The following is a 144,179-nucleotide window of genomic DNA, read 5'->3' as shown; positions in this document are numbered from 1 at the left end:
AAACGTATTTTCTAAGCAACTGGGCCACTCATAATTCCTTCAATACTCAACGGATCTGTATGAATTTTGGAATGTGAGTATTAATTATCGATACGCTGCCGCAGGAATTATTACAGATTTTTGCATGAATTATTTCCTAACCGAACCTAACTTAACCTAACCTAATAATAAGTCATGTAAAAATCTGTAATAATTCCTGCGGCAGCGTATCGATAATCAATACTCATATTCCAAAATTCATACAGATGCGTTAACTATTTAAGGAATTATGAGTGGCCCAGTTGCGCGAGTCCGCTGGCGAGTCCGTAGAATTGTCGATCGAGTACATCGCTGTCCCTCTCGGCCGCGTCTCGGGCACTTGCCGGCGCATGCCTCTGAAGCGGCTGAACCCCTATACACGAGGATAGTAGCGTGGACAGTTCAAGCGGCGGATGAACTAGCGGCTAGTACTATCCCTGTGTACAGGCACCTTATCGCTCTGAAAATCCTAAAAAGTATTAAATTTTATCAGAGCGAATACTTTGGCATGCCGTTCTACATTATATCATAAATATGCGGATCAAATTTTCCGAAAGTATGTTCATTATAATTATTTCGTAAAATTTATACCTCGATTTATGTGAATTATAACTCTTAAAACCAAAAATCGAATTTCACCCATGATTGCTATCAATGCTTTGCACAAGCTAATAACTTTATATTCTACTCATAATTTCATGGAAACTTCTCACACTCATTTATGTTTCTAATACCATGTTTGAGCTATGATTTTAATTTTTCGACGAGTCTGGCCCAGATTTTGTCTCACGTTTTCACTGTGGCAATATCGAGATCGTTACGCAAAAGAGACGCCGTACGACGGCCATATTTCTTGTGTTGTGGTAGACCGGCGTAGCTCTCATTTGACTATTTTAATAAAATTGTATTCAGTTGAATGCAAGGGCAGCAATTTTCCTATTATTTATAGAGATATTGTGTGTGAAGATTTATTAATTTTCTGTTGTACGATTTGTAACAGACTAAAATCACTAAATTACTGCCACTAACTAACTATGAGTGTGGTCAATTGGTCATGACTCGTGTGACATGTCTCATGTGATGTACCTATTGGCTAGTACCATCAGTCCATCACTAATAGAGAGTAGACTAGCCTACCTAGTGTGAGCCTTACTAGGACTAGTCCACCAGTCTAAATCATTGAATGAGACTGGAAATAGGTATATGTACTAAAAAAACCTCTCCTCTGAAGTCTGAAGCTCTGATATTAGTGGAAATTATATGGCTAAAAAGAGAAGCTTTGAAATAAAAAACATTAGCTAAAAGCCTATTAGGCCTAGCCACCTAGCTGCCTAGGTGTAATCACTATAATATAGCTAAACACAAGAGAAAAACAATGAATTTTTCCTTAATTTGATAGTCTCAAAAATGAACCAGTTTTGGCACTTTTTAATTTTTTGAGAAAACTAGCTAACATGTCTAGATTTCCTATGACTATGAGCCAATTTCAACAATTTTAGCACCGTTAGAAAGCTCATGTTATAGGCTAGGCTACCTACCTATCTATTCTAATTTCTAACTAATAGGTATAGGAAAATGTTTTGGTTGAGTTTGAGACTGACTGGAACTGCAGCTGCAAGCCTGCAGGAGTGCAGGTGGCCCATGGTGCCAGACGCAATAGTGACAAACCACAGATTTCTTAGAATCAGTTCATTTAGCCTATAATTTCCTCATTTACTCAAGATTTAAACCAATTTCTTATGTATGATAGTGCTGGTATCCAGGATAGGGTAAATGCGGTATATTCCGTCATCGTGGGTAATTCCGTCACCTCTCTAGTTTTTCCTTTATAGGCCTATTAAGCTTTGTTTTGGTTCCATGCGTTCGTTGATGGTTGAAACTTGAAATGGTGACGTCATACATTTGCGCGTCGAACTAATGCCAAAACACTAGGTCTTGGCCATCTAGCGGGAAAATATTGAGATCCAAAGAGAGACAATGCACGCTACCCACTACCCAGTGAGATCATCGAAAAATGTGTCAAATTTGATAGTTGACCTTGCTCTACCAAATAGTGAATAACTGTTTGTATAGGAAGAATGTTATGGTTTGAGACTTTTAAATACGTCTGTGAATATATTAGGAATCCTTTAAGTATACTTGTATTCGCTGATTTCAAGTGGTAAATAAATTAATAGATGATTAAGTTGAGAAATGGATTTAGACTCATGAAAACCAATTCCATCACAACTTGAATTGGACACACACAGATCGTTCCAAGCTTTGTACAAAAATTAAAATTTGCTTAATTAAAAGCTTAATAGCCTAGTTGTTAATTAAAAGCGTAATTAAGTAGTGTTCAATATTCATTAGTGTTCTAATTCAAAGCCGTGTTTATTCCAATACAGCTCACACAGCGAACGGAATTCGAACACGTGGATGACAGCATTACGCATCAGTAGAATTTGAAGTGCGGACGGAATACGCCTCACCACGTGCCGAATATTGCCACACACCGTGACGGAATATAGGGATTTGGCAGGTTTGCATTCTAAAGGCTTTTACATAAATATGGCAACATTTTTTGTGACATTTCATCATTGCCGACGCGTAGTATGGTGTTTTGAGAGTCACCTAAAGCAAACAGAACTTGAGTAAAGCATACGGTTATTTTTTTATAGTTTTTCATTTCTCGATGCGTCCTTAATGTGATGGAATATACCGCGTTTACCCTAGGTATGAAATCTCTTGCTCTAGATCTACTGTCATAAATTTTTGTTTGATTGAAAAAATTGCAGTTTGCTCTTCGGCCTTCGCAAACATGTTGCATAAAATTTTCGCAATCCGCAGTGCAGTATATATACTTCAAATCTTCAATGCTCCTGCCTCCCATCAAAATAGGAACATGCAGAATGTAATAACAAGTCGGCTCAAAACGTTTCCTCCATGAAGATTGCACAAGCCTAGTTCAAAGTTTTTTTCCCCTCAGGGGGAACTTCTGAGTTCTGACGCATGTCTGCGTGCCTGAGAAGTCCTATGGTATTTTGCGTTCCTAGGGGGACTGTTCCTGACTATCCTGAGAGCCCCACTGCTGAGCTTGCGGTGTCTGACTGCAGGTCTCAGTTGTGGGGTTAAAGTTATTATGTAGGTAGGATTCCCTACGGCTTACATTTCCCTTCTCTGTCTCTCTCGTGCGGGTGGCCGACGTCCCATGTAAGCAACCTCTTGTTTGAGTGTCTTCGTTTCTGTTACTTTTCACCTGTCCATCCTTGTCACTTCATCTCTTTGAGATGAAGCTAACACTGCTTCCTTCGAACCAGTTTCAGCAGGCTGGACAATTGAGAGTGACCTTCTGCCCCCTTGTGGGTGATGATTAACTTCAGATTTTGAATAATTTATATGTTCCGCCTCTTTGGCTATGTTATATTTTGAACTTCGGTGCAAAATAACTTGATAGCTGAAGTGCTAGCAAACCATCTTACCATCATATTACTACTACTACTACTAGTTCAAAGTTGTGGTCACATCAGGGTCAGACTGTCAGAGTGGTCTTGCTGCATTATCACTTGTTCAGTTGCTGCTTAATTAAAGACAAATGCTGCTATGCTAGGACTCTGTATACATGGGACTTAGTAAATAAAAACTTTGTTTGCGGGTCATAAATGGTTTTTCATGGTCAAGATATGGAATTCATGGCTCAAAGACATGTAATCACAGCTGGCAAACCCATCACCCATGAAGCCATGGCTTGAAGAAATGGAAACAAGGCTGGCAAACCCATGAAGCCAGGACTCAAAAAATCCAGTTGCGGCTTGCCAAGTAGATATATTCTATGCCTGGTGCTGACTGCTGGGTGCAGGTGGACCGTGTGCATGCAGGGCAGGTGTCAGGTGGGTGATGTGGGTTCATTGATGCATCCATTTTATATGATAGATAAATGATAGGAGAATGAAAAATGATAGATTAATGATAAAAGAAGAATTATAACAATAAATGACAATGATAAGCTGACAATAATAATAAATTTTAAATAATGATGCTAATAAATGATAAATATATTATAATAATGCATTATTATATATTAATTTTTATCCATTTTGGCCAGTTTTTTGGTCTAAAATTTAATTAAAATTAGAAAGGAAGAAAAAAAATAGGACTTTGAGAACTACACATTGAAGAATGAAAGTTGAACCACTTGTATATCGATTAGACTAAACAATAAATATTAATTCATTGACAATTTGTCTATGTTGAACACAAAAAAATTAACCTTCATGAAGTGCCACCAAAAAGTGTTAAAATCACTTAAATACAATGCACATCACCCTAAGGGCCCAAAGAGGCTGTTAGAGGTTGCAGAATTGTTATTCATGTACATAGTTCACAAAAATACAGTGAAAGCACATGCGCAAGTTGGTGCTGGGGTGGAATATATCTACTTGGTGAGCCATGACTGTATTTTTAGAGACGTGGTTTTATGGATTTGCCAGCCATGATTCCATTTCTCCAAACCATGATCATGGCTGGAATTCACAGCATGGCTCCATTTCTCAATTTTTTTGAGCTGTGAATACCATATCTCAGCCGTGAAAAGCCATTTATGAGGCGCGAATTTATTTACAAAGTCCATGCATGTGTTACCCAAATCTCCAGTTTTACCCTAAAACAGTCAAACAGCAACTATAACATTTGTCTTTACTGTAAGCTGGACACGTGTTAATGCAGTCTGACCACTCTAACATGACTGCAACTATGTGCGATCTTCAACAAAACATTTAGGTTGACTTGTTAACATTACGATATATACATTCTGCAGGATATTTTGGCAGGAACGGTAAAGAAATGCAGATTGCTTGAGTTGAAAATTTCATGAAATGACATATTTGCAAAGTGCAAACTGCAATTTTTCAATCGAACAAAAATTTATGATATTCGAGCCGTGAGATTTCATACATAGGTACTGAAATTATATGATATTAGAGTCGCGATATTTCAGAAAAAATAGGACTTTTCCAGCCCTGAGTTGGCACAACTAAATATAAGGATCCTGTATTCTGGTGCCAATGTAGTAGAGTATTTCATATCAATACATTGTTGCAAGTGTTTCAGCCTAATAACATTACATGTAATTTTAATTGCTCAATACAGCTGGCCATGTAACCTCATTAGCCAGTCATTTACTAATTAAAAGCAAAAATAAATAAACCTACCAGAAAAATAAGTGTAACTGAGGTCAAATAATTTGCAACAGAAGTTTTTCTGTATTTACCAGTGTCTATTATAGGATGGTAGAATATTATTTTTATTGATTTTTAAATGACCATCAATGATTAGTGACTTCACACTACAGAATTGAATTATGGATTATTGTATGGTTCAAGATTGTTTTCCCATTGTTCAACCAGACAGACCAGTGAGTGTTAGACTGACTGAGCTTTATTGCACAGATGGCAGGCAGTGTAATAGCAGCTATGAGTGTGGGAGGTTGTCTGATGGCCAATGGCATTGTTCCTGTAATTTGAGTGCTACATTCACAAAACCCAAACGACTGAGGTAATTCAAAATGAATGTTGACTTGCACCCTGGTGGCAAGATATCAGTATCATGTAGGAAAATTCCAATCATACAAATATGCATGCTAGAAATGCATAAATAATTAACATTACTAGTACATATAGCATTATTCAATTGTGAAACTGAAAAGGGTTAATAATTACTTTAATTAATTTATAATTTGTTACTTAGTATATTTAGTTGTATTTCTGTATTATGAGTACGGTATATATATGTCTGTATCACTGATTGTTTATTTGCATGTTTTGTACCATTTCAGTTGGCAAGATCTTGTGATTGAAATAAATTTTTAATTTTGCTTGTGAAAGGGTCTTTGGTTTAATGAGCAAAATGCCTCCTAAGACAAAACTTTTTGTAGGCATGTTGCCTCCCAACTGTAGGGAAATAACTTTACGTAAGCTCTTCGAAAGGCATGGGGAAGTGGTGGAATGTTCCATAATGGGCAGTTATGCCTTCGTACACATGAAGTCTGAAGAAGAGGCTGAAGCAGCCATTCAGGCTCTCAACCAACAGGAAGTTAATGGCTACAACATTAGTGTTGAGGTGAGTCATGTGTTCTTGTTATATGGAATAACATAATGGGGTTCTTGTTATGTAGTTCTTGTAAAAAAAATTCTATTTGCTGATATTATAACAGCATGGTGCTATTGTATTCATGGACTGCCCTGCATCACAAGCACCACCTCTCACAAGATGATACTATGTACTAAATATTCAAAAGACAGGGTCAGCCAGCTGCACCAACAGTTCAACTGACAATAAATTTGATTTTGGTTCAAAATAAAGGCCATATTGGAGTCAAGTTTCAAGTTATCAAGTCACTGAAAAATACTAAAAATTTATGTTCTACATGAATTTCAATTCTAATATCAAATTCTGTTTAAGCAGTCTGTTTCAGTGTTCCAGCATCATAATTTCCATTACTAATTATTTATTTATTTGTTCAAGCAGTTGAAGTTCTTCAGAGAAAAATGCCATTTAATTTCATTTCTGATAGCCTTTTGAGAGTCCAATGTCTTCGTTTGAGAGTCCAATGTCTTTGTTTGAGAGTCCAATGTCTTGGACTCTGAACAAATTTGGTTTTTCCCCATATTTTTTGAAGAATTGCATTTAGCACTTATTTCCTACCCAATATTGGCATGGGTTGTTTTTAGAGTCTGGCACAATCTATGTTCTTTCATGAATTGAGCTCCATGATAACTGTTGAATAATGTGTATGAAAATGGCTAATCAATTTTATATGTTAGAGGCATTATAATAGGAATGCTTAACTTTAATGTATTGTGTTGTGTCATCATGACTTGTTGTTGCAGCAATCAACGGGAGAAAAGAGAAGTGGTGGTCGTGGTAGAGGACGCGGCATGTTCAGGGGAGGTCGGGGGATGGACAGGGGGGGTGGCTGGGGTGGTCGGGGAGGTGGGCCCATGAGAGGGGGCAGAGGGGAGCCATACCCACCTCGTGGGGGTGATGGATATGACAATTATCGCCCCACTCCTTATGACAGACCCGGATATGATCGACGACCTCTTCCACCTCATCCTGCTGAAAGGTTTGTTACCATTTGTACACCTGGAAAAATTAATGGGACTGTCCAAATAGCCAAGCACTTTTTGTCCTTGCTTGGTTCATTATCATTTAGTTCTTTACAGGAAATGGGTGTGTCAGTGCTATGTGGCAGTATGTGCAGAAGGTGTTGTTATCTGGACAGTTTGGCCCATTAATTTTTCCAAGTGTATTATAGTTGAAGACTAGACTACTGGAAGTGCATTTGTCATTGTGAATGTCTTTAGCAGATTGTTAATATCAACAATGGCTACGTCAACTTCAATATTGTAAGAACTGAGATTTTTGGTGCATTGAGTATGGCAATTGTAATGAAATATGAATGAACATGAAGTATGAAATATTCTGTTTTATCCATGCTGGTGTTAATATCCAAAAGTATCTCAAAAATGGGATCCTGTAACAATATGCCATGCTACTCTCAGGCTATTTAAAGAATTTCTTTTTTATAACATATAAAATTGTTGATATGCTTGTCGGTTCTGATTTTTGATGGAAGTTCTTGATGTGATGGTAATGTAACATAAAAAAGTCTGCAACAAATTTATGTAAGCTTCCCATGTCATCTTATCTGTCTGATATTATTTTTAATTGAGCATTAATTTTTGTTCGTTTCCTCTGATTGATAAACGTTTATTTTGCAGGTATAAATCTAAACTGGATAAAATAATTTTGATTTGACATTAATTGCAGGAAGTTTGTAACCGGTTTAATAATTGTTCGTGTTGCAGATATGGCCCCATGCCGCCCCCACCTCCTATGCGCAATGGAGGATATTATGACGAGTACGACCGAGCGCCTGAGAGACGTGCCATGCCTTATGGGTCAGTGCTGCCGTGTTGCTCTAGAAAATGAGTTTTGTTTCCATTGTCAGTGACAAGGTTCTCCTTAAGTCTTGAATAAGTTCAGTCTCTAGAAAATATAATGGTCTGGGACTTGAATTACTCTGTTTATCAAGTATCATTTCTTACGAAAGTTTTTTTTAATTAACAATTATTAAATATGTAACTATATGGCCATGGATGGACGTCCATTTTGTAATTATTAGTGCTAATTTTATGGGATTGTTTATTTTCTAGTTTAACCCTGTGCTTAGTTTCACCTGCATTACATTTCAGCAGCATTTAATAATATTCACTGAGGACCATGGATTTTATATTATAGAATAAAATTACATTGTTGTTTAATGCATTAAGAAATGTTCAATTATCAAAGAGTAGTGGAGAGACTATAAGACCCTGTTTTATCTGCTATAAATGGTCGTTGCATGTTTATTTCTATTTATTTTCTATTGAACTATTGAGTATTTCGTTCACGTAGGCGTGATCCGTACGAGAGATACGACGCCTACGAGCGACGCCCCGCACCCCCCGCTCCAGCGCTGACCCCCCGTCGCAGCCCCCCACCCCCTGACCGCCGCCCCATCCCCACCGTCCCTCTCACCTACGACAGACGTCCTGAGCCCTACGATGTGTGAGTCTCGCTCCCCCTGCTCACTGAGTCTGTTTAATTATGTAATAGTAATTAGGTGAAATTTTAGGAATAGTGTTTCGTCTACTAAACATCGATCTATTCATGTAACTTGAATAGTTCCTAAATGCTAGCTAAATATAAAGGGGAAATCTAGTATCAGAATTTGTCTCCGATGTAATATGTGCACTTGCTCATATATTAATAATCCTGAATGCCACTTCGCCGCGCTCTGCTCGAGTTGAACGTGCAGTGCTGTTCAAAGATATTTGAGTGTGAGAGGTTTGATTCCATGTCATAACTATGAATGATATTCGTCTGAAAGTGTGATGTATTCACAGGCGCCCGCGTGATCCATACTACGCTGCGCCGGCGCCCCAGCGAGACCTGCTTTATCCGCCCAGGGTTCCTTCGCCGTCAGGACGCGCCCCCTCCCCGCCCAGGTAAGTACGGCCTCGACGGTCCTCTTCTCCGCCTCGTTTCTACGCCGAGGCTCGTGGACTTCATGACACGGGCTCAGGACTTCCTCAGCATCTAGCCATGCATCAAGAGTTTGAATTAACTGGAGTTTTTGAGCTGAGTAAACGAAAATTTAATTCGGCAACTCGTCTGAGTCGTTCTTACTGGATGCGATTGTGCGCTGGACGCCGTCCTACCAGTTAGCGTATCAGCTCACAGATGTCATACCGACGCCAGACTTGTTCCCTTATGAAAATCGTAGCTCGTAACTTCAGTAGTAAAATTCAGAGTACCACTTCAAGTACAAGTGTGAATCTCTCAACTGATTTCCGTTTGACGTTCGACTCCTTAATAACCTAATAATACGAACAGTCGGTAAGGCCTGCGCTTCCGTTCTGGAGGTAGTATTTGAACCGAGCTAAGAAGCCACGCGCTTGCGGCATGGCTATCGTCATCATCATCATGGCGGCGACTCTAGAGCGTCGAGCCGAGGGCTCCGTGAAAGAGCATGCGTCGGTGAGGGGTTGGTGCATGCGGTAACTCGAGGGTAGATTCAATCCCTCTCGAATATTCTACTATATAGTTGTGCGAGACCAGCATTCGAACGTCGCACGGCAAGTATACGAATCCGTGAGCACAGGTGCAGATAGAATCTATTCCGATTCAAACAAAAAAAAAGTAACCGACGCATATAAAGTAACTTATTTTAAAGCTGAGAAGTTGATCGTAATTTCTCAGTCTGTGCGTGCATTTCGATTCCTATATGTTATACTAAACTGTCTGCACTGTAGCTGCTTGCCGTTTGTGAACTGCTGGTGTGCGTGAAGCTCGTACGAGGTAACATCGCCGAGCGCGTGCCTCATTGCGGGCTGTTGCGCCGTCCTGCCGTGAGTATTGGTAGTGAAGAATCGTCTATTGTTAACCTTAACCCAGAGATGCGCTATTATCAGTTGATACTGCGTCTCGTGCTCCTGTATCCATGAACGGTAGGTGATACGTCTCTTCTAAACCACATGTTGCGAGTGTATCTTTTTCGGGTGGTTGCAGCACCCACACTATATCGTTGTTCAAGCGTGTTCTTCTGAGAAGCTGATCATGTATTTAGTACTTGAATTATTGACTGTCGTATTGAGTATTGAGACGTATCGTCCAATCAAGTTGATTTTGCAAAAGAATGCATATGCTTCGGATACGCTTCAAGAACTTGTCAATCATTTTAACTTGTTACTGCTGGAATTCACAGTCAAGAACTACCGCCAGCTCATTGCAAATATTATCTTTCAGAATGTTGGATTTCGAAAAAAAATCTAACAAAACGAGTCTTGCGTTGGCTGTAAACGAATATGACGTCAAACTAATTAAAGACGTAATTGGATTTCCGTCTTGCTTGACAGAACCAATCGCTCTTATTTGATGCGAATGGAATGTTAGTCTACGTAGTGTAACGTTATTGGATAACTTCATTCGAGGTGTTTCTGTTGATTCAGGTACGGCGCCCCACCTCCCATCCGACGCTACTAACGAACATCTGCGTACAATACGTCTGCGTCGCCAGCCTATGCTATGCCTGCGACATTCCTTGCCTCGTAGCATAGATGAAACAAGCGATACCGTGGCTTCCTTGGACGTGAAATTGACGGTAGAATCTCGTCAACGGTTATTGGAGTTCTCGATGACGTATCCCTGGCATCTAACGTTGAAGTAACGTAGCTTAAGCGTCGTTTTTACGAAATAAAGTCGTAATCAACGTTGTTTCAACTTCATTTGCCTGGAGAGCGTGTAGTTCTCTTACATCGACGTATTCGACATGTTCAGCAACGCGTCATTATTGCCGTAATTAATCTACTTACTTCGTCTCTAGATAAAGTCTCAAAATATGGTTGTTCAGGCCTTAATGGTAACTATTTGTCTCAGTCTTGTCGTGACGCTATGGCTTCGTATGCGATTCGCACAACCCCTCACAAACATTCTTTCTGCGTTACTAGCGAGAACTCGCTGCTCTCCGAGCTTTGCGGCTAACGCGTTTGAGAATACGCGTAATTGATGTCTAGATTAACATCAACCCAATTTTCATATTTTGGAAGACCAAGAATTTTTAATTTCGGCTTATCGTGAGGTATTCGTAGCTTTGCCTTGAAATGTGATCGTGTAAATTGCCTCATTGGTGGATATGTACGTCTTCGCAAGCCAATCGTTAATTCTCTGCGTAATCTTAGTCTATTCTCGGTTCTTGATCATGAAGCAGTCACGCGAAAATTTCTCATTGGTTCATAAATTTATTTTATATTTGGGTGTAATTATTGGAAATTTTTAATATCCAGTGCTCGTTTACCGGGAATCTCATGGAAGGAAATTCATTTTTTGCTTCTTTTTGTTCGTTTTGCTTATATTGGGCGCTACGTTGAAGCCCAGGCTTCAAGCTTTATTTTACTGTACCTGTTGATATTTTAGAGACGTCAATACATCGGCTTCTTAATTTTCTGTTGTTTTATTGCCCTAGATGGAGATTAAATAGATGCAGTCTGTAGGTAATTTAGCCTCATGATCTCAGGCTGTTAATTTCATCTGAATATGGTATGTAATGCAATGCTGAAAAGCTTGCTAGGGCGTTGTTGTTGGCTTCACTTGCTACTGTCTCGAGCTTCTCCTTCGATAATGAATGTTGAGATTTTGAACGAGCGTTGGTTTTCACACAGGTAAGCATAGACTTTTTTTGCTAAGTTAGCCTTTGGATGTACGATACATAGTTTTACTGTTACTGATAATCTGCTAGAAAGTAAAAAATGTATCGCTGAACTAACGTGAAGATACGCGTGCGGAGCGAGGACTTATATCCTGTGTTCAGTGGGATGGAGCGAAGAACACCATTCAAAATTCTTTACACGACTAAAATATTGTCATGGAAAAACCTCCCAACTGAATCTTTCTAAAGGGTTTTCGAATCAAACCATTTCGGTAGTTGCCGTGGAGATGTTGCCAATTGCTAAGAACGTGAATTTCGTCCTAAATTGTATCATTGATCAGTTTACCCATGAATGCCGAGCGGCTCCATTTGGAACCAGCGATGAAAAATTGATTCATTATAAAATTGAATTATCAAACAAATGTACAGGTGGATGCGTAGGTTTGATACACGTCTTGTACATGTGGCAACGTTTGGTTCTGCTCCGCCGGCTACTCACATCCGAAGATTATAAGAACCAGGTATCAGACAGAACGGCTTAATATCATGGCGGAGAAATGCGAGTAGTTCCTTCTAAAAATATATCGTTTATAAGTTAGATGCAGAATTTTATCAATAAAGTGAGTACTTGTATGCTGTACGTGATTTATTGTTGCTAAAGTCATTTAGATCAAGAAATAATTAGCCCGGTTCCAAATATAACCAAGCTATAATTTTTACCTTGAAACGAAAAATAAACCATCACAAGTGATAATATCCTCACTGGAAACAAAAAAATAAATAAAATTCTGAGAATAATTCTCGGCATTAATGCATTAATTAACTGGTAGCAATTGGTTATTTGTTGCACCCTCTTATCTTGACAGGTAATTTGGCGCATGTCTTTCTCATCTTATGTTTAACGTCGGTCAGTAAATATTTTGTATCCGATGGGTTTTAGTGATATTAATTTGTGCCGCTTAAGTGTAATGTGTCTGATAGCCATCAGGTCCACGAAAAAAGGCTGTTGAGAGTTCGTTTTCACTTTTCAGGTGAACAGTGCAGCATGAGTGAAAGAATTTTACCTTAACACCAAGATGTGTGATTTTGGAAAGCGGTTTCAGCTAGAAGACCTAATTAATTTTCCAGACAATTCTCCTCAACTACACAAATAATAACTTTAGTAGTTCGGAAGTTCTAAAGCGGAGATAGTAACGACCTAACGTGAACTAATTGGGCAAAGGCAATTTGGGCGGATGAAGTATTTGAAACTTATCACAGTTCAGTTGTGTAAATGCGTCTCCAATTGTCCAGGGGAATCTTTTCATACACGAATAAATCGTTCAGGCTTGAGCGAAAGCGTCAAAATAATATTAAACGATCAATATTCGGGCGGATTGACTCCGAGCAACGTACCAGAAGTAGTTATGGGCGGATTTTAAACTAACTTTTTCAGCCATATCATGGTCTCGACCGACATCGTACGAGTAAGTTATGTGTCAAAAAGTTAGAGTTGATTCTGTTGATGTTTCCAGTATATGAATAGAAAATTAAGGAGCAAAGAATAGGCAGAGTAAATTCACAATCATTTCATTGAAAACTTCTCGGATCTTTTTAGACCTTCAATAGTTGAATTTAAGATGTTTCGCGTTTTTTTAACAACACGAGAATTACTTTTTTCACTGCCTTTGCATGCTTCTTCCATCTGTAAGTTCTTATAGGAGGTTCTTTTTCGTATTGCCCGAATTCGTCGCGGCACTGCTTCATTGATCAAGCCCCTCTCCCAAGTACGTCAAGCCCGGCCACCGGCTCTTTATGCCAAGCCCCAGAGACAACGCATCACTACCTCAGCACGGTGTATGGTGAAGCTGCGTCGCCAAAATAATTTACATGGAGCCCTCGTGCTCAGTCCTGCATCACTGTTGGGAAGAGATGCTGTCGACTGTTGCCTGGCCTCAGATCTGCTAACCAACCGAACATTCGCTCAGTGAATCCCATCGCTTTTAACCCTAAGTTTCTACAAAGAACAGCTTCGGCGTGAATCGCCTGAGGCGTAGCTCGTGTAAACCCAACAATGAATTATCACCATCTAACTTGCAAGAGAACAAAAAAATATTCATTACAAATTGCTGATTGGATAGTTTGTCCGCTAATTTTCTCTTTTGACTGGCACTTAGATTTTTTCTATTTCTCTCAAATTTTGTCGTTCATTGATAATTTTGAAATCGCTCATGCATGAGCGCATAATGAACATCTATGTTGTAAGTTTGGTCACGATCGGTTTCTATTTGACAAAATTATGACTGAAAATAAAACTCTCAAAATTTGTCCCTAAAGTGTTTGAACGGTGTTTTTTGCAACTAAAACTTTTAGAGACCTTTATGTTATGTTAACGCTATTCATCGCTATCTTCAATGAGCCAATAATCTTAATCAACCTAACAAATCCTTCCAACATGCAAATGAGAAAAAAATTTTGCCTCAAAAGATACATGTCGATACGAATGCAAAAATAATCATTTTACTGTTATTTACTGTGCAAACGTGCCGAGATCTCTTGCCAGTAACATTTGTAATGGTCTTGCACAGTCTTTGTTTTGCGCATTACAGCTGAGCGAAGTAGGGCAGGTGAGATGTTTTGATTTGACCAAAAAGGAGATTCGAGTAGCTTTCATTTTTCTTGATATCTTGACCGATGTATGTTAACATTTGGATTAAATTGAGCATATTGTTGAAGTAAAGAGCAAATTGTTGAAAAGGACCAAACATTAAGCGCTGATAAGCAAGAGACAATAGGATAGCTAAGAATTATTTTAAGCTTTCCACTTGGCACTTGTCTAAGTTACCCTACAGCATAAGATCGATTCAACTTGAGGCTTGAAGCTTGACCAAGGTCCAAAAACCAGCAAGTACGAATAAATAGGTAACTTTAAGTTTAAGATCTTGCTGCTTATGACCTATGAAATAGCATATCAATGTGTTAATTGTAACACTTTTGAATATTTTGGCACATAAATAAATACCTAGCTAATTTATTATTTGTAATTTTATTTCTTATTTTTTTGAAGACTAGCCACAGTGACAGTGAGTTTTATTAATGACTTTTTTGCAGTAATTCCCAGATTTGAACTTTCAAAAAGCATCCTTCTTAGTTCTTACCTACACAATTTTTTACTTTTATCTATCTGAATCCCATTTCTGATTCACTGAGTGAATTTTACTCACTTGTCAGTTGTCACTTCCAAATCTCATTACCCTTAGTACAATAGACTGAATAGTACCCTATCACTGAGAGCACTGGCCCCTAGTCTAGAAAAGTCCTATTTTTGTCTAAAATATCGCGGCTCTAATATCATATAATTTCAGTAGGTATGAAATCTCGCGGCTCGAATGTCATAAATTTTTGTTTAGAAATGGAATCACGGCTGGCAAATCCATAAAACCACGGCTCGAAAAATTCAGTCGCGGCTCGCCAAGTAGATATATTCCATACTAGACTGGCCCGGGGCCCCCACTCCGGGACTCCCCAGCCCCAGCCGGCAGCCTCCAGGCCCTGACTGGGTCAAATAGTTGATGAATCTAAATCTTATAAGTTCAGTAGTGGCGTGGCAACAAGCAAATCAGTGAATTTTTATTTTCTCATCTGCTCAAGATTCAGTTTATGATATCCAAGAATCAAGATAGCTACTTTTATTATCTGTTATAGAACTCAAAAATAAACTCAAAGAAGAGTCTCAAAAAGTTGCTGCTTTCTAGCTTGGAATTTCCAATACTTGTTTCTCAAATCTCACAGCTCCAAATCCAATGTAGGCTAATTAATTTTTAGTAGCCTACATGTTGACTTTTGAAGCCTGATTGTACACTTTTATCCATGGTTAGATTAAGGGAAATCATCTAATGACAATCTTGTTCCTGCGGCTCCAAAAAATAAAAATTGCAGTATGTTCTAGTTGACAGTTGTAGGCTTGTAGCTCTTAATTTAAAAGTTTTCTATGCTTTGCTCCAAAGTGACGAATTTTTTATACATATGAAATTTTGTGGGCTGGTCAAGCAGTTTCATTAACAATTAGACAGGAGGTAGGTAATTCATCTATTGGCAATCTTGTGGGTTTGAAAGAGGCTGGGAAGCTCTAGTTGTGGCTTAAACAGTAGGTAGATATATTCCATGCTAGTATGCACTGTGCAGTTATAACTTGATAATGAATTTTAATGCATTTAAAATGATATTAACTTATTTTAAATGTTTTTCACTTTATCAGTTATATCATTAGAGGGTAAACTAATTTTCAATCTACCAATGCCAATGAGAAATATTGTTTGACTTGTTGAAAAAAAAACATAAATTTTCTCTGGTCTTTGTTCAACCTTTGAGCTATCAAAAAATATTATATTCAGTACACACTACACAGTACACTCAATCATACATTAAATTTATAGCCCCAGCCCTCAGAAGCTCAGACTCAGTCACAGCAAATTTAGGGATATTTTAGAATTGGCAATTTTTTGGACAGGTTTTTCTACAGATTAAATTAGATTTTTAGGAATCTTGTTACACCAAAAAATGTTCTAAAACTTATAAGTATGTTTTGCCTGTAATTATTTCTATGCATCTGGAAAATACCAAAATCATTTACTTGCTGAACCTCAAATACCTAACTACACTTTGCTGGCAACTCCTCCCCTTCCCGGCGCAAAACTTTTTTGTTAATGATCTCATAGTTGCATTGCCTGAATCTTTACCTATTGTTAGCAAGATAATGCGGGAGCTATCATTTGTATATACATGGTATTTATAATTCTTTGCTCAAAATGAATCCCATATTGTCCAGTTTACATTTTAGAATGGTTGTATTATCATGCCTATGTCTGCCATAAATTGTCTGCCAATCACACCATGCATATTGATCACCATCTCACGACTCCCCCCACAATTGAATAAAATACTCAATAGTACCTACATTTTGGTTTTAGAACTAATAAATTGTTATACATTCTACTTTACTTATTAATTTTGATTTTCAATGATGATCAACTGGGAAAATAAGTTTTATTACCCTAGTTAATTTTGTTGGCTGCTAGGTATAAAATGTATGTAAATTTCAATTTCTAATTCATATATACCTATATATATATATATATGCTAATATACCAAAACTTTGCTAGTCGTTCATGACTAGCCAAGCAAAGCCTCCAAAGCGTCCATTAGCCTGATTCCAAATAGTGATGCAATCATCTATGTGCTGGTTTGTTTTGGTTTCACTTATGTAGGTAGCATATATTAACCCAGAAAACCTAGTTGCAACATGGAAGTAGATTCCTTACAATATTTAAGAAACTTATTAAGAATTTTTTCCTTTTATCTCACTTTCTCAATAATGCACTTGATAAAATCTTTTTTGTTCATTGTTCTTTTTTCATTCTACTTAACCAGAACTCACGAAGAATATGTTATGAAGCTTGGCCATGGAGGGCAGCGAGTATGAAAAGCGCTACCAGCGACTCGATGAACATCACACTTATGAAGGCTTCAATAGATTGCACGATGCACCTCGTGTAGTGAGTAACTTGTGTAATAACTGTATTGTGATAAACTTCAAATTATATTATTTATATGCTAAAAACTATGTATTTTGATTACTATCTACAAACTAATGTCTTGTAATGATTGTAGTAGTATGGGATTTAGTTTGAATTAAGATATTTATTTTCCCAACCCTACCTATATGCCTATTCATCAAAAAGTTGTTCTCACTTCTTTATGATGAGATAAAGTACTAAATATTTTTCACTGTAAACCTGGTAAAATGCTCAAAAAATGTTACTTTGGTCCTTTAATATATAGTACCGTACATTTAATGAATGAAACGTGCTATACTTTGGTGGAAATATTTCAAGTACCTATTTATTTTCATTTGAACTAGTAATTATTCTCTCAAAGAAGCTTATAGATTTTTAATTTGAGTGATACTTTTATGTTGAGTGCAATTCATTTTTAGTCTGTTCCTAGAATTGATTCTGTCTTATTTTGTTTGATGAACATTTCTTTAACTTGACAGCTTTTAAATGTGGACTATGTTGCAAAACTTTTTCCATAAATTTTTTATAAAATAAGTTCTTTTAATAGACTTTGTACACCTCAGTTAAATGCAATTTCATTCTTGTGAAGCATGAGGAATTAATCTTTAATATTTTTTAGAACCACATGGTTTTTGAGATGATATAATCATGATCTTAACACCCAGGGGTTCTCGGGCGATGGAGGCCTTGGGAGTTCCGAAGAAACACGCACATCATCTGACAATGTCCTGATGCACCGCGTCCCTGAGAGGGTCAGGGATTGGCATCATGTAGATGACCTGGACAGCTTCTTCAAACGGATCTACAGGTGGAAATTAGACATTCTTGAGCATTTTTTCATTTTTTCTTAATTAAGTGCAATATATACTTGCCAAACTTTTTGAAGCACTGTGAATTTATTTTTAAAAATTCACAACTGAATTGGGTAAATCAAATCTATTGCTCAGAAATGATTTCAAATAGATATCTTTTAATTTATTTCAAGATTACTGAATCTTCAGATAATAAGAAGCAATAGCTTTAATTAAAATTTCCCTCTCTAAAATTCTTTCTTTACTGTAGCTTTTTTACAATGATGTTATGGTCCAATTAATTTCATATTCCTCATCTACCCAAATTTGCAATGTTTATATTGGAAGGCAACAACCTGCAGATTGTTGCACTACTAGGTTGTTGCACCTGCAGGTTGTTTCTAGGCAACAACCTGCTAGGCAACAAAGGCAGGTTGTTTGATTCCCCAACTCCAATCCCTTACCAAGCCGGCCTCCTTGTGACGCTTGGTCTTGACCCAGCTGGCGTCAGCGACGGAGCTTCCTTTTGCGTCTCCCGCCAGCTGTGAGTTTCCGTCTGTTATTCGTTTCTTGGCCGCTCGAAAGAAATCGATCGGCGAAGTAAATTCACGAAGAACTTTGTCAAGTGTATGGGGAAGAGTGTTTGAACTCCGGGATAGTGCGAAAATGGGTCAGGACCTTAGAAGTGGCCGAGCTGACGCCGTGCAGGGACGCCCGCCGCCGCTATCGCCACGACGACGCCCGCTGCCGCTGGTGTTCTGTTGTGTGCTTTTTTGGTACCCATCGTGCGCCGACCTTTGAATAGCCTAAATATTCAGTCAAAATCTTGTCAATTGTGGTTTTGGTGACCTCAGAAATTTTTCACTCAGCTCTCGAACTGTAATCCATCGATCTTCAAGCATTACCGCATCGACTTTGGCCATTGTTTCGTCAGAAATCGATGGCCGCCCTGCACGGGCGTCGTCGTGGACGTCAGTTCGGCCATTTCTAAAGTCCCTGACCCATCTGCGTACCATCCCGGAGCTCATACACTCTTCTTCATGCGCGTGACAAAGCTCTTCATAAATTTACTTCGCCGATTTCTTTCGAGCGGCCAAGAAACGAATAACAGACGGCAACTCGCAGCTGGCGGGAGACGCAAAATGAAGCTCCATCGCTGACGACAGCTGGGGCAAGACCAAGCGTCACAAGGAGGCTGGCTTGGTAAGGGATTGGAGTTCGAGAATCAAACAACCTGCCTCTGTTGCCTAGCCGCGATTAGAAACGATCCTAGCGTCAGCGGCAGCCCGTGGAACTCCTTTTAAAATCCCGCCTCGTACATGCCAAATGCTAATAGTTTAATTCACCTTGGCAGGTACCACCAGAGTAATGGCTTCACAGTTATGTTACTGCGCGATGGGCTAGACCTGGTTCAGTATCTCTTCATGGTGTTTTTGACGGTGCTTGTGCTGTGTGGACTCAACTACGAAGTGCTTCTGGGTAGTGAGTCTGTAAGTCTCAACAAGAACAACACCTCAGGCGTGGTAGTCAAGACGACCTTATCTGATGGCTTCTACAGTTTTTCTGAGACTCTGTCACGCATCAGTGTTATGTTGGGCATTGTTCTGTTCGCTGCTCTACTCTTCCTCCTTGGACGGCTTGTTTATACTATACACAATGCAACCCAATACAAGGATACCAAGGCCTTCTTCTCGAATGCTCTTAAAATCCCGGACAGTGCTCTGCAGAATGTCACTTGGGATGAAGTAAAGAAACAGCTCATGGAAGTTCAGGTATTTGCCTTCAACTTGGCAGTGTTGGCAAATTCATGCAATATGGTTGTCATTGAGCAAATCTAGCAATTCTATATTCATGTCTGTTTTAACGGATTGCACTCACATTTTTTTTTATCCAGTACATTATATGATCGATATAATAAATTAATTAGATGAATATATAATCACTAAAGTCTAACTATCATCTCATTTTCTGCACAAGTTATTTTTACATCGTCATATATACTTTGTATATTGCAGTTGCAACAACGAATGTGTGTCCATAAAGACATCCTTACCTCCCTGGACATTTATCAGCGCATCCTGCGTCACCAGAACTACATGGTGGCGCTTGTCAATCAAGGCATCATTCCGGTGCGTTTCAACCTCCCCTTCTACGGCGAGATGGTCTTCTACACTAAAGGCTATGAATTTAACTTGCAGCTGTTGCTCTTCTGGGGCCCACTGTCTCTCCTTCAAAGCATCACGCCCGAGTCGCTACGACAGCCTCACAGAAAGAAAGAGATTATTGCCAGCTTTGAAAAGAAGATTGTTTACTTGTCCATCATCAACTTTTTCAGTATGTTTTTTGTTTTTGTCTATCAGGTTCTATATTCGCTTTACCATAACGTTGAGCGAGTGAAAAACGAACCAGGGTCTTTAGCAGGTCGCTGCTGGTCCCAGTACGGTAGAATTTATCTGCGCCACTACAACGAACTTGACCATGAGTTAAACTCGCGACTGAACCGTGCTTATAAACCTTCAATGGCCTACCTTAACAGCTTCTCTTCTCCTGCTTTATCGGTCATTGCAGGCACTCTTGTGTTTATAGCAAGTGCAATATTTGCCGTAATTGTTGCGATCTCGCTGTTTGATGACGACTTCCTTCGCGTTGAACACGTCATCAATTTGCTTGCCGTTTCTGTGATCGTTATCGCCGTTTGCAGAAATTTCATCCCTGATGAGAACCTTGTATGGGTGCCTGAGATGTTGATGGAGCGCATAGTCACTCAGATTCATTATCTCCCTGAGTCTTGGACCGGAAGGTTCCACACGACGCAAGTACGAGATGAATTCTCGCGCCTCTTTCAATATAAATTTGTTCACCTGCTTGAAGAACTCATATCACCTCTGTTCGTCCCTTTTATTTTGTTCTTCAGTTTGCGTCACCGTGCCAAGGAAATAGTGGATTTCTTCCACATGTTCACTGTGTCTGTGGAAGGTATTGGTGACGTGTGTTCTTTCGCACAAATGGACATCAAGCAACACGGTAGTCCGAATTGGCAGCCTGACGTGCGCAAGGCCAACGATGGTGAAGAGACCAACCCTGAACAAAGGCTCTATGCACCCGATAAAGGTCGCACGGAACTCTCCCTCATGCATTTTGCCCTCACTAATCCTGACTGGCAACCACCAAAAAGTGGGGCTGCTTTCCTCACGGCGGTGAAACAGCGCCCGCATCAGGAATGCCACGGCTTGACTGCAGTAGCCGAAACAGACCTGGCGCACTCCATCAACTCGCTTAATCTCACGGGTCAGGACAGGATCGCCCACTGGATGGCGCCTACAGTTTTTGGCACGCGAAATGTGGCTGGTCCATCTGAGACTGGTTATGTTGCTCGTGGTTTCAACGGCGGGGTTGCCCATGTGGAAGGTCCCATGCAGAGTTCCGTCCTTAGTGGGGCGCCGTCCCTACAAGGATCGTTACATCAGTCAAGCCTGGAGATGGCAGCAAGCATCCATCCAGCGCTGGGCCATTTAGATGATGGAAATAACTCTTTTACTCAATGGCTACCTCAAACTCAGACTGTTTACGATATGGGCATGAGCTGTCTTTATCTCAGGGGTCTCTCCAACAGAAGGCGGCATCAAAATCAGTATTATGATGAATACGGGTCCGGTGCTTATCGGGATCCCAGAAGCGATGCTGGCACCGGAGCTGGGCACCCTTTTCAGTCACAAGAGTCGTCGATTTACGATCCTCGAAGTAGAATGTACCAACGTACCCCATCTCCTCCTGCCATGGATCCATTCCGTGATGCCATGGTCTCACACCTTGGCTCCTCTGCGCAGCTGCCTTCTGGCTCCATTTCCTCTCAGTATCAAGAGATGTTACACGGAGCTTCTGACATGATCCAACAGCAGCGTTCTCAAACGCATGCTCCACAGCAACCTCCTCCTCCTACTCTGGAGCAGCCTGGCAGCGCTGCAGGAATGTCCGATGACACGCCTCTCCTCCGCCCCAATCGGAGATGATTCTCTCCGCAAAATAAATCTAATTAATTCAGTTCAATGAACTTTAGCTTTTAGACACAGACTTGTATGTACCAGCTGTATTTTTATCCTCGACTTGGTAATGTTGGATTTTACAATGATTTACAATCTTGCATAAAGTAATTGCTACAAGTTTATTCAAACATTGAAGTTTGACATATTGTGAAGATTTCCTAATCCGTGTAGTGAGTGTCTCATCATTTCAGCCATACTAATAATAATAATATAGTTTTGGTTCGAGTCAGACATCTATGAATGACGTAGCCCATATTTTAGACCTAACGATACTTGTATTTTAACTGAAACCGAACCGAATGTGTTTGTCATAATGTTTAAGATATAGCAATATAAGAGGTTCTCAACAGGAACTTATTTTAGAGCGGCCTCATTGGCTGCTAATGTTTCAAGCCCATTGTGTTCGTATTGCTCGTCATCTGCATCATGTATCTCAATTGAGTCTCGTATATTTTGTTCTGTGAGGAAGGGCTGAGATTATTTTCATATTTTGTTCTTCGTCTCAGTAGGGGATGAATTATCATCAATATCATTTTCATCACGTTTTCAATAAATTCAAGAACTTATTATAAAAGGAGTGTCGAAGAGACAACTTCGAGTAATCGTTTGGTTATGTATTGGACTCAGAAAATTATAAATTTTCGCTTGTATCATAAGTTTGCTTTGTTTGTTATACGAGAACAGCCGCAACAAGTTCGTCTAAGGGTTGATTGCCGTCTACGGGAGGCCGAGATCTGTGTGCTGCAAGAAGAATAGCACTTGTGCTCGAATGACTTACATAGCATCTGAATATCTGCAAGGCACTGTGTGCACCTTTATTTTGTGAAATATTATATTATAATCGTTGTTACTTAACTGAATTTCCAGGACGTATCTCTCTTCATGTCGAGCGCTGCGCATGTTTATTGCTTGCATTTTTCTGCTGAGCACTTCTCGAGTGAACGATGGCACGATGGAGCTTATGGACGAAGCTTTCACCCCTTTTTAACTTTTAATGTATAAATTGTATCTGAATTTGTTTTTAAATTTAATGAAATTGATGTCTAAATTGTATCTGAATTTGTTTTTTAATTAAATGAAAATGATGCCCTCAAGTTTTCTGAAGCTGTGCTACCATTTTATGCGAGTTCATGGAAATAGTTATCGCGATGTTCCATTGTCAGAAATTTGATTGTTTTTTATTTTGATAGTTGAAAAATTTACGGAAGCCGCGGTTCAGAAACTGTGGTGCGCGAGGGCCTTTCATGTAGTACGCGGGTTTAGTAACCATTGTTAGTTGGTTATTTTTGCCTCAAAAATTATAACTTTCTAATACGAAATAATTAGGTAACGACTTGCAACACATGCGATACGTCATCCACATTGTCTCAGCAGCCCTATGTTAAATATAAACAGTGTATACATTATGCGTCAATTATTAATGAACTCTACGTATCCGCGGCTAATGAGCACTATTCACGGTGATGCTTTGTAGTATATGGCGACTATCTGGAGCCTACAATTAGTACTACCTATTTCGCGTATCTCGATGCCTGATCTCGCGCGCCGAGACAGCGGTAGTAAGGCCGTGAAGCGACTAGTCCGTAGCACTTTTCTCGCATTCTTCTGCTCGAAGGTACAAACATTTCTTGCTCTTTGATGCCTTTTTCAAGAAGGCATCAAGTTCCATTATGCGGGCCTCTTGAATGCCCAGAAGCGCATTCATCGATTATAATCATTCAATGAATGTCATGCGTGCTGTTCAATGACATGGAGCTTGTTGTAGATGCAAGGTGAACGGTCTAGTCTTTTGTGGTCACATCAACCTAATCTCGCATCAAAATATCGCTCCGTGGTTTGAAGTACCTGTCGTGACTTAGCAACGTTTCCAACGTGTTCATCTGCAATGAAAGCGAACTCACTCTTATCATGTGTGTTCCCATTCACACTGCATGATAATATTTATTACTGTGTGTGAAACAGACTGATAGTTATTTTTTGAATTTCACTGACACCATTCCAGTCTCGACAATTTATGGAATTTAACTTATCCTCTAACGTACGTACAAATGCAGGTTTATAGCGTTGATTGTAATTTTGTGATATTTTGAAAAAGTGCACAATTTTTCAACCAGTTTCTTCAGAAGTTGTTCTTTGTAAGGCAGTTAATCACTGATGATTGACATTTCATTATTTTACCTATGTCAAAATAAGGCTCTTTTCCTGTGTCGTTCGTGGTACACATTCTTCAAATTATCTCAATTTGATTCAATTGATGCAATTTCATTTCCAGTTGACAGATTATTTGTACATGTATCCCAAGGAGAGAGAGATATAATCAGAACAAATTTGGTGCATGTGGGCGTGAATTACTAGATACGTGAATGCCAATGATTTCGTGGACTCGTTACGTAATGAAAATTACGATGTGTCGGATCCCCATAAATGTTGAGACATTTAGTTTTGGTGGAACGCTTTAGACAATTATCTGAGACTAATAAGACCATGCACTCACGTTTGCTCATTCGCATCACATGTTCATAACATCCGAACCTGCTGCTATTGTGAATGTTTAATTCGATCGTGATGGAATATTGTTCAGCGTGTCATCTATAGTTGGGCGTTTTATTATGTGTTCGTAAATGTAACGTCACCGCTTCTACCGGGGCAACGTATTTATGTTCAGGTATGGAATGTTGAACTGTGAGCAGATGTAGATAACACAAGACTGTATCTTATGAATTTGTGATACATAATTTTAAAATAAATGCCTGTAAAGGCGTTTGAAAGTAGCGTTCACTAGAGTCTTTCATTTATTCCTTATTCGTGTTAAAAACTTAATATTTTTTACAGAACGATAATCGAGAAATTGAAATCCTAAACGTTCCATCATAGAATATATTCTACGTCAGGCTGGGACACGCTGTACACGCTAGCTGAATGCAGTTGCCCAGTTAAAAGGTAGCCTTACAGCGCCCCCTCATGCCTGGTCTGACTCGTCGGAAATCAAAAATGCGAAATCAGAGTCCGTCTGTTTCCTGTTGGTATTATTTCTTCGTAAATAAAGTTTATTTAGGACCTTGTCCAGTGACTATTAGAGCCTGGTTTTGATAGAATTTGTTGCTGCGTATGAATTTTATCGGAATGTTATGAGACTTGCCAAGGAGGAAAAGCTAATTATCTATTGTTCCGCTTTAAACGTTAAGGTAATTTCAGGTATGATTTATATAGATGCAAAGGTAACTTACTGACCATAAATTTCGTGTTTAGCCGTGTCCGCTTTTGCAAGAAAAAAAACTACCTGCATAGAGGCGAGTGTTTACAGGCTCGCTCAAAAAAAAGTTCGTGGAGGAACAAAAAAGTTAAACTTGATGGACGGCTGAAAAAAATTCTTCTACATTACGGGACCGCTGTGACAACGGAACTTAATTGGACTAAGATAGTTTTGCATGCTTTGTAAGGTGGAGAATAAGCACAAAAGATAGCTTGAATGTGAGACAAAATACGCTCAACCTCATCTACTCATTGTTTGGTAGACTCGTGCAAATTTGTGACTGTTCGGACCATTCAAGTTACGAGCCACTGCCTCCAATGTATAACGTCAAGTGAAAGCATTACTGAAGATTGGTGTCATTTCTGATCGAATTCCGGGCTTTTTTTAGTTGTACTACAATCTATTCAGTAAAAAAATGAATGCTCTGGTTGCTTTAAAGGAAGGTTCTTCAAATATGCTGTGATCGAGTACCTCTTTAATGTTCCGTACAATGACCGCATACCTTCGGATGCCCGTAGCAATAATACTTCATATAATCCGCTAATTTATAGCATTATGAGTATTTCCTTTTAATCATTGCGCTAATAACCAGCTTACTCAGATAGATCACTCGGAATTTTTACCGTGAGCCGTTGGGACCGAGTGTTCGCCATGTAAAAATTGTTAGGAATCATTGTGAGATTATCTTTCGTTAGACACTGAACATTTTTATGCAGTATAAAATATCTAAATAAAAATCGCTGATGACCTCAAAAGTGTTTGCGTAGGACAGGAAAGGCCTTCTCGTACTATTAGTGTTATGCGTCAAATAGTTCGGGTTCTCCCGATTTAATACAGTTCTTATTCGTACATAGAAAATGTTTCTACATCTATCTGTTCACGACTTGAATATCTTTCTGAACACAAGTATTAATGTTCAACTATTCGCGACCTATGAGGTGAGGACGGCGCGTTGCGGTAGAGAGCAGATGGTAATAGTGTGACTGTGCAACGCGTGCCGCCTTCTCGCCTATTTTGCCTCGACATTTGTTTATTTATGCAAATCGGCTGACATCCTTGTCGCTAGCGAGCTTTATTTATTTTTTCTGCGTCAAAGTTATTTATTTTATATCAGGATTTTGCACAGTTCCCTAAGGCTTATAGGTCTGCATATTCATTGGAAAGCAAGAGAACAATTGGCTTTGATTCAATGGTGCAAACAAGTTACTCATTTGGAGATATCTTTGCGATTAAACTTAGTCACAAATATCTTGAAATGCTAAAGCTGAAACCGAATGGAAACTTACAACTTGCGCCAGCATAATACGCCGTTAAAAATCACTAAGATCTCACTGAAAATATAACATCATTAGAATATGTTTCAACGAGACTTTAATGGGGATAGAAAAACATACGAGCAAATTTTCCAGTCGGCAATTGAACATCGATTGTTTTTCTCTTTCCGATGTTCTCTTCAAATTTATTTGTTTGTTTGTAATTTGAAGAGAACAAGACTGGAATGCATGCTGAATCAATTCAATCATGTCGCAATTCACGTTGTCACGACGCTTTATATTAAGAGTACACTCCAGGATTGATTGCTTTGTGTCGGTGTGTCGTCGAAGCTCTTCCCTCAGTGCGGACAGTGCTGAAATTGGGTTAAGGAACAAACCTATAGACTGAAAATTACTCGTAGATTGCAACCAAATCAAATATAAATGGAAATCTTGCAATAATGTGAAAAGTTTAGCCTAAAATATTCCTTTCGCAGAGTTCTCTCGCCTGTCGTGAGTTACATTCCCAGATCCGTCTTAAATATTCGGTTACTCGCCAAATGGCAAAATCTATATTTTTATCAATCAACTATATTTGTTGGCATAAAAATTATTGTATTGAACATTTTAGCGTTCCTAAGAATTTTAACAGTACTAAGTCAAGGTTTGCTCATTTGTGGTAATGATAAATATAAGTACAGAAGACGCCATGTGCTGAACATCCGTTATATCGTCAAAAATGCGCGTTTTGAAGATTTTTTGAAAAATCGAGATGCATGTCGTTTGTTTTCGACCTTCTCTAGACGTGAATCGTAATCAAAATGTCATCGTGTGTTCGCGGGCATACATATGCCTACAGGTTATCTTGTATCGCATTATTCGCCTCGAATATCACTAACATACTTGATATTATCTTAAATGTCAAATTTATGTGATTATTATGAGCTGTGATATATTCCTTTGATGCTTGCCGTCTATCAATACTCTCGCTTATCACTTATTCTGCGCACCGTGCAACAGCCTCCATCTCTGCCTGTTCTATAATTCTATAATAGGCATCGGAACATCAAGTTCTTTATAAATTTTGGAAGCGTCTACCTTGCAGCGTCTCCTGCGACATTAACAAGTGAACATACATAGTACATACATTAACAATTGAACATACATATCTTGCGACTTACAAGTGAACATATCAGTGATTAATTAGCATGCAAATGAAACGCCGCTGCGACGTGGCATTAAATAGGCCTTTTCAACCAACCTTTGCGTACGCTGTAGTAAAGCTCGTTTGTAGCGTTCGGGAATGGCCCAATTATCTAACCACCGTCCTCATCTGCACGGTGAGCGACAAACGTCATCTCGTGGCGCCGCTATACTGCACTGTAATGATATCAGAGTGGTGGTTGTGATAGAGGGTTCAGTCCCACTGCTGTTCACGAGGTGCTATCTAGCCATCAGGCTCCCGTAGCGATCTGCATGACACGGTGACACCTCACGCTTTACTTTCCCTCCCAGTGGCACTCCAGAAGTGAACAGAGTAAGTTAACCCCTCTGTTCGACGATACGCTTACATCCTCTGAACTCGAGCGAAACAACGAATTTCTTTCGACGTCTCGGACCGATTTTGAAATATATTTTAAATCGAATTTTTCATCCTAAACTATTATCAAATGATAGGACATCGGTTATAAAAGGTATCCAAGATGACTTTAATCGTAAGAACATTCTTTTTATTAGTGTCTTCTGTTTTGTATTGTTGTGAATCAAGAGACCAATCATACTATTTGTCAAGATGGGCAAGCGACGTATCTTCCGCTGTCCACCACCAGAAGTCACTCGACAGACCTAATCAGCAGAAGTCAAAGTTTACGTCTGAAAGTCGGAAAGCAAACCCATCAATTGATAACTTTCAACTTCACTCGAATGATTACATTTTACGCAGCTCGATTCCGCCTATATCTTTTGACGTTCTGCAATCTTCCTTCATAACGGAGACGAACTCCCATTTACCCAAGCCAAGATATTCTTCTCATCTGTACGAAACCTCGCTGAATGGTACCGCTGACGAAAGTTTCCCGACATTGATCTTCGGTCGCCAGCAGTTCTCTCTCTTGCCATCCAATCAATCATTGTCTGAAAAGTCGAATGTAGACACACTGGGTTCAGGACTCTCCGTGTCGTCTTCTCGAGACCTGAAAGCCAGACAGGCAGGCTTGGCGGGGGTCAGCTCAACAGCGGCGTTGAAAGAGAACACATCAACATCCCGTGAGTTGGGGCAGTTGATGAGAGACGATGAGCGCGATCCAAGACGTGAGTAGTTTACGGACGAATTAGTTCTGCACGGAAATCTTTTGTTTTGGAATGTGATCTACAAGTTAATAGATCTGATATTTTTAAGCCTTTGTCCTTTTATTGGTCTCCGCACGATCACAAGTTCGAGGAGCTTGTCTGTCATAAAAACTCTCACAACTTCTTTAATGTTTAATTAAAATTTAAGAAAAATCTCGTCTATACCAAACCAAGTTGAAAGCATTGTTGACTGCACCTTTTAAAAAATATCACGTTTGCAAGCATGAGTTTCGAATCTTACCCGATCAACGATTTTAAAATTCCCAAGCACTGAAATTATTCGGTATTGCCCGTTCTCGGATTTTGCAATCAATTACATTTTGACTGACATTGGAAGTGGCTTTTTTGTTATAGGGATAATCAAAAGTTTGATTGTCATTAGAAATGCCTGGCTTTCAGTTTTCGCTCTAGTCAGTCGCGAGGATCAGTGAGATAAGGTGTTTACGAGTCATCTCGAGAGTTTGTCCGCAGATTATGGTCTTCCTCCAGCGAGCCTCTCCCTGATAGCTTCAAATCTCTTAAATTGAGTCACACTTTACGACAGAAATCCAGGGAATTTTAACCAGACCGTCGTAAAACTCGCTCGGAATCTCCTTGACGCAGACCAATAAACTTAGTGAGGTTTGCATTCGCTTGGCAGACTAACTTGGACCTAGCATCGGAAATCGTTCAGCTTCATTCGTTCGCTGAATGAAGCTTCAATGTGAAGATGTGGATGAGAGCACAGGCTGAAAAGAATTGATGCATTAGCAACTTCGAAGATTCTGGTCACTCCAATCGCTGATTGAATTTCACTAGCAAATTGTTAGCTCTTCATTTAGGCCATTGGTTCCCAAAGTGGGCGATATCGCCCCCCTAGGGGCGGTGGAAAGATTTTGGGGGGCGATAAGGAAGAAGAGGGCAGAAGGGGGGCGATAGGGGGGCGGTAGTCCGAAGTCGAAGTCAGAATTCCAACGATTGTTTGATGATTTGTACACAACACGTGCAGCACATGACTCCCAGCGATGGTTTTTTCACCCATAGAGGCGTATGTTTTTATATGTGTCTGTGGGGGGCGCTAGAAATTCACTAGGGAGCCCAAGGGGGCGCCAGCCTGAAAAAGTTTGGGAACCACTGCACTAGATAGTAGCGAGCGCTACCGCTACCGCTACAGTAAAATGTAGCGCCGCTACATTAGCTGCTACAATGACCAATATTATTGGAAATCTCTAAATATTTATTGTTCTGCTATTGGGATTTACTCATGAAGATTTAATGATAATAAAACATTTTCAAAACATATCAATGCAACTTTATTTCAATTAGCCTAACCGAACTAGTACGGCTTAGATACAGTGAATAAAAGTTACAGTTACTTTTATGTTTTACCTTCCCTACATGGATGTCTACTTTAATCCACCAATCTCAAAAATTATCCTCATATACACAAAAAATCAGTCTTTTATTTGTATATATATGTGGATTATTTTTGAAATGGGCAGATTAAAGTAGACATCCATGTAGGGAAGGTGAAACATAAAAATAACTGTGTAAAAATAACTGTAAGCAAACTGAAACACGAAAAAATACCTGTAAGTGGTAACTGGTTACAACTTAACAAGCAACAACTAACATGTTTATAATAGTAACAGGCTGAGGTTGACAACATTACACCGAAAAATTTCGCACAGTTTTATTCTGTAATTTATATTATGTTTGTATCATGCTGGTTTTTAAATAATATTTAATACTATTATGTAAAATCTAAAGGCTTTATCTATAAATGTCGCGGTAGCGCTGTAGCGGCAAAACCTCGTGTCGCTACTTAAATAAGTAGCGGACGCTACCGCTACCGCTACATTGCCTTAAATGTAGCGCCGCTACCGCTACCGCTACAGAAAATGTAGCGGCCGCTACATGTAGCGCGCCGTTTCATACTTGCTCACAAACGCTCCCATGTCTTTGTTCAATCCACTCATAAAAAAAAAATTCCTTTGAAGGTGAGATACTTTTTATTTTATTTCCGAACTAAAATGTTTTGCTGTGCCATTTAAATCTTCACTCATGCATCTTCTAACAAACTTACTTCTCTAACAAAATATCAACGTACACTAAATGAAATAATTCTGGAAGAGAAAGACAAGGTGCGGGAGAAAACAGTGCATCACAATTCGAGCGCCGCGACTATTTTGGTCACTGTTTTGTAGACAGTGACAAGCTGCCTCAGAGCGCCTGTTATTATGTACAAAACTTTTTGTCTGCTGATGGTTTTTGATATTATTTCTTCTGATGTTGGTCGTGAAAGAATGCATAAATGTTGATTTTTCCGCCCACTATAGTATATTTAAATTTCATAGTATTCAAATTTTCTTATACGTAAAAGCCGTATTTGGGGAATCACTCCTATAGGTAATAAATGTCGCTATTGCTTCGTGTAATGACATCAGAGTCGGTAAAATTAATGGAAAAGCTTATTTCATTCACAATGAAGGGAAGTGTATAATTTTTTCATATCTCAGTTTAAAAATTTTTCATGCACGATTTCAGTTTGTTTGATTTTTCTCATAATTAACGCAAGAGTACCAGTTCCGCGAAAGTGTAGCAAGCCCGCAGTATTGCATAAAACTTTTCCTTTCACCGGTAGGCGTGACGTGATTGACGTTCGTTTAGCGAGGCGTTTACTGAGCTGTGGCGTGATGTGAACGCGATTAAAGGCATTGTTCCAGCCGCAGCTCGCACGATCTTCATCCGCATCCCTGCCTGCCTCCTGCACCTCCTGATGAACTAACTGATCGAACTCTCCCGCCATCCTGCCGAAATAGAGAGATACCGGAAACGCTTGCACTCTTAACTAGATCATCACGTACCGTACGTATCTGCGTTAAACACTCAGATTGCCTGATGGAAAATAATGACTTCAGGTAATGAAGATAACCTCAAACGATGATGAAGATGAGATGACTTCAAACGATATGAAACGAAAAGAAGAGAAAGCCAACAATAGTGAGAAGAGATGAGAGCGAAAAATAGAGCGTAAATATTCATAGTTTAATGATTTGAGTAGGTACACCTTTGCAAGTTACGAGGTTGGTTTGAGTGCTTTACGCTTCGTTTGGTAACTATGCTATAAGTCACAATCAGAAGAGGAGGTGAGAGTAGAGATAAACTTTTACGTTACACCTGCGCCAATATCGGACTTTACAGCAGCGCAATTTTTATATAACGTTTATGAGTTCATGTATTTTCTCATTGTATATTAATGAGATTATATTATATGTTAGAGAGAATTTAAATAATCGTTATATGCTAATGAGATCATGAATGAGCTCTTGTGTGATCAATACATGTTTATGCGCTCATGTATGATAAATATATATTAATTATCATTCGATCACAGCCACAAGCCTCTAGACCGTGCGCAAATCAGGCATCGAAGGCATTGCTAACTGACACTTTGAGATTGCGACTTATTCATTTGTTTCCTATGTTAATTCATGATTATTCGAATTTGCGTGCAAACGATATTCAAAGAAAAAAACTTTTCTAATTGAATGAGGGAGAATTAATTTTTTACAGATAATAGTTTCATGAGTAAACTCGCAATACAGGCAATAATTAATCAATAATTTGCTAGTATGAAATGATAGAAAAAGTGGAATAGTTCAATGTTGCGGGTCCAGCAGATGTACAATTTTTTTTATTAAGAGGTCTTTTTAAATGAAAGAAGTTTTCTTTAATTTAAAGAATCTTGGAAAATCGAAGATTTTTTGTGATTATTCTTTCTAATTTCTTCCGATGCCTCGAATAAGAAGTTGCGTCGAAATTGAGCAATGAGAACTGGAGGCCGTCGAGCAGAGATGACCTGCGAAACTTGTTAAGCCAGCGCCTCCGTAACACAATTTCCTAACGAAATTCTAGCCTAACAATCAAGTTGCGCTGTGCCCAAAGCATCGTCAACTCTACGGTCTCATTTTCAACAATATACATACCATGCATAGGTTCGGCAATAACCATATATGAGCAGTTTAAATTCTCTTAAGCATATTTTTAAAGACATACGTATAGTCGTACATTATTAAATTTCCTTTGCTGAAATCATATGCGTGTTTGTAATTGAAGCTTAAACTGATACTAAAAATTCATCATCGATTATATTGACATTTATTCACCACAATAATCTTGTTTTTTCCTTGGACATTTATTACTTCAAGAACTCTTGTTATAGTTCTCTTTCTTAGAAATAATTTAATGAAATGAATATAATTTTGACCTTGTAAAGTTTGCGGAACAAGATGTTTTCACCCACGCTTGAAATTTATGCAGCGAAATTGCCGCGATGTTAAAGAAGCAGACACCAAAATTATTCTGCTGCATAGCGAAATAGCTAGGCTGCAAAGTTCATAAAGATAAAAACCGAGATATTTTGTTACTGAGTCTGAATATAACTAAAATGTTGCATATGTCCTTACTGAGTCAGGCTCAACCTAGTGTGTTTTGTGCAGCTGTACAGGGCACAGAAGATTCTCCACAGCATTTGTGAGCTTCTGTCTTCACTAGCGTTGCCTCGCTCCGGTTCGTCCGCAGTCGCATTCCAGCGTCACAAGAAATCCAAAAAACACACTGCATATATTTTTGTCCAAAAAACACACTGCATATACTTTTGTCCTTGACAATTGACATAGACCGTCGCAAGCTCCAGATCCAAGTAGTAGCTGCCACCCAAAAAATTACTATTATAGTTCATGATTTTGCCCGTCTTATTTAAATATATAGAATAGTCGAAATATTGTTTTGATATTAATTGCCGTTAGGAAAATTTTGTCACTGCTTTTCGAGCGTTTGATGCCTACATGACTCATGCGATTTTTTTCTTGTATATAGTTACCTTGTTAATTCAAATGCGTCTATCTAATATTCCGTGGAGTTTACGATCAATGTCTATGCCGAAGTTCACAGTAAATTTCGTCGTTTTTCACTATTCACATATTATTTATTTCAACTATAACTAATCAGAAACGACGTGTAGAGCTAGTGAATCGTACGTAAAATAGTTATTTGATTGTTAAATGTATTTTGCTTCATGATGAATGCGCATTAGGTGCGCACTTCAAGATTTTTATGTTTATTTTGAACAATTAAATGCTGCATTTATCTCAACAATAGATGAATATAAGATGGAATTAAATCAAATTTACGACTGAATTCTTTTTTCTATTTTATGGTCGAAATTTAGTTGCCCTTTTATTTCAGTGGAAAATATTGGATAACGTTTCGCTCCTTTTGTAAATTTGCAGCATTTTTAAGAACATTATACCAGTTTTTTTGTCCAGAACGCCGTTTCTACCCTAGCTGCATATTTATTCATGTTACTTCTACATATTTACTTAGAAGGGGACATTGGAGTCCAAAAATAGCTTCCCTTACTTGGTAAACTAGGTAAATGAAGCGCTTTTAAAAGTAAAAGGTCCTTGCTTGAAATCCGGACTGTTCCAGCTTCCAGCACCAGCTTCATATTTTATGTCCTTATATAATGACGTTCTGTCCAAAATTCGCGGCTGTGAGAAATATAATTAAAAACCGTTATGGCCATTCAAGTGATTTTCTCCTAACTAATAAAATGATAAACTTTTTCTATTTCTGTGTTCTCTAATTATATTTTGAATGTGATTCCAAATTTACCTAACAAAAATGTATAATTTATTTCCTGGATACTTTTAAATTCTTGCAAGGCAAGGTAACTTATAAGCAGTAATAATAAATTCAGTGCAGTGCTCTCCGGATTTTCGTCAGAATTCAAGATGAGGCATTAGCTAGCAATTTTCTAGCCACTGGGTTGTTCAAGACTTTAAGTAGTTTTGAAAACTTGTATTGCGCCGCGCCGAATTTATCCATAGCTTACTCAAAGTAGCGCGCAACTGTAAAACGACTTGGAATCTTTCGAATCTTCAGTACAATACATTTCATGATTGTTTTTGAATTCTTGAACTTACAAGAAATATTAATAACCAAAAAATCGTGGTATACTTATGTTAGTACAGGTTTGTGGTGAATAAAGACAATAGCCTGAAATAGTTCCTCCTCCATAATTTCAAATAGTTGAATGTGTTATGAATAAGTGCTGCAACAAGTATATATGAAGATATGATGGCCGAGAGGCTACAATTTAAGTTCCACCCGATTTGATATGGCTGGCAATTACGTTAGATGGTTATTGGGTAATCCTTCGTTGTCAACGCATTGTCCTGATAAGGGAAATAACACAATCCTGTGAAAACCTAATAAATGTACAGACTTGATTTTGACTGTGCCGGCCGTGATTCTTACTGGGAATTTCGGCTACCACCTTCAACTTCTCGTGACACATCAATTTTTTACAATTTTAATAAATACTTGTACGAGGGATGTTGTTGCTTCGTGGCCTTATGATGGAGTCACTTCAAATCCATCGGTTGGAGCTGCTGATCTCGAGCGTTGTCAATGTCGCTCAAATGGAAGCTAAATTGCAAGTTTCCAAACCTCAGCCTCACTCTTCATAAAGATCTCATATGTCATATCACGTGTTACTGCTACCAGAGAGCTTTCGATTTTATGGTTTTATCTTCTGTGACGCTCAAAAAAATCATTGGGTTTTGTAATCAGTCAAATTTATATTTGCTCTGTTGTTCTCTCATAAGGAACGGATTAAATTACGGATATAATTTAATCCGGATATAAACAAATTACACATAAAATATATTCACTCAAACAATATCTCTAATTTCGTTCAATGAATTTTAGTTCCCAAGTACAATTACTACTGCAATATTTCTCGCAATTTGTATTCATAAATCCACTTCCTGCAACAACTGGGGCGATTGCCTGTGTAGTTGAATCATCAGAGCAGGGGAAATTATTGACTGCTTGGTCAGGTTAGAAAGAAAACAACTAAAGTAAGTTGTTTCCTGTCAGAGAGAAAACAACTGAAGTCAGGATAATTTCTCTGTAAATCCGGGGTCATAAGAGTAACTTGTATACAATCATCTAGTCCTGGACCAACAGTATCCTGTATGCTTCCTTTACGATCATTAATCGACTGGCGATGAAAAGAGGAATAAACTGAAAATTTCTGCATGAAGTTTTGATGAACAATCGCCAGGCAGGAAGATGCAAAATGTTCGTAGCAGGTCCCGGATGACCCAAGCCAATTCAGTATTGTTCCAGAATAATATTGACAACAAAAAAATTAGGTTAGAACAGTTATTTTGAATGCATTCGCTGAAGCTTTCTACAAGTATACCGAAACTTTAATTTTTCAATTTAATCTATTCTATTTTCATCTAATAAATAACTACTGCAATTTAAGAGTAATTTCACAAAAATGAAAACCCCAAGAAGACACCTAGGTCAGGGCACCATCAGCGCTACAATTTAGCCTCGTAAAGGCCGAGGCTCTGAAAACGGCTGATGTATTTCCGAGAACCTTACGATGCGGACAAAATGTGCGTTGAACAAAGAAAATAATAATCCAGTCTCAAGGTCGCGTCCAAAAAAACGGCTGCGACTTGAACAAAACTGGCGCGAGCGGCCGTCGAAAAGGCACCTAAAATTATAGCTATTGTTTACCTCTGTAGGTACAAATTGGGAAAATAAATTTCACGGGGCATTAAGTAAAATTTTCGGGGTGGATAGATCTGAACCTGGATTATAGGTTAAGAACATTTGGGTTGGGTGCATCACGCCTAATGCGTCATATGGATGACAGTTATATTATCAGTGCGATGTACAGGTTTGTGGCCTGATTTCTCGAACGAAAAAATAATTTTTTGTCCAAAGTTACCGAACTGAAAATTTCATAAATTAAAAATTTCTGACAAGAATCAACGCAAAACAAAAATAATTTCGAATGCGACCTCGATTCGCAACTCGAACTTCTCTAAATTAGTTTCACAAAATGTCCCTTGCTTCTCCTTTCGTTCCATGGGAGTTGAGCAAAAAGCCTCTACTTTTTAGGGCCTTTCTACAACATCTTCTTTTTATGGTAAAATATCGAGGCCTTTATCCATTAAAAGAGTGAGGCGTTCGGGTAAAATAGTGAGGCTAATTTATTAAAATCTTATTTAGTCTTATACTATACAGACTTTATCATTACGAAAACGAGTTTCAAAAATTCATTATATGATCGTGAACTGCCGTAAATCATGAGTATTCCCGTAATTTAAATAATGCTAAATACTCAAAAAATTGAATGAATATTTATTGAGATATTCTGAACCATCAATGCACGGAAATTTTTTGTTGAATCATATAGAGATATCAATTATAGTGCAAATCAAATTCACCGAGCATGAGTGACCGAAAATTCTGTGATGATATCTGATATTGTTGGTTATTGAATTTACATCCGTAGATGATGGTCCTTTGGCGTGATGGAGTTTCTCCTGGAATCTTAGCCTCGTTGCTGGCGGCTATTGAGCTTCTTTATTCTATTTATGACCAGTTATATGACGGAGTCTCCCCTTCCCTGTCACGACGACAAGGAAGCCCCTAAAATGTATGGCCTCGGTTCCATGGAGGCAAATATCACCCTTGACGTATTTTGTTCATTATTTTATCCTTTACGAACATGATTTGTACCTGCAAAATCCTTGTATTTTATCCCCCGGTTCTTCTTTCCCGTCTTCCTAACGAGCCGCAGTAACTTTTGTGAGGCTAAACAGACTTTTGTTTCGCGATTTACACGTCGAATCGTCGTGAAAAAAAATCAGATCTGGATAGATGGGACACAAACATGACCTTCGAATAACTTCTTCCCTGGCAGGACTTGACTGCTCGGGCATGACCTCGAAGAAAATATTTGAAAATAATTAATTTTTTCGACGAAGTTAATAAAAAATGCCTATTTATGGCCAATCTTTTCAAGACTCTTGAGTTTAATGATTTTGATGAGTCGACCTTCCGAAAATCTTTTTGCACCATGTGGGGACAAATGTTTGTATCCTGAGATCAATGTTGGTCAAGTAACTGGGTCAAATATCTTCCGTTATGAATATATTAAGCAACTTATATTTGTTTATGCGTTGCTCAAAAAAAATAAATCCTATTTTTTACGGTAATTTTTTTAAGTTAATATTTTAATTCCTAATTTTGCGCTTATACGAATTGATAATTTAACGTGGTGATGGTTCATTATGCATTTTGCTCAGTTTTAAAGTTACCATCGAATACAAGTAACTTGCATGTTCATCAACCGTGTTCAAAAATCAATAAACTTCTAGCGAGCAAAATACTGCATCATTGATCTTCTGAACTGCATCCGCGCCTGTCTTTCTGAAATATATTCGGAATCAAACTAATCGTTTCAGACCTTTAATATACTCCTGCTAAATTTATTGACAAGCACCTTCTTCATAATTATGTGTGGCTGTTGAATAATCAACATAATCATTCCAAAAGTGGCGAGTCCATAATCTAGTCTGCCATTTTGAGAATTTAAAACAGCTTACTGGTGCAGTTTTTTTGTATTTTTAGCTCGATATCGGCCTGAGAGCATTTTTTTTTTTTTTGGTTTTACAGAGAGTCTAGGAACGAGATCCTGCCATAATTGAAGCATAATTTACTTTCTTAAATAGCGGTATGAACAAAACATGGTCAATCGAACGAGTAACTTAGCATGCATATCACGAGATTTTAATTTGATATTTTTACGTCGTTGTCTGACGCTGCGACGGAACATTTCATCGAACAAATGTGGTTTGAGATTTGCGTTCACTACTAATTCAGCGTGAATTTTTCCTTGTTCTGTTCCTCGCATTCATTACCTCCTTAATTGCTCCCTGTTAATTCGTCACTTGTCGCTCGAGTGACACATTTAGCTTACAATTACAGTATTGGTCTGTTCGTTCTTGCATGTAGTCATTGTACTTTTGCCAGCGCATGTATGTTCTATTTTATTCAAAAATTTGTCTAAGGTAAATACGCTGTTGCTATGTATGAAATTTCGTCTAATATAAATATGTACGCTATTATCATGTATAAAATTTACCGATACTTTTAAAGTGTCGGCGCCTCATCGCATACAACGAAATGACTTTCGCTCTAAAGTTGCCTGAGACTCGCTTTAGAAGTTTGTATCAGGAACATTCCAAGTTGCAAGGCTGCGCGGGACCCGAAGGTGAACCCGAAAATGTGAGCAGAATGCATGTTGGATGAGCCATATGGATTGGTGTGCGGGTGATAAAAGTTTGAACTTGCAGGTGATGTTGCATTGTACCGTATGCAGTTCTGTGCTTGGTAGGTTGTTCAAGAACTGTGCTCATTTCCAAAGTTGAAGTATTGAAACTTATTCTTAACGAGTTTTCGTTTCTTGTGAAGCGAGATTTTGCTACAAACGGCGCTATTGATGATTTGGCTTGACAATTAATTTGCTTCACAATCGTAATGAAAAATTTCAACCCTTAATTAGGTTATATTTTCTGATCGGACTGAGTATTCCGGGGATCATCGTAAGGAAAAATGAAAATTTCATCTTCATGCTCTTTCGACTTTTTTTATGTAGTTCCGGACTAATCGCAGGCCTTGCAGTGTAGCTAATTGTAAAATTGTCTTTTTACGAAGTGACAAGGACTAAGAAGTCAGCATTAAAATCGGGTATATTGAATCATTGAAAAAAGTGAACAATTTTGCTAAAATAAACTCGCACAGTTTGTTTCCGAGTGCATGCGATGGCTTGCTCATAACGAAGTTCCTTTAATTAAGCTCACGCGCATTTGAATGTATGTGGCACTATTTTGAGGAGAAGGTATAATAGAATTATTGATGTACTTGCATTATTGCAATTGACTCATTATATTATGATTAATTTAATCCGAATTCAATGTAAAATTTCTTTGTTTCAAAACACTAAAAGAGTTTTTCTTTTCTTCTTGCAGTTTTCTCCACTCTGGTTAAAGGTGAGTCTACGCTTTTCTCTCCACAGAAATGGCAATCTTGTCTCAATTTCGATTATTTTTCTTGATTTAAATTATAAAATTCACCAAAAAAATGTTTATACCACTTTGCAGATATATTGTGATTAGACATTTGACTCGTTTTCATAATATCATCTGCATAAGAATTAAAATTTCGTACAAGACGCGATTAAAAGCAATTTCACTCGTGTACTGTCAACGGACCAAAATTCTTAGCTACATTATTTGGTTTGCTAGAGTCTGCAGGTGTTATTTCTATACAATATTATTCGTACCCTGTAACATAGGAGCAAATAAAATCATAGCATGAATATTCCAGCTTACCCCAATTAAACATTTTCTTCCACTCAAACTTGCCAAGGTAACGGATCAATTAGTAGCATGATAATTTTTATTATGGTTTTGTTTTTGCTCACAAATAAATAAACAAGGGGAAACAAACGTGTCACACGCTCGATGACTATTTTGGATGTAAAATATATTTAATTTTTTTACATTTTGATCAATATATTGGAATTTGCGTAAGTTAAAAGTCTTTTTATTAACAGAGACGGCTTTTATTGGCCGCCGAATGGCCATCTATGAATTTTCCTACACATTCATCAGGAAAACATCCTTCTTATATAACCGCAAAGCCGTTCGCTAGAGAAAAGTTAGGGAAACTTGGAAGATTAGGACTACCCTGAACTTTGATGAAATGTTTTTCTTTCTGAATCTATAAGTAACGTAATTGCTAAACGTGATGTCCTCGTAGCAATCTGCAGAGCACGATTGCTGTGGCTTTTGGTCGCGCTCATATGTGGTAGGGAGAAAGTTTGTAGGCCGATCTTAAAGCAGGTCAGAGGCGTTGCAGTCTTGCCAAATATCCAAAAGTTGATCGTCGAAACGTTATTGATGTGCCTATTGGTCTCCTCGTATCGAAGTTTTAATGAAACAACTGAGAAGGTAAAACATCGCGACTTTCGTCATTAAAATCGCTAGAATTGGATCGCGGAATTGAGCTGAGAGGCTTTGAATGGTCCCGAAATGAATAATACTTTCAGAATTTTGATCGTAAATTCGTAACTAAATTTGAGTCAAGGCCTATAAAAATGTTTAATTTTGCTCTTGAATAGAAACAAAAAGAAGGAGGGCTGGCGTGCTGAAATAATAATAAACGTTCTCTATTCACACGAATATAGCATAAAATGAAACTTATAAGCAACAGTATATTTCATGACACTCAATTCTGTATGAGTGTGATGTTCTATTCATAGTTGCGTTCCATTAATCATATCATTTTGATGCATTTTGAATATTCAAATGAAATTTGGCGATGTTTGTATCAAGAAATTTTATGTACAAACAGCCATTCATCAAAGGCATCGCCTTATTACCTCGCAATCACTGTGCTATATTTGGGTAGTTTTCAATTGCTGGATCAGTAGTCTTAATATCATCGCTGACAGGAGCTACATTTTTTCCAATGCAAAAGTTGATGTTATTATGAAATGAAGCTGTATATTAGTTTAAACCAGTTCGATAACTCAATGTAACAACCTTGAGAAGAAAGTCATTTAACGTGAGCGTCTGATGGTTTTATGCAGTGCAAAGCAACTTCTGTAAAACGAAGTATTTACATATAGGGTGTTCGATCCGATAGACACATGACATATTTCACTCATAGTCCTCACTTTTGTTATCCAGTGATATACACATCATTACGAGCCATCATATGCCAAATCTGTCCATGATAGTATAAGTAAATCATAAACTTAAACGAAATATTAATAAATTTCATGGAAAATGTCCCGGGCCCAATTTACGCACATTGCAACATAACATTCCTGCACGTACCGGGCGCAGCCTTCCCGCTGTTCTCGCTGGTCAAGATCCCGGCGACGTCGTGCGTGTCGAGCACGGGCGACAACGGCACCTGCTACACGGCCGGACAGTGTCAGACGCTGAAAGGCGCCGCCTCCGGAACCTGTGGCGGCGGCTTTGGAGTCTGCTGCATATGTGAGTGGCAGTATTTTAACCTGATTTGTAAGTCAGAATTTTTTCAATCTGGTTCGTCAGTGTTCATTTTTTTCTACCAGATTTTCGAGGGAAAATTTTGTAATCTTAAGTTATATTTATTTATTACGACAATCACTAAAATCCTTTTCGGGCTAAACGCAGTCATAAATATTGTTATAATCGACAGTAACGTAACTAGAATTCGGAATGCAGTGATGAATTCGCTTTTGATTTGACATGTGGAACCATATTTTGTACTTTACAATAATTTATCATTGTGCTATAGTGGAATAAATGTGTATTTTCCTCGTCGTATTTCCCACCAGTCCAAGTGACATGTGGCGGTGTGGCTTCGCAAAACTGCACGTACTTCGTCAATGAAAACAATCCGCAATCCTACAACGGAGTAGGATCCTGTCAAATTTCTGTCGAGAAACTTAACTCGAATGTCTGTCAATTGAGGTGAGTTGTGGTCATGCAGAAACATGTATTTATTTCACAGAAAGTTATGTCCAACCATACTGCAAAAATGCAATTTAAGAGCGCCACGTCTTTTAAAGGTCTGGGCACTTCAATAGGAGGGAAGCAGCTGGTACGATCGTAATACGTATTCCACACTGTAGGAGCACATAACTGTAGTACGTCAATACTTAGATTTGAGTTGTTTGTGTCATGTCTATACTTAGATTTGTGTGTATCATGTCTTAATATTAGAATTTGTGTGCCAGGCTGGACTTTCAAGAGTTTACGCTAGCTGGCCCTGAAACATCGAATCATTTGTGCACCAACGATCGCTTCACCGTCTCTGGAGGGACGACCACCCCCACCATCTGCGGCGTCAACACTGGCAGCCACAGTCAGTTGCTTATAATTATCTAGCAGAGCTCTCTCACTATGACCCTTAAATTGTTGAAGATCCAGTCAGGCAAGAGATACTAGAGTTTCGTTTCCAACAACAACGTACCCGGCATTGCCGAGTCGTCGACTTCGGCGCCTATAAAGTGCCGCTATACTAAAGCGACATCACAGAATGTTTTCAGTTAGCCGAGGTCTGAACCCACGCTTCCCTGCTACCATGTTTGTGTCCTTGGCCACTGGATCACAACGATTTGCTTTCTTCACTTTTATGCTGGGGTTCCTGTAGATAACTTTACGCATGCTCAGTCGAAACTGACTTCTATTTTTTCACAACGTTCTTAATTCCTGTTATTGAAAGTCAATTTTTCAACCAATGCTTAATGTGTGTGTAGATGTACAGCTTCTCACCGCATGTGGCAGTTCTTTACTGGTATGCGAAATTTTATTGTTGCTCAATAGGTTTACGAAATGGCAGTGTATATAACAATTTTACTACCTGACCTTTCAAGATCAAACTCTGATGATAATTTTACAACAATTCTTTATTCGATGTTTGAAAAAAATTTTCATTTAAATCGTGCTTACGAAAAATGAATCTTAAACGATACCGAACGACATCATCCACAGTGTATGTAACCCTGGGACCTGGCACGACCACTCCTCCTGTTCTCACTGTCGTCACACTCGGTGCCGACTTCGATCGTAAATGGAAGATCAAAATCACGCAGATACCGTGCAACTCTGCATACACAGGTAAGTGTTGCGTAGATACCATGCAACTCTCCATACACATGTGAGTGATGCGTAGATACCGTCCGATACACCATATCTGGTGAGTAAAATGATCATACTTTGCTACTTTCGTAGCAGATGTGAAGCAAAGTTCAAGTCTAAACAATTTAATCAATTTTTCTATATCTGGGTTACGATTTGCTTGAATCAGAGAACGTAGGCACCGTTGAATCATATCTTTCCAGTGCCGTAACATTTATTCGACGAGATTTATGAAAATGTGGATGCAGACGCAATACGACAAAAGTAAATTGTGCTAAAAGCATAGCGTTCCTGAACATATTCGAAGATCGCTATTATTATATGCATACGACGTATTCAGTGTTTCTTTAAAGATGCGCCCTAACTAACCTATATATTCTTTCACCGAGGCCATAATTTGCAGCTTTGAAGTTCCTCTTCACATCTGATATTTACAGCACAGAGTTGTGTCTTAATCAATTGGCAAGGCAAGGGTCTTGAGAATTTACTTTGCGCCGTGGTAATGAAGGTCTTTGAAAGACCACGAAATGTACTCGTGGCAGCTCGGCATCGTGTGATCTCAGGCTGCGCCTTCCCCTTCAAGTCTTTCGCAACCTCAAGACGCATGCATAATCAAGAGTTAGTGTCTCAGTTAGTGTCTCAAGTTTAGGACGTGTTTAGCTGACCTAATTTGAGAGCACGGCGCTCCTCTTGCTCTAATTCGGGAATGAAATTCTAACATTATTACCCATATTTGGAGTTTAATAAAGACTCTTGCATATTATGACTCTAATTTTGAGTTATCCTAACTAACAATTTTAACTATAAACTATCCTTTTTGGGGGTTGATTAGTTAAAAACAGGATAGTTAGGCAGCTTAAATGATTGGTTCTCCAATTAAAGGATGGGTTTCTCCAATTATTAATGGAGAAACAACTAATGAGGTACTAACAGGCTAACTAGAAACTTTTCGTCAGCATTATCCGTGGGCTATGTTCTCATGGGTTCTTGAAGCGGTTGTATGTTCAGAGTTTATTATCTAACTGCTGAATTCAAATGCTGAATGCGTTTTGTGAGATGCTTTCTAGAAAAGATACACGATTCGCATCTAATTTCGCTATTTTTTCCTTTGTGATTTTTTAATATGTGAATAGTTGAGATTAAAAATAATGCATTTGCTATCAAATTAACAAATTCATATTTTTTAAATTCTAAAATTATTTTTGGTAATCAGAAATTTTATATATAAATTCAGAATGAACTTGAGTTTAATTAATTTTCAGATGAATTTCGCGAATTTAATTGAGTTTCTCCAATCTGTCACTTGTGACAGATTGGAGAAGACGAATTTCTTCTGTCGAAATTTCAACGAATTTTGAAATTCGTCTTCCCGGTTGGTCTCAGGTTTTCTTCTCATTAGTTTTTCCAATAGAATTTCAATATTAGTTTTTTAATTATGGATAAAATACCCATCATAAATCGAACTAAAAGAATAATTATTAGATTCAGCGTACCTGTATAAGCCAGTGCTTGCTATAGTCACGGTTGGTGTCAGGTTTTCTTTTAATCCAACTCTCGCCGTCGGATAGACGGTTACGCGGCATGGCTGAGAGCGCCTGCCGGGACTGGCGACTTAAATGTTGTTGTGACGAATTTCTTTCGTCTTCTTTTCAAGAAGACGAATTTCAACCCATGAGAAGAAATTCGTCTCTTGAGACGAATTTCTTCTCAGACAAAGATGTATTTCACTGGTCAGCTTAAAGTTTTAAGAGTTAATCAAAATCTTACCGAGGTTCACCAAGGGCTCAAAAAGCTATTTTACTGTTGACGGGACTCCGTGGAGTGGTTCGGATTATGGGCATTGCTTCAATCGAAAACAATTTAGGCTGTAATCCACTTCAATAGAACGTCTCTGATTTCGGCCCCCGTCTCCAATTCATTGCATCCCCTCACCTCGATTCCAAAAGAAAACAATAACACATTAGGCGAATAAAGCTGCTGTCTGTGCAGTAGAAATTTGTTTAAACTAAGCGCATTGAGGAGCATATTTAGAGCTGGCAGAGATCCTGCGTTCTATATAGGGAGGGAAACAAGCTGGTAGGAGAGATGTTCCTTGTAGGAGTTCCTTCTCCAATGCAGAAGGAACTAGTATGATGTTTACGGAGGGGAACTGGATGATCACGCTTCTAATGGAGGACATGAATAAGTAAGGGTTTCTAGTGCTTGTGCTGGAGGGTAAGGACAAGTATAGGATAATCATGTTTCTAATGGATGGAGGACACCGTCTGCCATGAAGGAATGTCAGGGTTTTTGCTGGAATTATTCTAAGACGAATCGAAATGATCCATCAGAGAGCGTCTCACGGAGGGAAGGCACTCTATTGATATGATCATGCATAAGATAAGGGACATAATAGGAGTAAAAGATTTCCTCATATTCGATGGTGGGTGTTAATTCATTTGAATATCGAGAGTTGTAAAAAAAATGAAGGAAGTAGCATGTGAGCGCGGTACTTGGAACCGGGAGCTCCTGGGTTTCACTGGTTAAAACATAATATTTTAACGTTTAAATAAAGATTTGCGAATGCTGACAATTTCATAAAATCCTGTAGAAATTGGCATTGATAAATCAAAATTTGCAGGATGACATGATTCGAGCTCATTTGGGGCTATAAATATTTTTTGAAGTATCCTGAACCGGAGGAATTTTTTCTTTCAAGTTCGCCAACAAAGAACAGAACCTAGCGAGTTCAATTATGTTTTCCTGAAGTTAAGATTGAAGCGCCGCCTGGGAGGAAGACTGGTACTGAAGAGACCCTCAACCTGCTGTTCTGGAGGAGGCAATTGAAATTCTGCCGCTATACTTGATTTCTCTTTTCATAAACGCTTCAAAATATGCATCCCACTATAACGAGTTATAACGAGTTACATGCTTCAATAAATTATATCTCTCTGGTAACGAGCTTATAACGTAGTCATTAGTTACTTGGTGGCATAAAGTCAGTGTCCGCAGTCTTGTTGCGAAAGTTGCAATAATTAAATGTTTAATAACCATTCATAATTGAAATGTTATTTCACGACGATGCGCAAAAAAGCGGATATGTTTTTTCATCCTCTGCTTGCTGAAAAAGTCTAAAATAATCAATTGAGGTCTAAATAAAGTGCAAAAAAATTAAATTTAGACCCTAAATAGCAATAATGTCCTGATGAGAGAGAATTTGGGAAGAAAATTAATTTCTTAAATTCTGTTAAAGTTTCATTAAAGTAAGCCAAAGAAGCAGCCAAATATTGCCACATTGTGAATAAATTAAGTAATATAGTTCTTCCCTTTCAAATAACAAATTAAAGAGTAAATACAATGCAATTACTTATCTCTGAGCAAGCGCCTAACTGAATTCCATGTTAGCTTCTTGAGAATCAACTCGCTTTCACCGCTGCGACATCAAGGAGCCTTGAAAGCGTGGTCTAAATGGGTTGCAGAATTTCGATAAGATATTGAAGATCGCACTATTTCATAAATTTTTAATCGATTTTTACATAAAATATGAAAACAAAACTATCTCGGTTGAAAATAATACAGTTACTAGTATGAAATACTTTGTTCTTCATACTAGTAGTTACTAGTATGAAGATGTCAAAATAAATGGCCAAAAAACACGTTCTGCGTGTTCTTTGTACTTTATTATTTTTTGCTCACTGAATTATGTTTTCCAAAATATTTGTATCCAGCTATTTCCATATAATCTTGCATACTGTATATTTTAACTTCTTGAGATTGTTTTACCACATTCTGAATTCATTGGCAAAACATGCGTTCATAACGACGGTTAACTTCCATGAACTTCATCCGCGTGTTCAACTGCAGTTATTAAGTAAACTTCAAAGTCTCGTGAGACGACAGGCAGAGGCCCGATAGAGCAGACTTCGGTTCTTTGGTCCCGACAATGAGATGAAGATATGACACGCGTCCAGTGCCTTCATTCACTTTCCTTCAGGCAAATGACGTTGAAATAACGGTAATTTTTAGATGGTATTGTTGAAATAACGTTTAATCTACGTCAACGTAACATGCCTTGAATTTAACGTCTTGAGCTCTAATTTTTTTTTCGCTCCGTTTGAAGCTAGCGTCGTAACTTTATGCAATTTTAAGATTTATACTGCAGAATTTTTCCGCATTGAAAAGTCTTTATTTACCATATGTTTTCATTTTTGTATAATAATCTTCAACAAAATGAAAACATTTAAATTTTCGATATTATGCAAAAAATATTTTCAACATTGAAAATTCCCGTAGATTTCCTTTTTCACAACAATGATATTCGAGTTGAGTATATATCTATGGCGACTCTCTTAGCTTGAGCTATTTATTACTAATATATGACCTGCTTTGTCCTGTTGTTGTCAGCGCCAATTAGTTTCTAATCTTAGGATAATTGTTTATCTCTCACATTGACGCTTTGTAGCCCTATTGCACCAAATGAAAATTCAGTATTTCAACATTGTTTCTACTTTGTTATGGATCATTTACTATACTTTCAATTCGTGATTAATTCTATCTCCTATACTTCTTTAACTTTGTGATTAACCATCTGTTATTCTTTTTCAACTTTGTGATAAATCATCTGTTGTAATTCATCAGGTTTTCGATTCACCACCTGTTATATTTCATCAAATTTTCGAATATCCATCCGTTATTCTTCTTCAGCTTTGCCTATCAACCATCTGTTATACTTCTATGTACTTATTGATAATCATCAGTTATATGTCCTCTACTTGGTGATTAAACATTTGTTTTGATTGTACTACTTCGTGATTAACCATCTGTTACATTTCTTCAATTTTCAGATGAGCCATTTGTTTTACTTCTTTTTGATTAACCATCTGTTACACTTCCAGTTCATAATCAACCATTTTTCATAGTTCTACTTCATGATTAAACATCAGTTATGCGTCTTCTACTTGCTGATTAATCATCTGAAAGCTTGTTCTATGTCATGATTAAACCATCTGTCCCCTCACCCGCAGCTCCGTCCTACTGCACTCAGTATTACACAGGCGTTACTGGCACGGTTACAAGCTACAACTATGACACCACCTCAGGACGACAACTCTCCAACCAAGACTACACCACCTGCATCAGGCCTGAGAAAAACTTCTGCGGAATACAGTACTCGACTTGTACAGATACTGGTGAGCGATACAGTACTCGACTTGTACTGATACTGGTGAGCGATACAGTACTCGACTTGTACTAATACTGGTGAGCGATACAGTACTCGACTTGTACTGATACTGGTGAGCGATACAGTACTCGACTTGTACTGATACTGGTGAGCGATACAGTACTCGCCTTGTACTAATACTGGTGAGCGATACAGTACTCGACTTGTACTAATACTGGTGAGCGATACAGTACTCGACTTGTACTGATACTGATGAGCGGTACAGTACACTGCCGTAACCGTAAATACAAAGAATTCTAATGACACACGATATTATTTTCGTGACGGACTAAACTAATTTTAGTGACATTATGAGGCATCAAGGGATCGCACTTATAGTTAAGTGAAATACGTGTAATAATTTAAATTACTGCTTTCTGCCATGCACTTTGAGTGAGCAGTATTTCCTAACATTAAGTACTTATATTTCACGCCTTAAAAAAATCATTCATTATTCTTACAAATTAGTTTTGAACCTTTATAATAAGTGACAGTTGCGAATAAATAGCCGTATTTACTTCACATAAATGTAATTTTGAATTGCAAATCTTTGCAATATTGTAATAATATCAATGAACTGCAATTTTTGAAAACAATTATTAAAGTTTACAACGCTATGCTAGAGCTTTTAATCCTATCTTATACATATAGTATTTTCGTAAACAGAGAAATTTTTCACTCTGAAACATTACTAATCAGACAATCGCTTTTTTATGTATTTTATCATTAATTTTCCTCAATGAATTATTTTACGTACAGAAATTCTCTAAAACAAACTCACTATGCCATTTTTTGCGAGTAACAAAGAGCTCGTAAAAAATTGTAATGCCGAGAACGTCGACAGTTTGCCGCATATTTTGGCCGTGCGGGGAATGCCACGAACGTCGGTTTTCTCGACCCCAGGAAGACCGTGAAGAGCGTTTAGTAATTGAAACTCAATGCCCTTGCCTGTAGGACTTTCATTGGAGGCTAATTAGCGATCGGCAACCGTGGCAGCTGAGACGGACGCTTTGATGTCAGCAATCCGCTTCCGATGGCGACACAGTCTCGGGGTGGGGATTTTGTGTGCGAGAGAAAGCGATCAAATGGAAGAGTTCGTTACGATGTACATGCTGGAGTGTCCTCAAACACATGACTTGACTTGAGTAGGAAAATATCTTATTTTAATAGTAAGAGACTTTTTTTGCTCTCTGTCCGGCACACAGAAAACAAGTTTAGATGATTTAGATGAAAATAGTCTGATGCTTAAAAATTTAAAATTCCGAATTCGAATATTATTATGCTATGTTCAAAAACGATGAACTTTCTCTGCTCTGATCCACGTAATTTACGCGTTTTTTAAACAATGAAGAACTTTGCCATCTATATTGTTCTCAGAGCATCAGCTCTCCGAGTATATAATATCAACATTATGCATAAATCCATCATCAAGTTATCATTGAACTAATTGAACTAACTATAACTGAACTTCTGCGATCTTGCAGTGAACACGAACGACCCGCAGTCATTCACCATCACAGGCAGCAACACGGCCACCGTGGGAGGACGCGTGGGCGCCGACACCTGCACTAAAGACTGGCTCGTCATCCCCTGCCTGACCACCAACTCCCTCGCGCCCTTCACCAACTGCCAGGACCGCATCTGTGGTGACGCCTTCACCCTCACCTCCGGCAGCACACAGGACGCCGTGCTTTACAGTCAGTTTGTTTGTCTTGCTGGGTTAACAGGCTACAGTCAGTCTGTTTTCTGCTTTTCCCGAGAGTTTAATAGTTTAGTTCATCGTGTATCCGGCATCTTTGGTATTCAAAATATAAGAAATATTAGATCTCCTGTGATGGCTACCTGGCACAAAATTAAAAAGCTCTACACAGACTTCCTTATCACATGCACTTCTCTTTGTCATTCATGTGCTTGAGGGATAATTTATTTCCCTGTGAGTTAGAACAACTGCAAATGAGTTATGTAACGGAAGGCGACAAACCATTCTGCATTTTCCGCCTTTTACGGAAGAATTTTTAACGCTCTCTTGGTATGCATATTTAGTACACAATATAGAGTCTAACACGGTTACACAGGATGTTTTTTAATCGAGTGCAATCAACGGAGCGGCGCAGCGAAAGATTTTAATAAAGTTCCTCTGGTGAGAATTTTGGGTTTATTTTTTCAAAATTATTTTCTATCTAGAATGTTTTTTAAAATTCTCTCGAGTTAATTATTTTCTTGCTGAACGTCTCATAAAATGGGAGTTTGCCTCAACGAACGCAATGAACGTCTGATAAAACGAATGTATTTGATAATCATACCGCATTTATCCGTGATATCTCAAAGGAATATTTTTCAGTACCTATATAAAAGTTGTAATGTTCCATTTCTGGTAACATAAATAAACTAAAATAATATATTTCACTTGCACAGGCTACGTGCGCCCCTTCAACATCATTTACCACACTGACGGCACGGAAGCTTCAGCGTCTCCCACTGAAGTAAATAACCGCGGCTACTGCCTCAATTACGTGCAGCAGCCTTGCGTCTAGAACTTCAAACGCCTGCTTCCTTGATTAACATGCTGCTAATTAAATAACTTCGTTTCATCATGATACGGTTCTGTGACCACTAATCATTGTTGCAATTGCTTAATAATTTAATCAATCAATAATAAAAATATTTTCCCTCGCCAACTTTTTATACCAAAACAAGAACAAGGGAATGTAAAGTCTCAAAGCTTTGATCTTTTACCTTGTCTTAAAAATTTTCAACATTTCATGATGAAATATTTCATTTCATTTGTTAATATTAATGAGTTTGATTAATCAACTCTTTTAATTATATTTCCATGCAAATTTATTGCTTGCATAAATAAATGTCATGGTAGAAATGAGAGCAATTATCACGTACATAATTACGAATACATTATTATACCATTCGGATATTATTATTCTCGTGCAAGAAGCTCTTTATAATTACTATATTTCCGGCCCTACACGAAGCGTGTTAAATTTCAAGCCTTAGCTCATAATCGGATCGTAGGCCGGTGTAATAAATGCATCAAAGTCCTCTTCAACGAATCTATTTGGCGTTCGTTTTCATCAAAAGGTATTGGAAAATAATTTATTCGCTACAAGCAGTTCTGGGAACTTTTGTGTTGGAAATCCTCTGCCAGTATACCTTTAACACGCATAAAATACTCGCGTCACTTCGAATTTACAGAATGTTAAATTTGTTAACCCATATCTCAATTTTCAGTAAATATTTAGTTATTATTAATTGTTCTATATATTTTGATAGACTGGATCATGTACAAAATCGAAGAACAATAGATATATAAGGTTAATGTTAAAATGCAAATTTAAAATTCATCAAAATTACGGTAACGTTTCTCTGCCAGTTGTTACGATAAATGCCTGATCAATTTATGCATGTCATTATCGATAAAAGCCAACATCGTCCACAACGTCGACATAAACTGCAAGCTCCACTTAGCCAAGCTCCTAAAAAGCCTCGTAATTCCTGGTTTAGTAAGCAAGTCAAGTTTGCATTGGAAACTAATTTCCTTCTTAAACTCTTCGAAAGAATTAGTAGCAAGTGGTTCATGAATAAAATGATAAGGTTTATTATAAGATAAAGTAATTTACTACTTGTTCTTTGAACTTATATATATGTGGCAATGGAGTGTCTCTGATTAAGTGGAGTGATCGTTGATTATTTGTTACCGTATATAAGTTATAGATTTAAGAAACATTATTTTTTCTTGAGCAGAATTTTATCCTGTTATCATTATAATTTATAATATTAAAAAATTTGATAATTGTTTGTGAATTGACTGTAATTCAATTATTTCAATAATGAATAACATTTGTGAAATCTTATCGCTCAATCGGTTGACGCATTGAATTTTGGAAATTATAGTCGTGGAGATAATGTATTCCTACGTACAAATGTTTTTATACAATAAGAATCTGTTAAACTAATTTTTTCACTCCTGCTGTTCCTTTAAATTCCTATCTATAGTAATTTTATTGTTTGAAAAAACGGATTATTATTCCATTACAATATTAGTCCCAAGTTTGGTTTGTAATTTTTCGATGAAATTAAGAACATATTTCATCAGAAATATACAGAAATTAATTTTAGTTTTCAGATGCGAAACAAAAAAAAAATAAGAAGTAACAATCAACTAATCACTTTGTTTTTGTTGCTGATGAAACGAGCCACTAGAATAAATTATCAGCAATGACGATTCATCACAAACTAATGAATTTTTGTGATCGGTAACTTGAGCTTTACTTGATTGATTGATAATAAAAGAGCCTAATTAAGCAACAAATTATTTTGAAGTATCAAAATACTGTAATCTTGCCATAATTGGATTTTCGATAATTTCTTAATTTTATCCGCCGTATTAGAGACTCGCGTTACATAATTACTCTAAATTGAATACGTCTGACTTCCTGAAATAGACTGTGTTATATAGAGTTAATAGACTGTGTTATATAGAGTTAGTAGATCGCATCCTCCCACGCTAAACTTTTGTGCCTCAAGACATTCTAGAAACTTCATAACTTTTGCTTTGCAATTTGATACTTGAAATAGATCACAATATGCTCCCATGCTCGACTAGGCATACTACTTTGCCGCATTTTTTTAGCTGGTGAGGACTTTAAAGCTGCACCTTTTTGCACACTAATTTTGAATTAGCTGCTGGTTCCGTACTTTCTGCAGTTTAATAATTAATTTCGTTTGTATTTGATATCACAGTCATTGTTGCTTGTCGGTTTAGGCCGTTTCAGTTGCGTATCAATAATTTAACCTAATCATGTTTTATGTCAAATTCTGTTTCTTGGAATAAGTGCATAACATCCCAATTACAATAAAAATAACCAAATTACGTTGCTGCAATCATCAGTCCAGAACTATAAACATGTCGTTCACATATATAGAACAATCCAAATTAATTTTTAAATCTCTCATTTCGATAAAATACTTTTAAATTTCTCGGATAATTATATTCCATGTCACATATGAAGTTTTATTATTGATCAATGATCATAATACTTTTATAACGCTTCTGATGGATCATTCCGATAAAATGTATACTAATTAACATCGATATCTTCTTTATAACAGTTAGAGTTTTAACATGAATTAAGTAACAGCAACAATCAACACGAAGACTTTCAAAACCGTACATCGAGAGAGACAATATATATAGTACGCTTCTGAGGCAAGAAGTCGGAGCGATGCTCTGATTAAAATTCGGAATTCAAATATTCATAATTCTGATAACGATGCTGATTGCTCATAAATTTTGGGAAATAGCGTAAAGGACATTCATTAAGAGTTTGAAGACAAAAATAATTTTGAAAAGCGAGTTATAAAGAATTCGGATGATTCGAAGGTAGAGTACAGAATTTGCTAACAATAGATTGAAGCATAAATTTTACAGTTGCTGACAAAATATTTGAAGTCAGGCTTTATCCAGCATTGTTTCCATGTATTGTTATTTTTAATTTACAAAAATACGATAAAATCTTTTAAATAATTATTGTATTTATGGAACATACTCGCTAAGAACCGATTGCGGTGTTCACGAAGAACTTCGAAGTAACGCAATATTCAGAGGTCGCGACTGATCAATACTATTTAACTTGAAATCAGAGGTATAATTAATTGAAAGCTTACAAATTACTTAACTGTTTCTGAAAGTAAAACTCTGCCTATACAAGAGAATACAATGATTTCCGAATCCTACTCGATACACTCGAGCAGCAACAATGTACGTACACCTTAACTCTCTGCCTGCCGACTCTATATACGCGTGAGCTGCACATGCTTGCACAAGAAACGTCTTTGACTAAAATATGACATGACCACGATTTTCACTCTTTGGCAACACCGTTATTTAAAGTTAGAGATCCCGCTATCTTCATTATAGATTAAAACTTAACAGACAGAGTTAACTATTTTACAGAAGCACTTAATTGTGAAGAACCCTCTCTAGGTGACTCAAATGAAGGCAATTACATGCTGCCTTAGAATTTGTTAATAATGCTTTGCCATTTGTAGAAAGTCAACACGTTCAATTTAACAAAAGACTACATAAAAAAAAATTACTTCGAATTATGGATTTATTCATTCCAATTAAGATATCCTATTTAATACGTTTGAAGACAATATCTTAAAATATATTCTTTGCCGGAAAGGAATTGAGGAAAATTCAAAATTCTTCACATCGCGTACAGAAATCGCAAGTTTGACTAAAAATGATTGCAATGCATGCGTAGGATATTATAGTACTGCCTTATGTGGGACTTTCTCCTTTCCATAAGAAAGCTCTTTTGGGCCCTCCATGCTTTTAATTGGGCCCCGATCGAGGGCAAGGCAAATAAGATTTGATTCAGGAAATGATAGATGAAAAATTTTTATACCATTATAAAAAACTAGTCTATATCTCCATGCGTTGAACAACTTACATCACACCCAATAAGAAGATGTTTTTCATTCTGAAGGTTCGAGATACACATAGACATAGACACGTACGACGAACAGGAACACACGTAACTTCCATCTGATTTTGTTAGAAAATGTAGTTTTCTAGTAATTGTTTAGGATTGCGTAATTATTACTTAACGATATAAGCGGTTTTCTGCTAATGTTCATGTCATCTTATTCAAAAACCGCTTTATTACATTTCATTGCTCATAAGTATTCTTAATTGAGTTTCATCCCGAAAAACACTAAAGAACAACACGACGTAACGAACATTGTTCCACAAAAAAAAATAATGAAAAAATCCTAGTTCATCCTAAACGAGCTCATTAATAACATTTCTTACCGGAAAAGCTATAAGAAAATATCCTCATGGCAAAACAAAAGTATATTATACGATAGGAATAATCTGTAATCCATTACAAATGCTCTTTTAAATGAAAGGTTTCTTCATGAAACAATATTTAGCATTTATTATATTTTAGCGTTTGGTGGTTGATCTGTAAGAACCTTAGGAATAAGTTGCCAACGAGTGTTGTGATGTAATATCAATAGCTGGTTTGCTAATGGGATACTGAAACATTTTATGTTGCAAAATATAAGGAATCCCGCAGGAAAACGATGACATTGAATGCTCATAATGTAAAGTGATTTTTTTCAATTTGATAATAACAGTTTCGCACTCATCGAGTTCAATGCTAATGTAGATACTTATTATGAGTACTTTCATTAATTTATATCTATGAAGCTTTTATAACTGAGGACGGCTCTCAATTGCGATACACATTTATTACTTGTTTATACAAATTCTTATAATAAACTGATCACTATTTCGTGTGAAGAATGCCCTTTAAGAGTGGTAATCACTCAGTTAAAAAGTGAAAAGCGCACTCATTACTAACATTCATTATCTTCATAGGATTAATATCTTCATATAACGCTTCAAAGAATGATGATGCATCACTCACAAAATGAAAGATCATATTGCAAATAAATTTTCGTGAGACAAATTATCGTACTAAAGAAGATGTAAGTTTAAAAATGGCGCATGAAAACAGATGGATGAATGGAGGCAGTGCACTGCGGTGAACACAACCTGTGTAACGCGTCTTCGTATGTACTACTCCAAGCCAAGGAAGCATTTACAAAAACGTAAGGAGCTACAGCATCTACAAGATGCTTCTAATTGATTTCATTAATGATTAACGACCCCAAGATCATATCAGACTACATGTCTCATCATGTAGTCCTTGCAGTTTCACTAAAGTTTACATTTTTTCGGTCATCATGAATTAAAAATTCATTTCGTACTCTGTGACTGAACACTAGAAAAATTTCATCTTATAAGTTAAGAAATGATCGTGAATTGCGTTCCGCTGACTATAAAGGCAGATTTAAACTATGAGGAAATCATTCAGATGAATTTATGACTTTGCAAAATATTCAAACCAAGAACTTGCGTCAACTTTTCTGTATTGTAGTTCTCCAAATAATTTCTGCATTTAAAAAACGACTATTTCAGTAGTCGTTTTAAATTAACTGTTGGATAAATATTTGCTTCTTAATTTTACTAGCAAATATTGGAATGTTTTCAAAAAATAGGAAATCACGTTCACAAAGAAACATTTATAAAAAATTGGGAAAATTTACAGGTTATAGAAAATATTTCTTAAATTATTACATAATTTAATCGGTTCTTTGGATTTTTATGTCCCTTCTTCTGGTCGAATAAATTTTGATATTTTTGACGTTGTGAGTGGTGTCAGCTGGAATATTTTGAACTAAATATTGCTGTATAAATATTTCTAAAAAATTGCATCGCAGTGAATAGGTTAACTTTCATGAGGACGGAGGTTTTTTTCTGTAGCAAAGAAAACCTTGTAAGTTTTTAGTTTTTCGGCATAAAAGTGTGAAATGCGATTGCCTAAGATTTCACAATGCCATGAATCAAACTAACAAATAATACTGAAACTTTCGCGACATCTAACTAGAAAAATTTTGCATGTAAGTACGCTGAACATTGACGGAACACTGTGAAACCGACTGCCCGATCGAGCTAAGCACATTTATTCTCCGACTTGAATGCTTTATCGTCAACATGTACACATTACTAATGACAGAATAACTAATAAATAAACATGACAGCTATACATTAGATAAACATATAGTTAACAATAGATTGATTGGGTATTGGGTTTAAGAAAGGGCGACAGGTTTTGATTCTTCGCTCTCTTCTCCATACGACGGGACGTAAATCGTAGGCGCTCTTACGATTCCTTTGCTACGTACTTTTTGACACACACACTTGCAGAGGATTTTCTTGAATGCGAATCTGAAATCTTTGCTAAAAAGAGCGTAAATGAATGGGTTAATTGCGGAATTGCAGTAACCGAGCCAAAATAACACAGAGAAAAGAAGAGGATTTATACAAGTTGGACAGAAGCCTCGAACAAGATACATGCAGAAGAAGGGGAGCCAACACATGATGAAGACTCCCACGATGATTCCGAGCGTCTTGGCAGCTTTGGTTTCCATGCGGAAGCGCTTCACTTGCATTTTGATGTTCCTTCGCCCCATTCGAGAAGCGCTTCGGGTCGCCGTGGGAGTCACACTTCCATTATGGCAGCTTGTCGAGCTTTCTGCTCCACTTGTGTCGCTACCTCCAGACGCGGCCTGAGTCGAATTAGTCGACTCCACCGATAACCTCGGCGGAGCTTTTAAGCGTAGGTTGTCTTGACGTTTTATAAGCCGAGCCTTCGTCTTCCTATTGCCTTCTATGGACACGAGTTCTACTCCATCGTGTGGTACGTTTGCTGGAGCGTCGTAAAGGTTCTGAGGCCCGAGTGACTCTGATTTGGTTTTGCGCACAGCTGCATAGTGGGCTTTCATTGGTCTGCCGTCACGACTACGCTCGGAACTGTTCTTTCCTCTGTGGATGCGCAGCGTTACGTGATCATCAAATCTTTTGGCTGTTCCATCTTTCTGGTCTCTGGTAGTTTTGAACCCTCGATTAATTGCCTTGGTTGTTTCAGCTGCTGCCAAGTATATCTTCCAGTAGAAGAACATCATGACGAACATTGGAAGAAAGAAAGAGCCTAAGGCGGAGTACAACACGTAACCTATCTCGTTAGTGAGTTCGCACGTGAGATGACAAGACGCACCGCTGGACGCCAGAGTTTGGTGCTTGTCGTTCCAACCTACCAGGGGTGGGAAGCAGATAACGAATGACGTTACCCAAACCACCCCAATTAAAATTTTTGCCCTGGTTGATGTCATGAGGTTCGGGTAGGAAACCGGTCTTGTCACAGCAACGTATCTGGGACAGAAATTAGCATTGTTAGAATCAGAGTTGTTAGAATCAGAGTTTACAATAACTATGGCGTAAATATTTCCAGTTCATTCAAAATGTGAATCACCTTCTAAGATCACATTCATGGTATGCCCTTTTTTAAAAAATTATCGTTCATATATAACGTCGAAACTTATTTTAATAAAACAAAATCGTATTAAATTGCATTTAAACATTCGGTTTGCTAAACCTTCATGATAGAAGCTCCAAAATTTAACATTTTCTTAATACGTTAAGGTAAAATCATATTTTCTAAGAAGTAATGATTTTTTCTATAAATTAGGAAAACATTTATTGATTTATTAAAAAAAGGAGTATTGAGGATGTGTTTGGGGCTTCAGGCAGCTTCGATAATGCAAAGCCGTAACCTGCAAGTTTATATCCACTCGCCAGTTCTACAGCCTCGAAGCCTTTTTGCCGGAATATTGAACAGGTCCGCCAAATAGACGCTGAATATTACGATGCGTTAGCAAAAAATATGAAGCTTTTCTGAACACGAACCTGACTTTTCCATGACACCCACTTTTGGCTCATATTATAATAGCGCGCAGAGAGTTTCAACGTAATTTTTTACATGATTGAAACGACGAGTTTCTCATCAGATATGATATATTAGAATGATTTGTTGCAAATAGTCTTAGCGTTGCTTTGCTCTATATAATAAATATAGGCTAACCAGCATCTTTCATGTTCGATACACGCAGTCTTAATTGAGAGAAGCGCGGCCATTTCGATGCCTTCCCTCGCTCGCGCAATGTCTCAGCAATAATTATGTATCGGATGGCAGTAATAATTATATGTCGAGCCTATAATAACGAACAGCCTAGAATACCGTCAAAATAATGGGAAGCAATCTTATGTTTCATGCTCGTATCATTGGGGCAGGGTTTGGCTCTAAGAATGTGCGCAAACTGAATGCAACACAGCACAGAAAAATATGAGCATGAATTTAAGTTGCAAGTTGCAATTGTATTCAAATATTGTTTAACTCCAGAAATTGAACTTGACCCATGAACATTTATCAATATCGATAAAAGTTGTATTAATAATAGTAATAATGATCAATGTAAAACCAAGTTTGAAAAATATCACTTAAATTTGAAAAGAATACGCAGGATAATGATTAATCAAAATAATAATCTTCCTACGAAAAAGCGTGAAATCAAGGTGATTCTCATTGCATGGTCTGCAGATATAAAGTTGACGGATGAACCTTGAATTTTTAGTAAAACTTGATTAGTAATGCAAAATTATAATTACCGGCCTTGTCATGACTCTTACTGTTTGAGCAGGCGAGTGCGACGTATCGCTAATATTCCGTCCATTGAAAGTTTCCGAACTTTTAGCGGCCACGTGGCCATTAAAATAAACATGTATTCAAGTTTTGCCTGCGATTAATCTCCAATAAAATATTTTTATCCTGGCTTGAGGTTCGTAGTCTACATTGTATTCCGCTCACAGACTCCCGTCGTTTTTTGCCCAACAAAGCCAAAGCTCTTCTCTTCGTAACCGGCATGCGGAACTGCGGTCATCGCACAGGCATTGTCACGACGCTATTCTGGCACATGCGTCAGATATCTTTTATTTATATGACAGCGACATTCGTAAGATTACAGGTGATCTCGAGAGTGTGTTTTCAGCAGGTTACTGGAGTTTGTTTCGGTATTGAGGAAGGTTATGGCCGTGCGCGAGATCTGTTCAAGAAATCGTACGATCTTGCCGATATGTGCGAGGAATTTAAAAAGACGCGCACAAGAAGTGGGGATTAATCATCACTGTAGTTCAATAAAAGATCGATGTTTTGAATGATTTTAAAATTCGCATTGTGATTTGTTTAAAGCCTGTAAATTTGTATTAATTAACTCGGTTTATTCAGAAAAATTATTTGCTGACGTTGATACGAGGGATTTTCCGGCTTAAGTATTTGCATTCGATCATTAGTCATCCAGCATGCCAACCAATTAATGAGCATGAGAACGATTGGCAGAATAAACAATTTTAATTTTTACAATAAGCACACTCAATTAAGATTTACGCACTTACAATGTAGAAATTATTGTAAACATTTTTCAGCCGTTTAATTTTCGTTAATTGATAATTCATTCAAACCCCATAAACTCATACGTTGCAGTTGGTATGGAATAAAATGGTTTTAGTCACCCAACAAACAAGTTCTTTTTATTTGATTTTCTGTTTTATCGTATCTGTTGAACTGACATCCTGTTTAACGAAATGCCTGCAGTTCATCCATCTCTCTTGACTCGTTCTGAAAAGGAGTAAGCGAAAACTTTTGCAAGAAATCTTATAATAATTATAGCTCATTTATTTCATTTCCAACAAAAAAGTAGGTACCTGTCAAAGCTGATGACGACGAGGTTGAGGATGGACGAGGTAGACATCCACACATCGACGGCAAGCCACACAGAACACCACAGCGGCCCGAACAGCCAAGTGTCGAAGACTTCCACGGTGACACTGAACGGTAGAACCATGATACCCAGTGACATGTCGGCCACGGCCAGCGACACGATGAACAGGTTGGTGACGGATCTCAACTTGGTGGAGGTAAACACGGCTGCTATTACTAGAGTATTGCCAGCCACAACGAGAATATTGATGAGGATCAACACTGCAAATGAACCAACGAGGTCAGCGTCGCTCCATTCAACGTGATCCAACGGGTCTGAGCAGTTAGTGTCTGAGTGTTCGGTGGAGGAGGGAGGTGTTGAAAATTCAATCGGGGAGAATGTCTTCGAGAACAATTCCACGTCATCGCCTTCGTCCAGCTTTTCGAAGATAAAATTGTGTTCATCTCGTCGATCTTCATCCAGCCACGTGTTGCTCACTTCTACGAAGTTGCTGCTCAAGTTCTCAGGTTTTCTAGCGTATGAGTTCGAGTTGAGCAGTAGAGACATCACTGTGGATGCTTGTATCAGGACGCATAATAAGAAACGTTGAAGGTATCTTGCGTGTTGCACAGTCATTGAAGAAGTTATTACTTTTCGTCCACGATGTCACGACCGTTCTTGCTATATTGCTCGCCAGACAAATGGCCAGGCATCTGACCGAACCAGATGCCTCTGATGCAATCAGGCACGACATCGGCAAAATGACGCGGACCTCCACCGTCGATCATCTGCAAAAAAATATAAAATAAACTTCAGTGTCTTCTTCCATCGTCTTTACAGGCTATCGAAAGCAGGCAAGACTTTACTCTCAAGATTTTTTCTAAGAAATGGCCTCGGCATCAATTTGATATTACCAGGAACATTGTTAATAATTTGCTCATTAGGAAATAAAATGATTGAAATCGAGTTGTTTGAAAGCAGTAAATCTGCTATAATCTGATTATAACAGTAGTTACATCTGCACTGTAATAGTGCGTCGAGTTTGTTTTAAGCGGGAATTAAGGATATAAGTGAATTAACCGATGTTTTGGCAATTTTATTTACTTACGTAGATGGAGTTTGACTAGAAAGCTGAAGTTCTAATTTATGATATGAGAAAAGATGAAGCAAACTAATCAGTCATAGAAGCATTGGGGATAATTTTACTCACCTCTCTCTCTATATATTTATACATATATAGAGGTCCAGTAAATAATTTAAACTAATTGGTTATTAAAAAGTCTCATTGAAGTCGAGAAATAAATTCATTTCAGAAAGAGATGCTCCAAGCAAGAAACAGCTTTCTTTATTATTCTCTTCGCAGGAATAATAATTTTTTTAATTTAATTCGCTTTCTGAGAGCACCTTATGCCATCCCTTTTAATGGCATCATTCATGGCTGCAATGATCGAAGTTCATCCAGAAATTTTGAAAAGTTCCTTGAAGTTGCAATCTTTAAAAACCAAAAGAAGTACTAGAGAATCACACGAAGAAGGAAGAAAATCAACGATCGAGAAGGTCAAAGCCGTTGAATTAGTACGTCTGAAATCTTGATATTGCAATGCCAGAGAATGAATTCCTCCTCACAGCCATTGTGACATTTAAAACAATGAAATTTTGATGAGACTTCAGCCAACTGCTTAGGTAAAAATTGTAATCAATTAATTTTGACTTTCCCAAAATCGTGAATTTTCAATAGAATCCGAATAATAATTATCAAACTTCTATTTGCGAACATTTAAAACATAGATGAAATCGATGCAAAGCAGAAGTTATCAACTTCGTTAAGCTTTCTGGCAGACTGTAGGCTAAAATGAACTATTGAATAAATTAGCAAGCAAAAATCATGCCTGGCTTCTCCTTTAGTATTGATTTTGTAAGATTTTAGACTTACAAATTATAACGTACGTTGTTTTATTTATGCTGCACAAACGCTAATTGAATTGAGGGTAAGCTTGTATTTTCACAGCAACTTCGATTCTACGAGATAATTTTCGATTTGATTCGGCAGATAATTTTCGCTCCTGCCACTAATGCTGCGTACAATGTATTCTATAATGGCACGACTGGTATAAAACCTTTTAGGAATTAAATACGAACTCATGATCTTTATTTTATCCTGAACATTAAACAATAATGTTATATCGAATAGCTATAAAAAGACCGTTAAAGAAACTCTGGTAGAGAGGACATGGCTCAACTATATACTGTAATGTATTAAAGTATTCAAAATTTCTATTTAAAACGCTCATGCCAGTTATATGCGTTGCCCCCTAATTTCGTCATTGTCACGGAACCTTGCATAATACAGCGTTCAAGACAGTTAAGGTTTGTTCATTGTTTTGTGAGTTCATTGCACGTGAGTTTTTTTTCACTTTTGTACGTGAGTGAGTATCAGTAGATCTATGTTCATTGAATATTTCAGGGAATTTATTTTTTAGTAGTTTAATTTCACCATACATTTAGTACGTATGGTGAATCTTTGTCTTCCCAGCAACATCCTTACGATTTCCAATCTTGTCCATCAATTTACGCCATTAATTGTTTGCGAGCTGTTGAGACTTGGATTTAACAGTACTTTTCATTTTTCATTTGAGAGCACCAGCATTTTTTCACCAATTTGGCATGTCGTAAATTAGCCGCACGTTTTCATGAAGATTGAATGCATTTTTTCATAAAACTTTGACATGGCCAATTGGAAAGTTAAAGTTTAGGCGAAACTTTAACTTACGGCCACAGAAAAAGGCAATCACAAAATCTCACAGCGCCTGTTTTCTAGGAAACAAATCATTGAGATCAAGGGACAGACGCGCAGTGAAGAACCTATTTGAAAAGTAAGTCTGTGGAGACACGATAGTTCACAAGAATTAAATTGGAAAATATAAGCTTTTAGTGAATAATTTGAATAGAATATTTTGTCAAATACATTAGATGAAAATTCCAGCAGAAATTCAATGATGCTCATTAAAGAATTTGATTTGAATTAATTATCTCTTCCATGATAATAGCAGAACTAAATCTTTAGATGGCATAGTGGCTACTGAGAAATATTTTGCGAACTAATAATTTGAAAGACATTATGAGATTTAGTCCAAACTATTTCTAAACTAAATTTTGAAAATAGACTTGGCTGTCACATAGGTTAAATCGGAACTTGAAGTCACTACTCGATTGGACTTTGGGAAATGTTTAATTTATAAATTTATTTGTTTACGTTAAAACATCTGCTAATTCATGCAATGTTTAGATGTTAATTCACGGATGCCTGGGCGCCGAAAGTTGCTCTTACGTACACTTTTATTTGAATAACTGAAATTGGATTAACGTTCCTATACTTCCGCGGTGACGCGATTTATCTTTTTAGCGCATTTTCTCATTTATGGAAAAAATGCACTATTGTGCTCGCCATGTCCGTCCGTCCGCCTGTCTGTCTGTCTGTCTGTCTGTCCGTCTGTCCGTCCGTCTGTCCGTGACCTCAAGTTTTCGTCGACGAGAAAATGCGCTCTCAGTCACTCACTGCAGTGAGTACTGAGTTATATTTTTTCTTTTCTTTTCTTACTCCCTCGATTAGAGGGGACTTCTGACGCGTGTCTGTGCGTCAGAAGTCCTTTGGAATTTCGCGCTCCTTGGGGATTGTTTCCTGAGCGCCCCACCGCTGAGCTCGCGGTGTCTGACCGTTGGCCTTAGTTATAGGGTTAAGTTATTATATAGGTAGGATTCCTTACATTTCCCTTCCCTGTCTCTCTTGAGCGGGCGGCAGACGTCCCGTATAAGCGACCTCTTGTTCGAGTGTCTTTGTTTCTGTTGCTTTTCAGCTGTCCCTCCTTGTCACTTCGTCTCTTTGAGATGCTAACGCTGCTTCTCTCGAACCAGCTTCAGCGGGCTGGACAATTGAGATCTTCCGCCAATTGTGGGTGATGATTAACTTGATATTTTGAATAACTGAGACCTTCCGTCTTGCTGGCGATGTTATATTTTGGCCTCCGGTGCGAAATAGCTTGATAGCTGAAGCGCTAGCAAACCATCATACTACTACTACTACTTTTTTATTACTTCCACCTTACAAATGTAAAAAAATAAACTCTTACTTACGCTCCTATCCTATCCTATCCTAACTCTTCCATTTATACGTTGTAATGTACGGAAATATTTTGCAAGAAATGATACCAAAAATAACAATCGTTTAACACACTTGATTAATACATAACAAATAACAAAATAAAAAGCAAGTAAATTTTTATTGAGCTGCATAGGCAGTTAAATTATTACTGTGAAATAATGCTCAAGAACTAAAATGACGAATTTACCATGTTTTTTTAATGGTTTAAAAATCCAAGGAAGTAACTTTGGAAAGAGACTATGGGCAAGGAAAATCTGTAAGCAGATGAAATGAAAACAAATGTAATTGAAATAAATTTTAGGTGAACTTTATATTTTTATTTGATCTTCAATATTCTATGAATATTCAATAAAATAAAAAACATTTTAAAATAAAGAATTTTGTACAACTATTATTCGCCCATATAACTGTAAGATGGAGAAATAACATATTATAGGCCAGCTTAACAAGGCGTCGTGTGCCGTGTTCATAACTATAAACCTGCATTCATGTGTCAACATCAGTGTTATGAATGCCGTTCTATTCCTGATCATGTATGCAAACATGATACTGGAAAAATTAAAGGATCGCATGTTTTTCAACTCGCCAGAAACCGCTACGTGATGTTACCATGGGAGCGCGCAAGAAGCTCTACGACGCACACCATTACACGTATTTTGCAGACAGCCTCGTAGTTAAGATACCGAGACTCGAGCGACGTTGATATGCCGGCAAAAAACTCAAGCGGTATACAGGTGTTTGTACACGGGGACACTACTGGCGGCCAGTACAACTTTCAGATACCAACCGCCAGTACTTACCGTGCTACTGGCATCGTGTACAGGCCCTACTGGCTACGGGAAGATCCGAAACCCTTTACACGAGTCCGGTAACGTGATAATTAAACACAATAGCATTTGAAAGTTGGACTGGCCGCCATTATTTTCCCCATCTATAAGCACCATAATTATAACTCGGAATGAATAACTATAGATATTTACTCAGAGTGCCTCGCCTCGGACTGTGACTAAAGCCTTAATTTGTTGCACTTGAATTCTTTTCGATATGTTGCCCAGAGAAAATCTGAAGAGCGAGAAAAACTACTAAATTTAGCGCAGAACGATACTCAGAGTTCGCTTAAGAGATTGATTAATAGTAATTTTCGTTTTAAAATGAAGAAATAATATGATAATAAGCAGCCCCATGCACTAAATCAATTCATCTTATATCGATTTGATTAATAAGGCGGTAAGAAGTTATTGCTTGTTCTTTATACGTATCTTTCATAATCATTGACGAACGAGGTAATTTTTTAACCCAAGTGTTCGGTTTAATATTAAGTTGGGAGATTTCTCCAAGTTTGACGCATTTGTCTCCTCTGCATCAAAGTTTAACCATTCCAGTCTTAGGTTTCAAAGTTGATACAATTTATCGATAAACTTCGATGGGAAACGTTGATTGTCTTAACAATGGATAGCTTGATTATTCGCGATATTTTGCACACTTGTGAATAATGATTCTTGGACGGCAACCACCTCATATTTTTTCAATTTGCTGAAATAAATTATAGCACGGCGAATCAAGTCAATCAACACTATAACAATTCGCGTGTCGTTAAAATTATAATAAAAAATATCAATAATTTCCTCATGAAACTAAATTAATCTCGTAGAAAAATCACAATCTTTCTAATATAAGATCTAAATTCTCTTTCGAACTGAGGTTTTCGAAAATTTATTTCGTTGCAAAACTTGCATGTTTTCACGAATGAAATTTCGTGCAAAGCAAGTTTTAACAATATTTCTATAGTTCTTCTGCGATTTTTATAGAAGTTCAACAAGATGGGTTCAGATCTAGTTATTCGTTTGACAACTATCAACATTCGGCTCATGCGATATCATTGATACTTATTTCAAACGATGTGTTCTACATGGTCGCATACGGCATACTCATAAAAATTAAATTCCATGCTCAGAAATACTATATTTTTTATCCCCTTTCACTGTTCTGGGATCATCAACATCGATAGATCCTGCGACATGCTTTCCCGAGTCTGTTCTCTTAGCCTGATTGCACATCAATGCAATCGCTGATACGTTTAGGCGATGCGGGCGTGAGTGCAAGCCCGAAGTCAAATTCGAGTCAAATCGACGCGAATGCTAAAACTGTCCGTACGGTCGAGAGCGGTCCACGGAGCGCATTTAACTCTGTTAAATGCTTATTCAGAGTATTTTAGAAAAGAATATGCTCCTTTGGTGTATATAATATTATACACGAGTAGTAATATTATAAATATTACTACTAAATAATAGTAAAGTAAATAAATAATATTTACTAAATAGTAAATAAGCTTATTCTGCTATCTTATAGTAATAATATTATACATGAACTAACAAATTCCATTTAAGTTCCATATAAATCAGGCCTCATTAACGATGTGCTATATTTCGCACAGAAGTCGTTTTGGGGGAAATCAACAACAAACTGAGAACTTCTGTAGTACATTACATCTGATTTTTATAATAATTCAATTTTTTAAGATCGATCATATGGTTCATTTAAGACGTCATGCTCTATGTTCGAAATAGAACCGAAGCCCTAAAACCTTGATCATTATTAAAAAAATTATACTAGGAATAATTGTGGTTTCTTTCATACAGTCGATTTTGTGACAGGACCGTTCCTGATGTGCCATTATAGCTTTCGAACCTTGACAGCGCATAATACTAAAAAAATCGGTTTACACATAAGATAATTGCATCTAAAATTCTAATTATTACAACATTTCTCTTTAACTTCACTTCTTGTTTGTTTGTCTGTCTGCTACAAATCTTATAATCGATGTTTGACACACTTATACCTGTTCAATCTATCTGAAATTTTGCACACTTGCGTAAAGTTGGAGACAATGCGTGAATAAATTAACAGAATAAATAATTGTAAAAATTAAAAAGAATTTTTCAATATTACAAAAAATTACAATAATTTTGTCTGCGACAAATCTTCTAATCGATATTTGACACACTTGTACCGGTCCAATCGATTTGAAATTTTGCACACTTGCGTAAAGTTAGAGACATTGCATGAATCAATTGACAGAACAAATTATTTTAAAAATTTACAAAAATTTTTAAATGGTAAAAAATTCAATTTAATATTTTTTTATATTTTAAAATAAAATTAGAAATTCATTTTACATGTGTAACCACAAACACAATGGATTCTTTAGAAGTGTTGTTCGTAAAAAATAATTTTTAAACGCAGATTTTATGAATTGCATTCTATCAAATTCACGCATTCAACGACTGAACGTGGAAGGAATATGGTTTCCAGGCAAGGAATGTCAACAAGAGTTGCTTGTTTGATCCAACGTCTTGCCAGGACATCAAACTACTGGCGCCTAATTGGAGTCCCGCAGCCGCGCAAGTGTCCTCTGGTCAACTACAGCGCAGTCGCCATTGTCGTCGATTGTCGATTTGACAGCACGAAATGCATCGAAATATTCAGAAACGTTTTACCACTGCGTAGGAGCAGCACGAAATGCATCGAAATATTCAGAAACGTTTTACCACTGCGTAGGAGCAGCAGAAAATGCATCGAAATATTCAGAAACGTTTTACCACCGCGTAGGAGCAGCATGAAATGCATCGAAATATTCAGAAACGTTTCACAACTTGAAACTGGCAAGCCAAAATTTGTTTGAGCATCGAATCACAGTTTGAGCAAAATTAAGCATACAGTTTTTAATCAGCAACATCACTAGGCCGAATAAAACCGTTAAGCACCAAAAGTGCTACAATATCTTCGTATTTTACTTCGATAATAAAAGTGTGTAATCGCCGCTCAATAGCCTCATTTATCAAAGATACAGAAGTGCACGTGCGCTGCAGAAATAAAAAATCAGGCGCAGCAGCGATGGCGCGGCACTGCAGGATTCACTCATTCGTTTGCAGGATGATATCCGCTGGCAGCAGTCGATATCCTGAGCCCTTATTGAACTTAGCTGGAGCCTGGCCACCAGAATGTTCTACTCTTCCAACTTAGTATCACAGCTAACAAGTTTGTCCAATAAGCCGTCGCCAACTTATTTCTTCTAAAGAATTTCTTGTACTTAGAAAGTGATTTTAATCGGAGAGATGTCGTGCTTTGGTTAAGAATTTCTTAAAAGTATTTAAAGCGCAATAAGTTAATAACACGACAGAAAAATATCACAGGAAAGAGTGTATTTTTCTCGAAGTTTTGTGCTAAATTAATGGCAGGTTCTGAACTCAGCTTATCTATAGTGGCTCTAGATCCAAAGGAAAGTTTTGTGTCATGACTTTAGACGAGCGAAATGAATGTTTATCGATATTTTTTGGCGCTAGAAATTAATTATATTCATAATTATTTAGGTTTATATTCAAACGTAAAATAAGAATTAAATGAGGGCTTTTTGCTGAATGGAGGTTTGAACCGCACGTTTTTCACCAATTAATCAACACATTACCTTTGCTTAGGAATAGTATTATTAAAGAACATCTAGTCGTCAGCTAATTAAAATGTTTTATAACAACCCATTTCATTTCTCTTGCTCATTTTCACTCATCACATGCTATATTCGTGACAGGCTTCTCTGTTGACAACTAAATAAGAAAACTCATCTCCCTTACTATCATGAATGGCACTAGACTCTAGCTAGACTCGTTTACTAGAAGCCAGTGTAGTCCACCAGGTAGTGATGCGCGTTAGCATCGTAAGATAATTTCTGGTCATTTATGCGATTTGCTTTGAAATTATCTTTGTCTCATGCATAACTAAACCTTGACTGTAAAATAAATACTGTGAGCCTTACAGAGCGGCAGCTGCATATTTTTGGGGTAGAATTGAGAGCAGATAAAGAAATTAACTCTGAATGGAGCATAGATAATTCGGCTTGTCGATCGCAGGTGTTAGCGATTAATTTCCGGGTGTGAATCCGGATTTTGTTGACTTCAAAGTCGTCTACTGAACCCTCCTTATGATCATGAATTCAATGCATCTGGGGAAAACACTTGTGCTGTGCTGCTGCGTATTCTAAACAAGTGAATCTGGTGTAGGGGATATGGAGAGAACTGTTCACCGTCACTGTACACGTGCCCACTGCACAGTGTACAGCGTACCAAAATAAGTAATTAATAACGAATATTGGAAGCAAAAATGATGATCGGTCGCTCTCTCCTTGCCTCGTAACAATTAAAATCCGAGCATGGAATTTTCATTTTGGACCGACTGTTCAACAGATACCACGGGTCAAATGTTCGTACATGAGCCAAATGAGCGTCCATATGTCATATTCATGTATTTTATGAGTTTCTGGCCATATTTTACCTACCTTTTTGCTATTTTGAGTAATATATTTTTAGATCAGAAAGTCTCTTAGAACACCAAGAATTTAACGGGAGTTAAAAGAACTACCTAACAATTGCTAAGCATTTCAAGGCTAGAGAATACGAGTAAATAGTAATATGTACTTCGTACATTTTATAAGCTTTTGTGTAATATTGGAAATAAAAGCTAATAGACATGTTCTCAGAAATAGACGATTATAAAATGAAAGATAATATGTCAAATAATACCCGAATAATAACATACCCGAAATGCCAAAAAAACTGAAAAAATTATGGTGCGTTCAGGTCGTGGGGATAACACTCAAATGACGGAAACTCTCTTAATCAAGCCTTTATATGTGAATAACATTGACGACGGGTAAGGTATCCGCAGACAAAAAATTAAGCAAACATCGTTAGTCAACATAATTAGAAAATTTAGGACGGTAATTTATAACTTGGCAACAAAATTCACAATCAATCTAAATTAAATTAAGGGGAATTTTTAATAAAAACGATATTGCAATTTTATCAGTTTAAAAACTTGATTTTTATTGACAATAAACATTGAATTACAAAAAATTCGCGTATGAGGTAATTTTGACATTATCCGATGTTCCGGAACCGAAATTATTGTTCCCTGAAGTTTAAACTTCTTCGTTTCAGCAATTTTGTGAGATTTAATTGAAAGTTCAAAAATAAAACTGATTCTATTTGATCACGCTGAAGCTATCTAAAATATTGGAAATAATGCCTACATTTCGGCGTCAGGCCTCCCATTATGGACAACTGAATAGAAAATCTATTCCAATACGAGGGCCGATGCTCTCGCTTTCCTAGTGTGAGTTTGTGCGGAGCTGCCGCGGGGGCGAAGCCGAGTCAGCATTTGTGTCTCCCCGGGCAGGCCTTCGAGTTTTATCATACCAGGCACTGCATGAAACTTTCAAGGACAGTCGTTATGAGAATTCTTTTTCAATAATATTAGCATTGGAAATGAAGTAATTACAACAAAGCAATATAATAATTACGCGAGTTCAATAATTCAATATGTTTTCAAAACCAAAGCTTGGATTATATATCTTTTTGATGTGAAAGAAATTAAGGCTTGAATGTACTTTTCTGTAGTTTTTGACGAACTACCGACGTTTAGACCGTGATCATCAATTTTTTAGACCTATAAGTTACAAAAACCGTGCATTAAATAGAAATATGAGATTTGAGCAATGTTTTTTTCTATTTATAATGATAATATTGCCAGATTTAACAAAATGTAACATTACTTCCAGAGAACCATTGATACGATAAAATTTATAAAATAATTATATGTATGAATTATGTTACCACTTTAGACGGGTAAAACATCGACTATCGTCAATCATGCTAACGAAAGTATCACTCGCGTGCGAAATTACTAGAGCGGTCCTTATTATTAGGCAACTGAGCCGCAAAACTTTCGTTTCTGAAGCGGAAACAATGCGCTTTACATGGAAGGCTTGGCCGGCAGCCACGGCGGCGAGCGCAAGCAGACAAAAGCTGCCCCTCCAAACTCCGTATCCTATTTACGACATCGACTCCTAATGAACGGTTATGGAAGCCGTCGGCAAACTTGCGCCGTTTGCAGGAACGACGAGAAGGAGAGGAAGCGAGATCTCGTGCCGTAGCAACGCTTCTAGTAGAATAGGCCTGGGCTGAGCTTCGATCGAGCCAATATTTTTATCCTGCCTAAATATTGGTGCGATATCTTGCACGAAGTGTGTTGATTATCTTTGTTTAGGCTCTCTTCTCTGTGTCGCAAATGCTGTAAACTGTCTGATTTAAACAATATTAATGAGCCCTAGCCAAAAGTTCTTATTAAATCTGGTATGATATGACATTCAACACTAAAATATACGGGCTATGAGCCCGAAATACAAACCATGCACCATTACAGCCGCGGCAAAAGCCAAGTCCAGCTATCGCGGCGACCTCTGAGGCGAGTGATTTGTGAGGCAGTTTGTGAGATTGGTGATGCTGCTGCAGCTACTGGGGAACGACTTCATGGCATTTGGCTTGATGCATTCAGATCGGAGTTCACAGCTGAACCTAGTTTGAGGTTTTAATATGTTCCGTCGTTCCAATGCACGTCAATGTTCAGAAAATCAGAAAATATGCCCTGCTATATTACAGACACATGCACTAACGAGTGAGCTAATACGTCTTGAATGCTTCATTACTTGGAAAAATAACAAAAGTAGTATTACAAAAAATTGATACTTAATTTTGACAGACTTTTTAAGATTCTTCTACTTTACTGAGCTGAATTTATAGAAAGGATCAGCAATAAGACATGAACTGAAATGTTTTAGCTTGTGGCTCAACGTAATTTAGGATCGTTTCTTGTAACTGCTTCTCGCATGTAGCAAAATGCACGGAATTATTATCTCGTGTTCAGTTCATCATGCAGACTTGATTCCAAAACCAATAAATTAAGACACATTCTATTCAAATAAGAATTTTTAATCTAATAAATGCCCGATGAAATACAAATGCAGGATTCATCAAGGCTTCACAAATTAGCCCTTTGAGTCGCTATTGAGTGAGAAATGAGCGTCGGCATCGCAGTTCAATGGCGTCAATTGAAAGCTCTATTGAGGCTTGCAACGGTGCTGTGAGTCTGAGCCGACAACGATGCGGTCGCTGTTGTGGTCATTGTCGGTGGCTTTATTGAGTCACTTGCTGCCGACACGTACTGGAAAATCACTAGCGGTATTACAGGTCCACAGGCTGTTGCATGGTCTGTCATCACGATCAGGTCTCGCTTTGGCAAATTAGTGACAGAGATTGAAGTTTGAATAGCTTCGATTACAGTACTGGTTAACATGTTCTATTCTGGGTCTGATGCACTTACAGGGGAAGGAGAGGTTTGGTTGCCGCGGTTATACCGAAATTAATTGAATTAATTTTTCGGCGCTATCACATCATGTCATCTGGTTTTTGAACAGTATTTTTTCTGCATAAACAGAGATTATATGTTTGATTTCAAGAGTTGCAAGATCTTAAATCCGATAAAAGTGGTTAGATGAAGAACAGTGTGCGAATAAATATATACCTTATTCGACCGAACGAGTCAAAAGTATGTTTTCTGAGAGGATTCGATGTACTTTCCTTGCGGGCTGTCAATTAATATCCTCAAGTAGAAGCGTCACATCAAATCAGGATGCATTTCCATTTATAGTTGTTTTCGATCTTCCTGATTTTTGGTGGAATCCTCCTCAATGCTGATCCCTCACTACACCAAGTTATGACTGATAGAACTCAAGTTGGACAAAATTAATCTTGATTGTATTTCAAGATATGTGAGACTTTAGAAACGTTTCGCTACAGGGCTAGTAATGTATGATGTGCTACCCCATAAGCTGGCAATGCCTTTGGTTCCTCTAATTTAATTAAGAAGTATCTCAGAATCAGCTTGGTACGGCACTTCATGTGTCTCAGGTCCAAAACGAATGCAGCCTTTGAGCTTAGCAGCTCTAAAACCTTGAGACGGACACAGCAGGCAAGTGTTGGAAGACAACTCAATTTTTGGCAAACATTTTCACAAAATTCTTCAGCAAACCAAACTAGATGTGTTGAGGAGAAAGAAACTCCTCGTTCTTGTCCAGCTGAGGATTCTTCTTGATGCTGTGTTCGTCATGAACGAAAGTTCTACTAATTTCGTTACCCTTTTAATTCCGGGAAATATCTTGAGTATCCCAGAGATGTGAAAAACAACAACATTTTGTTAAAAATAATTTTTTTGTAATTATATCAAAAACTTTGTGACGCTATCATGTACATTCAATGCCTTAAAATAAACAGAGAAAACATGTCTTACAATAATGGAATGAACGCTTTATGCATACACGTTTCTGCGTGACGCATATGCCCAAAAGTCACACTAAGAATGTCTAAAAAACTGGAGTAATGAGTTAAAAAAGGTTTAACATATGAATTCAGCACCCGTGAATTATGTAAAAACAATTATTTTTAAGTTATATTAAGTAGTTATTTTTAACCGTATTTATCGTAGTTAAACCTTGATCGTAGCTTTGAGTCTTGCTTTTAAGAGTAGAAATATCAATTTTGAACATGGAAGGCTGTCGGCTTTTGTCGTTCTGTGTCACAGTATGCAGAGTTGTCCACTCCAGGCTGTTGAATTTAATTCATAAATGCATGCTGAGTTGACTTAAGTGGGTCAAATCAACATTATTTAATGATGCTCAGCAATTCGAGTTCCTCTGAAAGACAATTTATAGTTTTTGCAAAGAATTAAATTGCAATAATGTGACTAAATACATACCCAAAGCATATTTTATTTGGCAGATAATGATACAAATCTCGTGCATCCCAAACATGTTACGAACAAATAGGCATCTGAGTGATCGTATATTGATATTGTTACTATTGTTAAATATAATTAAAAACTTACATATTCTGGATAGTTTATATTCACGAACTTGAAAGAAGCAATGATAACAAATAATATATGTTTCTACTATTCTTCAAGAGTTTTAACAAGAAGTGAAGCTTAATCCGCGGGAACTCTAAAACCTTATCCAAATGGTGCCTCCTACGAAAACCCGAAAGCTCTTTGATTAAAACAGAAGTTAATTTCTTTCTTCGCTAAAATTAAGTCAAGAAATTTGCAGGAAATTCAAGTCGAATTGTTGTGGCAAAACAACGTTACGTTTATATTCTGGCCTAGCCGTTATCTTACCGGCCAGCTGCTGCGTTCCCTGGGTCCAGGTGCACGCCAAACGAAGCTTTCATGAAATTGAATGTAAATAAAGAGCATCAACGTAGTTATAATTCTTTTATAATTGACATGGCATCCAGCAAAAATATTAACAGATCAACAACAATTTGTTTCTATAAACGAGAACAGTTGCCAATTAAGAAGCAATTAGCAATTGTACTCGTTTAGAAGAAGCAATTAATGTTTGGAACTTTTCATCGCAAAGCTCAAACTCAAAAAGGCTTCAATTATAATACAAATGTGGATGATAGATCATATCGCTTATAGTTAGCCAATATATTAGCCATTGCAGCCTAAAATAATTATATCGCTATAGTCACAGTAATATAGTCACATTTTTGCTGTCTATTAGCTGAAAGTGCACACGCATTTCTCTTTTCTTTCGAGCTCCAGCAAATTTTAAAGTAGTTCGTCTTCAGGAAAACTGTAGAAACGCTAAGTCAACGAGCGAGAAAAATTCTGCCGCTACATCGTTCCGCTTTTGAGAGAGCAGAAGAAGTCGAAATTCATATGGCGCTCTTAATTTTCTGTTCTGCTAGATTTACTTGGTCCTACAAAGCGCTTTTGGTGGAATTCAAGAAAGACGCCAACTGCGAGGTTGGGTTTCAGGTTTGAGATGTAGAGGAATTTCCCTAGCAGGAACGAATTAAAATTGTATAAAATATAAAATTGAGCGTCAATGTCTGAGTTTTGTGGTAATAATTTGCTGCTAGAAATATTTCATATCTTTTATAAAAATATAATGATATCAAACACACAAGTTTGATGCGGCATTTTTTAAATTGTATTTTATAAAACTTTTACCCGTCATTATTCCTTTGTTCACACTCATATGCTTGAAAATATAGTGAACAATTTATAAAATAAAAGTTAAAAATTTAAAAGCTTCTAAAAACATCAGAGATAAGCTGGAAACTTTCAAAAATTCAACTTCATGACTCGCCTCTTTAAATTCAAGGGAACGCGGCCGGTGCGACGTGTACAGGCAACGAACTGTTCGCTATTCAAAGCTTGCAGCTCAGAAACAGAATTTTGGATAACTTCAGAGAAAAACTTTAAGCCTGCATTTCCCGATCACTTTCGTATGATGCACCAGAGAGGTTGAAATTTCTAACATAAAAGCTACTTCTATTGATAACACATTATTAACTTTTTCACTTGTGAAATAAGATTGGCTGAACTGCTCACGAATCGTTTATATATTAAATAATGTCTTCGACGAAGCTGGAATCATGAAAATAATTAAATGGCTTGCGAATTTTCAATTAATTTTACTTTATATCGAACTTTTATAATGTGGATCATTGCCTTTTTTGTTCGTAAAATGTGTGGAATGCTCTAAATTTGATTTCCAAAACCGTCAGATGAAGATTGATCTGTGTATGCATTGAGGATTGTATCCACCAAACACATTTCTATCAGTAAGACAATGTAATATAAAAAAGTTTAAACTGGAATTTAAATTCAGCTTTTATTCGGCTCTCCGGTAATATTCGTCTGAGAAGTTTTCTGATGCTTTCGACGAGCCATTTACTATTAATTGTTATGGCATATTTGTTTCACATCTCACCTCAATGTCAACGTTGCTCTAATTTATATTCATTTCTTTAATATTCTCGAAGTCTATTGAAAATTTGCTCTATGCTGAATACGCTAACAAAATCATTCTGTTACTGTGTTTCTTTTCTGCCCCAATTGAGCAGTAGATACAACATATTTAATGTGCGGAAATAAAGTTCAGTTGGAGGCGCGTCACCGAGATCGTATGTTGAGGAAAATCTTCCTCGAGTCTCAATGACCGACGTACGTTGATGGCCTAAAAATTATAATTTATGTTATGCCCGCTTTAAATTACAGCTTTATTTAATGGATCTAACACCACAACCCACGATATAAATAATTGGTGGATTATCGTCGATTGGCCATTGGCCATTTATTGACTCGATAATAAGATTTAGCTGCTCAAATAAGATCTCATATAGGGCCCTTTTGTTCGAGTTCTTTTTAATGAAAATTTCATCTAATCATGCATTTACAATGCATAAATTTGTAAATAATTTTTGTCGAAATATTTGATACATAATTTTATTATTAATTTTCAATGTGAATTGAGAGAAATAAAGTGAGAAGGAAATAAATCCTGAAAGTTGAAAATTTTATAAATTTATTTAAGAGGGTAGTCGAACCCCCGAGATATTGGTGAATATATTTATCAGTGATTATTGATGAATTTCATCACCAGCCCTTTTCTTTCGCGCATTGTTTGGCCAACCTGCGACACGCGATCTTCACTAGCTTCCTGTAATATTATCCTGATGAGTGTGAAATTTTTTGTAGAATTATTCTATTAATTAAGTAAGAAATTAGGAATTAGAATTCCATTGGAATTAGAATTCCATTTAGAATTAGAATTCCATTAGAAGTCAGAATACGCATTAATAACTGTTAAAACGTTTTGTGGTTGATTTGACTTTAAAACTTTGAGTGTGATTTAAATAACCTGTAAATATATATAAACTTGTGTACCCTGCACATTGCTTGTTTACAATTGCTCGCAATTAAATTTTTAAGCACATCGTTACTCACACTTGAGCGAGTAATATTTCGTGCCCTATCAGCCTCCAATTATACCTGATCGAATGAAAATAAAATTACTCTCAAACATCGTCTTATTGGAGACGACAACAGCTCAGGTCACTGCGTGTATATCCGATACTTGTGTCCTATGACATCCTTTCATTTCTGGATTTAATAGACATTTATAACGAGATAATGGACTTTGTTTTTGAAGCAGTTGTAAAACTGATATTATGGAACGCAGGCAACACCTTGCGATGCTTGCGAACTTTTGTCGTTTTGACGCCAAGTTTTCAAATGATAGACTCCACTTAGGATTTTAAGTGTCAAATCATCCTAAAAAAACACACATTCACGCACAAGGAACGAGTTTTGAAACTTGCGGATTTGAGACAGAATTTTCGGTAAAATCTACGGACTGTGTGCCACAGATTTAATATACTATATAAGGACTTTATTTTGAAGCTTAAAATCTCCCATAATGATGAAACTCTAACTTTTTATTAGTTTTTACAAACATTCCTTGTTAAAACTACACGATATAAATCAAATTATCTGTCTGTTATGTTTTTCTGTTGGTAAATACCCTCCTTTCACATGCCGTTACTGAGTTTAGGTGGTTCCAAAGTTTTTATTTATACAACTATTTGTAATTTTTAACCATTTATAATGGTTATAGCGAGCAGCCCCGACCAAGGTATCAGTTTTCCAGCACAAGCAAGTATCAAAACTTTTCATCAAGACCCGATAACCTCGTATAAATGACATCAAACCAACACACTCCAGAAATTCCGTCCTGGAATGTTCCCGGTGGCACTCAATTGGAGGCACACATTCCAGACATTCCTGAAGCTCCATGGTTCGGCAAATCTGACCGAGTTTGTGTTAACAGCAAAACTTTGGGAATTGTGAACTCGAAATTATGACGAGAAACCACACTGAATGACACGCAAACCTGAAATTGAACTACAATTGCCAGGCAAATTTAATACCTCCAAGCGAATAAACTTAATTATGAAAGAGAATTGATAAAAACGAATATAAATTCGTTTTCGTTGTATCATTTAGAGCTTGATAAATTGAATGTACGAGGCAGAGGCCATGACATTGGTCGTTGCTGTGCTGTTATGGGCATGTTGCTCCTATCGTAACGAATAAAGTCGCTCGCGTAAATCATTTTATTCGAAACTTGCAATGCTTCGTTTGTTTTCTAACTCGTTTTCTGAAAAGAAAATATGCCAAAATACGTTATTTAATTTGAAAATTGACTTTTCTAGCATGAAAATATAAGTTTTGATAAATCATTAATGAAATGATCACACGCTTGTAGCTTTGCATCGCTCCTTAGGCAAGCATCCTCGAGGGCATCATTCAGTAACGAGCGTAATTATCAGGTGGTCTCTAGAGAGCGTCAGGGAGAGACCGCTCACTAACTAAACTTGGCTTCACCCAAACTCCTTTTAACTTCACAAACTCGGTCCATTCAGTAAACGAAACACGAAACTTTACTTCGCGACTCACCAGCAAGCAATTGACAAGCCTTGTTGCCTGCCTGCCAAGCCTTGTTTCCCGCTCGTCAAGCCTCATTCACTGCTTCCCAAGCCTACTTTCCTGCTTGTCAAGCATCGTTCTATGTTTTCCAAGTCTTGTTTCCTGCTTGTCAAGTCTTGTTCTCTGCTTGTCAAGTCTCGTTCTCTGCTTGCCAAGCCTTGTTCCCTGCTTGTCAAGTCTTGTTCTCTGCTTGCCAAGCCTTGTTCCCTGCTTGTCAAGTCTTGTTCTCTGCTTACCAAGCCTTGTTCCCTGCTTGTCAAGCCTTGTTCTCTGCTTACCAAGCCTTGTTCTCTGCTTACCAAGCCTTGTTCTCTGCTTGTCAAGCCTTGTTCTCTGCTTGCCAAGCCTTATTCTCTGCTCACCAAGCCTTGTTCCTTGCTTGTCAGGCCTTGTTCTCTGCTTACCAAGCCTTGTTCTCTGCATACCAAGCCTTGTTCCCTGCTTGTCAAGCCGTATTCTCTGCACACCAAGCCTTGTTCTCTGCTTACCAAGCCTTATTCTCTGCTTACCAAGCCTTATTCTCTGCTTGTCAAGCCTTATTCTCTGCTTACCAAGCCTTGTTCTCTGCATACCTAGCCTTGTTCTCTGCATACCAAGCCTTGTTCTCTGCTTGTCAAGCCTTATTCTCTGCTTACCAAGCCTTGTTCTCTGCATACCTAGCCTTGTTCTCTGCTTACCAAGCCATGTTCCCTGCTTACCAAGCCTTGTTCCCTGCTTGTCAAGCCATGTTCTCTGCTTGTCAAGCCATGTTCTCTGCTTACTAGTCTCATGGGCATTGCGTGCTCTTTTTCTCTGACTCGATCTGACGTGGTGAGCGACGAGGAACAAATGTCATAAGTTAAAGTCCTTCTTCATTCAAGTCAGTAGCTCTGAAGTGCGGGCACGAGGTAATATTTGATTACTAACCGAGATATATTCAGATTAGAAAACTTTCATAGCGGCCGTTGCTACATTGCCAACAGTTTTTATTCATATAAATTGCAAAACGTTCCAGTAAATCTATCATAAGAGAAAACTCGCTTCGTGCGTACGACGTGTGAGATCAAATATTATTGAAAACATCAAGTCTTTTGGAAGTGCTACTAAGATGGCTGGAAGCTTCCCTTAATTGGATCTGTATTGAAGCACATATTAACACTAAAACAAAAATTAAAGTTCCCATAATCTCCGGAAGGACGAGTCAGCTTACTATACAAAAATCTGATTTCACATTTGGAACAATTCTCATGAGAATTTTCCTAAAACATTTTATCCACATGCTACATGTCGAAAAATTTACCTCGAACCCTCAATTTTACAAAAATCTGATTTTACATTTGGAACAATTCTCATGAGAATTTTCCTTAAAACATTTTATCCACATGCTACATGTCGAAAAATTTACCTCGAACCCTCAATTTTACAAAAATCTGATTTTACATTTGGAACAATTCTCATGAGAATTTTCCTTAAAACATTTTATCCACATGCTACATGTCGAAAAATTTACCTCGAACCCTCAATTTTACAAAAATCTGATTTTACATTTGGAATAATTCTCATGAGAATTTTCCTAAAACATTTTATCCACATGCTACATGTCGAAAAATTTACCTCGCACCCTCAATTTTACAAAAATCTGATTTTACATTTGGAACAAGTCTCGTGAGAATTTTCCTAGAACATTTTATCCACGTGCTACATGTTGAAAAATTTACCTCAAATCCTCAATTTTCATCTTCACGGGCCGTCCCACAGGCCAAGCAGCCTTCAGTGCCTTAAGTTGCAATTGCAGTTCCATTACGACTAACGATCGCTCTTGTTTGCACGGCCGATGCGTTCGGATGAATTTTGAATTTATCATTATTCGCAAGAAGACTAGAATGCCGCTCTAAAAGTATCTCCGTAACAGAAAATTGAACAAATTTCCATGTCATTTCGAAATACTACATAGGCGTCGTGCCTCTATGCTCGGCGAAACACATCGTAGTTACGACGACATTTCATTTAGAAAATACTTGAAACGCTGGAACATTTTCTACTTTTTACTTCTGAGGATTAGAAATATACCTTCACTAACGATGTCAGGCAATTGCTTTTTACAGCTCGGAAGTTTCTTACGAGACATATTCTTCAGCAGGATTCATACGTACGCGTTTAATAACTAAATATCATACGATTATTAGAGAATAGCTCTCTTCTTCGCAAAACGACACACATGGAAGTATAAGCATCAGCTTAGAACATACTGATATTATCATGCGGTAATGGTTACAACATTCATTTCATTATCAAGAGATATTTTTAAAATGAATCTATCCAGAATGCAGATCACCGCGCACAAATCCATTCGGGAGAGTTATTTGCTTTCACATCGTTTAGAGTTCGTGAGCTCTGCCAATCTTGGAGCGATACGTGGAGACAAAGTCCTAAATCAATTTGTACAACTCATGCATCCGAAGTAGCAGGCTAAAATTGTCGCAAACTTTAACCCTTTATAAATAATTAAAAACAATCAGAAAAAAATTTCATGAACGGTACACCATTTCGAACTTGTCCTATTCTCTTCTTGATTGCGGACTCTAAAATGCGGTTTCCATTAAAAAATGTAGACATTTCGCTGCAAAACTAAATGATAAAATGTGTTTATTCCACTTCGTTGAAATTGCGAGTTTTTTTACTGAGGGCAAGTTTTGATTGCATCACTGAATGCTCGTGAAAATCTGATATTTGAAAATTTTGTTGCCACGGTCACATTAAAGCTGGCCTTCCTTCAAATGGTCATATTTCCAGAATAAAAATATTGGTGCGGAAAGTGTTAATGCTGCACTCATTTCTTGTAGATTCGTCTACTCGAAGCTGGTGGGCGGTAGAAAAATTAATTATTACCAGGGTGAATTTATAATTATTACCAGGGAGAAGATTTATAGCTTTAACAAGTTAAGTAAACCAGCTTGCTATAGCATCTTCGAGATTCATTGCGGAGCGAGAAAAAATCCACTGGAAAAAATCCATCATCAATATTAACTAAACTTCAACGGTACATTTATGAAAAAAAAGAGAAAAATAAAGGGAAAATGAAGAAAATAACACGATAAAAGAAGTTCAGGACAATTTTAAGTTTTTTTAACCCCATAACTTTCATATTCAGGTGAATAATTTAGAATATTGGAGCTCATGTAAAGCACTCGAGTTTAGCGACACCAGAAGCTATATGAGCGGCTGACACGCGTCTCGGCAGCCTACAACAAGACGCTGACGACGTTATGCAAACCAGCGGCGCGAGCTGAACAGGTTATGTAGACCACAAAAGGTGGCATGCGCATGCTTCGTGAACACAATATCAAGGAATATTGTTGCTTCATGTTGATCAAATGAATATCATTTACGACAATTGTTGGCTTGCAAGACTGCCAGCCCTCAGTCAGTTGAAAACTCGTTTTTATCCGAAAAATTTGTTGCAAGAAAATTAATAATAAATAAATCACTACAAAAGCAGTCGATAGCAGCGTAGGTTGTAGGCCCAGTTTCATATATGATCTTTGGTTCGAGTTTGCGTAGTCGAAGAAAAATTGCATGGACAATGGTCCTTTGAGGTTTAGCTCACAATAAAATCATTGATTCAGGCTGGTCGATAGTTCAGTGTTCATCAGTCGTTGCAGACGTGGGTTTCATCTATTCTAAAGTTAGTCCCAGACTCCGAATGCTTCTTGATCACCGCGGTAAAAAAATACTTAGCTTTTATAAATTAAATGTTAGTGGTTCCTTAGAAAAGAGATTTCGCGATGTGATCGTTGAGAAATCGTCTGAAGTAGTCAAGTTTCGACGGGCGTCTTTACAAATTTTCACAGAATCAATAATTTATAGAAGCAGTTGCATTATAAAAAAATAAAAGTCAAAAATGCAGACGGGAGCGGATTTATAATCATATTATCAGCTACGAATGATAATCGATTGAGTATCAGCTCCAGGTCTGTGCAGACGGATCAGCTCCAGGTCTGTGCAGACGGATCAGCTCCAGGTCTGTGCAGACGGATCAGCTCCAGGTCTGTGCAGACGGATTAGCTCCAGGTCTGTGCAGACGGATTAGCTCCAGGTCTGTGCAGACGGATCAGTCCTTCTCAATTTTCTTATATTTGTTGAATTATATTGAATAAAAAGATTTAGACTGATTAATATCGATGCAATTAACTACTAAATGGAATTGCAAATCATTTTAATAATCAATATTTTTAACCTGTATTTTTCACGTATAATAAGTGGTTAAAATTTTTGCTGCAAATGATTGCGATATGCTCTTCTCGAAGTCAAAAAGGTTAGCTAAACTGAATATTTCCTAAATACTTTTTTAAAGCATAGAAAACGTCTTTCATGACGGATCTTTGCAAAGCGAATGTGGGGCTACCTTTTTTACTGGAAGAAAGTTTCTGTGTGGACGCTTGGATGACACAGCGCCAGATGAATGGTTCCCGTGTGACACAGCGTTGGACGTAATAGCTTCTTTGTTGAAGGCTTAACGTTGGTTTGGGGCTTAACGGCCAACAGAAACTCGCTTGACACGGACGACAGTTGCGAGGCAATTGCTTGTCTGACAAATGAATGAACAGCATCTAGAAATACTTGTGCTGGAATAGGTGTAAAAAATATTTTCTGCAGTGCAATATGCGTCGTGATTGCATCAAAATGGAATAAGAGTCAGTGAGAACAAGGTGCTCAGCGTGGTTCATTTTTTCTTGGTAAATAGTAATTTGTGGAGTCCTTATTTATGAAAAAATCTGAAATTATTTGCAACTTCAAAACAACTGAATACCCTGAGTCATTTGTAAATTTAACAATTTAACTTCCGTAATGCTTTTTATTTTGAGCTCTTTGACTTGAACGTAACTTTGAATGATGTCTTCAGCAAACATCTTCCCAATTTAAAAAAAAAAACTGTTAAAAAACCATTAAATATTTTACTGTTGATAAATGTGCCGAGCATATAATATACGTTTATTGTCTTATTCAGATGCTTACATTTTACTAAACAATATGAAACTAAGTCCTGATTGCATGCAAACGACGTGAACGAAACGTAAATATTTAAAAATTATAAATAACAGGAAATATTTTATATCTTGAAGGGCATTCTTATGAATTATAGCAAACAATATAGCACATATAGCAAGAAATGTTTTATGTGAAATAGCATATAGAAATGAACGAGGCCTTGACGCGTAATGTTGCTCTACGTTGTGAGCCCTGAAATAAGTGTCACAGAATTGGTGGTGTAAATTTTGTAAAAATTAGATCTTATTGTAAAAACAAACTGTTGTTTGAAAGTAGGGAATTTATCACATATTTTACGAATCTATATATAATTATCAACGACTCAGATTTGAACGAATTTTATTCTAAAGCATCAAATTTGAGAGTAAACCTATAAAAATCATGATTTTTACACTTCTGGCAGGAGTTAATTTGTAGACATGATCGAAACAAAACTGAAATATTGCATTTAATAAACTTTATCTAATAAAGTTGCTTTTATTTCAATTATTTTCCACCCATAAAAAATTTAAATAAGGAAGCGACATCGAGACCTCGCGGACCTCGCTTGCCAGGCTAGTTCTAGACGAGGACTAAACGAATCTCGTATGTAATTGATTTGAAACTAAAACTTTAGAAAGCTTCGTCAGAAAGTCGGAAACATTGTAATGAGGAGCCTGAGCCGTCAAATTCATTCGAAAGTTACGATACACGGAAAATTAACAATTTGTACTGCCATGAATCAATTGAAGGCTGTGACATTCGAAACACTTAGCATGGTTAGGTAATGGGAGCCTAAAAACGATCAGTAAATTGTTATTCTAAAGAGATTAGTTAATGAGCACTCTAATGAGATTAGTTAATGAGTGCTCAGGAGTGTTTAGTTAATATGTGCACATGAAATTTCGCCCACTGAAAGCTTAATGAAAAAGAGGAAAACATTTAATGAGTGCTTTAAGGAGATCAGTTAATGAATGCTTTAAAAAAAATTAGTTAATGATTTCTCGAAGAAAATATTTTATTGAGTCCTCTAAGTAGATCAGTTGATGAGTGCTCTAATAAATAAACATATCAAATTATCTAAGAAACCTTGCTAGAGCAAACTTTTTCTGAAATTGGTATACCTTTACATTTTCTCCTTTCGGATTTGACTAACTCTGTTAGGATATCATATTGAAGTTAGTTCCAAATTTAAGTTTCAACTTGATATCAACGAATAGCTCTTTCACGACTGCAAATTCCCCGATCGATTGACGGGAAGAATTCGTAAATTTTCTTGCCAACGTCATCAGAATTTCGGTAACCAGTGCACAGATGTCATTCACCAAACGTTGGGCGTCAGAAAGGCTAGGTAAGTAACGTGGCATTTTCGAACTAATTGAAAAGGTAACTCTACATCTAAAGATAACTATTTGATTTGTCGGTACGCACCGTGCTGGTTGACGTAAACTATGTATAACATGGCAATCAAAAATTATCTCAAATGGCTAGCAAACATGTTATAATTTACAATAGTTGAACATTCCGAGTTTAAAGGCAAATTTAGTAAATTAAACTTTACCTGCATTAGAAATTTGCAAGTTTATGCTATTTATGTATGGAAATAAAACTCGTCATAGTGATGGAAGGAACTTTGGACACATAATTAAATAAAACTCCAGAACCCAAACAATTAAAGTTATTGCATTTTTGCATCAATGCAAAATGTACCTCGATACTAAACTTTATACAGATTTTTGCGCGCCTAAGAATTCCCTGCTCTAATACAACATTTTTCCTAGCTTCAAGTTGACAAAATTTTACTACATGCAGATTCTCATTTAATTTAATGCTCCTGTTGAAAAAAAACAAAGGCTTAACTCTATTTTTGTCAAAGCTTCAAAAATTAATTTCTTTCAGCTTCTCGTTCTTCCACGTAAATGCCGCATTATCAACTAAAAAGGCTGCATTTAACGAGGAGCAAGTGTCTCTTGTGACACAATTAAAATTCAGGAGTTAAACGAGCCCAAGAGAGAGAATAATCCGATAACTACAAGACCTGATGTTTTTGCCCTGCAATTTACGACAAATTGAAGAGTTCGTCATCATTTGTCGGTAATTACTCGATGCTGAAAAATACGCCTACTAGACGCTTAAAAACTGTCAATCAATGACAGAAATATCGACGTCCGTTTAAGAGGAAGCCAATACATTAACACTCAACAAGAAGCGCAGTTTGACTCGTCCTCTTCTTCCGACTGTTAATTGTGTAGGAATAATTATACATTTTTTCTTCAAAACTTGACTGAGGCGCCAAATTGACTTTCGCTCACTTTGAGTTTATATTTATCTACCTAAGCAGTTAAATACGTTTTGTAATTTATAGGCGAAGCTTAATCATCATACATATTGAGATGGGATTTGACTTCACTCATAAGGTTACGAAATTTACAGCATAACAAAAAAAAATTGCAAGATAGAAAATGTAACAATTTTAATTGAATGAATTCAATCTATTGCAAGCCTAAAGGGTCTTTGCTTTCAATTCTAATTTGTAGGACATGATTTAATATGTACGGCAAAACTATTGAAAGTGCTGAATTCTCAAAATCATCATGGTCACCGAGAGATTTTTCTACAGCGAGAATTTTGCATTAGATCTTCTTCAACGTAATGCAGAAATATCCAAAACGTGTATTTCTGACGAGCAACTAATCTATACAACAAAAATTGTTGTCATTCCATTACAAAATATGACATTTTTAACACAACGAATACTATAGAATGCAGCGTACAACCTAAATCTGACAATGAAATTTCTTCAGCATATACAGTATAATTGTTCTAGATAAAAAGCTTTGTTTAGTTATTGAATAATTGCCTAAACTAACAGGTTAATAAAACGTTCCCAAAATACGGTTATTCGGGTGCCCAACACGGGCTGGATGACAGCTCCAGAAGGAGCGCGCTCGAGGATCTTTCGTTTAAAGGTGAGTTGGAGGCGCGATGTCCGCGTCGGGCGACTGCGTCTTGCCTTGCGCCTCCCAGGCGCCGAGGCTGAGCCGCGATCTCACTTCCGTTGACCTTTGTTATTCAGTCTTATAAACATCTCACTTTCTCTTCAGTGTTTTTATTTGTCAGCATTTCTCTTTTATTTTCCCTTTGATGATCATTCCTCCTCGACCTTTTCATTTACCGCATTGTAATAACCCATATCTTAAGTCGCTGCTAAAAAATAATATTTATTTTAGCACATATTGACAGCAAAATTTCACTTCCGCCCTTTGTATTGATTAACTAATATCTTACTTTGCTCATCCATAGTCATCCGCGTTTATTTTAGCCCGTATTAATAGCAGCATTTCTCTTTGGCCTTGTCCGGCTATCAACTTAACTCGTTAGCTCTTATCCATTGACAATCATGCATAACGATCCGAATATTGTACATTTATGAAAACGTCTTCAACCTAATACCGACAAGAAAATTTTGCTATAAAAGCACAGCTAAAAATCTTATATTGGCTGTTAAAAGCGTGAATATCATCGTGACGAGAAGCTGCTCAATTACTCTTTGCAGAGTATATACTAATTATTCTAGTCTGTACTCTCCTGAGACGTAATGTTCGGTCCAAACGAATTAAGTATTTAGAAGAACGTCTGCATTAAAGAAGAACATCGACGTTGAGACATGAAATCCCAGTAGCAAAGCACGGCGGCTTGTCAGCTTCCAGACTCACGATAATATTTTATATGTCATTATTCTGAGAGCAAAGTGGGATTTGATTAAGATAATAAGTGACCGAGTTTAAGAACGGAAAATTAGAATGCTTGCAAATTTTTGTCTTCAACTGTTATTCAAATCTCACAAATAACATTTTAAATCAACAGAAAAAAATTTCCTATTCAAATGTAAACATTCCTCAAAATTATGCGCTATTGTATCGCGTTTCATGAAGGTAAATTTTATTCGACTCCAAATAGTTTATGAGAAATATTGAAATTAAAAGTAAACCATTTCGGTCAATCTAGAAAATCTCGTCTTTGACTTGGAACCAAAAATATTAGCTCGGTAAGAGTGAAGAAGTGGGTTTCAGCGGTCGCTCTCATCTTATAATATTAATTGTAAATTGCTTTAACGGTGAATTCAGCAGCAGCTAAATTAATGGTAAATCGTCATGTCTGGATATATGTAAATATCGTGCTTCATTTGACGTGCGGACTGGTAAATTCCTTGCACTGGTCAATTCATTTCTTGGTTGTGCATTGTACAATAATTCATTCATTGACAACGCACTGAATAAATTATTCATTGGCAGAGCACCACACAATTCATCCATTTTGCTTCTACGCGTATGTTCAACTGAAGAAAAATTAAAACATGCTCACGAAGTAAAATGTCAGTCAAATGTATTATTGTTGTATTATATTTATGATGTTTTTATAATGAACCTCAATAATAACAATAATATTATATAATAGTCTGACATCATTGGGCCATCACGAGAGACGCTATTAAGACCTGTCTTTTCTTCAAGCAGGGTTAAACTCGGATAAATTCCAAAATTGAACGGACAACGATTTAAATATTTCCTAATGATCTCACTTCAAATTCTTGTTGGAATAAACTATATTTGAACGCTAATATATGTAGACACAGTTCACATAGTCTTAATATTCCTGATAAATGTAACATAATCCTTTGATTCCTTTAATTATAGATTATTCAAAAATTTGAAATCGAAGAATTTAGTAAGAAAATTCACCGTACTCTCTTTTGAAAACGTTTTCAATTGAAGTATGGTGGATTTTCTCTTTATGTTCTTTGTTTTTTTTTAATTTTCGGTTCATAAATGAACGAATTACTAAACTGGAATAGTGAGTGAAGCTACCTAAACAGCAGAGAATTTTTATACTAAACTTCGGTCATGAAGTTAGCAACTGTAACTTCATTTCCCGGACTCTCCACGTGCATAAATCCATTCCGCAAGTTCGCATTTTGACGCTTGTTTACCCTTTAGAATTAAGCGTCTGCATAAGACTGCAGATTCATGATTAATTTGCATAGAGGCTGTAGATTAGCATGGTTGTGGCACTGGCTACTGGCTTTGTTTACTTTCGCTCTCTGAGATAACAAATTTGCAGAGGTTTAGCAGGCAAACCAGACACGGGATGCAATGCTTATCACAGAGATTGATGACACGCAGACCGGGGTTATGACAGGCGGGCGGTGCTCTCTGCACTGTGCTGACCGCTGGCTGCACTGTGCTGACCACTGCCTGCACTGTGTTGACCACTGGCTGCACTGTGCTGACCACTGGCTGCACTGTGCTGACCACTGCCTGCACTGTGTTGACCACTGGCTGCACTGTGCTGACCACTGCCTGCACTGTGTGACCAATGGCTGTACTGTGCTGACCACTGGCGGCACTGTGTTGACCACTGGCTGCACTGTGCTGACCAATGGCTGTACTGTGCTGACCACTGGCTCCACTGTGTTGACCAATGGCTGCACTGTGCTGACCACTGCCTGCACTGTGCTGACCACTGGCTGCACTGTGCTGACCACTGGCTACAGTTTATCATCACGTATTCTCTACAATAAAATATGCAGATGAAATTTGAATTTGCTTAAATTTGCACGTCTGACTTCAGACAAAGAACAACGGGGCATAAAATACCGCGCTATGATAGCGCAATACAAAATAATCTAGTGTTAAGCCGGAGACAACCGTCACCATTTCTAATTCGATGCTTTAAATTAAAAAAATTATTTAAAATAATCACATAATAATTAGTTTTTATTTTCTTTGTCTCCCAACACGGTAATGTATTCCGAACAGCAGAGAAGGTAATTGCAAGTCTTCGTGTTGGCCAGTTTATTCGAATTTAAAATCTGTGATACGTGTTTGATCGCTACAGTTTTCAGTGATTGATTGGCGATGTTAAGCGACAAATTTGTGATTAATTCTGAGCGCATTACATCAGTCGCATAAAATTTCATCCCACGCAACAGAAATTGCTGAGCTTAATAGATGAATTTAGTATTTATTGGCTAGTCATGCCGTGCAATCCAATTTCTCGCATCAAAAATACTCCCGTGTGGTCAAACGAGGCCTTTTAATGACGGAGTAAAACATTTAATTCTGATCTTACAAGTTCAGTATGCACGCTCCATCCGCGCTGCCGATTTAAATCAAGTGCATTGCAGTCAACTTGCGGCATCTTACCCGTTATTTAACTACATTTAACTGCTTGCATCTCACTAGAATGCTATTAATTCTATCATGATGAATTAGTAAGAAACTCCGAATATGTTTCTTAATTCCGCACATCAAGAATCATACCTCCACACTTCCGATCTGAAATATAAGATAAAATTATACAATGAAAATTACTCCACTGTATACAATTATATAACTAAGATGGTTTATTTATTTGCGAACGCGTTCCCGCTTTACGTGGCGTTGCAATAAAATCAAACTTCACTTCAACTAATTTGCATTTCTAACATCCGACGCTTGCTTCATGGCTGCAACGAGAAATTCTGCTCATAAATGGACTCGCGGGTGAATATAAAAAACAATCTTACCATATGCAAATTCCTGACACCCAATGCCCACTTCAAGGCTGCAATTAACAGGAAGTTCTACACCACACTCACGCTAGCCTCCTCATCACACTCACGCTAGCCTCCTCATCACACTCACGCTAGCCTCCTCATCACACTCACGCTAGCCTCCTCACCACACTCACGCTAGCTTCCTCATCACACTCACGCTAGCCTCCTCATCACACTCACGCTAGCCTCCTCATCACACTCACGCTACCCTCCCCACCACCCTCACGCTAGCCTCCTCATCACACCCACCGCCGCAATATACTGACAAACATCTACTCTGAAGACTGATACTTTGACAGAAATAGTTACGAGTTTAGAACTCCGTCAGTCAATCACTGACGGCTTTGGAAGCTAAAGCCACCAATGCCATACGAAAAATTGGCCGCTACGTGTACTTAGGCCGCTACGTGTACTTAGGCCGCTAGTGTACTTAGGCCACTACTCATACTTATGCCACTACGTGTACTTAGGCCGCTACGTGTACTTAAGCGAGTTTTGAAAGTACGCCCACCGGTCGCTACTCAACAGTTCACCGAGCGACCTGAAACTCTGTGACCTTCCATGCACGCAGCATCTTTATTCAAAAAATTTTCTCGTATGTCCTTAATTTTCTAGCATCGTAACATATGAAAAATATCTCAAAGCAGATTAACATTTATGTAGTTCTTAAATTGAGGCCGACTTTTTTTTCATTATTCGCTATAACATGCTGCTAAACATCCATCTTTAGTTCATGGGCGAGAACAAATTAAATTAGTTTTCTGAAAAATACTCGGAATATACATTCATATCAAGAGATCTTAACTTGGAATGCAATAAAGTTTCTCCACAGAAATCAAGCAAGTCTCGTTCTTAATACGATTTTTTTGTAATGAATTCCAACGTGAGGGTCGCTGAGTTTATCATAGGCAACGATGAATCAATTAACGTTGCTTAAACTCGAGCCATTCAGGTTGATTTTTCTCAAACACGACCTCAAGACCCTTCAATATATTCTTTGGTTACGATGCAAATCCTACTTTTTCTTAAACAGTCTCGGTGATAACGTGTTGAGTCTGACGCTCTAATCTTACTTTCAGACCTGGGCCTATACTTTCAAAAAAAATTAAGAGATCGTAAGTTCATCAGCCAATCATTGACGGCATTTCAAGCAAAATCCACCAATCATAGACAAGAAAATAGAGCGCAAGTACTAACGTTCACTTAGCGAGTTTTTAAAGTATGGCCAAAAATTGCACCATTGATGACAGCCAAGGTGAGGTGACAAAGTCGGTGGTGGAATCTCACAGCGACGTGGAGAGGATGAGCCATGATTGTCGCAAGTGCGTGCACTCTCCAACACATTGCCTCAATTGTACACGGGAGTACATTGCTCCACATCACGATAGATGTATGGCTTCAAGTGTACGTGGCAGTAATGCCTGTGCACGGTTATAACAACAATGATGCTCAGGAACTCAATGGCTACGAGATCATACGGGTACTGCTGCGTCGGTCCCATCTGTACTACTGCTTCCTCAGGACAAATGTCGCTTGAGTTCAACTGTCGATCAGGGAGGGCTTCGGCGTGTAAAGCTAGGCATTCTGGTTCATTCTAGGGTACGAAGAAGAATTTGTTGTAGTGCGTATTTCTTATATTATCCTGAGAAGTGAACACCCATGCCACGCAGAGTTTTCGTAGAAGTCCTCGTGCGTTTTCATAAGTATGAAGATGTATTAGCGCTTCTCTTGACAGTAAAGCATTTAGATTCTATTTTTGCTTTTTGCCTTCCTTTAATCTTCGAAGCAATGATCCCGGAAGCCTTCTTTCAATAATTCTTCATGTAAGTTAAATTCCCGCAATGTTGAAGCTTCCTTTTTCTCAACTCACTTAACTTTTAGTCAATTTATTGCCGTGTTCTTGCCAAGCTCTAACTAATGAACGAGTTCATTTAATCGGTCTGTCCACTTTCCTTCCTCCATATTATTTTAATCTGGTAAGTTCCGTAAACGTAAAATACTAGTTACGATTGCTACCTTGAGAAACCGAAGACCAGAAGCGATCATTTGAGCTTGGCTATTTTCTTTGACTTCATCACTAGTCCAGTCTCAACTCGTTCGCCCACAGATCTAATTATATGTTGGATGTCAATAATATACATTGTCACTAATAATTAAGATGTATTTTATTTTGTCCCTAAATTCCCATATCTTAATAATTGTTAGTCAAAAGATAGATTATTTCAAAAAAGGCTAGTGTTGCATGTCGCCAACCAACGTCCGAATACTGAACCATATGTCCGAATTTCTGATCAAGTTAGACGGAGCACGCGTGATGACGCTTGTTCATATGTTATTCCTACCAGGGCATGAAATTATTCGGGATTTTGGTTTCACGATGCATTTATCTCGTGTTTACTATCACGCTCAATGTTATTGTTTATTGAATGCAATTGCAATTTTCAGAGGGTAACTGTTTTTTATAATATAAATAAATAAATAACGAATATCAATGCCTTATAATCGAAATGACTGTCCATTTTTATTATATGAAACCAATTTACAGAAATCTGTCGCTAGTACAAGCGCCTATGCATCAGTGGAGAGACTTCAGTTGTTCAAATCGCTGTATGTCAACGCGATATTACACATTAATTGTTCAGCGACTGCAAATATTCGTTCTTTAGAAGTATTTCCAGTTTACAACGAGATGCTGCTCCAATATATATTTTTTGAAGGATTCGTAATCCTATTTCCAAAGCTCAATTTTCGAAAGTCCGTAAAAAGAACCTTTGTGTGGGATTAGGATTTTCCTTTACATGCAAGGGTTCAAAAATAAACTTCTTCGCGATGCAATTTTTCGGCTCAGACTTTAATTTGACTATGTTTGCGTTTTTGTTATTTTTATGACAGCAAAAGTAAGAATTTGTATTTTAAATCATTCCTCTCTCGTAGGCTGCAAGCATTGAGAAAATACTGAAAATGAAGGTTTTTGCTCAGCCGCTTAGTACGAATTTCGTTAAAAGCGAAGTGATGCATCTTAATTTCCTTGCTTTGCATAATCAAGTTCGCAATCAGCACTTCGCTGTAAGCAACAACACCTCTCAGTCTCTTTGAAATGCTCGGCAAAAAATATTTATATCTAATATAGCCTTCAGAAGAAAATAAAGTTCAGACAAAGAAAAAAGGGACTTGTGCATTTTAAACATTTGCTCTATTTACATGAATAATAAATGATTTTACGAAATTTATTCTATCAAAGATTTCAAAATTATCTTGGCTTACCAAGAAATAATTGTTCACGTGAATGAGTCGCACGTTCATTGAAACCTCAGTTTTTACGACTGAACTTCGTGGCGCGACTCACCTGTAACACATGTTTATTGTTTAAGCCAATTATCAAGCGACAGCTTAAATTCTACCCCAATGTCGTCTAAGTTACCATGAGTGGCGTAACCAAATCGTTTACTTATTTTTGCGACGCCAGCATCTTATTGTATATCTCAAAGGGCACAAGAGAACGGATGCAAGTCTAAACGCCCCATACAAATACAAGGTTCTAGAAGAACGCTTGACGCGAGTGTTGCAGACTTTAATTATTCAAATCAAAATGCCTGAGATTCGAAGAATCGTTGGTTCGCTACTCTTGACGAACGCGTGAAAAACGTTCACTTCGCTGAAGCTCCTCGGAACGCTGAACTCGAGGACGTTAGACGTTAATTCCTGGAACGCAATAACGTAGACGCCTCAAATTCTCGCCAGTTACGCCACTCAAGCGAATAAAAACTCAATTGGATGAAACTCTGCGCGCGAAACAAACGTGAAGGAATACAAAAATGATTGTTTTTCGTTTTGTATGTGTGTGGAGCAGCAAAGAGTATGGTTGCATTGAAAATTTTGAAGAGCTTTTGAAGGCTTTTTACAGCGCTTCTCGAAAACGCGAGTCAAAGCAATAGTATAAGCGACAATCTAAAGTCAGTTAGTTGATGTTATTGGGGAAAACTGGTTGCGAAATACAAATTAAGGAATGGATAAAATTGACTATACGACTCGGCGTTTGCTATACTCTACATAGATATAGTAGATTTTATCGGACATTTAAAGTTATAATTATAAACGCCGGTTTAACGTTATTTTGGGTAAAATTTTCATAGGAATTTAATCCTTGAGACCCAATGCCTATAAGGTATCAACAACAACATTCGCTTCGCGGACAATTTGCATTCTTTCACATGTTCTTGGTGAATCGTCTTCTATTCCTCTAGTCATAAGATATTCATTTTATATATGTTGATGGAGTCTGCTCCACCTCTATAGAAATACAGAACTGCAGGCACTCTTAATTTTACACAAGACTTTCATCACACAACACAGCTGCACTCCTTATTCATTTCCATGACTGGCATGGCCTCCGGAAAGGAGGAATGTATTATTCATGTGTCTTAGAAACGTCCGAGTTTTTATTTATTTTTTATTATTGATATTTTTCGCAATGAATATTCCAGGAAATAATGTAAATTAAGCTCCAATTAGCAGAGAACTGCACTTACACCGACAATAAGATTTATTTATTTCCCCTGAATAATTCATTATTGATGCTACTCGTCGCAGCGTGATCATTCATTTGTGAGAATTACACTGATTCATGATTGTTACTCAGGCATCAGTATCTGAGAAGTTACCTTCAATCCGTATATAAAAATTAATTTTTATATTGACAATTAAGTTACATATATATCACGAAATATAAATTTAGTAACAAAAATAACTGTTCAAATTAAAATTCGCAAACCTGTAAAATAGTTCGAACAGAAAGATCAGACAACCATAGGGAATTTCCTGCTCTCGACTAATTTTACTGCCCATTTTCTTTCAAAGCAATCTTATATGTAAATGTATATAATTACTATGTAACAAACCTGGTCTTCATCATTGCATTCACTTGTCTTACTTTTAGAAAAGGGCATACGATAGAGTTTTTTTATACTATCCTTTTGAGTAGTGAAAAATAACACGCTAGCCACGTATGAGATGAAAACGCTTAACATTGCGCAAAGCCTCTGGGATAAATTTTTAAGATTGTCATTTCACGTTCAGCGCAAGAAAAACTTCCAGCGCGGTCGGTAACAAAATTTCTTGTACTTAGCGGCTCGCAGGAAAAAGTATAATGGTTTTTATTTCTTTAGCCATCGATTCATATCTCACGTTCTGCACAATTCCCGCAATATGACAAATAGCTTGAAGAGAGCCTATAATCAAACTCCAATGTTTACCATAAATTCGATAAAGTATTCCACGTGTTCAGACACGGGCGCACCGCTCGATAAAAGTTGTTGTAAGTTAGCAGAGTTATGGTCTTAAGTTGAAGTCGTAAGTTCACGCCGGCTGTCACTTACGACAGCCACGGTTTTTTTCAACGCTTGGACTCACGCGTGCCTTAAATTCGGTCACAATATATTAGTAAGATTGCGTTTACGAGGAAATTTCCTCTATAAGCTTGTGCAATACGTGAAATTATATTTTCCTGGCTTCTTTAGATTTTCTTTGGTAAGACATTATTTTACTATTAAAACGATCCAATTCTGACACAATTCAGTCCAAGGTAGCATGGAGAAATCGTAATAAATTGTCTAGTCCTTCGGAAAATTATAAATTTAAATGCCGAGATATTGCATACATTCAATAACAAAAAAACTGATAGTAAGCTAGCTGGAAAAACTACTGTTCCAATATCCACGAATGAAAAGTGGAGGGATGATTTGCGAATTCTTTTGATGATTTAAAGTTTAAAAACTGCACTCTGGATCAAATTTAGGCTGAACACTTAAAATTGCTCATGTTGAGACGCTCTGTCTCTCTCGGTTCATATCTCAATACCTTTCCTAGAGCTTGTAAATTAAATAATAAAATAAATCCAGTTCCTACGCCAGTAACAATGCCTTTCTCGTGCTTAAAAATTAAATTTCGAAAGATGATACACGTGATTAGCATTAGAGTTTCAAAGCCAATAACCATCTTGCCTTCCGATGAGTAAATTTCCAGGCAATTGCGTACCTTCTCTGCAAATTATCTGGCAATCAGTCTAATTCATAAATCAAAGAGCTGAAGATACTGGAAATGCTTACAGCCCCTTGTTTTCTGAAATGTTGCAGAACATAAAATTACTCTTTTATAAAAGTTTATTCATTCGGAGATAACGCTTTATTTTTTAAACTGAAATTCACTTTCAAAGTGATATGAATTTTTTTATTGCGTTATTCAAGAAGAACATTTAAAAATGAGCTACAATCATCAAAATTCTTATAAGAAGTTTATTGTCCATCTTAATTCCAATAACGTGCTAGTTAGTTTAATTGATTATGATTACTTATGAAAATTAATACAAATACGAAGCATATCTATGTCGTCAAATCTTTCTTTGACATGACGCTCCATCTTCGAGCTTGAGTGAGCAGGCCGATGACAAATCATGAAGCTTGCCTTTGATTTAAAATTTGTCGGCCGTTGGCAATATCTGCTAACAATATTGGCGTATTGCACGGCATCTCGATGAGGTCGTCATCAATACAACAAATTGTGAGCGGGAAGTGCGGCAACAAGATTGAAAAACGACATCCTTACGCCTGTGGCCTGATCAGCCGAACGCAGCGACGCGAGAATTATTGTATTTGCGTTGAAAAATGCTCGTGGAGGAAAAGCCTCCATCAATAGAGGATGAAAAATCCTCGCGTGGTGACTCTTTTACCGCCCTGAAGAGCCGGCAATGCGAGCGGTTGGCTTCCAGAGCAGCGGATGCTCAACGGTATCAGTGGAGCAAGGGACGCAGACTTGCAGGCTTCCAAGATTACGCAAGGGATTTGCCGAGCGTCTTGGCGCGATCTAAAGGAAGCCTGCGCCAATTTTAGGGCCTTATATATCCTATCCATAGCTTCTGATTTATATTGCCTTAGTTTTATTTCATGAGCCAAACAGATCGCAGCGTTTATGCCAGGTGGGTTTAAATTATTTGGAAGCATTTTTGTTATAAATTTCCAAATTCCTTAGGATCTAAATTTGTTCTTTTTCTCCATACTTATTGTTGGGTATGGGTTTGTAAAATGTTGGGAATGGGTTTGGCTGACAACCTTGTTGATGGAAACATCCATTTAATTTTGCTCTGAAGGAGTGTATAAAGCCATTCCTTCATTAGTTCTGTATTTAATTTCGAGGGATCACTCTTTGTTTTTCGTTTTATTCATTTTCGTTGATAATGCATGTTCGTGCTTTCTTTGATTAAGAAAGGGCCGACTCCAGTGTTGAATTTGGGTTTTGCCTTTTCTTATGGCATGACCACCCTGACTTTTGAGCTTCGGCTTTTTACTAAAATAAATATTTGTTCCTAACCTTTTGGAAAAGCTTGATGCTTTACTAAGCTAAACTTGCTAGTTAATTATTGGAGTCTGCCCTCCCTTTCTACTATCATAATTTCTCTTTACATGGCCCCTCAACATGCCTCTTAAAATTACAGCTTAACCGCTTTGTGGCTAAAAATTTTAAGGTGGGTCCGGGGCTGTTAATATAGTGACATAATGTGTCTTACATTTAGGCTCATAGAGCTTATATTTTGGTTACCAATTATCTTACAGCTATTTATTCCTTTTATTCAATAGAATAACTTCGTATCCGGTGGGAGACATCGTTCGATTTTTGAGGACTTTCAGCGACACATTTTACGATACAAAGAGCCTTAAGTTTGTCATGGTGTGTAACATTTTGCTTCTGTGAATGGATTTAATGAAACTTTTTGCGAAATTGAAATAAGGTTGCTGTAATGCAGAATAGTTAAATTTAAAAATTGCTTCTTGTTTCTACAGTTATTTTGCAGGGTTTATTCGTCGACATAACGGCGATAACCTGTATCGGAACCGCTACCAAGCGTTAATTTGTGGGACTTGGTTCTATCCTCAATATTCTGCGAATGCGTCTGCTTCCTCAAGCTTTGAACCAGTCGTCTCTGAAATAAAAGTTCAATTTACTTGCTATTTTGTATTAAGCCTAACACTTTATTTAGCGGAAGAATGGGATAATACAGTGAAGTATTTCTGTAATGAATTGCACATATTTGCTGTAATACGAGAATATTATTCTATTACATACGTATGTTACGATGACTCATATGATCTGTGATTTATTTTTCAACTCACTGTTTCACTCAAATCTTGGACGATATAGTTTCTTTAATCGTCTTTTATTGACGATGAATTATCTGTATTATTTCTTCAATGCCACCCACTTTCAACTTTCCAATCGAATTACCAGTATTCGTGCGTAAAATTGCATGGAGTAAATAGTTATCGTGACAATATGCGATGTCCCAATCTTATGATCACAAACATTGTATTTACAACTTGTTAACTCTATTTTCGTAATGAGATTCCGCGAAGGCCTCCAGTATTTGTTCACATGATGGACAACAAGGTAAAGGACGGTCACATGATGTCTAAAAATTCGATCTTCTTCAAGTGCAGTGATTGATCACCTTCATGGAAGGCTTCATTATCTCACCAGATTCAAGGCTCGGAGTAAATTTCCTTTCCGTCAACAACATTCTTACACATTCAAGGCCGTCGGCAGCTCTAAGCGATCACTGGAATATAATATTCTTCAAGCAACCTTAATTTCTATTTATAATAGCGGCAATTTTCTTTCGATGCGGGTTCTTGGTCAGATAACAGTCGTACTAAATGCGAGTTCAATTTGCTATCGAATAATTTAGGATATACATGCCCAAATGACAAAATGCAGGAGTAATTTTCAATCTAATAATGTATTTGGGAACTAAAAATAAATGTATGTATCAATTTCGATTGGTCGACACAATATTAAATGCACGCGGTATTTTCAAATGGATAATATACGATCGAACGATCAATTGACATGCATGATTCTCTATACAGCATAACTTATTATACCATCGAACGTTTTCAGTTTAATGTCAGTAGAAACTCAATGCAATGCTATCGAAAAAATAAGAAATTAGTCTTATCTAGCAAATGTTTACGATATTTCTAGAATTAATGTCATCATTTATCTTGCAGGGAATTTATTCAACCACAAAATCTTTGAATGAAAATAATATTTCAAGTATGCTATAGTAATCTTGCATGCCTTCAGCGCAATTATTGAAAAATTTATAGTGCAACCAATTTTCTTGTTTCATTTGGGAGCGTCGAGTCGAATTAGTCTATATTAATACGCACAATAGAATCTCTCTTTAATGAATTAGATTTAGCTATGCTAAATTGTACCGCAATATCCCGTGAAGTGCCGAACGGCTTAGCAATGTTGCTAACATATCATACGTGCAGGCTGACAGCCACTCGAGGCATGAGGCTCGAGATGTCTGGCAAGCTGACAAACTAGCAACAGGCGACTCAATTCAAGAGGCACAGAAATATATTCTGTTTAAAGTTTTCAACTGAGTTCAAAGAAAGTCAAGACTCGGCACAGACCATCTATTAGAGAGCAATCGTAAACAAATGCGCGCTTCATCCCGTATTTATATCGATCGTAAACAAAGCTCTCTTCTTCCCCATTTTAGATCCACCATAGACAAAGCTCTCTTCGTCTCCTTTTAGATCCACCGTAAACAAAGCTCTCTTCGTCCCCTTTTAGATCCAACGTAAACAAAGCTCTCTTCGTTCCCTTTTAGATCTACCGTAAACAAAGCTCTGTTCGTCTCCTTTTAGATCCACCGTAAACAAAGCTCTCTTCGTTCCCTTTTAGATCCACCGTAGACAAAGCTCTCTTCGTCCCCTTTTAGATCCACCGTAAACAAAGCTCTCTTCGTCTCCTTTTAGATCCACCGTAAACAAAGCTCTCTTCGTCTCCTTTTAGATCCACCGTAAACAAAGCTCGCTTCGTCTCCTTTTAGATCCACCGTAGACAAAGTTCTCTTCGTCCCCTTTTGGATCTAACGTAAAAAATTCTCGCTTCTTCCCTTTCAAGATTAACTGTAAATGTTTCGATTTACCCAAGCAAGAAATATGATCCAATCTTATTCATTTGGGAATTGACTTTAGCGCGAGTAGTAGGAGCGACCGTTCTCACCTTATCTGTGAGAATTGACTGTCGGTGAATTGAACGCCGATTTATGATCAACATTCAAGAGCTGAGAGACGCAGTGTTATCATTGATGAATGCAGGAAGGAGTCAATTGATGAACCTCGCTCTATTCATAATGATAATATTCGATAGAAATGCCTCGATGTTTATGGTCTCTGCGCGGATCTAAGAAAACAAGATTCTGTATGTGACATGGCATGTGCACTTTTACTGCGATCATCAGATTGAAATTAAAGAAAAAATTTGAATGTTTATACATTTGATTACACTATTAATCATGGTGAGAGCCTTCCAAGAATATCTCATAAATACGCGTGGTAGGAGCTCATTTGAAGGATTTAAATTCCTACCAGTGAAAATCAACCGGAAATAAGTTCCTCACTTTAACTGTTGTTCTAGACTGCTGTTCACTTACGATAGCCGATTGAAGAATTGCTGCTCGGTACAAGGCAATAAATATTTGTTCATTATTTCGAATAATTTAGAGGAGCATAAATTTGAACAGATGATGGGGCCATTTCTAAAACTTTTCTTGTCTGTTAGTTGCGAAAACGCTAAAAATTTCAGAATTATTTAGAACATTTCATGATTACAGTAACAACAACGGTTTTGGCTGTCATATTAGTTTATCGTAATGAACGATTTGTTTCTTGCCTTAATAATTGCAACAATACTATTGAGATTTTCCTGAGGTAAAGCTCCAAATTTTCCAATATGCTTAGTAAAGTAGAAAATTTTTTCGATAAAAGAGGCAAGTTTGTTTAGCCTAAAAAACGAATAATGAGTGCATGTCTGGTACATGTATATATAAAGTGTACAGAGCCATTTTAACGAGAGATGTGAGTACATTCTGTAAATTTTCGATGATAAATTTTTTCCGCAACTTCGTGCGGTACTTGCATGCTTAAACAGTTCTGTAAATCAAGCACGCTGATGTTTATTGCTGGTTTTTGAAACCGTGAGTATGGAGCAATATACATCCAAGCCATACAGTAGATTAGTCTTTTTGAGTTTTTTTACATAAATTACACATTTAATTATACGTTACTAAGCTTTGGAATATCCAATCAGTGGGAGAAGCATGTGTTAATTAAAATGATAGCAAAAATTTCAATTTGTTTTGACCGCAGTTTTATGGAACTCAATTGAAACCTACTGTGACCTGAGACACATGCAATAATTGTCTCGTTTCGTTATGGTCCTTCTATAGATCATGGAATAACTTCGACAGCCAAGCATCAGACATCGCTTTGTAATCATACATTTACTTGAAGGAAGGATTGTTGCCAAGTCGAAGGAAATTAAGGATTGTCGGATCGGGAAAAATAGCTTATATAGTTTGATGCTTCACATTGAAAACGTTACTATAAATGCATCTTCATTTGCAACATCTCGCATACATTGAATTTATGACGATTCAATTCAGGCAATCATATAATTTTTTAAAGATAAGTAGTTTAAAAATTATTACTTTGTAGTTATTTATCGCTAACGACCAGGCCACGTATTTCTTTCTTTAACCCTTTGCCTCCTGACGGAACTCATATTAAACCAGGCCTTCGGGCACACATATTGGATTGACGTCGGTTTATATAATGTACCCTAGAAAAGGTCCTATAACATACGTGTATGAAATACAGGATATACTGAGACCGAGCAGGTGCGCTGCGACGCAAGTCCAAGACCAAAATTTAAAATACGACTGAAACTCGATCGAGCAGGTGCACTGCGCGACTCATGACCAAATGCAAAACTGGAAGACCATTTATGGAAAGCGGTTGATGGGCGGGTGACTTATACGTAGAGCCGCAACTGCAGCAGCAAGAGCGCGATGAGCCACTTGTATTAAAAATATTCAATTTAGTACGAAATCAAGACTACAAATTCTTCGGAACAAAAGAATTAATGAGTCACGAAGCGTCCGCATGCAATAACGTAACGTGTCTTTAGCGAGGACGATGTTCGAACATTCTTACATTCTCGAAGTAAGATTATAAATCATGTTGATCAAAATTATATAATTCTGTATTCAGATCCAAACGTAGTCTCAACTCAGTTGTAATGGATAGAAATCGTTTGTCATTTTAATATAATGTGAGGCGATAATATTTGTTACAAAGTGGTTTAGTATTCTAAATTTTGTTCGTCGTTTTATTTTATATCGCCGGAAGAAATATGCTGAATGCTAAGGTTCGTTGATTATAGTTGCATTGAGAGCCGAAGCAAATGTGGGTGTACGTTAGGATGCGAATATGTAAATATATATGTGAATAAATTTAATGTGGACAAATTGTGTGAATATTTAGGTCATATATTTAGGAATACTTTTAATGTTTTGCTTACTATTATTTACCTATTTCATTTGTATCTTTTAGGATAGCCTCAAATCAAGAGTTAGCCTCAAAAGCAAAGCACCCAAGATGAAAGTTATGAAGTGTCGTCAATATGCTAATATTATTCTTTATTGATTATTTAATATGTTCATTTTGTCGAGTGGTGAAATAAAGAGTTTTATTTACGATTCATCAGTGACTTAAACCTATGCGATCATGCAGGCTAGTTGGGTTTGGGAGCCCCTACACATAGTTGAATATTCATTCAATGAATTATAACTCTTTGTATAGTCACCGAGTCTTGTAAAACCCATGTACAGTTACCCTGCAGACACTCAGACATTCATATCTATCAACGTCTCCAGATGAGTTCATTTAATGCAAACATTAATAAGAACATAATTATTTATTCGCCAAAACCAATCCTGGATTGCGAGAATCATCGTTCTATATTGATCCCGCCCCACTCAACACGCCGTTCAGTTCCGCTAAAAGTCCTCCACTTTGTAATGCAATCCTAATTTTTTTACGTCTCTTGGGCGCGCGCCTAAATTAAGGACCGACCGAGACATGGCCGACAAATTGTTAATCACTCGTAAATATTCTGGCAAACGATGGCGGTGAAAATGTTAAAAGGAATATCACTATAACTTTCGGCCGCCTGCACCACATGCCAAGTTTGTGGATGAAGGTTCTGTAGGATCAATAATATTAATAATATAATATGAAATTTAAACATCTCTTTTATCTTGAAGGGCAACAAGAAAAAGCGAAAGGCCCAAATGACTGTTTCACCTATAGTAAGTGACATAAGGAGACACGAACTCGAAGCTTCCTGCGAGACACGAATAATTGTGGATGAATGCTTCATTTGGGCTTCATAATCTTCATTCCGAATCCTTTTATACGACCCAATTTGGGACCACAAAGAACTTTGCAATGATCAACTCACTCCAAATATAAGGTAGTCATATTCATATTCATTGTCATACCATGCGAAACTGCAATCTATGAGGAAAGGTAATGACTACAAAGGGTAATAATTTGCTGACGTACGCGTAAGTCGACATGAGGTGAGCGCTACTGAGAGCAATTGCGTGCTGTGCGTAAGGCTCTCTCATTAGTGCAATAGTGAGAGCTTAAGTGGTTGATGACTCGTGGCTCAGACTTGCCTGCTCATTATGAACCCAATTGCACGACATGAGACTTAATAACAGTGGAGCTCGGCTGCGACTTGGAGCGCACGTCGCTAGGAGAACATTGTCGCGAAATGGCATTATATAATAATGACAATTTTTAACGGACAAATTACAACTAGTTTCCATCGCATTCATTTATTATTCACTTTATTCGAATTTACAGCCAGCTTCCTGCTGTTTATTTCCAGTAACCGCAGATCAACACATTAGTATGCACTTGAACCGTTTATGTGTTTTTTATTAATGAGTGCGCAATTTACCACTTTCTGCATCTTTATTCAGGTGATAAAATAGGACGTACTTCCGACCTCACACTTAGACGGAAATAACATTCCACGCTTTTATATTAACAACAAAGCAGTGATTGAGTGACACAAAAGCCCTTGATTGAAGATTTACAGTCCAATAAATAAAATCCACAACAATGAGCCAATTCAGAGAGTCTCATCCGTTACCCAAGAATATCGAGAATATAATCTTGTGCGCACTCCACATCGCCGTCTTACAGGGATGAACTGTTCTGCCTCTGCCGCGGTTATCAACTTGAAGTTGGCGGCGTCTTTGCATTCACAAGTTCGAGGTCTCTGCCTTGCTTGCGGTTGTGCGATTCTCTTGACTATGCAATGAAATTTATCGTCACAGCTGCGACTTACTATGCTGTGGATTACGACTTTTAGTTACTATGTGTTCTATACTATACTATAGGTACTATACTATACTATACTATACTATACTATACTATACTATACTATACTATACTATACTATACTATACTATACTATACTACAGCTGCGAGATGGCTTCACATGAAGCTGCGAGACACGATCACGACAACCTATTAGCTCCCAAGAAGTTTGTTCTCTTAAATATGAGCATTAATTAACGTTTCATAGTGAAGTCAAACTTACAGCAATTTCCGCTTAGAAAATATTGTTTATGTTATGACATCTTCTTTAGAAGATGTCATAATCCAAACTTCAACTCGTAGTGAAATAAGTAAAACTTCGTCTAAATAAGGAAAGACCTTTTGTCTTTTAGTGGATCATCATAACCCAGTTGTGACACATCATTAGTGTTTGCGAAAAGTAAGTCAATATTTTGACAATAAGTCTTATTCGTTTAATGAGTATGTATAGGACAATACTTGTAACGTAACGACGTTATTAGAGAATAAAGTTAATAAATCACTTAAGCTCAAAACAAGAATAGCGACCATTTTGTTCTGCAGTCACGGCTGCTTTAGATGGTCAAGCACAAATTCCCTTGACACGAGGCAAGCCTAATGGCCGCGCCGCTACTTTCGTCAACATTTTCCCAGGACTCGGCGCCAGAAGCTGTAAATTCTTTTGTTTCTTTGGTATTCAGAAATCAAATTTGTGCCGCTGCTCAACGTTCGACTGTAAACGCTCGTTCTTTTCAAGTTTACACGGCCAATAACAAGACTAATTACATATCCAGTGGTGCCAGAAATTTATTCTAATTTGCTTATCGGTCTAATTAAGGAAGAATACAAAATAATAATAATATTCGGTGTGGAAAATATAAAATGGAATAATCGTTTCAATATGCAAAGTAACCTATTGTATAACCGATCTTATAGCGAATTTAAAGTCTTCAATATATCCGCTAATCGCGTCGACGTAACCATATATTACCTTCAAACTCAATTTCGTTATGGTTTCCTTGCTATGTGAGGTAATTATCAGTAATTAATTGACATGAAAATTTTCTGAAAAATTGTAGGCGCTTAGACTAAAAATTACTTTTAATCGGCAAAAAATCCGGGAAAATCAGAGAATCACCTGTATATGAGTGAAACTATAATTCAATGCGCATGCATTTGACTTTAAAGAATTAAACTACTTCTAGGTATCCTTAATGCTTGTTTCGTACGTAGCAGTTCCAGGCCACGTATACTCTGGTGCGACGCCTCAACTCGGTATTGACCGTTTTGAATTTAGCGACGTAAAATGACAAACTGCGAGTTATAATTACCGGTGCAATGTCAACGACTACAACACAGGACTAGCAGGCTTAACGTAAAGCTTGATGAGCCGATGCAGATTCAATCATTAAATTAATGAGGATTAATTGTTCGGTTTGACGAATGCTCGTGCAGCTGATGGTGTAATTTTCCCGTAATGATACGGTTATGAATCAAGCCTCAGCTGCAGTCGATACAGCCGTGTTGCAGCCGTACCTCACGGCTGCCAAACGTCTGCTGCAGCCGTGCCTCGAGGACAAATAACGCTAATTGATCGCTATATTTCACATAAATTCGCAGTCTCAAAATTGGCTATAGTGATATAACTGCCCTTGACCCGTTGCAGCTTGGGAATTGCTATTTTACGTATTTATTTGGGTCTGTTGAAAATTATTACGAATTTCTTGTACATTGTGAGTTCGTATCAAAAATTATTTAGCCGAAAAGGACTCAATTAAGATACTTATAATTAGCTGAAGAGAAATGACCAAAAATGAAGATATAAATAAGCTTTAGCGCTATCTAACTACACATCCTTTTCGGCTAGTATTTTTTTGAAATTTTTGAAATTCCAACCATTTAATAATGTATACACATTATTTTAAATGCGTTATATTGTATATATAAATAATATCTAATTTATAATATAATATATAAATAATATCGCCGGTTCCGCATGACCAATACAAAAGGCCCAGAGTCTTATCCCGACGAACAGGTAATTTATTTCAGAAGGCTTCATTATTGAACCCGTATCTGTATTTCTTGCCTCACAAAAGATTCACATTTAAATGATTACTCATTGCTAATTATTCCCGGATTAACTAAAACATTTATTCAAAAACCCAATCAAGTATGAAGTAAAAAAATGTTATATATTCTTTTAATGGAACCGATATATGCTTTATACAATGCACGAGTACAATATTGAGCTACGGTTATGCCTCTGTATTAAATTATAAAACACGAGGCCGATGAGGCATGCTTAACTTTCATTTTATTCTTCCCACAATTTTAAAGAATTTATTTTTCCGACAATAATTCTTTCTCATTTGATAGAAGAATTACTACCTACATTTTGCACTGAGGAGAAAAATTTCTTCGTGAATTGAAGTAATTTATGTCATAGTCTATTAATCTTAGTCTATTTATCAGAATAATGGATAAGTTATTATGACAGCCTTCAACTAATCTCTGATTAACTCCTGTTGTTATTTATTGTACAAGTTGAGTGTGGCAATTAATTTAATATTGCTTTATTTACGATATGTGTATTATAATTGTTTTTATAAAATGGTTTTGATAGATTCATTATACGTTTTCATTCGACTGCTTGAATGTTATATAGTTGCGTGTTCATCGAACTTTTAAATATTGATTATAATGAAGTGAAATAATAGTTTTATCAGAATCTACTTTCACTGTATAATAATATCATACACTTTTCCCATCCACTTTTTCACTGTTTCAAGCGTCATCACTATTACCTGGGAATTAAAATGGGGTATTTAACGCTCTAGTAACTCATTATACAATTAATAGAAGGAAAACATGGTGAGAATTACGACTTATTTCTGTGAGATGCTTTGACTATTATGAGCCGAATATGTTTCTGCCCTGAAAAACTATGAACGGTAACCGTAATGTGTGGTTATTAATTATAATTCTGTTTACTCATGCATTTTATGGCCTCTTCATTAATACAATTAGGCACCAGTTTCAGAACAAAAGCTCTAAATTTTTGAAGAAGAATAGAGTAATTTATTTCATTTGTTTAGCGAAACCAAATCTCGAAATTTTTTACGGAATGTTCGTTTTTCGATCGATTTTTCTGTTATTCAGACTGCGATTGTTGACCTTTATTTGTATTGTGGTCGATGTTACAATTTTGAAGACAAAGTTTTCAAAAAGTTTGACCTGTCAACGAAATCAAATAAGTTTTAGTTAAAAATGAAAAAAAAATAGATTTTCGATTCACAAATATTCGTAAATTTACATATGAGGATGCTTCAAATTTTAAAATCAATTTTAGACTTTGCATATCTCTGATGCTATGAAAGGTGGCTTTCATTAGATCCTTGATTTTGTGCACTGTAGCCTAAAATTCCACTTATGAGTCATGAAAGGGTTTAGCTGCAGCCAAAAAATCCCATCACGACTTAAAATAAAAAAAATCATGTATCCCAACCTGGAAATGCTGAATATAGGTTAGAAACAAACTTCCCGCTCCTGCTCGGTGAATATATGTGAAGTTTGAATGTCCTGCAATCTATGCATGATGCACATCAAAAATAAAAAAAATCATAATTTTCGCTGCGGAATTGTGTGGGTGGAAGCATGAAATTCCATTTTTAAATTTTATTGGATGTTAACGAATAAAACTATATAAAATAGATTTTTGACGGAATAAATTTATCATTTCAAGCGAATCGAGTTTGGAGTTTTCGATTGAACGATTCCGCCGTAGATACTTTTTACTTTAAGGGTTTTTATCATAGAAAATACATGTTGTATATCGCTAAAAAATCCTTTCCTTAATTCCTTAAAACAGGAACAAACAATTTACAATTGTACTCAAGCTCAAAATTTTTTCCGGACGTATTTCTCTGGGTCGCACATCTACATGAGGACTAAAAGCAAATGCAAATTCTAAATTAAAATGGCAAGAACTACCATAACGAAAAAATCTGTTTTTATGTTCTGTAAACAGTCAATAGATGAATTTCAGTACTCATTTAACCGTATTTCATTTTCATTAATAGTTATAGTAACATTTAATGCTACATACATCATTCCAGGGCAAACTCGGTCATAAATATTCATTTAACTCATGCTAGAAAGTCATTTTTCTGCACGATACATTAACATTTTTTTTATACATTAAAAATTTACATGTCTTGTTATCTCAATTGTGGAAATAGAATAATTTGCATTTTGTCAACCTGTTTTCATCATTATTCCCATTCAGGCAATAAATTTTTCTCCTGCGATCTGAAAAAATTGATTTCAAGTATTTTACTTGGGATCTTGGTGGCCAAATTTTCGCATACGTTCTCTCATGTTTTATTCACCTTTATTATGTAACCAATACCTTTCGTCATCCATATTCTTCTTGTTATAAACTTCAGCTCAGATATTACTATGCACAAATAACTATTATTTTGTAACAATATGCACTAGTGCACAAAAAGGGACATAGTGTTCTCGTATATGAATCTCGGATTTACCCTCTAGCCTCCCTTCAACTTCGCGTTTCCGGAGCTGTCAACTTCAACGAACGATTTTGATCGTCAACGCCGAAAATCTGATGAAAAATACGACCGCGAAAGTAAGTCAGACAAGATTCATCGCTCGAGCTCAAAATATTCCTATAATGGTCGCCAGTTCTGCGGCACAGAACATCGTATGTCCTGTAAAAGGAATATAGCAGCTAACGGTACGAGTATTAAGGAACATCTTTAATATCCTAGTGTTGCCGTATTACCAAATGTATATCACACTATGAAAATATTATTAGGGTCCGAAAAACCTTGTTTTGACGTAAGAAAGTGTAATTTTGTTTCTAAAAACCATAATTATAAGACTCGCTAGCATATGACATCGCTGCATAAGGTATTTGCATCCGGCCCTCAACCACACAATTTATCATGCATGAGAATTACACCGTAATCCTTTGAAGCTCTAAAATAACAAGCAAAAATAAACAACGTCTAAATAATATCAAAGAATAACATGTACTCTACCGTACCTTCCCCAATAAACCAGGGTTAGCGCTCGCTTCGAAAAAGATTTTTTCTTTGGAAAATACCGGGACTTGGTCAATACCTGCCGCAAACAAGGGACAGCTTGGCTCAACCTGGCAGGATTTAGACAAGCTTTAAAAAGTGGCAGTAACTGCACCGGCCTCGGGAAGCTCAATGGATTGCCGTGGAGAAATTTATGCAGCCTTAAGCCTCTATTGGCTTGCCCCGATAAAAAAAGACAACGGGTGCAACGGAGGTGCTGAAAAAATGCGATGTCTGAGGCCGGGTACTTGTGGGCAAGGAAATGAGACACTGAAATCAAGCGAGGGTAGTTTCACTTCATGACCTGTAATGATTCAAAGTGTCGTGGTGGCTCATTGATGTTAATCTTGATGATTTGGTATCTTCCTCGAGAGTGGCATAATTGAAGCGTAATGTTTTTGATGCGCTTACAGCATTTATGTGTGATAAATTTCAAACTAAATATGAATTATCTCCATGGATATTAAATTTCACATACATTTTGGGTTGAAAGCAGTCCAGCCTTGAATGACATACAATGTTCATTTGCTAAGAACTCGAACAATCAATATATTGTGTCCTCTGCCAAGTAATATAAAAAAATGCGCTGATGAAAACAAGTTCGCGTACATTTTAACTTTTCGCCGTGCTAGCAAACTGAATAATATAGCAACAATGTCAAACTACCTCCTGTTTCGCGCCACAAAGCTTTCTACAAACTAGATTTACATTTTTTGTACTCTGGTTGAAAGTAGGAAGATTCACAGAGAACCTAGCCAACTTCTTGCCGAAGCCGCTAGATACACCGTCGTTGTTTTTCTTCTATCGTTTATCTAAATTGCGAGCCTCGCTGACGAGGAGCAAAATTTGAACAAAAGCTTGATAAAGAAATGCGACAGCAAGCAGCCTATCTACTCATTTAGCAGCTTATATCATTAATGTGGGAGCCATGCACGTTGCATAGTCTCCACCCTACCAGACAACAAGCTCCGGCTCATAATATCAAAGTTCTCACACAGACTTAGTGGAGTCATGAATTGCTTGTGATACCAATGGAAACACAGTCATTAACTGTGATGAACTTCGGACACATTTGTTGTTTTATTTTTATTTGAAAATTATTTTTAAAAAATGCGATTCGCAAATGGAGGAATTTGATGGAGGATTGGTGGAGCAACATTTGAGCTGGTATCCAATGTACGGCACACCAGCACACCATATTTGTAGGTCAGGTGCACAAAGTTGCTGGTTTGCAGACGCAAGACCCTTTTATATCATTTCTATTTCCGCCTATTTCAGTGTTTTAATATCTATTACAATAACCACGGGTTGCAACCACATTACGAAAACTAATTTGATCAAATTAATTGGTTGTAAAATATATTTTTCATCGCATTTTGCCGGATTTACTTTCAATTATGCCACACTTCCGATATTTATTATTAAATACTCGCACTCAGGAACTTCTAAAAGAACACAGGAAGCAATGCTTTATAAATAATGTAAAAAATAAACAATAATAAATTATAAATAAATTGTTGCAGAAAATGAAGAACGTGGTGGAGTATTTTTAACAGTTGAGGTCCAAGATCCTTCTAAATAAAAGCTTGCGTAGCGGCACAGCTGTCACATTTCCTTTGCGCATCAACATTTCATTTCTTGCAAGGGACCCCACTAGTAAAATAAATAACGCTTGTCATCCATTCCTGAACTTTCGGTTTACAAGGCCCAGTTGCACATGATTGCACATTCACCGGTATTCCATTTTAATTCCCCTGGACTTGTTATTGATCCAGGACTTGTTGTTAGTGATGTCGTCCTTACATGTTTCTCATCAACCCAATGTTTTAAGGCCTTTTATATAATTAAGGGTAAGGCTTCGCTTATATTCATTAATATAGCAAAAAACATTCACTGTGATGCTTCAATACATGTAAGCAACGGTGCGCAAAACGTTCGAAGAATTTGGAAGCAAATAGAGCAAAAATAAGTTTCGTTTTCCATAAGTCAGTGCAATGATTCAAGATTTTTTTTGGGGAACATTGTGCTTTAACCAAAATTTGTAAAAGATTGCTCACGAAACCTAGCGATTCCCTTTCTTTTCGGAAGTATTTTTTCACTACAACCACATTCATTCGCCGCCAAAAACGGCATTTATGTCTCACATTTTCAATTAATTCGGAGGTGCTGAAAACTCTTCTTTCGTTCATAGAGATATCTTTCTTTGAGAACAATTTAATTATTGCGCATCAATTCTTGCTGGTCTTTCTTATTTATCTACAATTTTTGTTATCCTGTTGCTTAAATACAGGCCATCGTATTCGCTTGGCTCTTTCTGGTTCTTTTCAGCGAGTTTTTCTACTGCAGAAAATTCATCTTGGCTGTCGCCCAGCAGAAAAGAATGAATCTTAAACAAATTCCCAAAGGACGGCCGTCGAGAAAACGAATCTAACGCCACAAGAAGTTTCCTCTCGAACGGACGATTGCCGCAGAGGCAGAGGGCCAAATCGCTACTCTGGAGAGCTAGTGTGTTGCATCTGTTTATTTCCACTGTCGTGCCTTTCCATGTGCATATAATTTTCTCACTAATGAAAATAATTTTACTTGTTGAAGCTCTATGATGTCCATTCCTGCAATATCCTACGCTGTAATGACTGTGTTTCCATTGGTATAAGTAGAGATAACATTTGTGAAGAGCCCGCAAGTCCACAAGCATATACATTAACGGGAAATCGTGCAATGAATTTCATTACAATATTAGTTATAAATTGAATATCACGAAACAAACAACTTTAAGCTCGTTTATATATATATATGCTAGGCGACTCTGCAGTTTTTGATGTATGCGATGTTGTTCTAAGAAGCCAAATCAGTAAACACATGAATCAGTAAAACGAAATGGTAATTTACATAAAATATTTCAAAGCTCACTGCTTTTCACGTTTCAAATAACGAGATCCAGAGCCCACTGGAAAGCTTTATGATTGAACAAGTAAAGCCCACTACACCACGCCACGGCCGTGACAACAGTTCTTCGCAATAAAGCGCTTAAATGAATAATCAGAATAGTAAAACCTCAGTGTTATTACAGGCAAATAAACGCTTGTAAGATATATCAGGCCTCCAGTATCATTTCTACATTTAATATGGGGATAATTAGTTCTACGAAGTTCTTGCACACTGCACCAACGTCGACTGCGTTGACATAAGGCGAAATCTATCCTTTCTTGCATGCATCGAATATATTTTATAAAATATAATTTCAAACGTCAAGAACAGAAATGGCCTTTGATGATGGTTGAGCGAAAAAGTAATCCTATTTGAATAAACAATAAAAGTACGTGAAGCATAGAAACTGTGGTCGCAGCACTCCTAAAATGAATGTTTTTTTCTGACGTATGGGAAACTTTAGAGATGAAACCTAAATATTGTCGAGGACGCTCTGTGACTGAGGAGGGGTATTCCAATTGAAAACAGTAGGGTAACGTGGGGCAGCGCGCCCCCCACTTTTTTTAGACTACATTTTTGATGAAGTTTTAATTGATACGAGGTGGTTCTTTGTTTTGTTTAAAGGTGCAACTAATGAGGAATGTATGATGTGAATTAGACGCCTATAGAGTTATTCAATTTTTAATGAAACACTATTTTGTAAAAAGTGTCAAAATGGGCCCATTGCCCTACACTTCATCCCAGTGAAACTGTCGACCGGCGGTAGAGAACACGGACCAATTTCTGCCATACTTAGCGAGAAACCCGCTATGGGCCCGTGACCCGCAGTGAGCTCGCTGCCCCATGTTACCCTACTTACAATCAAATGTATTTCTACGATGCCAGAACCCAAAAAATATATTTAAAAGATTCAGCGCAATAAGTTTAACTCTTAAAGCGGACAAAATTGAAAAAAACTACGGATAAATAAATCAAACATGGAAATATATCACCGTGGAGTAATGAATTATGGAGCAGAACTTATGCCCCCAAATAATTGCTGGGTTAGAGCTCAGTGGAGTCATAGATAATTTTAATTTTTAAATTATCTGAAGCGCAGTAGTTATAGAGCGTTAGTAGTGGAAGGAAGCAGAGCTGAACCAAAGCATCAGCAGAGGAAAGATATGGAATGGTGTAGAGATTTATGCTGCAAGAAATATGTTTAAAGCGGCAAGACTTACTAAACTCTTACAATTTTGGTGTTTTTTAGAGCAGCGAAGTTTTACTGCAGCTTAGCTTGTCTCTTCCTTTTTTTGCCTTTTCGTCGTCGAAGTTAAATATTGTTCAGAGATATTTCAAGTCTCCGTCGTCGGTGAAACTTTTTGGCCGCCAATAGAGACGATGACGTCAGGCAATCTCTTCCGAGTTTGCGTTGCATTGTCAGTTTTGTGAAAGAAAAAGACCTAAATTTATTATTTGATTACCTAGTAACTGATGAAGACTCTTATATTAGGGTTTTGGCGACCACTTAAGGTATGATTTTACTCAAAAAATTCACGGTCAACCAGAAGTTTTTTGGGTATAATAATTGTAGAATATAGTGAAATGTTTATCATGACACCGTATAACGATGACAAACAAAGATTTAAATTTTCCTGCCCTCAAATCAACTTAATCAGTTTCTCTCCCCTCAATTCAATGCAGGATTTGATCAATTTTAATGATTTTTTATAACAATCAATGCCGCATACAAAATCGGATTTGTGAACCATGGCCCACAGGTTCATCAGGCAACCATATAGTTTTTAGCAATTTACTTCGAAATGAAGTCATGACATCTGATTTTAATTGCATCGCTTGTGCAAGGAATTTCGCTGTCAGGATTCCTGCATGCAAATAATTGCAGGAACATATTCCATCACATGAATATAATTGTTAAAAATATTACAGAAATAACCTCTAGAGCGTAAAAACTTTCAATAAAAACACACTAAGAGTCATCACGACGAGATGGGTTCACGATTCTATGGTTTCTGACTCCAGAAAAATCGCTTATTTTCTTTTTTAGTTTTGGACAGAAAACATATAAGCTATTTTGTCAACATAAACAAATATTTTAATGACGCACTGTTATGAATAGCACACAAACAAAATGATGTACCTGCAGTGCAGCATTCAAGCCCGCACACTTGGACAGGCTGACTCCAATTTGCAGTGAAGGGTTAATTATTTTTGAGATACTAGCATTGCTTACATTCAGTGAGAATTTCAATCGAACCAGGAAATGCACACGTAAAAAATTTCCATACCCGGAAATGTTCCCAAGGAACTTTCAAACGCAATTTTATCCCAATAAAAAATTCGTTTATTATTCACTAATTTTAATAATAATTTGTAATGTTATGCTCCTACAGTAAAGTTTTTTATAAATTTGCACATGTTGACCCATGTTGCGCATGTTGACCCATGTTGCACATGTTGACCCATGTTGCGCATGTTGACCCATGTTGCGCATGTTGACGCATGTTGCGCATGTTGACTCATGTTGTGCATGTTGACCCATGTTGCACATGTTGACCCATGTTGCGCATATTGACCCATCATTAGTTATGTTGACCCATGTTGCGCATGTTGACCCATGTTGCGCATGTTGACGCATGTTGCGCATGTTGACTCATGTTGTGCATGTTGACCCATGTTGCACATGTTGACCCATGTTGCGCATATTGACCCATCATTAGTTTCAGGTGTTAGGAATTGCGTAGCATCTCGAAAGTTGAATAAGAGCACTCAGAATCCAAAAATGACTTTTCTACGAATGCGTTTCATTTTAAAAGCGTTCCTAAATAGGGGGAATTAAAAGGCGTTCCGCTAGGGGGAGTTAAGGCATTAATTGAACTGAAACCAAGTATTCTCCTCTAAAAATTTACGCGTCCCTTAAAAATCTCCATCGGGGCAGGATGCCCTCTTTCGGGAAAAAAAATCCTGAAGGACCCCAAATGAAGAAAACCGGTAGATTAGCGACCCTGAATTGCTTTTGCAAAAGTATAAAAGAAAGACTGAGGGTTCCTCGAGTGGCTCTAGGGCCATTGAAAAGTTGGACCGGAGCAGTTCGATGTCTGGCAGTCTGCCTCTTGTTTATCCGCAGTATTTGAAGATAGCAATATTAAACCTACTGTGGATTTATTAAAACGAGACGTAACATTAAAACGAGACATAATTACTGCTTATTGTAGAACATTACTGCTTATTACAGCAGAACAATTGAGAAATGGAAAGACGAAATTTTAGAATTCAAACAACTCTAGCCAAAATTGTTCATCATTCAAGTATTTTTCGTTTCATGTACTTCACATGATAAATTTGCGACAAAAGTTTTAAACATGCATGGGAATCAATTGCCGATAAAATTCATTTACAATTACAAAAATAATCCCATCCAACTTAACTTCCAAAGCTTCTAAAAAATACTGCAGAAATCAGTACCAAACAATGGAAAATATAAGACTTAATTGGATAGCAAACATTATCAATCATTTGGGTGCTCAGTAATCAAATTGTTTAACTCCTTAATAATTTGAATCACTAGGCCTCATTTTACATTCACACGCATTTCTTAATCAATTGCATCCTCGACCCTGAATTTGCATACTAAATCCTACATCGCTTGGTCTATTTATTACCATGACGTTCGGTCTTTTACATACCAGGCAGCCCGGTCTATTGTGTACCGCGCGTGGCTGTACCGATAATGTTATTGCCTCAGGAACATTTGGTTTTGTGTCAGAAACATTTTATATTATCACAGGAACGTTCGATTGTATTTTAAGAACTAAAAAGTAATGTCTGAAGCATTCGATATTATTTCGGAGACATTTGATATTGGCTTAGAAATTATCTCAGTAGATGACATAAGGGGCACTAATAATTTTATTAGCACATTTTCGTTGCAGATAACCTGAATTGTGGCAAGGAGTAACTAAGATGTAAGGTGCAGGGACTAAGTGTGATCCTTGCGCTGTTGAACAATGATACTGTCTTTAGCGAATAAGAAATTCTATTTAAGTTCTCTGGTCTGTACATTGAAGTACCTTTGTCAAAATCTAACGCATGTGGTTTGAAATATACTGATAATATTATGTAATTTTGTTGAAACGAGTCAATAAACTCTGAACAAATCAAGGCGCCCGTGATCCAAATATACCGAGTTTTTCCATTCTATACTATAGCCACTAACTGGGCTGACCTCTGCGGCTGAAATCATCAGCAAGCCACAGAGCAAATCACTAGTTGAGTGCAAGATCGATGCGTACAGGCAGGTTTTATATGGCAGGCTATGAACTGCAGTGCTGCTAGAGTCTGTTCATGAAATATGCCAGCCTACCACAGCACGCACAGTGCTCTGGACCAGCCTAAACTGTGTCAATTACAGTGCGCGTGGGTGCGCTGTGTCGAGACTGCATGAGGTCGTAACAAGCGATCCTAACTGTAATTTGTTGCACTGGTATAACGGTCAGTGAACATTAGTACCAACAAAATATAGAGTCAACAACATGAAAAATCTTGAAGCTACCATCGTACCTAATATCAAGTAAAGTATCCAGCTGACTTATATAGAGTGAAATGTACAAATATTTGGCACATGGTCTAAAACTTTCGAATTTATGAGCATACTCTGTAAGTACAAATAACGCTCATTCAAATGAGAATAAATTAAAGAAAGCGTAGAGTAAATCTAGTTCTAATTTTGAATTTGTCGTTGTTTGTTAATATGGTTGCACCTTTAATGGATAACGGTTAGAAAGTTTTTCAGTCTCATTATGCATTAAAATAGTGAGATGAATCATAATTCAACATTTTAAAATCGACAGCAGGCTATGAATAATGTAGATAACGATATTATGAGATGTTTTTTTAACAATATTTGTAAGCCATCTAAATATCACGGCATCACAAAATAGATGCAGATTTCAGATTCAGTTCCAAACATTATAGTTCATCGTATGTTATTATCCACACTGTTCAGATTCAGTCCCAAACACATTATGTTATGTCATCGTATGTTATTGTCTACACTGTTCAGATGCGGCGAGATAAGTTGCAGCACCAAACATAAATTTGATAAGAGTTTACTTACTGAGAGTATCGGAAACTCGAGTACACCTGTGTAGAACAAACTGTCTCATTGATCAACCGACATACTGAATTAAATTATATAAGAGTCCAGTTTTATAGTAAACGTTGGTTCTGTGGATCTATTGCTGTGGGTTTCATGTGGCTACTAAGTTATTTCTCATAAAAACTCTTAACTGACCAGAACGCGCGGCAATATTTTATTGCACGCAGCTACGATATTAGTCATATTCATACAAATTATTCATCATCATAACATTATATTCTGTAGAGATAAAAAATATTGGTATGGCTGTGAATTTTAGAGGCGCACTGTGAAGCAGCATGCTCGTGAGAAGAGATATTCTATAAAATATTGAGAATTTACCCTATTTTATATCTGAAAACAATTTATATCTTATGTATACTGAGATAAAAGCGCGAAAGATTACTCATAATGAGTAGAAGAACGAACAGCAGACTAGATTAAATAAATTTCAAGACTTAAAAGAAGTATCCATTAATTTATTCCGACCTGAGCAGTTCAGTTGATGGCGTTATTCTCGAGTTGATGGCGTTATTCTCTATACCTGATGAAGATTTGATCATTTCTTGTTAATTTCAGGTAAATGAAAGCATGACAATGAGTTACGGTGAAAGTTGTGAAAAACTCTTATGAAGTCAGCTTATTTTTAGTTGAAGAACGACGAGGGCTGACCAACATTTGTGTAAGGCGGGTCGTTGGAATACCAAAAAAAGGACAGGTTTCGTAATGTTTATCAATTTGACTAAGGCGGTAAATATTTTGAAAGGAATCAGAAGTTTCTTTCCAATGAAATTGCTAGAGTTTAGCTGTTAAAGTGAGATTATAAGATTTGACTTGATTTACATTCCTACACCAATAACTGTGGTATCTACAACTACATATTTCCAGACTGATGAGTTTACGGGAAAACACTATTATAATTTAATTATATACATAGATTGAGCTTCAGTCGAATCTTGTTCGCAAGGACCGATCCGAAACTTTTACGACGATTTTTTACGCTCCCTTTCCTAAATTTGTTATATCGGGATCAATTTATTCAAATTGACAACAATGCTAACTACTCACAATACGCCTCTGCTGGGGGTGTCAGATTTTTTTTTATGCTCAGTTTTAAATTGGTGCTCAAATCACAAGTTTCATCAAATTTTCCACGCATAACTTTGTCACATCAAAATAAACCCCTGAACCTGAATTCCGCACTGGCTCCCTCCAGTCTACTCGTCCCTCCACTATATATAGTCTTGTCTGCATATCCCCCTCTAGTCTACACGTTCCTAACTAGATAGTCTTGTCTGCATATCCCCCTCTATTCTACACGTTCCTCACTAGATAGTCTTGTCTGCATATCCCCCTCTAGTCTACACGTTCCTCACTAGATAGTCTTGTCTGCATATCCCCCTCTATTAGTATTTTGACTGTGACTGCAGTTTCCATACCCCTGGGTATGTATAGCATTGATGACATTTAATGTATCCGTAGACAAACTATTAGCATGTAATCTTCTGGCTGTTACTGTAGTTACCAGACCTTAGAGTACGAATAGAAAAAAATAGTCATGTATCCTTAGACAAAGGACTTTAGGAGCCATTTTCTGACCACTTTCTTGTGATCGATTGAGAGATCTTATGCTGCGACAATGCGACCTCTTCCTATCTACACTGTCTATATCATTGCATAAGGTGCTACGTTAAAAGCTTGCTTGTGGTAAATCTAAATTGAATTAATTCTGAATAATTTGAACCTTTTTGAATCTTAGACTGTCGAATATATGGAGCGTTCAGTCAAATGCAACATATGAGTTTGAGTCATAAAGTGCTACGTATTTTGCAACGCTTATCTGCACAGTTGAAGGTAAGCATGAGATCTCTATTATGGTACTAAGTACTTATTACAGTGATAACATTTCGGACAAGTAGCCATTGTGAGAAAATTAATGAACCCTGAACCCACAACTGTCCTACATTCAAAATTTCAGCATGTACTCAATAATAATTTAGCGATACAATGTAATTTAGAATTATGTTGGAGAGTATGGCTTAATTTGAGCAGATATAAGAAGCGCTAGTGTTCGCTCAACACCGAAGGTCAGGCTCACTCTATGTAAAGACTATCGAGCAATTTAACTTGAATGGCTACTTAGTTCCTAACGCGGCTTGGCAGGTACAAAGGATTCAAGCTGCCAACGAAGGCTCCGAGTTTCGCTCAAAAGCCCCGGAAAAATGGTCACCCTAGCCAAAGGTCGGAATAGGCGCCATAAATCTTGCCGTCCATTCAAAGCCACGGCCGCCAAACCACTGCAATTTGCTCGAGCTTAAACGGCGCCCGCCTCATCGGTGCTGTATGGAAGAGTCCACCCCGCATAGATCAATGCTTGAAAATATCATAGCTCTACTACTGAGCGTCAATTTTCACCGCAGTTTTACCTTTCGAGTACGTCGTTTGATATTTTTTCAATATATCTAAGTGTTATTATGACACGTTGCATGACGATGTTTTGGTCACTTGAGCAAACAGTTATTTCGATTGTGCTGTAAATCAAAACAATTTCCTTCCCTCATACAACGCTTTGGCAAACAAAAACATGTATTCAGGCAAATTAGGCGCGTTTTCATTCCTCAACATCAGGGCGAAAATTTGACTGATTTTCTGGAGCCAAATGCAAAATGCGCATTATTCACCTTGATAATTTTCACATTGATTTGGCCAAATACAATTACCGTTTAATATTTTTTTCTTTGAATGAAATATAATGATCTGAAATGCGTTTTTGTGCGAGCTTTTGACCCACTGAAATTAACTTTTAGAAATGAACGACATCGTAAGTGCGAAGATATTCAGTTGAATTTACTCGATGTCGGATTATGTAAAAAATCTTCCTTCCTTAAATTTCTTCCCTAAATTATCCAACTTTGCTCAAAATATCAATTCATCACAAGTTTTTAGTAATTGCCTTCGAGTAGTTGGTTGCCTACCCTCTTCCCTGAACCATTTATCTACAGAAGGAATCTCTCGTTGCCACGTCCCTATAGATATAGAAATAGCATTGGAGGCGGTTAACAGATCCGTAAACATATGCCTAACCTTATTTAAACTGAGGATTGTTTTCGTGACCAGGTCTTTAGGTAGAAATAGCATTGGAGGTGATTAATAGATCCGTAATCACATGCCGAACCTTATTTATACTGAGGATAGTTCTCGTTAACAGGGGCCATACTTTCAAATCTCGCTAAGTGAACGTAAGTACTTCCGCTCTATTTTCTTGTCTATGATTGGTGGATTTTGCTTGAAAGGCCGTCAATGATTGGAGGATGAACTTACGATCTCTTAACTTTTTTTGATAGTATAGGCCCAGGTCTGTAGGTAGAAATAATATTGGTGGCGGCTAATAGATGCGTAAGAATACGATCAACCTTATTTATACTGAGGGTAGCTCTCGTTACCAGGCCTTTTGTATACGAATAACATTGATAATTGCTAATGAGGAGGTTATAAGGGTCCGCCAGTCATACTGTATTTTATATTAACAGGATACCTCAAACATGCTTGTACTGGGAGCTTTTCAAATCGAAACGAACAGTAAATATTTTAAAAAAGGCAGTTGGGAATAAATAGACACAATATATTCAATTCGCTAAGACGAAATGGAAAACATTGTAATATTTAATCCCGTTACTTAAACAAAAGCTTAATGCATCGCCAATCAACTACAATGGTTAAGTTACTAATTTTCCAGCTAATAAATAATCGCTGGGATTAATTAGTAATTACATCTTTACGATCCTCAGTCCGAGCGTGGGACTGCGTTGCGGTTCATTGACTTTCCCGCATGAGTCCCTCACAACAAAGCCGCTGTTGAACTTCTCGCAGAAATGCCCTCTTCATTGCACATCCCGTTAAGTTATGTCTGCTTTTGTTTGGAAATAGCGGCACATTATTATTTCATTCATAGCTTACATCTGATCTGGAACAATTGAAGTATACTTCCTTGCATGTGCTCAATCATTTGCAATTAGTTGCGTCTGACACTAACGGCACGAGTGATAAATTTTGTGCCAATTTATCTCCAATTTTCAGTCATGTGTGAATTATACAGTGGAATTGGCAACATATTAATCATTGGCAACATATACATATTATCAGTTGCAACATATTAAATTTTCTGTTTCGAGGTGGCTGCGCTAATGTTCTGTACAATTTTTCTATTTATTAGTCAGTGGAGCTGCATAGGATAAGAGTTGCAGATACGTGCATCTCGTGGATTGAAAAAATTCTACTAATTGGTCCCTGGATGAAGTACTGGTAAGAAATATAGAACAGTAAATTCGATCAAATTAGAGCTTATTTGTGATACAATTATTCTAAATAAAATAAATGCAACATTAGTGCCTGAATTTTATTTAACGTGCCCAGTGAGCATGGAAGTTAGAATATTTTAAATTATTTCCTCCGCGGCCTCTTTTTCTTCTTAGTTAAATTGAATAAACAGTTAGAAGTATATTAATAAATAGTGACCAGGATGAAAACATTTGGCGGTATAAATATTCATACGAGTGCGATCCTATAAATAAGTTTGCAATCATAAAATCATTACAATAGCTACATGTACGATGAAAAGTTCACCTCTAAAGCTAAGTAATAGCTCACTGAATTCAAACTAGAGCATTAAATGGATATTTCTACCCACGATTAATGTAGTTAATGATTGAGGGATTCTCGTATTATTGATTTGATTAAAAATACGATCGTCGCAGTGAAAGTTTTTCATGCTATGGATCGAGATCAATGCGTTTCTAGGGCGACGAACCGCACCGCACAACAATTAAGGAGTAACTTGAGTAAAGGTAGAGTCGCACAACTCGATGAAAGAGCGTTGTGGTGCAACTTATCACAATTCTTTGGTGCCTAACCTAAAAATATTCTGATAACACCATGAATACTAAAACTTATTATAGTTTATTTTAACTGGTTCACCTCTCCGTTTTCTCGTTTTTTTTGCGTTAAGGGCGATTTAAATTAGCCGCCGAGGCTGGGTACACATTCAAGCTCTTCTCATGTATGGAAATTAGCTATGAAGATTCCATAGGTTATTGTTTAGCCATTCAACAAAATTGTCATGACCACCATCATGAATAAATAAACAATGGTTTAGTATCTGAAATTTGATGATATATTTAGGTATGTACCAATGATATATATCACTCATATTAGGAAATACACAAGAGTAAGAACTTGCGATGATGATAGTGATAAATAAAATTAAGAACGAGAAAGTTTTTCGTGTTTTATGAAGAAATACCAGTTGTGGGCTATTAAACTAACTAGACAACACTACAGGAGCGGTGAGGTAGAATGCCCTAATTCATTAACCGTTATCATACCGTAAAATACTATTATATGAAATGCTCGAAATTTGTATAAGAAGTTCTAAATCCAGCGCGCTCCACTTATTTGCTTTAAATTGTTTTATCAACATAGAATACAAAACATTTATGGATGAGGCTAGAAAATGGTTTGAAAGTAAAATTAAAGTCTGCTCACAAATTGAATGTTCGAAGATTTCTAGATCCGCATTATTCTGGACCGATCATAATCTTCGATTTTCGTCGTGCATATTCTAGTTCGATATTCCAGATTTTTAGGTTAGTCGATAGCCCAGACTGAATCATTCCTAATGTATGCATGGCAAAGCTATTATTTTTATTACAGAACCACGGGTAGGAAGAAATATCGATACAATTCATATCACGATGAGATATCGCAACGCTCGTACGCAGAGGACGCAGATTTAGTAAAGAAAGTATGACCTCAGAAAGCATCTAATTTCCCTGAAGGTCTCTCTATTCTCCGGCGAGCCACGAAGAATAAAACGCTGCCAGCGCAATTGAAATGGCAAAATAAATATCACTTGAACCCTTCGTACTTTTGGCTGCAGGCAGCTTCTTGATATTGACTTGCTTCTATGCTTCGGCAATACGGCGGCAGTGGCGTCTGCCATTTATACGTTCCGTTTTTGCTTATGTTAGATCACGTCGAAGCATGCATAATATAGAAAATATCAATAATATACTGGAAGATTTACTTATAATATTCTAACTAAATTAAGTTTCTTGTTCTTCAATTTGTTTATAACTCTTTGAACTCATTAATCAACGGATGCTGTAGACTAAAATGAGAGCACTTTGTTTCATACAAATTGCCTTGAAAATTAGTCACAAAATCCCACTTTTTTATAAATACTTAAAGCCAAAATATCTTAGATATCGGTATAATTAAATTTTGAGCACCTCATAATAAAATATCACCTCATGAATTAATATTTCACTTAATATGAAATTTCTCAAAAGGAAGGAGTTGAATTAAGGTAATCTGATGCGACGATCCCACGATGCTTCTCGTCCATGCTGCCTGATCGTGTCTCTCAGTCTCTCAATGGCGGGATCATTTACCGTTTGACGATTTTTAATAAATTAGGTGTCAAGCATCCTTTATAAACTAATTACTATACTGAAATAGCAAATGCAAATGTGGTACATTCTGTCCTCTACAATCCACAGAATAATAAAAATTGTCTGATCAAAGAGCCAGTTTTGTAATGAGTAAATCTGTAATCGAAAATTCATCTTAAAAACTTGATCCGTGCGAGTGCCACTTTATGACCTTGATCTTCGTTTCAATATTATGGCATGAGAATCTCGTGTCTCTTTAAGTCCGTCATTAGTGACAAGAAGACGCAACAACTTTGATAAATAATAACGCTCTAAGTGGTTTTTCTTGCAGTATTGCCACATTTTAATCCCATCGTTTTACGATATTTTCACACATCTTGAGGCATTTAATTCTAGATTTTTAATTGTAATACTTAATATTGTTCGAGCAAAGTATGATGAAAAAACGAAGAGCCATTCTATGATTATTACCGCGTATATTCTGCCTAAGGTCAAAATGTGTATTTAAACTAAATAGTTAAGGTATCCCGACCCACAACGTAACATAAGCAACAGTCGTTTACAGAGGAGGGTCGCAAGCAGGCCTCAGGGGTCCCGTGGAGAGGGCTCTTAAGGACCCTTATTTGAAGTAACTCTCGTTGTCCGCCGTCTCTCCAGGGCTGTTCAGGATTTCAGTTCGCTCCCAAAGTTTTTTGAATAGCGTTCATTGTAATGTCATTCCCATTCTGATAAGGAACAAACAGATGGAAGTGGCGCCTGTAGAGTCGTTCCAATGCCGTTGGTAAACCTTGTCTGACTTTGTGCGCATTCCGTGGTTTTGAAAACATTAATTATGAGAGCTTATCACGTTCCCGGCTTACTATTTACTGTTGATCTTTATTCCTGCAACATCTTTCCATAGCTCGTAAACACATAAATGACTATCACAAATATATTGAACCAAATGAGAGCGAATTATGATAAGGAATTGCTTTATTTATTGTACTAAAAAATTGGTAAATCAAGCAACATTAGAAGATGAAGAGTTATTTTCCGGCAATTGTGGTAATTTTTCATTCTCATAAGCAAAGACACACGACGATAACATTTTTACTTTATTGTTAAGATGATTTATTAATATGATTTATGATTTATTAATGAAATGCAGGCTCAACACCATTTTTCATTAAATAATCCAGGGCGACGTCTTAATATTCAAACTCGTCTCTCACTTGATTTAGAAACTTAAAATGTCGGCACAGCTCTGCAATTGCGTCCAGAATGGGATTTAAAACCTAGAACAGAATCTCAACAGACAGCTGCTTCGCCTGAGATTAATTTTGGACATAACATCTGCAGAATAATGAGCGTCGCCAGAATAATGCACCTCTGCAGAATAATGAATCATGAATGATTGTGAAGATAATCATGCAGCTGCATATTGCCTGGCAGTCTCTACCGCAACGGGCTACTGAAGACTCTGGCTGCACCAGGTTTCATGATGGAGATTACGGCGATATGATTGTCACGAAGGTAATTATTGCTACTGACAAAATTGTTCTTATTGTTATTTATAGTAATTATACGTATTAATATTCATAAATTTTATACAGGGTAAGTTTATTGTCTCGATGGAAGTTTACGAAAAAGTGTGCGATGAATTTAATTATTTAGACATTAATGAAGGCGAAAATTTGATTTCTGGGACCAGCGATACAGTAAAAATATTTGTCATGTATTTATTTCCTTTCACTAACCGAAGTGAAAGCCTTTTAATTTATATGTGGCAGTGTTCATTACTTAAACTTAGGTTCGAGTCTTGTGTTTTCAATTATTTATTCTGTATCAAATATTCAATTATAATGGAACCTCCGGTGAGTTTTAAAAAAATTAGATCAGTACTCACTGCAGTGAGTGACCGGGCGCATTTTCTCGTCCGTCCATCCATGATGTCACGGACGGACGGACGGACATGGCGAGTAAAATAGCGCCTTTTTTCCATAAATGAAAAAATACGCTAAAAATTTGTAGTTAAGTTTCAGTAATAAATGCTATCATATGAAACTCCAAAATTGCAATGTTTTCGGAACTGGAACTTGAGCTTCAGACGAAAAATTTGCTAAAACTTTATTACAAAGATTTGTTTTTTCCTTCCACGAAAACAATAATCGGCTTCTATCCTGAATAATATTGTCAAACAGGGACTATTTATTGTAGAATATCCATCCTGATGTCCATCCAGTGACACATCAGTCTTTATAATTTGAAGAATTACACAACAGTTCCAAACTATATCCTTGTAAGAATTTACAAACGAGTAACAAAATTTAAAAAAAACTAAATATTTGCTATTCTTCAACTTTGGAAGTTCGTTTTAACCATTAAAGACATTTTAAATCCTATGTCATGAACAACAAAAACGCCACAATGAAAAATCTCTGTTCTGTTACAGAATAACATTTTTCCAGAAAGACTTGAAGGCACAAATATTCTAATCCAATTTTCTACCAAGTTCCCAAAGCATGACAACACGATTGTGATCTCAAAAAAGGTAGATTGTAATTTTTAATGAAGTGCATTGTATCTTGACAAGACAAAGTGTTCATTGACACGCTTGGATGGTACTCTGCTTAATTTTATTGCATTTATTAAATGCTGGAATAAATTATGTTTGTAAAAGAAAGCTTGTTCGCAATCCGTGCACAAGAAGATGTCGCGAACAAAAGTAATTTTTGAAACGAGCATATCAAGCAAAAAATTTCAAAACCTTCCACTACAGCGCCATGGAATGTAGTAAATCAACCAGTCCAAGTAAGGCCTTGAGTCTTATGAAGCAATATTTTGATTCCAAAAATATCAACGTAAAGTTCCTTTTAAGATCATAGGAACAAATTATATATGGCCTTAAATGAAACCTCAAAAGAAGCAGCTAGTTGAACCTCAAAAACTCTGCAGAAGCAATAGACCAAATGAAAAGAAAGCTACGAGACAGCGACGTCGCTAAGAAAGCAAGGACCGTCTTCCAGCCGCTCTAATGAAACGCGCGCAACTGGTGGCTGGTGCCAGATGGTGCCAGCTGGTGCCTGCTGATGTCAGATGAAGCCAGCTGGTGCCAGATGATGCCAGCTATAGCCAGCGGGTGCCTGCTGATGTCAGATGGTGCCAGCTGGTGCCTGCTGATATCAGATGATGACAGTTTGTGCCAAATGATGCCAGCTGATGCTGACATCAGCTACGGTTACAATGCAGCATGCACGAAGTAAAAGCCTAGCGATAAGTCACGTAATATTATGGGTCATATCAAGACTTGAGTTCACACAGTGAAGACATGGAAATTTCATGCAATTAAAAATAACATCAAATAATGAATTTTTATCAATAAGAAGCAACCATCCGCGCAGATGTACTAACGCTGTTTAGCATAATGGTGCAGTAGAATCAATCGGCCTTTATCGGAGCAAATCCATTTTAACTGCATGACAGAAAATTTTCGTAGATGCTATTATGTTTAAATATTATTCTCCCAAACCTACAGGTCATTGCTCCAGCCTCAATAATAACAATGTAGCGTAATTTTGCATTAATTTTCAACTTAGTGTTTTCACTTAATCGGTTGAGCCTCCCATTTAACTAGTTGCTGTTGACAGTAAAATTCGGGGCCCCCCCGGTTTTACCCGCGCCACTACGCGTATTGATACTTGTATCTTCCAACTTTATACTCACAACCCAGGAAATCGCGGAATGGGGGGTAAAATGTTACTTTTTCGGTCATAACTCGGAAACGCCTAGACGCTGCTTGAGCACATTGTATGAGACATCGTGTGATGTAAGATGGTTTAGTTTATTGTAGTTTATTGTAGTTTATTGTTGTTTATTGTTGTTTATTGATATTGATATTAAAATGTAGGGGGCACTGGGATATTCTGGTTGAATTGCATAATTATCACTCACCAGCATATTCAACCAAATCCCCCTCTAACATTGGATTATTAAAACACCAAACATTTGTTATAAAGGCCAAACATTTCGTTAGATAGAGGCATTCGCAATGAAATGTAATGCATGCTACCAAGCTTATAACATAACAACACAACAAAATTTTTAAAATATCTGCCTGACTTACATTATGTACGATTTAAATCTTCTTGTTCTTGTTTGCTTTGTTATTTACCGGATTTTCTTATTGCCATGCCGACAAATGAATGGAATTTAACGGAAACAAATCGGAGTTAATGTTAGCATCGGAGATAGCATTTGAGGCAATAATCTACATAAACTTCATTGTCTGCTTGCTTCCCCACCCAGTGCTAGATGTGCTAACACATCTAATCTATCAGATATATGCCAGTATTTAAAAAGTTAACTGATTTTTTAATTTGCTTATTTGTATCAAGAACAGTTTATTTGAATGACGGATGACATTCTATCTTAGATGTATCAAATATCTGGCGTAAAAGTTGAATTTCACACACTGCCAGCTACCCTGATCGTTTCCACATACAAGGCGACATCGAAACCATATATAACTTCTTAAAGGACAATTTCTTGGTTCTAACGCATACATGCAAACGCATACTGATAGCGACGTCGAAGAAATATGGCGTTCAAGTTGCACAATAATGACCAATATCAGGAAACAAATAGCTTTGAAGAATTCCGAAGCTTATATAAGACCTTCTGAAGGTCAATTGACGGAGCGACCATCACGGCACCAAGAATTGAAATCCATCGAAAGTCTGTGGAGTCGTCCTTAAAGATGCAAGTAAAGGATATGACGTCTTCAAGTAAGGATATGACAGCTTCAAGTAAAGGATACGACGGCTTCAAGTAGAGGATACGACATCAGCTTCAAGTAGAGGATACGACAGCTTCAAGCAGAGGATATGACAGCTTCAAGTAGAGGATACGGCAGCTTCAAGTAGAGGATACGACAGCTTCAAGCAGAGGATACGACAGCTTCAAGTAGATGATACTACAGCTTCAAGTAGAGGATACGACAGCTTCAAGTAGAGGATACGACAGCTTCAAGTAAAGTATACGATAGCTTCATGTAAAGCTTTCGATAGCTTCAGGTAAAGGATACGAAAGCTTCAAGTAAAGTATACGATAGCTTCAGGTAAAGGATACGACAGCTTAAGGTAGAGGATACGACAGGTCTCTATAGGTAAAGTAGCATTCTTGGATACAATTGCAGTTTCAGCTCAAAGCATCACGAAAGAGGAGATTGTCGTCCTAACAAATACAATTGAGAAGCGTTTAAGGAATGTTCTAGAAGCATTCATGAAATATTTCGAAGAGGAGGTCGTCATTTTGCAATAATTTTTGGCTTGAATGTGTTAAAATGTTCACCAAACTGTCAGATCTGACTCGTTCAGTCGCTAGACCGCAACAGTTTTTCATGTGAAAATTTCTTGTGACCGAAAATCATTTCAATCCACTTGATCAGACACAGAAAATATTCTCAATTGTTGCCGTCTACGAGTATCTGAATTATTTTGACAGATCATGAGCTGACAAATGTAAACAAAATTCCGCTATCGCATAGGAAAATGGCTTATAAAACAAGTACATGTTTTTAAGTGGAAAAATTGTATTAACCTTAAAACACGAACAATAAGTGCAATTTAGTGCATAATTCTTCAAGTATTCTCAGCATCAGTTATCGACGAGGACCGTAATTCAGGCTCCAAGTAATGCATGCGGGCTTTTAGAACTGCACTTGATAGTTCAGGGAGAGCGCAGCGAGCGATTCATCTGAGGGGCTTAACGCTGAGCCCCCAAACGCGAACTGCGCGGCCTCAAATCTTGGACTCGTTAAATTTAGATCAATGCATCACAGCACGGATTTAGAACCCTTCAGAAAACGATCGAGACTTTGAGTGTGGGAGGGAAAGATTTACCGAGTTGTGGGTAGGTACCGTACAAGTCTTGGACGATGGAGAAGGAAAGGGCTGGCTCGATAATTTCAAGGCCTCCTGATTAATATAATTAAAAATGCCTTTGGCAAGAAGTATAACATAATGGGTCCACCTAAGTTAATGACAAGTTTCTGGTACATGTCCCAATTCATCACAGTGTCAGATTGAATCAAATATTTCTTTCAATTCATTAATGATATTTGTGGATCAGAAAAAAAAACACAAATATAAACAAACACAAAAGTCGTTTTCAAAATATCATACTCATCCGTAACGAAAATTCAATTTTGGGATATAGATTGCAGCCATGAAATTAATTATTAAATGTATGAGGGAATAATTGCTATTTCATCTAATTTGTTAACACAAATTCAGTGAACATACATATATTTATAATTGCTATTTCATCTTATTTGTTAACACAAATTCAGTGAACATACATATATTTATTGAATATTTAATGAGGTAATTTGGTTGTTGTAAAAGCCACGTCCGTGAGTCAGCGCCAGCGGAGGCATATGTGATGAAGAGACCAGCAGCGGATTAGAACGATCGTCAGGACCGGAGCAGGTGCCTAAGTCATCGGAAAATTAAAGAACTTCATGAACTGACACCCATGAAATTCGCTGCTCATTTCTCTCGAAACAAATGTCACAGAGAACTCACCCTATGTTTTCACATGAGTAGAGGTTGCTGGTGATTCACCCTTCATCTTAACTTACGGACAGGAGGACAAAGAGACAAAGAAATCATCCTTCATTTCCATATAAGTAAATGAGACAGAGCACTCATCCTTTATTTCAATTTCAGGTGAGAGACGGTGGACTTTACTTCATTTGTACCTCATGAAATTCCCTTATTATGCGAAGTTCAGACGAACTCATTTCGGCTTCTAATCTCTGTAAGCCGGTAAGCCATGCACACAGAACTTCCTTTCATCATTTTTAAGTAAAGAATTCCATACTGGATTCGAGCATAGGATCACCTGCTTTAACTTCTTTCGGCTTTGGTTCAGCGAATTTAATAGGCGGTGTGATGCTACCACCACAGCCCGCGCTCGGCACGCAATATAGCTAACTTAACTAGACAATGAAATGTCTCCATCATAACAGCAATCAGGTAGAAATTATACTTAAATAATTCCTTATTTCTAAACTTGAGTACTGTAATAAAACCGTGATGCTTGTCATGATTAGCGGATATTATCACAAATAACGTGATATAGTGAAAATAGTCATTTTATTTCCATAGAAGTTGTCAGATATACAATAATTACATGGATGAATTATACTACATGGATGAATTATTATCAGTTTTGCTCATATCCTCAAGTTTTTCCCGAATACTTAAACGTGAAGGGATTCGACACCGGCCCGAAAGTAACCAAAAACGTGTCTAGAGAACTTATAACGGAATATAATTAAATGTTTAGAAAATCAATACATAATATAATAGTATATGTTATGGGATACTACAAAATAATACATTAGCATGTTTGTAGAACCTGCTCTATTGACAAATTTTCAGTTTACTTCGCATCGTGTGAGTAATTTAGCGGCGGAAGAATATTTAATTCATTCCTTCACTCAAAATTAATGTCAGGTGAAGCTTCGTCATTAAAGTTTACTTCCAGAAACCTCGCCTACACAAAAAGAAAATAAATTATGTCTGAGCTTTTAGTTCTAAACTACACGTACGTCGGTTCGAGTTTAAGACTTTATTTACAAACTAGATGAATTAGGTATTCTTCAACAATTAGAAGTATTCTGATTCATGATGAAATCAGAATACTTCAAAAACTTAAATGGAAAAGGAGAAAAGCGCATTATTTCAAATTATGCTTTATATATGTAGGGCAACATGGGGCAGCGCCCCCCCCCCCTTTTTTTAAACTAAATTTTTGATGAAGTTTTAATTGATACGAGGTGGTTCTTTTATTTTGTTTAAAGGTACAGCTAATGAGGGATGTATGATGTGAATTAGACGCCCTATAGAGTTAGTGTATTTTTAATGAAACACTATTTTTTGTAATAAGTGTCAAAATGGGCCCATTGCCCCACCCCTGGGGCAATGGGCCCATGGGCTTGGGGCAAGGCGCCCACCCTTGGTCCCTTTACCACAATTGCATATTTTTTCATTTAAAAATGATAAAACAACACTTTACAGTTAAAAATAAGAAAAATGTGATAAAAAATATGACATTCATTCATTTATTAACAACTCAATAAATCATATCCTTAACTTGAAAAAAATATTTTCTTGGCTTAAAAATCTATCACTGTCGTAAAGAAAAATATTTCATTGACATAAAAATATATATCCTTGACTTGCAAAAATATATCCTTGCGATAAAAAATTCTTCCTTGACATGAAAAAATGTATCCTTGACTAGAAAAAATATATTTAGTTGATCAGAAAAAAACCTCGTTCCAGTTTCGTCCATAATCCATACATTATGTGCAGAGAATTCGTACCTAATCGTGATTTCAGCCAACACCATAAAAACTCATCAACTTTTGACTCACTGTTAATGTTGACTGAAATCAACTTTTGGCAAGGCAAGAGTCAATAACTCGATAAGGGGTCATAAATACGCATATTTAGAAACTAAATCTGCTGCCTTGAGGCGTTAAATAAAAAAATCATGCAATATGAAGTGTAATTTGTAATTCAAAAAGCTAGTCATAATTTTGAAAAGGTCATTGAGACAAATCTAATTATGTATAACACAAGACTTCACCATGGGCGCTTTGCCCCGTGACACGCGTGGGCCCGTTGCCCCACTAGGTATCATTTCAATTTATATCGTGTCAACATTTTATTTTAAAAGCTAATAGTGTAAACTTGATCTCAAAATTATCCCTATAAATATTACTTTCAAAATATAATTCAAAGTAATTTCAAAAGCTTTCATCTACAGTAATCGACAACAGTTTTATTTAGCGGCAAAGAAATTTTTATCTGGGCTAAAACAGTTAATCACAAATTAATTAATAACGCAAACACTTGGCAAAACGTAAATCCGTACACTTCATCCCAGTGAAACTGTCGACCGGCGGTAAAGAACACGGACCAATATCTGCCATACTTAGCGAGAAACCCGCTATGGGCCCATGACCCGCAGTGGGCTCGCTGCCCCATGTTACCCTATATTTATCATATTAAGATACTAAATTTGAAATTTATTTGCCAAATTATGAAATATATTTAAATACTCGATTATTCTTCAATTTCTTTACATATTTAAATTCGGAATTGGGCGAGGGCGGCGGTAGTCGCAGAAATGGCTGCTAAAGTTCTCGCGCCAGCCAACCGCCTTTGTGTTTCACTGTCACTAGGAAATGAAGATCTGGCTCTACACTTCTGGCCACCGAGATCACCTGATCTCACCCCATGTGACTATTTATTATGGGGTTACGTCAAGGAAACTGTTTGCGTCCCGCCTCTACCAGCAACTCTGTTTACGTCCCGCCTCTACCAGCAACTCGTTTACGTCCCGCCTCTACCAGCAACTCTGTTTACGTCCCGCCTCTACCATCAACTCTGTTTACGTCCCGCCTCTACCAGCAACTCTGTTTACGTCCCGCCTCTACCAGCAACTCTGTTTACGTCCCGCCTCTACTAGCAACTCTGTTTACATCCTGCCTCTACCAGCAACTTTGTTTACGTCCCGCCTCTACCAGCAACTCTGTTTGTCCCGCCTCTACCAGCAACTTTGTTTACGTCCCGCCTCTACCAGTAACTCTGTTTACATCCGGCCTCTACCAGCAACACTGGTTGATCTAAAGAACCGTATCACTGCTACGGTGCACTAAGTAACATGCAGAAGATATGCATTCTCGTGTGTGGGACGAGTTTGGCTACCGTTTAGATGTTTGCCGTGCAGCACAAGAGACATATTGAACATTCAAAAATGTGTAAAATAAACTTTGAGTCGTTCTCATTATATTTGTGTATAAATTATTCATTTTTAATCTATTATACTTTAAAAATATGAATTTATTAAAATGTGTCCATCATTTAGATTAACCCAGTACTTTTAAAATTAGGCAATTTTGTAAGGTCGTTGGTGTTTGAGAATTGAAAGAAACGCACGATTTTTTAACGAGACATTTTTGAACGAGCGGACGTATAATTTTCGTTCTATTTACGTCTATATTTAAAAGTCCTATTCATATAATTATACTCCCAAATCGCATTTTATTGGTCATTATAAGACTCTAAGCTATTTTAACTAATTGTTTTATTTCAAAAGAATATTTCTTGCTGGATAAATACGTGTATAATAATGCGCACATAAAACCTTTTCAGGTAATTTAATAGTACAAAAATCGAGCAAAATTCTGAAAAGAATAACGTCAATTTGGAGAAAGAAATACGTCAGCAATCGGGAGAGTGTGTCAAAAGAACTCAATTAAATCTTGGGTTAAGATCTGGCTAGCATTATCACCTTATATTCGACCATTAGAGGGTCATTAAAGTTGAAAGAAGTTTGATTTAGCTTTTCGGATAATATAATGTTAGTAAAACAGGTTAATACTAACCAAGAGGCGGTCGATCTCAGCGCTAATTCTATTTTATGTCCCTCACACCAACTAAGTTATTTCTTGCGTTTAGCAATAATAGCTGTATCGTATTCCACCGCAGCAATAAATCCCTATAGAATAGAATAGAAGTGTCGGCGTTGAAGAAATAGGCCCATGGCCTGTTGCCGATTCTTGAACTTTTCGTGACTTGATTCACAAGGGATCCGGCCTTTGGAACCATCTTATTTTCAAGTGACATGTCCATGCCCGAGTCGCATAATAGACATGTACTTGTATGTTGACCCAGCAACCTCGAAAATAATTCAAAACAATTTTCCGTAATTGTTATTTATATGCAACCAAGTCACACTTGCTACTCTGAGATATGTCAAAAAACGCATTTCACAAAAACGAAGATTGAATTATGGGTTAGACTGTCTTGAACGGATAACTGCAAACATTCAGTAAGATGAGCATTTTATTATATTATTCGATTTATGTATGCGATCTTCTGAATAGGAAAAATATTTATTTCCTTATTTATTCAGAACGATTATAAAGCGAAAAATAATGAACTCAATGTATATCGCAATTCTTGGTCTTTCAATTTTATGCTGATGTGTGAATGTAATTTTATTCTCTAGTTTGTAAAAAAATAGTTAGCCCCGGTAGGTCCCCATTGTAAGTGAATCCAGGTATTTTTAGCGCATTTTCTCATTTATGGAAAAAAATGCACTATTGTGCTCGCCATGTCCGTCTGTCTGTCTGTCCGTCTGTCTGTCCGTCCGTTTGTCCGTGACCTCAAGTTTTCGTCGACGAGAAAATGCGCTCTCTGTCACTCACTGCAGTGAGTTCTGAGTTATATTTTTTCTCATTTGCTTAAGGGACAAAACTGAGATCATCGGAATTCCATACCACATATCTTATGGAAGGTGAGCATCACATACGTATACGGCAATGCATTAGAGTGCACGCATGTCTTATGCAAGGCAGACTTCACGCACTGTGTGATTCAAAGCTGCACGTGCATTGGTTAATTTTTATTACCGAAAAACCTTTTCTAATATTTTATACGACTTACTCATGCCATTACTCAAAATATTCATACCGTATTTTTGCGATTAACGTAGAAAATGAGTGGCGGAACATCTCTAAATTATAATACTGTAGACGACTAATGATTTGGAACTATGAATTTCGAACCGATAGTGAAATTAAAAATTTCTATGTCATTATTCACGTATGCTGTTATAACTCACCTTTCGACTCTGCAGACAGGCGTCGATCACAGGATATCCATTTTAATAAGGAATTCCATCAAACATCCGAACACAATGTCCGGGTTACAGCACGAATTTTCTTCTAAACTTTTATTCTGATCGTTATCATTTAAATCTCAAGTATATGCATGGTGTCTGATATTTGTGAAGACAATTGTAGGATTAATTAACTTGAACTTGACACAATAAAAGCATGAAGAATAACTTAAAAATAAAGCTCGTTTTAGATCAAACTTTTCAAGGTACACTATAGTATGACCACCTCTTAAATTGTTGCCAGTGATCCGTAATGCATTTATAAAAAAAGCTGTACAGTTGTCGGTTAATGTCGACACTACAGGCTGCAGCAACAAGCGATACCGTGTTAACCTTCAGTAACAATTAAAATCGATTCATCATTTTCGACTTCAATGTGGCCGGCAAGCACCTATAAATCTCAGCAGGGTGTGTGATACGGTGGTCATAACAACAACACTTTATGTCTTCTATCAAAACGTTCACCCAAAACACCACGACGTTATTACAGTGTAGATCATTCACATGTGTAAAGAATTGAATGGTGCTCTTCAAAACTCATACTTTAGAGCACTGTGTCATTTCCAAAAAATTCTGTAAGAAATCAATGAAAACGTATCAATATCTATTTAAAATGAGTGGGAAATGTTACAGTTCATATTAAAAACATTTTGTATTCGATGGACAAAGAGGAAATCGTTTTTAGATTTTAGACTATTCTAGTAACATCGTTTTATTTCTCATCGCATTCAAACTTTTCGCTCTAATTCCAGTGTGCCAATTTAAGCGTGATTATATGTTTAGCAGACTATATCATATAACGCAATTTTGTTCCTTGTAAACCTAATATATTTCAACTTTCAAGCCCAACAATAGTCTAATTTACCAAATTGAGAAAACACAAGGAAAATTTTTATAAAAATTCTGTTCAACAAACCGGCATTAAGTTTAGAAGCTTATTTTTTAAGAAGACTTAGATGGCCATCGTGTAAAGTGATGGTTGCAGCAGATATGAACTATACCTCCTGTTACGGTCGTATAGACTTTAATTTTCACGACATTCGTATCAACAATATTTCCTTTAATATCCTTCTAACCTGAGCAGTATTTCAGCAATTAATTGGTATCATTATTCCTTTCGATCAAGTTTCATCTCGATTCTATTTGAGCTAAGATCTGAACATGTAATTAGTGTTCAAGTGCTTGAATTTGACGATGCAACGGTCGGACTTGGCAATGACCTTTTGTTGTCAATCGAAGATCCGCGCTGAAAACATAAATATCAAACTTGGTACAAAAATAACTCCATACAGATCCATTTTGAGTCCGTTGCGCAGCATTTTTTATCAGTAATGCAACATTGATAAACGTACATGATAATTTGTACTGAGAATTGTTTTCGTTATGTTATACCATTTAAGTATTAGTGAATGTAGACGTTTTTACGTTTAAGAGAAAAATTTCGCTTTTTAGCGACCGTTGTAATGTTGGTTCTTTGTGATTAATCGATCCAAAAATCAAACGACGTGTTTTAAATTTGATAACAAATAGAATGAAGGCAAAGAACGCAGCCCCGCAGATCCTAAGTCTTAAATTAATGTGAAACAATCGGTTTAGGATGATATAATAAATAGGAGGATAGACTCACTGAGAAAAGCTTCACTAATAAAATTCTTCATAATTTTATTAGTAAAATTCTTCATAAGGCTTCACTGATAAAATTCTCAGCTTTTAAAGTCTCTTCTTATATATTCATGGACTTGCAGTTAAGGTACTAAAAACTACATATCCAATTATAGGTGAATGTTAATTAGTGATTATCAATTTCACATCATTGGAAAATCAATTGATCAACATCCGCTAGAACTCTTCATGAAGTCCCATTAATGCTTGCAACATAAGATTCTGCCTGCAATTGCTGATCCAGCACCCGTATTTCACATCACTTTTGATCACTTGACATATGGCAGGCAGTGACATAGCCAGTGTTGGCTCACACTTCACAGTACAGCCGGAGAGGAGCGTCGCTGCTATGCCCGCGTCACGACCGAGACTGGCACCAATTGAGAGTGCCGCGTGTGGCACTGACACCTGCTGCTTCTGCCGCGCGCTCGTCTATCAGTGCCAGTGTTTTACACTGCCACAGTGAACTGCCGTGTATATTGCATAACGCACTACAAGTAAATGTAATGCTTGGTGTAGATCATTCAGCCCAGATCAAAATTAATTTATTATGTCGAATACTATATTTTTGAATAAATTCAAAAATGCTGCGCTCGAATACACCTTGAGTGCAAATAAAGTTTGCAAAATGTAAATAAAACAATTGACAGTTCAAATATTTTTGGGGATTTAACTGCACAATCGATTACATTTTTGAGTACTGTCTTTTAAAATATTGTTGTATTGTATCAGGGAGAATATAATTAATGCAATTTCCAAATGTATCGCTTTCTTGTAGAACAGCGCATATTTTGCTACAGCAGCTTAATGATTTTACTACTGAAAGCATGCAAGTTTTTTATGAAGGTTCTTTGCTTTTAAATTCCCGGTTAATGTGCGATTCAAGCAACCGAGTGAGACTGATATCTGCACGGATAGTGACTCCTATTCTCTCAGTATTTGCGGTGGAACATTTTATCTTAATAATTAATCACAATAACCATATTTATGTTGAGTTAATAATCTGCCGGAACTAGGGAAAAAGAACAAAGTCCGCTGGTATGGCGATCCATTATTGTGATCAAGTTCGTGTACTAAGTCTTGAAAAATAATCAGTGATCAATAAAATATGCCAAAAAATTCTGAATTGGCGTCCGCACGTCGGAGTGAGAACTTATATTTATTTTCAACGTTTTGAGATGTCGTTCTCAACACTCGTATTTTATAGTCAGCTTTTTGGAAGATATTCTGTGTTAAATGATGCACAATTCGTATTTTTAATTTTCACTCTTAATTTATCTCCGCCATATCGTAACGGTTGACGAGATATCGAATGCTGTCTGTACACACAGCGTCATTTTCCACGGCTCTACATGAAAAACTTCACCACACATCTGACGTCAAATCAACTTTAAATTCAACGTTTTTTTCGTAGGATCAACCTTAATTAATTTTTTATAACTTCATTTTCCTGGTATGATGTTATCCAATTGTATGTTAGTTATATACTTAAATTCGTATTAGTACGATTTGAATGGATACTAGAGAAGCTATTTTGTTTACAGTAAACATTTACAACATTGATGAATTTTTCTACTATTTTCATGGTTAATAATAATGCAACTATTCTAATTATTGCAATTGTCGTTGCGCATCAGTATTATATATTAATACCAATAGTGATTGCGGTTTCCCGCTTAATTATAATCAATGAAAAGAGACAAGATTTACGATTTTTCCATTTTCCATATTTTCCTATTTCACAATACAAATTTCGAATGCGACTTCATGTTTTATAAGAAAAGTTTAGCCTTAAATATGAACCAATATATCATACAAATTCTCCTCTGGAATTCTGGAGTCGTCCTTTCAAGCGTCTGAATAAACTTCAAAACTCAAGTGTCTGAATAAACTTATTCAGAAAGAGATCTTTTGTAAACATGTTCGCCCGAGCCCACAGCGGTAACTCGAATGCTGGTCGCGCGCGTTTGACAAGCTCCTTATTTTGCTGGCAGCTTTGACGGTATTCCAGCAGACCCAGGCAATCCCGACTCAATGAGATCGCGCGGAGGGCGGAGACGCGGCGCTGCAAGTTGCTCGTGCGGTCTTCGTGTAGCGAGGTTAATCTCATCGTGGAAGACTTACTTTGTGATGACTGCATATAAGGGAACTAAAGCAGCCGTTTTAACCATAGTCGGCTTGCCTGTCCCTAATCTCGGTACGATAATAACGTATTAAAATTATGCAGTCGGGCAAGGCTTACGGTAGTCGAATAATTCGATCATGGCAATATTCGTACGAAAAATACACAAGGAATCAATCAGTAAGCTTGTTCATGTTTTTTCATGAACTAGTCCCGATGATCGCAGATATGGAGTGATCTTCATCTGATAACTCAAGGTTTGTTTTAAAATATTTCTGGGAATAACTGCTTTAGGACCAAGACCAACGATCTTGAGACAATTAATAACTCGTTCGTTCGAGGGAAGTAAACTTTTAACGAGGGCTTTACATACAATATTGACATAATAGATGTGTGGTAAAATATTCCGCGGTTCTCGTGAAATTCGAACGCGTATTCTTGAGAAAGTAGATAACTAATGGAAGTAATTGATTAAGGCTATATTAATAGCAGATTATTATGTGGTTAATGGAACAATTTTTATATTAGTTTGGAACAACATAATTAAAAATCTGTTCCACAATTTCAGCGCAAAAGTCAGATCTCAGAAATAATGTTTGTCATGGAGCAAAATGGTTGTACTATCACTTAAAAGAGACGGTTCAAGTTTTCATTTCTTCGCGTAATTGCCTGACAATAGCAGGGCAATTATGAAACAAAAAAAAATCATTTTGATTTAGCTAAATAGCCGCAAATCAGTTGCATTCGCTATTATCTGCATGGCAGACACAGCAGAATAAATGTGAGCGTCGCCATATTTAACTGCCGGTATCTCGTATCTATTTCATGATATTTGTGATCATTTCATGACGTCATGATGAATGATGCACGTTATTCGCAATACAGAGGCTCATATTGATCATATAATCAGAGGCCTCAGTACAATACTCATTACATTACCTGCCTGACATGATAGCATCTTCTCATTGCCTTTATTGCCTGATATATGGAATTAGATCTTCTCCTTAAAAACTTGCCTCACATATAAGCAAATCTTATTGCAATACTTGCCAAACAAAGTAACAGAACTTCTCATTAGAATACTTGCCTGACTTAGTAGCAGAAGTGACGATCGAATTCGTGGTCGTAACCAATTAGATCGATTGTCATGTGACCAGAGCTGGGCAGCGCTACTTTGAAATGTAGCGGCCGCTACCGCTACCGCTACGTGCTCTAAATGTAGCGGGCGCTACATCTACCGTTACATGCTCTAAATGTAGCTAGCGCTACCGCTACCATTGCTTGAATGTAGGGCCGCTACCGCTATCGCTACTGAAAATGTAGCGGCCACTAGTAGCGGCCGCCGCATGTAGCGCGCTACTGCCCACCTTTGCATGTGACGTTAAACGGCTAAAGAAAGAACCCAGAAGATATAACTTTAATATTCTGGGCTTTTGATATAGAACTTTAATATAAAATTCATATAAGTTTATTCTGTCATGCAAGTTGGGTGACTAAGACAATTCATCTATCCGGTTTAGGATTAAAAATATATATGTTGTTACAAAAATCTGCATTATTTTACTGTAAAACCTTAAATTTATGAACTTATATTATATTCGGCATGCTCTGTGTATAGATGGATTAATGGAATCGCGAATATATTTTAATTTTTTATTAGTAAATAAATTTCAAATAAATAGTTAAGTTAATTTATGATAAGGGATGACAGATTTTGCCAACTGCAAATAAAGATAAACGATATTTTCAAATGAATTTCTGTATAGTATAACGAACCATAGACTCGGCTAAACCTTGGCCAAACTTAACCTGCTAACCGTTATACTCTTCTCAAATTTAAAGTATCGCCGATACATTTGCACCAGTAACGAGAATATGTTATACTTACCCTTCGATTAGGTTACTGAAGTGAAAATAATTGGCAGATAGAACTAATTAAACTTTTGTAACAAAAGACCTAATTATAACTTACGTGTCCAAAATAAAAATTAATGTGGTCTGTGGTCCTGGTCATTTTAAGAGGTTTTGTCCATTACATCGAATGATAAGTTGTGTTACTAAAGCACAATTGCTGCTATTCGAAGCTAGGTTCAGTTTGCCTATAAAAACTGCGCTTGCTCAAGAGCAATCACAGAAATGGCCAAGACGTCGCAAGAAAGACGGTCCTATTGCTGCAGTATATTACAGCACTATTTTTTACAGACAGCGGCCGCAACCGACATTTACAAAGAAAATATATCAGAGTGGTTTTTACACTGAAACATATTTCTCCGAACACATGATCTATTTCCCCGAACACATGATCTATTTCTCCGAACACATGATCTATTTCCCCGAACACATGATCTATTCCCCGAACACATGATCTATTCTCCGAACACATACACATGATCTATTTCTCCGAACACATGATCTATTTCTCCGAACACATGATCTATTTCTCAGAACACCTGCTATATTTAAATTTATCTTTTATATTTAACGCGAGCAGTTCGCATATTATTCCCAATAATAATTGGAGCCTTACATGAACTACTGTGTCAAGCTCCAACGAACATTATAGCTAGTCAGGATTATAGTTAAAACCATAATTTTTCTTCTTCCAAGTGGTGGAGTTAAAAAATCTGTAAATATTATCACTTGTTTCGCAATCACTTTTACACGTTGTGGGTTTCTCATTAATAAAATAATGAGAAAGCGTTATAGAAAAGAGACTTATGAAGCGTGCATTTGTATATTATATTTTAAGAACTAATGCATCTTCAATTGAAGTGGCAGAGATGAACCATCAGAAATTCGTGCATCATGGAAGGGTTTCAATGGCACGATTTACCATTCCTCCAAAGAGCGTCACGACGGCAAGCAGGACGATACTATGGATAGGGAAATTAATCTTGGTAGAACGGATGTCTGTTCAGGCGGCAATCAAGAGAGTCGCCATCAAATGAGAGAAATACATCATGACAAAATTGAGACAATATATCGTCTGGAGGAAGCGACGATGTATTAATCTAGGAAATGCAGTCTGGATCACAGGGAGGAAGAGAAAGAATTCCAGCCGACAATATCAAGCAAGATAAAGTTATTTAACATTTTATTGCGATTTGATATGTGCTTTGCTCTCCGTATGTGCAAACAGTGCCCGCTATTGCATGTATAGTATAAAATTGTACATATTTCGTCTCGTTTCCAAGAGAATGGAAGAGTGATGGATTTACCGCCACTATGACATCAATGGCAGGCTAGCATTCGTCAATGAGAAGCAACAGTGCATGGCAATGCAAAGTAAGGACTTACAATGTATGTCGTTATTTGTTCTTGTATCCTCAGAAGACGACATGAGGTACAAGTTTCTGACTGCACCTTCCCCAGTTAGGCCCCTGTAAAGATTCCAGTGTAAACATAGTAAACATTTCATAAATTGTCACCGGAGTTTTTGAATTAACAAAAATGTTGATTAAACGGAGTTCAATAAAAATTTTCATTCCCTGTCGAATCTCCTGGTCCTTTCAATGGTCTAACTGAAAGCCTTAAGACCTTGAGGGTGTCAAGTTCTATTTTGCAGCTCCCCTGTTGTTGGGCGGACGAAAATTAATCTATAGATGTGACAACTCAGGCCATCGACAGACAAGGCTTTAGACAGATAGCCCTGAGGGCCTGAAGGGACAAAGGCGCATAACTTGGGTAACTATGAGGGTTCGATTGGTTTCAGACCCGATCGGCTGCGAGCACGATATTCATAAAGCAGACTGTCCGACTTTCCGAGGGCATCGCAGCCTGCATCAACGAAACCAGTTACATGCCCTCAGTCATTTCTCCCGCTCATGGTTGAACTAGTAG

General features: G+C 37.2%; 4 protein-coding genes across 6 annotated transcripts; 3 read left to right on the top strand and 1 right to left on the bottom strand.

Annotated features, from left to right (window-relative positions):
- Nucleotides 1-5,812: 5,812 nt before the first annotated feature.
- On the top strand, nucleotides 5,813-11,542 carry LOC108677201 (RNA-binding protein 4.1). Its single transcript, XM_018165386.2, has 6 exons — nucleotides 5,813-6,114; nucleotides 6,885-7,120; nucleotides 7,866-7,958; nucleotides 8,455-8,607; nucleotides 8,946-9,047; nucleotides 10,551-11,542. Exons 1-6 carry the CDS (start codon nucleotides 5,893-5,895, stop codon nucleotides 10,582-10,584), a joined length of 840 nt encoding a protein of 279 aa, XP_018020875.2. The 5' UTR covers nucleotides 5,813-5,892; the 3' UTR covers nucleotides 10,585-11,542.
- A 1,648-nt stretch (nucleotides 11,543-13,190) lies between these two features.
- On the top strand, nucleotides 13,191-22,613 carry LOC108677196 (autophagy-related protein 9A). Of its 3 annotated transcripts, none has more exons than XM_047880909.1 (5): nucleotides 13,191-13,212; nucleotides 17,156-17,280; nucleotides 17,967-18,109; nucleotides 19,447-19,864; nucleotides 20,108-22,613. In XM_047880909.1, exons 2-5 carry the CDS (start codon nucleotides 17,188-17,190, stop codon nucleotides 22,100-22,102), a joined length of 2,649 nt encoding a protein of 882 aa, XP_047736865.1. In that variant the 5' UTR covers nucleotides 13,191-13,212; nucleotides 17,156-17,187; the 3' UTR covers nucleotides 22,103-22,613. The 3 variants fall into 3 exon arrangements, with proteins under 3 accessions (XP_047736865.1, XP_018020866.1, XP_018020865.1); XM_018165377.2 differs by lacking the exon at nucleotides 13,191-13,212 and adding an exon at nucleotides 14,277-14,352; XM_018165376.2 differs by lacking the exon at nucleotides 13,191-13,212 and adding an exon at nucleotides 14,359-14,633.
- Nucleotides 22,614-28,326: 5,713 nt separating this feature from the next.
- On the top strand, nucleotides 28,327-51,494 carry LOC108677180. Its single transcript, XM_018165346.2, has 9 exons — nucleotides 28,327-28,951; nucleotides 39,877-39,897; nucleotides 41,761-41,913; nucleotides 42,240-42,375; nucleotides 42,642-42,769; nucleotides 43,399-43,524; nucleotides 48,549-48,713; nucleotides 50,230-50,442; nucleotides 51,161-51,494. Exons 1-9 carry the CDS (start codon nucleotides 28,345-28,347, stop codon nucleotides 51,277-51,279), a joined length of 1,668 nt encoding a protein of 555 aa, XP_018020835.1. The 5' UTR covers nucleotides 28,327-28,344; the 3' UTR covers nucleotides 51,280-51,494.
- A 5,381-nt stretch (nucleotides 51,495-56,875) lies between these two features.
- On the bottom strand, nucleotides 56,876-137,128 carry LOC108677178 (probable G-protein coupled receptor No9). The gene is made up of 3 exons (XM_018165345.2): nucleotides 136,499-137,128; nucleotides 60,933-61,716; nucleotides 56,876-58,547 (listed from the first exon to the last, which is right to left on the bottom strand). The coding sequence occupies exons 2-3, from the start codon at nucleotides 61,562-61,564 to the stop codon at nucleotides 57,428-57,430; spliced, it is 1,752 nt and encodes a 583-aa protein (XP_018020834.1). The 5' UTR covers nucleotides 61,565-61,716; nucleotides 136,499-137,128; the 3' UTR covers nucleotides 56,876-57,427.
- Nucleotides 137,129-144,179: the final 7,051 nt, after the last annotated feature.

This window comes from Hyalella azteca, unplaced genomic scaffold (assembly GCF_000764305.2).
Source record: "Hyalella azteca isolate HAZT.00-mixed unplaced genomic scaffold, Hazt_2.0.2 contig6587, whole genome shotgun sequence".
Lineage (NCBI taxonomy): Eukaryota > Metazoa > Arthropoda > Malacostraca > Amphipoda > Hyalellidae > Hyalella > Hyalella azteca.
Note: the sequence above shows the minus strand (reverse complement) of the source record. Positions and strands in the feature narration are given on the sequence as shown.

Bases quoted from the DNA above. Each gene is read 5' to 3' on its own strand.
- LOC108677180 (XM_018165346.2), top strand. From the start codon at position 28,345: ATGACTTTAATCGTAAGAACATTCTTTTTATTAGTGTCTTCTGTTTTG. The intron at 41,914-42,239 runs GTGAGTGGCAGT...ATTTCCCACCAG, and splicing joins CTTTGGAGTCTGCTGCATAT to TCCAAGTGACATGTGGCGGT. The intron at 43,525-48,548 runs GTAAGTGTTGCG...CCTCACCCGCAG, and splicing joins GTGCAACTCTGCATACACAG to CTCCGTCCTACTGCACTCAG.
- LOC108677201 (XM_018165386.2), top strand. From the start codon at position 5,893: ATGAGCAAAATGCCTCCTAAGACAAAACTTTTTGTAGGCATGTTGCCT. The intron at 6,115-6,884 runs GTGAGTCATGTG...TTGTTGTTGCAG, and splicing joins GCTACAACATTAGTGTTGAG to CAATCAACGGGAGAAAAGAG. The intron at 9,048-10,550 runs GTAAGTACGGCC...CTGTTGATTCAG, and splicing joins CGCGCCCCCTCCCCGCCCAG to GTACGGCGCCCCACCTCCCA.
- LOC108677178 (XM_018165345.2), bottom strand. From the start codon at position 61,564: ATGACTGTGCAACACGCAAGATACCTTCAACGTTTCTTATTATGCGTC. The intron at 58,548-60,932 runs GTACCTACTTTT...TTTCTGTCCCAG, and splicing joins GTCGTCATCAGCTTTGACAG to ATACGTTGCTGTGACAAGAC.
- LOC108677196 (XM_047880909.1), top strand. From the start codon at position 17,188: ATGGAGGGCAGCGAGTATGAAAAGCGCTACCAGCGACTCGATGAACAT. The intron at 18,110-19,446 runs GTGGAAATTAGA...TCACCTTGGCAG, and splicing joins TTCTTCAAACGGATCTACAG to GTACCACCAGAGTAATGGCT. The intron at 19,865-20,107 runs GTATTTGCCTTC...TGTATATTGCAG, and splicing joins AACAGCTCATGGAAGTTCAG to TTGCAACAACGAATGTGTGT.